This window comes from Dendrobium catenatum, unplaced genomic scaffold (genome assembly GCF_001605985.2).
Source record: "Dendrobium catenatum unplaced genomic scaffold, ASM160598v2 fragScaff_scaffold_1056, whole genome shotgun sequence".
NCBI classification, from domain to species: domain Eukaryota; kingdom Viridiplantae; phylum Streptophyta; class Magnoliopsida; order Asparagales; family Orchidaceae; genus Dendrobium; species Dendrobium catenatum.
Genome location: NW_021319518.1, coordinates 7,104,520 through 7,221,316, shown reverse-complemented (window position 1 = coordinate 7,221,316; position 116,797 = coordinate 7,104,520). Strand labels below are relative to the sequence as shown.

The window sequence follows — 116,797 nt, the reverse complement described above, 5'->3', positions numbered from 1 at the left end:
TTGAACTTGAACTCATGATGTGGACTGAGTTAGATGAGTCCTTGAACTCAAATGGTTTTGGAGCGAGAAGCTTTGACTTGAACATGAACATGGCAAGGAGTTAAAAGCAAGATAACTTGAACTTCATCATGGTGGACTAGCTTGAATTTGACATAAAATATCAAAGGACCCAAAGATGAACTAAGAAATATGGACTTGTTTCTAAATGAAGCATTTGAGTTGAACCAAGCTCAAAATGAATGAACGAAACTCATGCAAAATTGAACTCAAACTCAATAGGACTCAGACTCAAATGGGCGCATTGATAACGATTGATTTGAATCAAAAGCCTCTCATTTGAAAATGAGGTCATAAGTTATAAAAAGAAATGAGGTTTTTTCTTTATATGCTAGAGAGCACTGACAGTCACTACAATACTCTTGTGATATGAAACTTTCGGTTAGTAGCAACAACAAGTCAGCTTCGGCAGACGAGCACTGTCGAATGGCAGTAAGATGTTGATGACTATGGGTCACAAGTTATTCATACATAATGACTATCTTTCAAGTAGGAGGAGAATTTATATCAAGAGAAGCCATAAGAGATGTGTCATGATATCCAGGTGCCAAAAGATCCCTATGACAAATGAAATTTTGAGAAGACTTGTCTTCTAGGACGGCTCCTGATAACTGCATCACCTCTTTCGCTCCTTGATGGACCTGCATAGAAAACATAATCAGAAGATATGTTCAAGTTCTCTCTCCAGAAATGAGTAACTGATATTACATTCCAAGAGGGTGTTGGTGGTTAGACTATCAATCGGCTCGCGGACATTGTATGAAATATTGAACGATTGCCATAACTTGATAACTCCAAAAATAAGGAAGAGTTGAATGTTGACCATGCGAAGGACTTGAATAAAGTAAACCAGAAAGAACTTGATTCAAGCGCGACTTGAATAATTGACTTGGATGGACTACAAGGGACATTGTAGAGAAAATCATCACAAAATACAACCAATTTGAAGCAAGAATCAGCGATTAAATTGCAATTCAAATAGCAAGAGGATTTGTGATACACAAGCGCTAATTGACTAATCATAAATTACTCAATCAAGATCAGTAGAGGGTGTAATGTTCCATAGAGATAACACAAGTTTGAGAAATCAGACCTCAAAACTCGATAGTATCAATCACAAATGAACGAACATGATCATCCAAATTGAAAATCACATCGGTAAAAGGATGATGAAATTAAAGTGACTTCAAGCTCTTCAATGAAATTGATAGCCTACACAATGATATTCTACATATTGATAATACCAATGACTAACAACAAAGCTATATCGAGTTCTACAACTTAAAGGCAGGGAGACTTTACGTTAGTGCACTATGTTACCGCCTACGAAAAAAATCACAAAATAGTGCACGACAGCAATCTAGCCCTGTACAAGAGCAGCGAACAATTTATTTAGAAGCTGCACGCCACGCCACCGGAACTGCAACGCTCGTACAAGCAGACAGAAGCGTCGCATTCCAGGATACCCCTCGCACCGATGCACTTAAATTTGTATACACATAGGCACACTAAAAGGGGTAAATATAATCAAAAACCCGCATGGGCCCCGGCAGCGTGTTATTGGTACACACGTGACGTCTAGGGATGCTGCGCGGGGTTGACAAATGAATTCAGGTTCGAAACCGATCCTTATACAGGTCAATAAGAAGTCGACAGGGTTCGAAACCCATTAAGCAATATAAAGTTGTGGCGACCGTATATTTGCTTTAAAACATTTCATATAGGCTCAAGGCCGTACAACAATATGAATTCACTAATAAAAGGGCTCAAGCCACAAACCGATCCTCTGTCGACGCCGACAGAGTTGACAGGTTCATCCATAAAAGAAATGACCCCACAACACCCCGATGATGCCGTGTTGAATCAGATCTCAACGAGGGGTTTCCCATATTTTTCAATTCTCCATATATCCAATATTCATAAGCTACCACCCAATACCTATAAAAATCCAAAAATCCAAAGCTCCACAAAAATCTCAAAATCCCAAAAATCCAAAAAATATTTAAAATTGAAATCATCCATCCGTATTTAAAGCAAAAACCATCCACCCTCCGCAACAGTCTGCCAGGGTGGACAAATTCAAATATAACTCTAGCTCACAAAGAGCCAAATGCCTAGTCGAAAATATCACTAGGATCCATTCTCAAACAATCTTTTGCCAGTAAGGACGTGGTACGTGTCCTCTAACCGGCGGTTTTGCCGCCAAATGGCACCGCAGGATAAACGGTTACGACGACCCGGGGCCCTCTGAACCAAGTGGTTTTGCCGCCAAATGGCACCACGATATACCGGTTATGGCCAGCGCCGTTACGATCCTTATTGGCATCAAATCCTTGAGATATGAATCAATAGGATATGATCGATAGGGCACAAAGCCCTCTGTTAGCTAAGGTGGATGCAAATTTGTCCCCTTAGACAAACATTCAACCCTGGTCTACAAGGTCCCCTTGGACGAAGCAACCCATGGCTGCCGACAAGGATAATTCTGTCAGGTTGGGTCGACTACCTCCTCTGACTAAGTAGACCAGGGACCATGATGGCCCGGGACGACGGAACCATGGGATCTTGATCGGGCCCATCATCCATTCCCCCACCATCCGCTTTAAGTGAAAGATGGTGAAACTTCTGTTTTAAATATCAAATTTCCAAATCTTCCAATTCTCCAAATTCCCAAAACTTTCCAAACCTTTACAAATACCCAAATCCAAACCCAATTTCCAAATTCAATTTCTACCAATACCTAAACCCAATGCTGCTACTATATGTCAGATAACACGTATACTCTACGTTTCTGATCGACGACTAGCCTTAATCGAAAGTTCTCTCTCGTGATCGGGAGGGGTAATTAACTATAGGGGCTTGCGCCTATAGGAAACCAGAACTCAGATCATAAAGTCCTCACAAAATGAGGGAGAAATCTCTAGGTAGTGTCTTATCTACAAACCCATCTGCCTTCCAAAATTTACCCCGGAACTTAGTTCGTTAAAACTCCCTCGCCGAATAAAAAAAGAAAATTGCGCGGCGGGGAGGCTGGGGCCGAATTTTCGGAGCCCACAATCATATCATTTGCTAACATATACATCACTAATCAAAAGTTATATACAATAACTAGAAGTTCAATCTATAACATCTATCAATCACAACCTTTTGGTTACAAAAGAATAACACAAAATACAAGATAATAAACTAAAGCTGCAAATATGACTCTTAACAATCTCACTCAACTCGTTCCCTTCATGAATCTGAAATCAGTCAAATTCACATAATGAGCTTAAAAATCAAACCAAGTCAAGGACTTCAATGTTTGAGAAACAAATTGAGATCAGTGTCTGGGAAAAGAAAATTGTCTGTCGGTTTTAATTTTTAAATGTTCAGGAAAATAGGCAATATTCTGAGCAACATTCCAGTTATATTGATTGAATATGTAAAGCAACTGACTTTAATGTTTCATTTAAGTCAAAGAAGCTGTTGTACCGACTAGAAATTCTAGTTACAGAAGAATCAATAATTTATGGATAGTTTTCTTGGATACTTCGTTTAGCTGTTTTTAGTAATATGTTTTGTTTCTTTTATTCTTTCCTGTGGTCAAGGAAGGACAAATTGGTTTGCGCGGTATTGCCTAAAAGTAACTGTGAAGGTGACAGCCTCTTTAGATATTTCAAATTTACAAAACCACATCACTCTAGTTCTCTTTCTAATTGAATGATCAAAAAAATAATTGAGATAATATCTACGCTTCTATTGCATAAAAGTAATTGTGAAGTTGAGTGATGACAGCCTCTTGAGATATTTCAAATTTACAAAACCTCTTCACTCTATTTGTCTTTCTAATTGTATGATAAAAAAAAAATACTTCTGATAATATCTACGCTTCTATTTGTGCCTTTTTACAAGTTTTTTATCAGTTTGCCTAATTGTTAAGTGGCCGTTTAAATTGGCATATAACTTTACTGTGGATGTGCACCTTGAAGTTTGAACACTGACTGTCATTTTGTTTGGCAGGGTGAAGTTTTGTGTTCGTCATACGATGATGATCTTGCAACCACATTCGCGAAGGTTCATTGATCTCTACCATCCCTTACTTTCATTTGAAGGCATCTTGAAATTCCTAAGTTCTATGTATGGGAGGTTGCCTAAAGCAAAAACTGTGCTTTCTTTCTTTCTCTGCGGCATTAATACTTCTGAAAAAAAAATTAAAAAAAAAAATTATGCATTTTTATTTTTCTGGGGTCATTAAAGTCTCGGCCCTTAATTTGTTGCTGTGCATCCAGTGTGCGCTAATTATGTTTCTATAGAATAAACTGATACATCTCATATGTCGTGTAATTTGCAGGAAATCCAGTGAATTTAATTCTATGTGCTCTGATTGGCTTTTTCAAATGTTTGCATGCATAACTAGTTTTCCACTTGTTACAGTAGCTCCACATCCCCTAATTTCCTGAAAGTTAACACCTTTCTATTCTAGTTTATAAAATAAAATATCGCATTAAAGGTTTTTTCTTTATTACACTGAAGTTGTAAAATTTTACTGAGCATTTAATGATTTCAGTTAAAGGTTTTATGGGTTCCCCATATTTCCGTTAATTGCAGAGGTTATTTTTAAAGGATGTTTGAGCTGTCTTAAGGTGTATTGATTATAATTTTGAGGGTGATCTTTAGGTATTGCTTTTGTATGCTTATAATATGATAAATTGGTTTGTGCTTATCATGAGTTTCAGAGTGTACTTCTAGTTTTTCTCATCTTAAAGTTGCACAACTTCCATATCCTATGGTTCCTTTCCTACCTGATTTGTAGTTTAATTACTTAAATACCACGTGCTATTTATGATATTTATGGAGCTAAATTTATGAAATTAAATGCAATGACAAGGCTTCTAGTTAAATACAAATTATCTTTCAGAACATTCCTATAGTTGGGTGATATTAGGAGCTGCTATTTTCATACCCCTGTTCTTTTAAGTTCAAGGAAATAATGGTTACAGGCTTTGCATATTTGTTCTCCAATATGCACAATGGTCTTTGTTTTGTAAATACTGGTGTGTACCCTTCTTCATATGCTGAATTACTCCAGCATTTTCTTGAATATTGTGCATTAAAGCTCGTGCAGTTTCATTATCTGAATTGAGTAGGCCACTCATTTGTATTATGTATGATAACTACAATTTCAGAATCCTTGATTGTTTTTCTTTTGTGCTTTCAGTTGAACAGAACTGTTAGTGAACCAAAGAGTGCAGGCGTTATTGGTGATAGAAGAGGGTCCCATTCTAGAGAAAGTGAGTATTGCTTGCCAATACAATTCATTTTTACTTTAATTCTCTTATCTCAGACCCTTGGCATCAACTTTTTTTTTTACTGGTTTTTTGTTCTCGCTTTAATTTCTTGATTTAAAAATGGTTTTATTGTTTCTTCTCAAGGCGCTTCATGCGATTGGGAAACCATGGGCGGTAGAACTTGCCTTGTAGAAGTATATTACATAATTGTTTTATACGAATGAATTTGTAAGTTGAGACACAGGCAAGGGAGCAAGACTCAAACCCAAGATCTCTTGATTAATAGCCAACGCTCCCAACCAATAGACCAAATTGAGTTGCATAGATGTGTATTATGACTACTAGTTTCTTTGCCTTGAAAATTGGGAGATGATCATATGTAAGAAAATAAGGGTATAGTGATGGGGGCCTTAATTTGAATGTATGATGTTTCAATGCTGTTGTTATCCTTATATAACAATTTATTTTCAATGTTTTTTTTTTGGTTACTCATAATTACTTGCTTATTGTAGCTTCATGCATACTGTTCACCTTAAAAGTGTGATATAATTTCCATAAATGAAATTCTTCTGTTATCATTCCCGTTTCTTGTGGTGCTTGCGCTCCTTGTTTATGTTGGTAAAAATTGTAAAAGCCACTGTACAGTGTATCAATCTGCAAGATGAAGTTTAGTGTAATTGTCGTATATCAGATAAATTATTTTCATGATTTTAGTGATGCTTGAATGTTTATTTGATTAAGAAACTTCTAAGCAGCATTTTATGTATTGTTTTTCATTATCTACAAGGATTATAGAACATAGCCCCATGTCTGTGCCCCCCAGAACAAATTAATAGAGAGAGGGGAGGTAGAGTTTTGCCTATGTATGCTTGAGTTCTTAGAAACTGTTTGGATTATTTTGATTGGGCTTCTGTCGAAGTGACTTGTGATGCTTGATTTCTGTTTTTCTGTTGTATGCTGGGACTGACTTTATAACTGAAAATTATGTTTTAAGAAATGCAAAACTTTTTATTTATGCTTCATTCAGCTAAAGGTTTCTTGTAAATTCTTCAGGTTCTTCCACTGTAGACTGGACACAGGAATCAGACTTTTCAAACTGGTTAGATCAGCAGATATTAGATGCTGAAAATATTCAAGATGGTAAAAGATGGTGGTCGCAACCTTCATCCCGGCCATCCGACTCCAAGTTATTGTACAGAACATCTACTTACCCTCAACAACCGCGGCTACAACAACAATTGAGTGAACCAATTTTTGTACCCAAATCATCCTTCATATCACTCCCCTCTAGTGGTCAATCACAGCCTTCACCACATCAGCCATACATACTCTCACATACCACTGGCCGCCAACTGCCTTTCTCTGGACAAAATCTCTCACCCTCTTCTGCATCACTTCATTTAACTGGACTTCCTCGTGATTTTCCACATGCTCACTTTGCTCCTTCAGATCTTTCCATTAAACGTGGGCCTCCTAATCACTGGATGAATCAAGTTTCTCGTTCTTCAGGGGACAATTCCACCACAGTACCGGGGCTGTTTCAACAACAGCTTCATCATCAAAACGAGTTTATGCCTTCACAACTTTTAACACATCAGCAACAACTGATGGTTCATCTCCGCCCATCTCTGTCCCATCTTTCCCAATTACAGTCTCATTTGTTCAGATCTCATCCTTCCCCCTCTATGATGAACGAAAATAGATTTGATGCAATTCATGGCATGTCTGAACAGAGAGAACCACATAGGTCAAAACAATCAAAAGGAAAACAAAGCATGCGACATCAACACAGTTCTGACACTCTCAACCAGAAGATCCATGGCGTTTCATTGCAGTTTAGATCAAAATACATGTCTGCAGAAGAAATTGAAAGCATTTTGAGAATTCAACATGCTGCAACACACCACAATGATCCCTACATTGATGACTACTATCATATGGCCTGCTCAGCAAAGAAATCTATTGGTTCAATGCTGAAGCATCATTTTTATCCATCATTTATCAGAGACATTCCTTCTCGAACACGTTCAATTAATGAGCCCCATGCTTATCATCAAGTTAATGTGCTCCAGAGGATCCCATTTTCTTTCATCCGTAGGCCACGCCCCCTTCTTGAAGGTGAACCACCAGCCACTCATGGTGAAGAAATCCTCGAACAGAGAACTTCTGTTAAGCCCCTTGACCAAGAGCCAATGTTTGCTGCCAGAATCACCATTGAAGATTGTATGTGTCTTCTTCTTGATGTGGATGATATTGATCGCATTTTACAGTTTGGCCAATCACAAGATAGTGGCTCCCAACTCAAGCGGAGGCGGCAAGTCTATCTTGAAGGTATTGCAGCATCACTTCAGTTTGTTGATCCACTTGGAACCAGTAAAGCTGGTTACTCAGTTGGACTTACTACAAAGGATGATCTTGTGTTCCTTCGGTTAATCTCTCTTCCTAAAGGTCGCAAGCTGATCTCACGCTTCCTTCAGCTTCTTTATCCTGGAAGTGAGCTTACTCGCATAGTTTGCATGGCCATCTTTCGCCATCTGAGGTTTTTATTTGGTCGCTTGCCCTCTGATCCAAGCGCCATTGAAACAACAATAAATCTTGCTCGAACCGTCTCTTCATGCGTGCAAGGCATGGATCTTAATGCAATAAGTGCTTGCCTTGCTGCTATTGTTTGTTCGTCAGAGCAGCCACCTCTCCGTCCTCTCGGAAGTTCTGCCGGTGATGGAGCCTCTATTATAATTAAATTTGTTCTTGACAGAGCAACCTACCTCCTTACTGACCCTCATACTTCCAGCAAGCATAGCATGCCCAATAGGGCTCTATGGCAGGCATCTTTTGATGCCTTCTTTGTCCTTCTCACAAAATACAGCCTAAGCAAATATGACGGCATTTTGCAATCATTGCTCATGCAGTCACATGGTGCTACCTTACTTCAATCTGATTTAAACAGGGCTATAAGCAAAGAAATGCCAGTAGAGCTCTTGCGTGCAAGTCTTCCCCATACAGATGAGCTCCAGCGTAAGCAGTTAATTGATTTTGTTCAAAGGTGTATTCCTGTCATTGGATACAGCACCCATGGAGGTAATTCTTTGCCCATAACCTCTGAATCAGTTCCTGGTTAACACATTTATTGGGTTGCAATCAATGAAGACTCATTCTAGCTTATATATATGAAGCAAACTTCTAAAGGCAAGTGAAACATGTTTTTGGCTAGCGGAGCATAAAGAGTATGAAGCTAGAATTATATTAGTTTGGCTCAACCACTCGTGCCCAGTTCTACTGATATCGTTCGTAGAATTTGCTGTTCTTTCCAATACGCAAGTCTTTAACGCTATTGGAATGGTTGCTATAAGTGTTTTCATTTGAGGAGTTTGGTTTAGTTGCTCTGCTTGGAAACTTGAGAGAATTTTAGATCTAAAATTTGTACAGTTTCTAAAATTTGTACAGGTTGTAATACAGAAAAACTTTTTAATCTGCATAAATGATGCGACAAGTGCAATTATACCAATCTAGTAGGTTGGTAAGGTGATGCAGATGTCTTCCATTTGCTTCAGACTTACACACCTTGTTGTAAAGTTGTTTCTCCCTTGCATTCTGTGTGTGATTGTATTATACTTCATGTAGCATTTATAGCTCAAATGATCCAAAACTCCTCTATGTATTCAATACTTATTTGATAGATAAGTGGTATAGTTTTACTTGATTTGATTGCTTTAATGCTCCAGGTATCCTTGTCTTGGTATTTACTTACCCTGCTAATAAGGAGAAAGTATTCTGTGCAGACACCGGATCTTTCAAAGGTGAATCAGAGCGCGTCACGTCATTTGGTACACAACAGGTGCATAGCCGCGGTATACAGTAAAGGGGTGATATGACGTATTCTGATTTACCTCCATAAGACATATGGTGTCCGCACAAAATAATTTTCCCTTAATAAGGGAGAAGCATGATGTTACTGTGCTTTTGTAATGAATAGTTTCTGGCTTTTGTTTGTCCAAGCTTTGGGATGATTATTTTCTTGGAACTTAGGTGCCATGTACTTTCAAATCGATCCAGAACGTTTGATTATGATAACCTAAAATTTGCCTGTTGTGTGAGGTGCGTTGTTATTTTTCATTATATTGTTCTTTATCTGATCAGACTACGTTTGGCATTTTTCAATGCCTTGATTGCTTCGACGGTAATGACGTTGGATTTGGTGATGCCGAGGCTTTGAGTTCTCTGTATTTTTGCCAATTTAATTTGGGTGTTGCGGCACTAGGTCCAGCGTTGTGGGCTAGGCCTAATTTTAACATTAAAATAAATATTTTCATAAAATGAAACCCATTTTCTCATTCAAGCCAGCCGACTAGAGAGAAGATATTTCTAGAGAGAGAAAGCTAGGGTTTGGACGACTTTAGTCTATTTTTTGCTGCCGGCCAGTTATGAAAGTTGTATGGCTCAATGTAGGTTACATTTCTCAGTTTTCAAATATACAAGAATTTTAAAAATTTCTTAATTCAATTTATAATGTTGTTAAGGAGAAACTCTGATAAATTTTTACCAACAAAACATTCATGGCATAACTTTTTGTAGGTCATCGATACAACAGTTTTGAAAATTTAGATATTTTCAGAAAATTTTCACTTGATAAATTGGAAAATGTGAGGTTTTTGATAAATTTGAAAAAACTTTTGGTTCCAAAAAATACTATAATTAAAATTTCAAAATAGTATTCTAAATAATCTTTAATAATCTGATAATGTTATGAAATTATGCAAATTTCTGCTCAATAAATAGTTATATTACCTACTGTTAAAGCACTACACAAAATTCTGAAACTATTTGCTTTTGAATACGTGATTCTGATATCTTATATGTATGGCGGAAGTTATGTCCTGGTGCTAGATACATATGATGGTGCTAAATACATGCTTAGTTATGAAGATCAGATATGCGCTGAGCATTGGAAGTCATAAGGGCTTATTTTCTAATATGCCAATACATGAGTCTAAGGCTTGAGAGAAATCTGTTATTTTTTACTCTAATATATGAAATATTTGTTTATTTATTTTCAGTGCACAAATTACTTTAGTATGAATATATGCAATTAATATTACGATCAGTCAATTACATTTCTTATAAACTATTTTTTAAATTTAGTTAAAAGCATAATAAATGAATTGTTTAGAAATTTAGATCGGTGGATGTGACCTATTGAGTTGCATTGGCTACAAGAATCCTTCTCCATTATGTCCGGTTAAGAGTCAAATTATCATTTAAATCTAATAAAAAAGGTCATTTCTAACCAAGTCTTTTTAGGTCCATCTCTACCTTTCTTAACATAAGTCAAATCTAATATATCAACTCTCATAACTGAATCATCAGAAAGTTGACATTTTATGTGTTCAAACCAACTAAGGCAACTCTTTCTAATCTTTTCTGCCACAGGAGCTACTCCAACCTTTTCACATATATACTCGTTTTGCATTCTATCTCTAAGAGTGAAGCCACTCATCCACCTACATATTCTCATCTCTACAATACTTAATTTTATGCTTTTCTTTTAATGGCCAGCATTTTGCACCATAAAGCATTGCAAGTCTTACCATCATTTTATAGATTTTGCCTTAAGTTTGAGGGGGTACTTGTCAATCACACAATAGGCCCGATGCATTCCTTCATTTTAACCATCTAATTTGAATTCTACTAATAATATCCACATCTATTTCACCATCATTTTAGACTATATACCTGAGATATCTAAAATGAGTACTCTTGTTAACGACTTGATCGCCCAAAGTCATAATCCCCTACTAGATATATTAATATGAAACTTACACTCCATGTATTTGGCATTAGAAACTCAAAAGAAAACCTTTATACTCTAACATTAACCTCCATAATTCAAGTTTTCCTTCAACTCTCTCTCTAATCTTATCAAACAAAAAGAATATCATCAACAAAAAGCATACATAGAGGTATATACTCTTGCAAATGTCTAGTAAGAACATCCAAGACAAAAAGATATTGGCTTAAAGTTAATCATTGATGTAATCCAACTAAAATGGGGAAATACTTAGTCAAAGGTGAAACACAAGTAAAAGCTCATGCATACACATCCTTAATGACTTGAATATAAGTATTATTAACTCCTTTTTTTTTCTAGAACTCTCCAGAGCACTTCTCAAGAAACTTTATCATATGCTCCCTAAATCAATAAATATCATATGTAGATCCTCCTTATTCTCTATATACTTCTCCATCAAACCTCTCAATAAATGTATAACTTTCATAGTAGACCTACCCAGCATTATCTAAATTGATTTTATTAATACGATAATAAAAATAAAAATCTCTAGTTTCATTTAGGGTGTTAATATCACTAAAATCAATTGTATTCTCACAATCTTCATTAAAAAGCTTATCAAGATGTAACAAGTAGCAACATAAGAAAATAATAAAGAAAATAATGCAGAGATAAAACGATTACATTATTATTAAGTAAGCGAGAAATCTGATTTTGTAATGAATAAAACTTTATCTAATTATTACAAGGTAATGCCAATCATGATATAAATGTTCGGGAATAGATACACAAAGTGACAAACAGAACATACAAAAAGCTGATGGGTAGCTAACCTAATTCAGGCAGGGCATGGTTGACAGTTCAGACAAAGGGACTTGTCAATAGGAAGTCGAATAGTCATACGTAGTGTTGGGTGGCCAACCGAATACTCTGAGTGATGTAGAACCAAAATGCATGGCCCGCCTTAATTTAACTTCAAATGTTAAGCCTTACGTGGTGTAGGCATGTGAAGATCCTATTTGGACGCATCCCTTACATTGTTAGTGGAAAGGATTTAAGTAGTTTAAGTTATTACGGGAACCACAAAATTTAAGCCATGATGGTTGTCTTGTAGTTTTAAGCCTTACGAGGCATCAACAGTTTTAGATCATATTGAGACGATGCCTTACAATGTTGGCGATCAGTGCGGAACTGTTCATAGCCCAAGATGGGATTGTCCCCCTAAAAAAAATAAAAAACATTTAAAACAGAGGTTATTTGGCAATTTTCGCTTCCAAATTTTATTAATTTGTCCTAGCCTACCTCTTTTCACGCACAGCAAGCCGCAGCCACCCCGTTTTGTTCGTTTCTTTCACTCTTACTCCGCCTGAAATCAACGCCAATCGATGCTCCTACCTCCATTGCCTCGCCTCTCGCACCGTCCGAACTTCGAAATTAGGCGCCACCACGCGGGAGCCCCCGTCGTTTACTTCGACTCGGCATTTTGTTTCGTTCGCAGTTCTCTCCGTTCCTCTGCCGCCAGCCCGACGCCTTATTTTGGTTCGTTTATTTGGCTTTATTTTTGTTGTCTTGAAATTTTGAAATGGAGTCACATGAGGGGTAAGTTAATGATTTCCACTCATATAAGAGGTAGGGATGGTGATGTCTTTACCTTTATCTTGAATGTTTATGTCATCAGATCAAATGGAGGTAATAGATATTTATACACTCACCCTAGCAAAACTAATAAGTGTTCTCTTGGCAGTGAGGGGGCTCGACAATGAGAGGGATCCCTATCTTGCTTGTTATTTTGGAGATATGATTTTTAAACTAGCAACATAGTGGTAGGTTAGATAGATTAACCCATATGGGTATATCTTTGAAATCCTCCTCAATACGAATAAATCAGATGTCCAATTTTTCAAAATAAACAGCCTGCCATTTATGAATCATGGCCACGGTTTAAACCATCTTCATGTCCTCAATATAACAAAAATTGAAAAGAAATAATCCATCCAACAAAGACAGCAAGTTGAACACATCTTTGATCTTCCAAAGTGAATTTACAGCAGTAAGAAAGTTACCGTAGAAGGAGCGTTTTCCGATAGCTTGCCCCACAAGCACATGGCCCCAGTATTTAGCACCTCCATCGACTCTTCATCTGACAAAGTAATTTTCTACTCAATACGAGGGATATAATTGAGGGAAAACTACTCATTTTGAGGAACATAAGAAAAATGAAGACCCTTCTACTTCATCTGAGGTGGGGTGAGGACTGATACAGTGGCGAAGCTTCTCCATGGCCATTTAAAGGAAGGAACACGCTAATATCCATGGCCAAGTCTGTGAGGCCACAGGCCATTAGGCCCCTTGTAGATCTGAGTGGAAATCAAGAAGAAAAAATTGCAAAAAGAATGGAGGAGGAAGAAGCCGCCGCACATAAAAGAAGCCTCAACCGTAAAGGCCCACTTTCACCTCCAAGACTATAATGATCTGCCGATGTCAAAGCTGCTTGTTAGAGCACCAAAGAAGCAATCGGAAGGACCCTTGCCGGATACCATTCTTATGGAGGAGAGCATGCCAGCGGATCTGCTAATGGGCAGAGGGAATGACAAGCAGGCCTAAAGTGGGCAAATAGATTTTTTTTTTTCTTTTACTTCACTCAATTTGTGTTGCTTAAGGAAGATCAATCAAAATATTTTGGTGGGGGTTTGGTGCTTGTTGTCACCTAGCTGATTGGCGCATTGTAAGAAACTTGATGCCCTCCTAAGAAAGTAATCATTCTATCAATTTATTTGCTAGCAGTGCTTTGATAAATTTGTATAATATGTCAATATATCAGTAAAATAAACGCTAATCATTCTAAAACCAGGTATCAAAGACTTACATCTGGAGTTGGAAAGATGAATCATAATCGAGAAGTTACAATTTTTTTCTGCTGAGAATTTCTCTGGTGCAGAACCTCACAAGTATTCTAATCACTTCTCCTTTAAAACATGCTTGCTGTAACTTGAAAATAGGATGAAGTGGATAGAACACGTTTTGACGTGTTCAGAAACAGCCTGATTGCGCGCTTGCAGCTTGATCAAGATAAAGAACAAAGATCCTTCATTTGTTTCAGATTCCATGAAGACCAGGAAGGCCTGCTTTGCCCTAATATGTTGAGTGCTCATCTGTTCATGCTATTTTCTTGTTAAACTGGTGGAAAAGTGAAGTACCATGCTAACCTGCAAGCTACTCTTATTCAGATCTTCAAGGTGACCAAAATGCTCGCAGAACAAAAGATACCTGAGGGCCAATTAACTGCCTCAATGCTTAGATTTCAAAACTGTTCTTCTCACAGCTTATGTATGTTATGGAAAGGATACCATCATAAGCTCAGATTTAAAATCCATCGCAAAATGGTTTGCAATCAACTAGTGGAGAATATATTGCCTGGAGTCCCTGGGCTTTCCACTAACGCATTTGATTGCTGGTGTCTTTAAGAAACAAAATAAGCTGGAAAAATGAAATAAAAAAGTTTGTAAAGCTAACTTGAATTCTTTAGCCTTGAATCCAAAATTTGAAACCATTTATGAAATCCTTGTACGCTTTCGCTTTGTCATATGATAATCAAATCGAAAAGCTACTTTACAAGTAAATACATTTGAAGACATTTCTAGCATTCTCAGCTCAAATAAATGATTGCTTTAATTAAAGGAATCCACAACATAAAAGCTTTCTCCATAACCAGACTATCATAAAAAGAGTAGGAACTTGCTTCATTTCAATTCAAAAGCAAAGACTTACCACAATAGTTACACCAAAAGTCTGCAATTGCATGTCAGGCAGCAGCACGACATCCTTCAGTGCTATAAGGTTCCCCTGTTTCCAGATCTTTCAACCAACTATGTACATCAACCCAGCTTCTCCCTGGTTCCTTTGAGAGTCCTAGACTCCTCACCTTATCTCGGTGTAAAGCCTTGCTATCCCATATGCCCATGAAAGCATCCATAGTGGATAAAGAAATGTGCGGTGAAGCATCTTCTGGTTTCATTTCCAATATCCTTTTTGCAATATAATTGACTAGTTCTGCATCACCATGGACTTTGCATGATGCAAGCATGGTTTCCCAAACTAAGTTGTCTGGTTCAAATGGCATGGCATAAATGAAGTCCATAGCCTCATTAAGCTTGTTAGAACGGCCAAGGAGATCAACCATGCAACCATAATGTTCCATCCTATGCTCCAGTCCATAATGCTCAGTCATCATATTGAAGTACTCCCAACCCTCAGCAACTAGACCAACACGACTGCAAGAGACGAGAATACCAGTGAAAGTGAATTCATCGGGCTTAACGTCTGACTTCTGCATCTCACTGAATAAATGTAGAGCTTCTTTCACAAAACCATGCCGTGAAAATCCCATGATCATTGCATTCCAAGAGATAATATCTCTTTCATTCATGTAATCAAAGACAGTAAATGCAGAGTTTATGCTTCCGCACTTCGCATACATGGTTATAAGAGAGTTTGCAACAAATAGGCTAGAATCCAACCCCATTTTTTCAATCCTTGCATGCATCTGTTCTCCCGAATGAAGGCTTGATATTGTAGAACAAGCACAAATTACACTGGTGATACAAAATATAGGTGGGCTTTTCCCTTCACGTAGTATATGAAGGAACAATGAGAAAGTTTCTCTTCCAAGATCATTCTGACTGTAACAAGTCATCATTGCAGTCCAAGAGATAGCATCCTTAATCTTCATTAACTGAAACAGTTTCTCAGCCATTTTAGTTTCCTTGCATCTTCCATAGAGTGTTATCAGTGAATTGCCAACTGACACATCTGAAAAGAAATCATTTCTAATGACATAAGCATGAATTTCTTTACCCTTACCAATATCCTCCAAAGCTGAGAAAACCCCTATCATGCTTGTAACAACAAATGGATCGACTTCCATCTTTTCTTCTATTTTTTTCTTGAACAAAAATGCCGCATTTTTATAGTAACCATTCTGCATGTAAGCCACCAACAGTGAATTTAATGAGACTGCATCATTTTCAATCCTGTCAAAGACTCTAACTGCTTCTTTCATCCCTCCACATCTCCCATACATTGCAATAAGCGCCGACCCCAATGGACCATCCAATTCAATCTCGAGCTTAATCATGCATCCATGCACTTGGGTTGCTTGTCTGAGCTTCTCAGGTTCGTCAAAAACCTTAAGAACACTTACAAACGTCATTCCTACGGGCCAAACTGCCCTGCAAATCATCTCCCTGAACACCCCAAAGGCAGACACCGGGCATTCATGCCGGTCACAATTCGCCAAGCAGGTGATCACGGTAGTCCAAGACACCACATCTTTCTCTAAAGTCTCGTTGAAAATTCTCCATGACTCCCCTACCTTACCGCACCTCGAATACATATCAATCATTGTGCCAGCTACAAATGTATGCTGGGTAAAGCCAAATTTGAAGGCGCTACAATGTATTTGAATCCCAGTTTGTAAATCTCTGCCATTAGCGCAACCAGTGAAGATGCTACCAAACACAAAGTTGTTAGGCAAAATCCTTAAATTGAGCATTCTCCTGAACAGTAAAATGATATCGTTGATCCTGCACGTATGAGCGTAAGCCGAGTTCATTATGGACCAAGTAACGGAGTTTGGGTGGGGAATTTCGTCGAACAGTCGGTGGGCGTCCGTGACAGAACTTGAAGTATATGCATAAAGGAGATTGTTTGATAGGAAAATGGAGGAAAGTATGCAGCCGAGTTTGAAGGCGAGGCCGTGGACGGCCCTAGGATCGGCGAGCCGGCTTCCTTTGAGGAAAGAGGAGAGCTTGTCGGAAAGGATAGAGTGGTCATAGGATTGCATTGGAATGGGAAAAGGGAAAGCTTTGGTAATGTATTCATTGCTTGGTAAAGGTAGTCTAGGGTTTAGATTGATAGGACTGCGTTAGACTTGAGATGGAAGAAAGGATATCACAATTTTCAAACTCTTCCAAATTTATAGCGGCCATTACCTCAACCGAACTATTGGGTTGTGAGCGCGGTAGCTGATACTCAAGATACCTTACGCTGCACTGCTAAACATATCGTTATATATTTATTTGATGGCATCTGTGCAAAAAATTAGTTTAAATAAAATTATTTTTAACGATGAATGAAAGTTTTTTATATGGGGTTTTTACATACATACTACTATATAACACTCATATTATATATTTAACATCTAAAATTTAAATATTTCATATATACCACTCAAACACAAACTTAGGGTATATCTGCTAATACAATATCTGCTTGAACACTGATAGGGAACTATCGCATGTGCGTCAAAATCTGAAAATGTTCCTTACAAATCCCAAAAGTTCGATAGTCTACCACATTGAGTAGCTGTGCATGACGGTGATTGAATAACTCTTGCTCGGCAGCGTATCGCCTTGTCGTACTTCCACGATAATCTGCTAAATGATATCGATATCCGCGAAATGGGACAATCAGTCTATCAGTATTTGCATAACCAGAATCAACCAAAAAATATTTGTTGCGGGGTAGTACTTCAAACTGCCCTTGTTCTACTGCCCATCTAAGCACACGCATATCAGCAGCAGATCCCTCCCACCCAGATGCTACATATACGAACTGTTGATCAAATGACACTGCAGCCATTACATTCTGTGATGTAAATCCCTTACGATTACAATATCGATTTTGTAAATGAGTACTTACGACAGTTGGAATATGTGTACCATTTATCGCTCCAACCGTATTTTTGAAGAATGGGTGAAATTGTTCATTTGCACGTATAAATGGATGACAATCAACATCTACTGTATGTAAACTTATAAATTCATCCGACAAAGACATAATTGCCTTCAGAACTTGATTAAAGTACCTGCTAACTGTTTCTAATGAATGTTGAAAAAGCTCGCATAATTGTCGATAGCTGTGTACATGGGCAACACCACGTAAGAAAATGCCAAGTTGTTCTGGGTTTGGAGTTAACCCATCAATTGCCTCAGGCAAGTTGCTTGTTGGAGTTTCTTCAAATTCAAATGTTACACTATTAGCAGTGAGAAAGTCATCTTCGTACTGGGGCGTCTCATCTTGTTCTAAATTTACTGTTGCAGATTTTTTCTTATTGGATCTAGCACCGTTACCCACTGCGATATTATCTGCGCAAATTTTTTCAAAAATTTCGTATTGGTGGAATGGATGCCGACGATATCGTGAAAGCTTTGGTGTAACCTATAGTACCAGTAAAAGAAATGAGTCATCCTAATGTACGGTTAATCAAGAGTAGAATTGCATAATTAAATATTTACCTGAACAATTTCCTCCTAAAGATCTTTAGTAGCAATTGGTATGTGTAATCCCTCATTCCAGCCCCAACCACTTCGATTTGTTAGTTGATATAGTGTACGGAAATTAGCTTTCATATTTTTGAATCTAATCATGACCAAAGATTGTGTAATATGTACCCAAACGACTATTCAAGACGTTAACAAGATTCGGCCACTGCTCCTTCCTTAAGTTACCATTACATATATTTCCATGTACGAATTGCTCATATAGAAGCTTGGCTAGCACAACATTGTGCTCCTCATGCCACCTAGGATTTCTATACGTGCTTTTAGGATTGTTGGAGATAACTTCATCTACATTATGTTGGGAGCTAGAGCTACCATGAACTAACCCTTTCCCTTTAAGAAACCTCTTCATTTCTATAAAAAATTAAGGCAATATGTAGTAAAATGATAATTCATTTGACCCCACACTTTCAATTTAATTATATAGAGTATATTCATGAGTAATACCCTTTCGTCCTTGAAAAACTCTCCAATCAAGATGAGAACCATAATTTTTGAGATATATGGCATTAGATGACTCGTTGTTGCTCACGGAATCAAAAATATCATTGTCAAATTCGGTGTAAAAGGATCGCTTCATTCTGATTTTAATTAGCCTAACAAACGTACTACCAATCAATTATTTGTAGCGTTAAAAAAATGGACTTACAGATATATGAACTACGACAACTTCATTTAACTGAAAAGAAATTTGCTTAACAATTTAATATAAGATGGAAATAGTACAGTACCAAAAGTTATGCAGATTTTTATACAGATCCTACATCAGTAAGAAAATTTTAAAGAAAAAACACATGAAATATGTTAGTCTACCTACACATTGCGAAAATTTAAAAAAAAAATTAAGAAACTCTCAGGAAAAATAAAAAAAACACCACGTTAAGAAGCTCTCACCTGCCAAAAATCAGAGAAAGGAAAAAGTTGTTTAGCGCATGTCTGAGGAAGTGGAGCAACAATTCTGGGAAGAAGAAGAAAAATGGGAGAGGTTTTAGTCGGAGCAACAATCTTGGGAAGAAAAAGAAATATGGGAGAGGTTTTAGTCGGAGCAACAATCTGGGGAAGAATAAGAAATATGGGAGAGGATGAGTCGGAGCAACGCTCTGGGGAAGAAGAAGAAAAATTAAAGAGGTTGAGGCGACGGGGTAGAGCGCTGGCTTCGTTCCTTTCGGTAAATAAGGGCAACGGTAGAGCTTCACGACAGGGGCGGTGCTGGTAAGTTTTCCGCCTAACTTTAAATCCCGTTAAATCCACCGAACTGAGGGATTTAGTAAATCCGGGATTTAAGCAGTAAATCCGTAAATCCGGGATTTAATAAATCCTGGGATTTAAGGCGCGCTGTAAAACCGTTTGGTTGGATTTAGCTTAAATCCGACTTAAATCCCGCTGTAAATCCGTTACCAAACAACCCCTTAAACTCAAAGATGTCACTCCGTCTCTCTCCATTTCTTCTTCCCTAGGTTTCCTACGTGAAAGCTAAATCCCGTCCAGATGTTACAGCGAACCTGAAGTCGCATAGCTGCATTTATCTCTCTTCCTTCTTCTATTTCATCACACAGTTGCACTTATCTGTCTCCAAAATCCCTATTCCAAATTGATTTATTTGTTCAGCGGATTAGGTTTGATCTAAGTAATTGTTTTGGTTTTTTTTTAAGATGAAAATTACCCTATTATTTCAGGTTTATGTAAAAAAAAGTGGTGTTGAAATTGTCTTATTTTCTCAGTTCAAAGTTGAAGAAGAAATTTCTAGTGGGTGACAAACTTCGTGTAGAATGGATTTTTATGAAGAAGTAGGAAATGATTTATGTTGAGAGACTGAGAGAAGGAAGAGCATTTTTTGTTACATTTAAATATGGAGGATTTTGGGTTGACACCAATGACCACTTTAGAAAGAGATATAATTGTGGCAAACAAAGAACTGTCAAAATTGAGAAAAGATGTATGAATTTATTTATGCTCAAAATAGAGATTCTTATAATATGTCCATGGCTTAAATGACATAAATATAGTATGCATTATCACATTCACAGAACATTGCTGAAGGAATACAAAATGATAAATTCTGACGTTGATGTGGTAGAGATGGTTAAACTTTCAAGTGAAAATTTTTATGTCGAGTTAGTTATCTCAGTATAAGAAGTAGATAGAGAGCAATCAAACACAAACCTCAAGGTGCTTGTCAGTGCTGAATATATGACAGAATGTTCTGTTATCCATAATTGTTGTATTTCAGGTGTTCCAACTACAAGTGTTATAGATATAGGTATTGACACCTTCTTTAATGATGCAAAAAGTTTCAAGAATGCTCTCTAATCAGTTGCCATAAAGGAGAACTTTGGGGTGCAGATAAAATCCAGCGATAAGAAACGTGTGATTGCAACTTGTTCTTATAAAGGTTGTGAATGGAGAATTCGTGCCTTCTTATGTGAAGACACTCAATCTTTCCAAGTTAGGAGAGTAGATGGAGTACACACGTACCTTGGGATAAATCGTGCTGGGAATCGGCTGGCAACATCTGCTTGGGTTGCCAATGAGATTCAGGAGATGGTGAAGAGGTACCGAGATATTCCACCAAAATAAATAAATAGTAGTCTAGAAAAAGAGTTTAATTTATCCTTACCTTATATGAAGCTTTGGAGGGCAAGAGAGGAAGCTCGTGATGCCTTATTTGGTTCAGTTGATGACAACTACAAATGGATTCCAGCATTGGCTGCATAACTCCTTCATAGAAATCCAGGATCACATATAACATATGCATTTAATAGTGAATATCATTCATTCCAAAGGTTTTATGTTAGTTTTAAGGTATGTGCTGATGGATTTCTTGTTGGGTGCATACCACTTGTCAGTTTGGATGCATGCCATCATAAATCGAAGTACTTAGGTGTGCTGCTGTCGGCCAACTCCCTTGACAGAAATAATAGCTTATTCACTTTAGCATTCGCTGTTGTCGAGACTGAATCCAAACAAACATAGTAATGGTTTCTCCAAAATTTGGGAGAAAAAATTGGTACTTCCTTAAGTTCTTTGTATTTTATATTAGATATGAAGAAGGGTTTGGGAGAGGCAATAAAAGATGTATATCCTGAAGCTGAGCATAGAATTTGTATTCGCCATTTGTGGAAGAACATTAAAAAAAATTCCACTGTAAAGATGGCCAAAAAGTTCATGCACTTGTTTGGGAGGCAGCTAATGCTTACACAAGTATATAGTTCAATGAGAAGCTAGAGGAACTATGTTAGTTGAGCCAAGCAATGTACTCGTATCTTGTTTCTTTACCATGTAAGTGTTCATGGAGTCAATTCATGATTGGGATATGTCATGCTGCCAATACAAACAATTTTGCCGAGTCATTTAACTCATGTGTTAATGATGCTAGAACCAAACCTGTTGTGGACCTCATAGATATGATATGGGGAAAACTTATGGTGCAAAGAGCTCAGCGGAAGATGAGTAGCTTGACTTGGCAACATGAGTTAGTCCCAAATGTGGAGGAATATATTAGAAATATCACTACACGGAAAGACCATTTTGTTGTTTGGCAATCTAGCCTTTTCAAGGCTGAGGTAGAGGGACTCCATTCGAGACATATCGTTGATATTGAACGAAGAAGATGCAGTTGTAGAGTGTGGCAGTTAATTGGCCTACCTTGCATTCACGTTGTGGCTTTCATTGGTATGAAAGAACATCCTTTGTGGCATACGTATGTTGATGATTACTACCACGTTCACAGGTAATTTATATACATATGAATAATAATTTGCATACAACAATCGCTAATTTATCTACTTTTTGTGGCATATGCTCTAGGTACATACTTGCATATGATGAAGCAATTTCCACATTACATTGAAAGGACCAGTGCCGAGTTACAAAGAATACTGAGCATGTTGGTGTACCGAACACTTGTAGACCAAGACGAAGACCTAGGAAAAAAATTATTAATTTCTTGGAGCAAGATAAGAGGTCACATAGGTGTGGAAGATGTGGTCTATGGGGGCATCATAGGAGTGCTTGCAAAAACCCGTTGCAAAATAACAATTACAAGGAGAATATGCGAACAACAGTTGGACAGAGAAGACGTACAAAGTTGCCCAACATATGGAATACAAATGATCAACAACTTGAAGATTTCGAGTATTCATACGTGGCTGGTTTGTTAGGGATGATATCATTGACTAAACATCTCTGTGTTTTTTGATATAGCTATTTTAATTTTTGGCTAAACAGCTCCTTATTTTTTGATACATCTATTTTAATTTTTTGGCTAAACAGCTCCTTGCTTTTTTATACATGTATGTTAAAACAGTTTTTTGAATTTTCGTACAGCAGATGTGGTCAATAGCTAGTTAATTTCCTAACACCATATATGGTCTGATTCGGTACAGGAGATTTGGTTTATTTTGGTACAGCAGTTAGATTTGGTATGATTTGGTATAATAGATTTGGTCTATTTTTTTAGCTAGTTAAAATAGCTCTTTGTATACGAACTGGAGCATGAAGCATGAAGCATATCAACTGGAGCATGAAGCATGAAACATATCAACTCGAGCTAGTTAATTTCGTGTCTATTTCTGGTTTGACAAATTGTACCATCAAGCATATCAACTAGAACATGAAACTTTTACTAAGCTGTCGGTTTAACACAAGCAGATCGACACAATTTTTATTCAGCAAACAACAAATTTTGGTTATTTATACAAAATATAAGTTAAAAACTACTTGTGTTAAAGAAGATCATTCATTCAGCAACAAGCAAATTTCAGGTTTTGCAAGGTGATCATTCATTCAGCACCCAACAACCATACAAATTTCATATCATTCATTCACTAGTCAAAAACTTACAAAATGGTGCAATAGAGTTCATCAAAACATATTACAAGTACACATCAACCATACATATTTCAACGTACATAATGCGAGTTAGTCTTCACAGGACTTCTACATCATTTAGATAGTTCGACACGACACATTAAACTAAATAAATACGGATAGTTATGTCAACAAGAACAACACAAACAAAGACTTTCATCCCAAGATGATCAAGTCAAGCTTCTTATACATCCTAGCTTCAAAGCCTTCAACTTCAGTATGTGTACCATAAGATGTCTCTTCTACGTCGTATGTCCATTTAAAGTACTTGCAATCATCTTCCATTTGATTATTCAGGCATCTATAAAATTGCCTTTCAGAATTGGGTCCACGGTAGCAAGTATATAACGCACACTGAAGGTGATAATAGCAGTAAACTTGAGAACGTGGGTGCCTGTCTTTCGTAGCAGAAGAATTTGTTGAACTCATTTGAAACGAGCACAATCTGTGAACAAATTTGCAATAAACAAAATAAAGGATCCAAACATAAAGAAATTATTTTTGTTTGAAGGCAACATCAAGATAACCTATTCCGGCGTAAATTAAATAAAGAAATCTAAAAATGAGCAGATCTAACCTAGTCTGGCAAAAATGAGAAAACTACAACTTCTACAAATCTTACCTCTCATGACAAATGACGGATGAGAAGCTGAAGAAATAATCGGAGAAAATAAATGGAAGACAGGGCTGGGTTTAGGGTGCAAAGAGAGGAGCAGATATTACCTTAAGTTCACCGTAGTTTTCATTCAAGATATGCTGACCGATGGTACTAAAAGCAAGCTAGGAGAGGAGTTCAGTGGAAAGAGACAGAGGAGCACACAAGTTATGGATTTTAACTTCTCACGCCCTAAACATCGGGAAGAAGAAACGGAGTGAGACGAAATGGCTTTTTTGAGTTTAAGTTTGTGTTTGAGTGGTATATATGAAATATTTAAGTTTTAGGTGTTAAATATGTAATATGAGTGTTATATAGTGGTATGTATGTAAATAATCTCTTTTTTATATTCATCAAAAATTTATTAAAGTTGAGGTCTATAACTGCTTAGAATCAATTTTATATGAATCAATCAGTAAGGTTTTGAAAATCGGACCGGACAATGAACCGGAAGAAGGAGAGGTTCACGGTTCAACCGGTCGAACCGGGGTCGGACCGGATGATGTAATAAATAAAAATAAAAAAAATAAATAAATGTTAAATTTTCTAATAACATAAACATGACATCAATTAATATAAACATTTCATCAATTAAGTTTATGAAATAGAAACAAATAACATATAATATAAGTGTCGCATCAAATCAGTGAATAAAACATAAACAAATGCATAGCTTTTGCAGCAAAGAAAATGTTCATAATTTCATATCAAGTCAAACGTCAATGTTCAAACATAAATATGCAAATAAATCTAAAAGTCATCTCCTAGATTTGAAGTATAAAAAATTATATCCCTAAATCCTTGTTCATCAAAGCAATCCCCTCCAAAAGCATCAATATCGTCATTGCCAATTATTTCTTTGTCATTTCGAACATCATCATCTGCATATTATAAATATAAAATATTAAACATCTTTTTCAAATCATATAACATAAACTAATTATGAACTTACTTTGAGGTTCTTTAGTAGAACTAGTATTAAGTTCATCAGCAACATGAATGACATCTTTAGCATATATTTCACTCTCTAAATTCTCCAAAATAAGCTCTGAAACTGGTTCTTCATCAAGCGCCCAAAAATTCACCATCTCTATGCTTGTATAATCCAAAGGATCGTAGCTTCTTTTTTTTGTTTGAAATCTAATTATAATTAAACAATCATTAAGTCATACAATCATACAGAAATGATATCTAAATATAATTAAATGTCATATATTCATACATATGCCTCAAATTGAGGTTGTACCGAACAAATACAAGATCATTAAGTCTTTGATGCTCCAAATGATTTCTTCTCTTTGTATGAATTTGTTCAAATACACTCCAATTTCTTAATTTTACATCCAGAAGATGAAGATGTTTGACTAAGAATTCTAACAACCAATTTCTACAAATTTGATGCACTTGATCCGAACATCTTCCACCATTCATCTAAAAAAAGATAAAATATTAGTTAATTAATATATGATATGCATGAAAGACTAAATGTAAGACTAAATGTTTCACTTACCAGGCTGCATTTCTTTGGCCATTGTTAGAGCAATTGGCTTGCCAAAGCTTTCCAAATTATCACGAAAAAGCCTCACTTCATTTATTGTTGTCGATTGTTTAGGACATATATCTTTATTTTCAATCCTTTCAATTAAACCTTGCAGCACTTCATGTTTGTTGCAAAAATTATCTTTATCATATTGAAAATATAGATTAAGAAAATAAGCTGCACAATGTATACCTTATCTTAGCTGACTTTCCCATCTCCTCTTTATAATGCTTGTGTAAGGTTTGTATAATCTTTTGGAATTTCTAAACATTAACTTGATTGCTCTCCTTGCTCTGTACATTCCATCATAAAGAAATCCTAGAGATGGGTTTTCATTAGAATCCATAATTCTTAATAATCGAATTAATGGCCCAGTCAATTTGGAACTTACCAAACAGTCATTCCAAAATTTAGTATCTAAACTGATTGATGATACTTCTTGCCCTTTTACTATTTTGGAGAGCTTTAAATCATGGAAAGCTTTGCTTGTTATGAAAGCCTGTAAATCGAGCTTATGTTCATATATGCTTTTCAAAGTTATGAAAGTTGTAGCAAATCTAATAGCTCCATGCCTTATAATTTCTTTCCAACCTTCTCTTTTTCTTAGCCAAGCTAGAATAAAGGCATGGTTGTAGATAAAAATTGTAACTTTTGAAGCTCTTTTCGCAAGATCTTGAATGTGAGGCATGCTCCCAAAATCTCTAAGAATAAGATTTAAACAATGAGCAGAACATGGAGACCAATAAATGTTGACAAACCTTTCATGCAATAATTTCCCTACCTTTTTGTAATTTGCGGTATTATCTGTTACAAGTTGAACCACATTTTCTAGTCCCACCCATTCAACAACTTCACAAAATAATTCACATAATATTTTGGCATCCTTTGTAATATTAGAAGCATCCACAGATTTCAAGAAAGCTACACCCCTTAGATAATAAATAAGGAAATTAATCAAGGTTCTATTTCTGTTATCTGTCCAACCACCTGTCATGAGTGTGCAACCAATTTCTTTCCAAGATCTTCTATATGTATCTATCAACATCTTACAGTCCTCTTTATAATCTTGTAGAAGATTAACTCTCAATTTATGGTAGGATGACAATTTATAGCCAGGTCAATTGTAGCTATAGCATCAATAGCCGTCTGCGCAAAAGAGGAGTTTATGGCGTTAAATGGGATGCAACTGTTGTAAAACCATCTCCCAACTGCCAAATCAGCTATGTGTATGGCTTCTTTGGATGCCATGACACTTTGCAATGATGGTTGAGAACTAGGTGTAGTTCTTGGCCCAAAAAAGTTATCTATGTCATCTTTCTTTCTCTTCCCTTTATCAAGTCCTTCATGATGTGCACCAGAGGTTTACAACTTAGGAAGTGATGAAGAGGCCCTTTCCTCATCCATATGTTCTTCAACAAACATTGTTGTTTTTTGCTCTAACTCCTCCTGGGTTTGTTGTTTTTTTTACCTATTTCTCTTAGATTTTCTTGCATCTGATGATGAATGTCATGTGGAACTTTTTTGCACGAAGCTATGTTACCTCTAATTCCTGCTAGATGTTATTTTATCCTGTTAATTCATCCACCTTTGTAAATAATCCCACAATGTAGGCATCTATATTATTTTTTTCCATCTAAACCTTTACTTTCACTGCAATAACTCCACGCAATATCGATCTTTTCACGCACACTATGAGACGAAATTATTGGTTGATCCATTCTAGAGTAATAAAAAAAAAACCATCAACTAAAAAATTATGTTGTGATTTAGGAGCATGGGCACACTCAATACTTAAGCAATAAAATATTTGTGATTTGCATCTTATACTAGCATGAAGTGGGATGCCTGAACTCTTAAAAGACAAGCATACATGAAAAAAACTAACTTGGAGACTATATTACTGAAATAATGTATCTTGAAAGCATTAGAGGGATTAAGCTTAAGCAAAAAATTATCATCTTTGCTTTCAGTCTTATCCCTATTTACTGAAATCATAGAATCATTTAATGTTTTGACAGTTTTACAACTAGTAGGGAATCTAATGCCCCCACCTCACCTCTTTCAATTTGGCTTGGAACTAATTATCATAGCTTTGAGTTCAAGGGGACATGTAAAAGAGAATGTTTTCCATAGCTATTGCAATCTTGATTTTAGAATGGAATGAAAAAATCCATGTTTCACAGAATGTGGTATTAGATTATTTGTTGGGCACTCAATGCGCCAACAGTTGACATTAAGTGGCAGAGTTTGCAAGAAGCTCTTTGGTAGGATCTATGTCCTGATCAAGTTGAAATCACAAATCTCATTGAAATAATGATTCAACTAAAAAGCAAATCTCATATCCTTGTACAGTCAAATTTATACTCATGTTCTTATTAGCAAATCTCAAATCCTAAAACAATAATTAAAAAAAAAATTCCAAGGCATGGAGGTCTGCCGTTTGCGAGCTATCACGAAAAAAAGAAGACCAACGGGAATTTGGAATTCCAGTCACTGAGAAAAACAATGATTTTCTAAGACTTTACGGAAAAAATAGAGAACAAGTTTAAAACCATAAAAATAAAAAATCTAAAATCAAGATGTCTGCACAGGTTGAATCACGAGCAGCTTATGCCTTATTTGGCATTTCTCAACCATTACAACAAGCATAGATGGACAAAAATTGAAAAAAATGCAAGCATATCGATATGATTTGGAGAAGAAATGCAAGCTTAAATGTGTAAAAAAATTACTAAAAAAAAATAGAAATTCAAGAACTTGTGTCTGGATTGTCTGAGCTCGACGAATTGGGTAGGCGGCCAAATGTGACTTCTTCCCCAGCTTAACTGGCACGGTCGCCGAGCAGTAAACGGTGTTCGCCGGAGGCTGTGAGGTCCGGGACGACAACTTCTAGAAGAACTGAGGGAGAAGAACGAGTAGGCAGACGAGCCGCGAGTAGGAGTCGTTGCGTATGCTAGAGCAGGCGAGCTGCGAGCGACTAATACCTTATACATACCGATACCCAATGTATCTACGCCGTTCGATCGCAGATCAAGGGCTCAAATTAGAGCTTTTACGGACCAGCAGGTTATTCCTATACCTCCCGGTTCGGCGGTTAACCGGTTCAACCGGTTTTTACCGGTTAATAAATCACCCAGCTCCTTCCTCTTCCCGGACTGCTCGCCAAACTGTTTCGTGGTTGAACTGGTCGAACCGGCCAGTCCGGTCCAGTTTTCAAAACGTTGTGAATCACATTCAAATCTTGGTTAGAAATTTTATATGCTTGAGAAATGCATTGGGACAACACTTGTTGGGTCGACATGGCCAATTGCATATGCCGATATCTGGATCGAAGAAGCCATTAAGGAATAAAGATGTGTGAAAGAGAGCAAAAGTATATGATGGTACTTATTGGGGAAGGCATTTATCAGATATACTTGTGGGTCTTTGAAATGATGCTGCTGGCAGAGGAGCAGAATGCAAAGAGTATGATAATACCATTTCGTAAGACAAAACGATTAAAGACATTTATACTCTATGCAAACATATCAATGGAAGAGCAGATATAATTATGCATATAATTATTCATTAAAAGTAGCAATTTTCGCGTGCACATATAGATGAATAATAATATACATAATTCGATAGCTATGAGATTTCCTCCATTTGATACATCAGCTCAAGTGAGATTTATTTGATGTAGGTGCCGATTTCCCATGGGCGCAAGCTTATGTGGTAAATTATATTTAAAGCTTTGGCCTAAGAATACTCTCGATTAGAGATACTACTTTATTATCTTCTTAATTTGGTGCATAGAGGAGTTCCTAAATTCTTCTAATCAAAAGGGATTAACAAATCTCTTCTCTTTATATTTGGTGAAGATTATATTTTTTTAATATATAAAAATTTGTTTAAAACTTTAAGTTTAAAAGATTAATGATTAATTTATTGTCCTATAAAGAATTATAGATTTAGAATTTATTAGGAGTTAAAAAAGACACACTGAGGGATGCACGATCTAAGCTTATGCTTGTTTGAAGTGAGTTGCCAGTTAATATCCTAAACACAATCAATCGTCATATGAATGCAAGAAATGACGGCTCTATCCTAAGGAATCAAGATTTTTTTTTATTTGGAGAGTTTAATCGAGACTCTAAAATATGCAGATGTATCAAACTAACGTCATATATGGTGCATAAAACAAATGCATAAATAAAAAATTTTATTCATTTATTTGAAGCATAAATATTACACACAGTCTGCTGAAAAATAAGGTGATAATGCTGCTCCACCAATACATGTTTGAATTTGTACTCCTATGAGTTTAAGTTCAAATACATTCTCTTACTTTCTTCTAGCTCCAACTCTTCTATAGGGTTCCAAAAGAGAACAACCTTCAAAAGAGAGGGAGTTATCTTTTCGAGCTCCATTTATTTATATAAGCAAACATCTTTGAATGTTTTGCATCTTTTGAAACTGAAATGTACAAATATAACAAAATAAAGCAAATCATAATAAAGAGAATAAAAATAATTTTTTATGTGGCTCAGCCTAAACCCAAAACCGGCCTATTCCACGCCTGGCCCCCATATTATATATGATTCAGATAAGATCAAATCCTTTTGTTACAAACAAGCGTACATCTCTTACAACCTAGATTTAAATTCAGCACAAAGAAAGATTATTAATTTGCACCAAGAATTACAATCATGTTATATTTCTTTAGATTTGTGAATAAGATGTAGAGATGAGATTATAAATCACATAAACATAAGTCTAAATAAAGAATTAGAAAGTTCTTACAAGAACTTTGGATCATATAAAGAAAATTTTAACAAGAAGTAACCAAATTTTAATCCAAGATAAAACCTTCACCTAATTTTAATTCTTTCAAGAAAAGCTGAAAGATCCTCCAATAAAATAGGAATGAATTAATGAGGGCTAGAGGAAAAAGAAATAGGAAGAAAATCCAATGGAAAATTTTGGCCCAAAAGGATTAGGAAAGAGAGAATTCAAATATTCCAATGAGAGTTGATCTTGTCGATTGATGAGGTGCAATAGGGATTAAATTAACTTAATAAAAAAATAATTAAAGGTATTTAATAGATAGGGCCCACTAAGTGAGGAGTGATTTCCTACATCCTTAAGGAGGGATTTTGGCCAAGGAGACGGAGGAGGGGTAGGAAATGAATTACCCATAGGAGGATGTTAATTAATTAATCAAATACTAGAAGTTTAATTAACATAATTAATAACTAATTAACACACACAAACTTAACAAAATATTAATTCAAATGAAGGAAATGAAAGAGGCACAAAACATATAAATTGTACACGAGTTATTTTAGGAAATTTTTTGGAATTTTAAAATTATGAATATCAAAGTGAAAATTAAAAGAAAAAGTAAAATTATAAATTCTGAAAATTGAAATTACATGAAATTATGAGTCATGCCAAAAAAGGATTGGTAAGCACAAATTGAATGAGTTTGCAAACTTACCATACATAAACCTAATTTCACATCAAGATAAAAACGAGTTATCTAATGCATGATGATGTGAAATGAAATATGCATGAAATGTTTTAATTAGTGAGCACATGATGCATGATACTAATACATGAATTATACATATGAAACATGATATACACGCATCAACATAACATAACATGTATAACAATAAACATAATGATATACATTACTTAATATAAACAATACATCTATAATATTAATGATACATTGATGAGTGATAGATTGACTTTCATTGATCATTGACAGAACAAAAAAGGGTTGTATTAATTCGTGTCACAGCCCTTCCTATGGTATTTACATGATATGCAGGGGATAGGATCAGGATAAGAATTGTTGATCCATATTTTGATTATTATTCTTAGTAATCAATATTGCGCACTTTCATACATTATTAGCTCATATGAATTGATATTGTTCATACTTATTGTTACATGTTCACATTAATATGATATGATCGATTACATGTATATTACTTTTATTTTATGTGTTGAATGTACTTGTAGGTTCGGACAACTCATTGGACTTTTTGTTCATTATGTGGCTTACATGATTTTAAGGGTAAGATCAAGTGGAGCGAGATGAATCCAGTGCAGTTGTAGGAATTTTATTTTATTTTTTTATTTATCGATATATTGAAGCAAAAAGTGTATTCATGGCTATTGTGTATTATTATTTTAAGAATATGAAATGTAAATATGTATATATATTTTGATGAGAAATGAAATGATATTTTCATTGCATTATTTTATATATTAAAGTTATTAGTAACTCTGGTAGATAATCAGAAGATTAAAAAAGATTTATTTTCCAAATTAGATATTGGGCTATGACACCTACTATATATATATATATATATATATATAAGAGAGAGAGAGAGAGAAGGCGCACGATGTGGGCTGTACGTCAGCATATGAGCGAGAAATTGAGAAGTTGGTGATCGACGTCGGCCTCCTATGGCACACGACATGCCAACAAGAGAGGAGTGGTCGTGGTCGACTGCTTCACAATTGGTGACTTTGTCAATTTGATGATTTCAATGAAGATGAAGCCAATGGAGACAAAACAAAAAAGAAAGCATTGACAATTTCTTCTTAAACATCTTCTTCTTCATTAATTTGATTTAGATAAACCCTAACATCAAACTTGTCCTATTCATTTATGGTTGCCCGTACGTGTATATATGTTAGTTGTTTCTATAAATGTGTAAATTTTTATTAGCATTAGAGACAAAATTATGAATAAATTAAATTTATGTTATGCGGCTTTATTTAAACAATTAAATGGAGAGATTTGAAGCATTTGATTTTGTTGTATCTATCATAGGTAAAGCTTATTTAAAGCTCATTGGAATGAGGTTCAATCACATTCACTTCATTTTGAAACATGATTAAAACCTCCCTTTAAATAAAATTTAAATTTTCCTTCAATTTGATCTGATTTTTTTTGAAACAATACTGTTTAAGGCAAATGTCAAAAAATTATTTTTATTCGAAATAAATTTTTACATAATCTTGTAAAATTAAATAATAAATATATTTATTCAATTATAAAAATTATAATCCATACAACAACAAGGGCATGAAAATTATGAGATATAAATTTAAAATTTTGAAATTAAATATTCTATAAATTTTAATGAGCATCGTTTCTAAATTTTTTAAGCTCGCATAATTTTTTTTTTTCGCATTTCGGAGAATTCGAGGCTGGAATTCAGAATTCTTCACCTGCACATTTCGTTTACCGTTTTAGCTTCAACTTTTTTTCTTGGCGAATAAATCTCACGTCCTGAGAAAAATCTCCGGGACAAATTCACCATTCCCTCGACAAATCGTCCGTTTTCCTTATCTCTCTTTCCCGGCGGCCATCACAGTTGTGATCAGCCAAGGCAGTCGCTTCTATTCCGAACTCTAGGATATTCTGTCTGCTTTGCTTCCTTATTCTGACCTGCGAGAACCAGGGCTTTGGTTTTTTGGATTCGTCAACGTGCATCGAAGCTCTTGAATACTCCCACTCTCCGCAGGATCAATAATGTTTCCAAAATCGCTTGCCAATCATCTCATGTCGCCGATTCCTATCTGTTCAACCAAACCCAGATGTGATAGTTCCTCCAATCGGTCGTTGGTTGTTCGATTCCATTCCATTGATACCTCTAAGAATGTGGAAACGAGCTCCAACATGCCAGCGTCCACGCTTTTCGAATCCACCATGATTTCATCGGGTAAGGCCGGGTCGTATCCGGGAGGGATGGGGGTGCATACTGGGAGGGATCCTAGCGTGAAGAAGCCTGAATGGCTCCGTCAGAGGGCGCCACAGGGAGAGAAGTTTTCCAAGTTGCAGGAGTCGCTTTCTAAGTTAAAGCTGAATACAGTCTGCGTGGAGGCCCAATGCCCTAATATTGGGGAGGTAAGCATTGAATGACGAGATTAAAGGCAATGGTTCGATTGTAATGGGAATTAGGATGAGTTAGTGTCATTCTGGTTCTTAGATTTATCAGGCTTTTAAATAAGTTATTAGGTGTAACTCTAATCTATAAATACTCATGTGGAGTATTAGGCCATTCAAATAAACATTTAGAAACCATTGAGCTTTGGCTCATCACCTTTTCTACTACAAATACTTGTAGTTGTAGGCATCCTATTATTATGCTAGATCCTTGTATCTATTTTCTCAAAGTTTATGGTCAAAACTGTTAGTATATTTGTAATATATATATTGTTTTTATACGTTTTGAATGCATAAATGAACAAATTATGTCATTTCTCTTCTTCAGTGCTGGAATGGTGGGGGAGGAGCAGGAGGAGAAGGAGATGGTATTGCAACTGCGACCATCATGCTTCTAGGGGATACTTGCACTCGTGGTTGTAGATTTTGTGCTGTGAAAACAAGCAGAAATCCTGCACCACCAGATCCCATGGAGCCTCAGAATACTGCAAAGGCAATTGCAAGCTGGGGGTAGGTGCTTTTAACATATTATTTATTTTTGTAAACTAGTTAGGGAAGGTTAAAGTAATGTTATCAAAGAGCTCTAGGTCAACCAATATGTTTCTTGGTTTTCAGGATGAAGATCATTTGTTAGAATTTGACCTATACAATTAAATATTCTGAAGTTCCATGCGTTGAATCAATCTATAGTCATCCTTTTGCTCTTATTATTTGTAATCGGTCTTATATGTTACTAATGTTGTGCCCTACTTTAAAATAATAAAGTATTGTCGGATAGATTTCTATCCTTTATGCGTAAAAAAAACTTACAGTATAAGTTATCTAATATGCAATATGTTTCAGCAGAGATTTGGTAGGGCATGCAATTCTGGTATTGTTTATTCCTTTTAAACCAATTTAGTTCTTAAGATCAATCCGTCCAAGAACAACATAGCCTCAGGGCATCTCCAACCGAACTGCATACACTCATTTGCCGTTCGCCATTTGCTTCACCCGAACGTCAAATTGCACGCGTATGATTCGAGGGAAGGCGTTGCGGCAATGGGAACATGAAAAAGAATATTCACATAATATTCATTTTTTTGTGTAAGGAAATGGAGTTTGGTTGGAGTTGAGTTACTGCATTTTAGAGTATTACTGCATTTTGGAGTAGAAAATGAGTTTTTCAGTTAGAGATTGTATCAAAAATATCGTTTGTTGAGCTTCAATGCATCTCCTACTTACTGTCAAATATGCATTTTAAAATGTGCCTTGTTGGTAATTATTTCATTTCAGTAAATTGTTTTTCATAGGAAGATGTATCAAGGTTACTGGAATGAGTGGAAATGAGCCCAAATAGTTGGGACAACGCTTATGAATTGTTTTTTTTTAACAAAAGATGCATTAGAAAGACAATATTCCACAAGTAACAGTTATACTCTAATGGCCTATTTTGTTAGCCACAAATAGAAATCAAATATTCTATTATATATCCCATTATGTCCTATTCCTGACTAATAGTGTAAAAAAAGGATGATCATATCAAAACAAAACCTACTAAACATGGCAAGCTGTGATGAAGAAATCAATAGTGCTACTTAAGTTATTATCAACTTTACGAATCACAATGAATGAGAATATCTGTCTAGGAATTTTCATTTAAGTTTATGGAAATATATTGTTCTAATTTAATTCTTTAATTATTTGTAATGAATATTCAGCTCTATTATCCTTTATTTTTGGCAGCGTGGACTATATTGTGTTGACAAGTGTTGATCGTGATGACTTACCTGATGGTGGAAGTGGACACTTCGCAGAGACGGTCAAGGCTATGAAGGTTTATATGTTAATGTAAATAACATATGAGTTAATTTGGTAGTCTTTAGGGGAATTTACTGTTAGGATTTCCGCTCTGATAGCTGCAGCTTACTTGTTTAGTTGTGTAACCAGGTAAAATATACCTGTGTAACTAGTCTTGCAAAATTTATCGTGCAATTTTCTTTTGTTGTGCAGAATCTCAAACCTGAAATATTGGTTGAGTGTCTAACCTCCGACTTCCGTGGTGATCTAGAGGCTGTGTTCAAACTTGTCCATTCTGGACTTGACGTCTTTGCTCATAACATTGAAACAGTAAAACGCCTCCAAAGAATTGTCAGAGATCCCCGAGCTGGGTCAGCAAAACCTTAAAGCCACATATGTGTACTATATACTTTTCTTTTTTCTTCTAGAGCTATTTGCAATATTAATGCTCGATTTTATCATTTCTCTTTCAGCACATATACCTTGCACATTGTTTACATTCTTGAAGAGAATCTCATAACCCTCAAAATGATTTGAAACAATTAGTTGAAGGGCTATTTGGTTGGAAGTACGGGTGTGAATGAGTCATGCCAAGCTTGAGCTGCCCCGACTTGAGCTTGAGCTTGATTTATTAGTTGATTTTGTGCTCAAGCTACATTCTATGAGTTCAATTTGGCTCAAGAGGTAGTTCATTCATTATTAGAGAGAATAAATTTGATTCAAGTTGTTGCTATAATAAAATGACAAAAATAATGAGCAATTCAAGGAGAAATTACTTCATGTAAGAAGTGTGATGCAATTTTTTTAAAAAATTAATAAGTTAGTATTTAAAAATTTTTCATTTAATATATTTTTGACATATTTTATATTAATTTTTTTTAAACAAGCCAACTCATGAGCTGAGTTGACTCGGCCTTGTATGAGAGGGGTAGAACAACAAAGAGTATTGTTAGTGTTATCACCGATCCCATAGATTTTGTGTGGGCCTCGAGCAATGTTGAGTGTTGTCGGTGTAGTGCGGTGTTGTCGAGTAGAGTAGAGGCATTGTTGGGAGGTTTCGTGAGGTTTTGTCTTGTGATGTATTTGGAATTTGCTCAAATTGGATGGATTTTAAATACATAAAAAATGAACTATAATTAAGTTTTAAATCCATCAGTAAATTACTTTGAGTCTTCGACAAAATACTTGAATTTCATAACACCAACATTACTTTACGCTAATAATACTTCCAACCAAAAAACACCCTAGAAAAAAAGTTATTACGGTTCTTCAAAATAAATGAAATTGAGTTAGTTTTGTCATACGACAAAATTATGAAATTTAGCATTGCTAGCTAAAGGAACCAAGCACTTAAAAAAATCACCTAACTTTTGAATTCAAAAACCTATTTGGTGTTGTTCTTGCTAAAATTTCCTGAATGTTTAATTGAATGGGAGAGATCAAAAAATTTTGAGAGATTGATCAGGGAGATGCTGGAGGCAGGGATCATTCAACATAGTGTCTATCTGTCCAATTTCCAGTTCAATGTTATTAGTGAAAAAGAAAGATGGTTGTTGGAGATTTTGTGTGGACTGTCGGGCATCACAAGGAGACTGTGCCAGACAAGTTTCATATTCAAGTGATTGATGAGTTATTGGATGAGCTTGATGGAGTGGTGCTTTTCTTGAAGATTGATATGAAATCAAGGTACCATTAGATCCAGATGAGACCCGAGAATGTTCCCAGATACTATGAGTTTTTAGTGACGCCTTTTAACCTCAGTAATGCTCCAACTACTTTCCAATCTCTAACGAATAAGGTATTCCAACCATATCCACGGAGGTTTGTGTCAGTCTTCTTTGATGATATTTTGATTTATAGCAGGACTGAGGATGAGCACTTAGAATACTTGGGATTGGTGTTATCCACTCTATGGGATCAGTTGGTTGGGGGGGGGGGTGGGGGGGCGCAAGGGCGCCAAGTCCCCCCCCCCCCTAAAAAAAATTCAATTATATGTGTTCCACCGAAAGAGAACAAGGAAGAGCAAAGGTTCACATGTACATTTTTATATGTGAGAAATCGATTATTTTCTCTTATATACATGCTCGATATAAGAGAAAGAAGTAATTAGATTAATTTATTTGTCTTAATCAAGACTAAGCTATTGATATATCATCAAAAAATTATCTTGATCAGGCACGAATCTCGAGAAAAAATCAAGTTGGAAACTTCAAAAATTAAATCGGAGACCATCTGAACTCCGATTTCAACAAACTTATAGTCGAACTGAACGTCTTGAAAATACGAACCCAACAACACCAAATTCGAGCCCAAATGAGTCCAAATCAAAAACCCGAAGCACATTTGGAAGGTTCAAAACATAATTTGGATGATCAAACGGTTTCCAAAATTTATTTACTTATAGTCGAATCGAGCGGCTCGACGAGACGAATCTAACGAGCTAAAGATCGTTGATTTCTGCTATCATTAAGCTATATTTTTATTCAGATTTATGCTATGCAATCAATACATTTCCTTTTTTTCTATATTTTATTAAAAATCTCAATATATATATATGAAAATCTTCGACTTTTATTTGAAACTTTATTTTAAAGAATCTTGGGTAAATTTTAGCTAAAATTGAAAATCACTTAAATTAGCTAAAATAAAAATATTTTAAAGAATGTTGAGTAAAACTCATTTAAATATCTTTCGCTCCTCTCTTGCCTCCAAACGAAGACCTTCCAGTAATGAGACAACAAACAATAGGCCCCCACCCCCCCCCCCCCCCCCTAAATAAAATTTCTAGCTCCACCACTGTATGGGACCACCACTTGTTTGCCAATTTGAAGAAGTGCTCATTCCCCAAGCCTAGAGTGGAGTATTTGGGGCAAGTTATATCACAAGGAGTGGCAGTTGATCAGACCAAAATATTGAAATGTTGAGCTAGCCAATAGTCAAGAGTTTGAGGGAGTTAATACTATAGAAAGTTCATGATGGATACAGTTCAATAGCTTATCCTTTGACCAAACAACTAAAGAAGGATAATTTCAATTGGGGCGAAGCAACTACTAAGGCCTTTGAGGAGTTGAAGAAGGCAATGACTAGTGTGCCAGTGTTAGCCCTGCCCGACTTCAGCTAGCCTTTTGTGGTGGAGAGTGATGCTTCAAGGTATGGGCTAGGAGCTGTACTTATGCAAGACCAGAGACCAATGGCTTATTTTAGTTAGATGTTGACAGTCAGGGCGAGGCTCAAGAGGTGGTCCGCCTACATGGAATTCTAGAGTTTATAGTATCAGATAGAAACATGGTGTTTCTGAGCCACTTATGGAGAGAGCTATTCAGGATGTAGGGGATCATTTTGAAGAGAAGTACAACATATCATCCACAGACTGATGGGGACCTCGGTGAATAGGAGTATGGAGATTTACTTGATATAATTTGTATCAGAAACACCCAAGACCTGGGTGAAGTGATTATCTTGGGCTGAGTACCGGTCCAATACATCCTACCATAGTGTAACACAAACAACACTCTTCAAAATCCCTTATGATTGAGACATTCTCACTTTGTATACTACGGGACTAAGAGCACTTCAGTTTTATCAGTGGAACAACAACTGGAGGAAAGTGATAGGATATTGGGAGAGCTAAAGAGGCACATCCAGAGGATACAATAAATTATGAAGTAGCAAGCTGACGGGCATTGAAGGAATGTGCAATTTGAGGTGGGTGATAAGGTATATTGAAGAGTCGACAGACAGAAGACCTTAGCTCTAAGAAGAAATAAAAAGTTATCTCCACGGTATTATGGGCCTTATGAGGTTATGGAGAGTACTGGTGCTGTGGTGTATCGTTTGCTGATACCCCCTACTTTCACTCAGTATTCCATCTGACCCTGCAAAAGAAAGTTAGTAGCAACCACAGTCCATCAATGACGTCGTAGATGACCTTGATAGAAGAAATGAAGGTGATCCTGAAGCCAATGGAAGTGAGAGGAGTTCCCTTGTCAATCGGAGGAGCTAGAGAAGTGTTGATCGAGTGGAAGGTTCCGCTTGACTATGAAGTAACATGAGAATCATACCAGATGATTCAATAGCAGTTTACTTCGTTCCACCTTGAGGACAAGGTGACTCTTTGGGAGGGGATTATTGATGAACCGGCTAAGCCGGTCCAGTCAATTAATCCGGCCTCAACAAGGGAAGTCAGTCTAGCTGGAGGGAGGAAGTGCCCTGTGGGTCCCACTATTGTGGGCAACGGGTAAGGAGAGAGGGGGCCTCAAAGTGGAATAATTCTACCTTTAATTACTTACCATAGAAAATCAAAATTGGGAGGGAATTAGGAAAATTTATTTAGGGAAGATGACTTATTTGAAATCAGATTTGGGATGGAATTAGGATGGTTTATTAAGGATTAATTAGGTTATTTTTTTTATTATGTGATTTTGTGTTTTGCAGTAATTTTCTTTCGAGTTGTTCATAGTGGTGCTTCTTGTTTGTGGAGGGTCGATCTACCTCTCAAATGGCATATTAACTTGTATCTTGGTTTGTTATGCCGATATCAATAAAATTAGCCCATATTACCATTCTTTCTTGTTGATTTCTGCTGCATTTTTTCTTTGTTATTATTATTATTTTTACTGTGTGGAGATCAAATTCCTATCAAAATGCATTCTTGAGAATTTGCATGTCTTAAGTCATCATTTCCCAACATATGTTATGACACAGTTCAAAACAAGATCGTATGATGATGGCCCCAAATTCTTCGATGATGTTACATTGAATCATCAACTCATCAATTTGGGCCACATAATCAGTGATTTGCATTAAATCTCACCTAAATGTGTTCAATTCTTTCAAAAGTTGATCTTGAAATGCTTAAGAAATGTATTGTTGATTTCCTTGGTTCATCCCAAGTTAACCAACTGGAATTTTGACCGCTCCTTTGGAGTTGTTAGGTTTACTAAATAGGTATGGCATGGCCTACAAAGTTCATTATTGCAAACCTCACATAGTGGTTTTTTGACATAACATAATCATCCTATCTATGCTTAGATCCATGTTAGTGATCCAGTCTAAGAAGATTTTTGTGTCTAGTTGTCCATCAAAAGTAGGGGATTAATATTTACCTGTTTAGTGATATTATAGCAAGGTAAACTGATCATAATGGCTTGTTGGCTATATGGAAGAAATTTCTCCCTTTAAGGATAATCATACACATGAAAAGGAAGAGTTTTGCGATCAAGGTGGTGGTGTTGAAGGGTTTGGATTAAAGAGGGAGGCCTCCTTCGCCTTCCTCAAGGTGATCTGGTTCAATGTTAGGTTCTAAGTTGTGTTGATAGATTGCGTGGATATTTATTTTTTATTACTGGAATCCTACCATGCAAATCATGATATGTGAGGGTTATATCTTTAACTTTGTATTGAAGATGAATTAAAATTTCATCACAAAGATTCATCTAAATGCAAAACCCTTAAGGGTTTCCATTGTAAGTTGTCATTGTGATGGGTTTGTTGAAAGGTAAATATATATGCGAAGAAAAATGGAATGCAAATGCAAATGCAAATGCTTTAAATAGTATACAAAGCAATGATCAACTTACTTTGATGTCAAATTGGTACAGGATAGTTAAAAGGTCACACTAATGTGACGGGAGAGAAGGGGTGCAGTTGGTACTGCCAATTACCAAGATTGTGATCTGCACCTGAAAATTCAATTTAGACTTGATAAATTATGATAAATTTAGACTTGATAAACAGGCTGAAGCCAATTACGTAGGAGATTTAAGAGAATTAAAATGAAAACTCATTTTTATATTGCTTCGACTAAAATAACTCTTCATAAATAAAAAAATATTACAATGAAAATAAAGTAATATGCAAATTAAAAAATCTTTTTGTAATTAATTTTAACTAAAATCTAAGCCAATCACAACAACTGAAATGACAATATCATGTTAATTGGAAGATCGTTATTCCAATAGTCTTTCGTTGTAATAACAATCTTCCAAACCCTGAAATGATTCTTTAAGGGATTGTACGCATCTTCATTGAAGAAAAGTCATGTGCATGAGGACGAGCAAGTGGAACAAATTAACTCTTTCATTCATAAGCAAATGAATCTTATTACAATTTGCCATTATTTATTGGTAGAAAAGCAAAATAAATGAAATTGGTGGAGATTTCGGTGGGGTGATGACATTATGTTTGATTAATTAAGAAAAAATAGAAAAAAATTCCAGGGAAAGTAAAAAAATAATTGTGCAAAAATAAAGTGAAATAAATGATGGAGAAGGCAAAGAATTAGTAGAGGATTCAAGGTGTGGTGAGTGGGAGAGAGTGGTCGGCCTAACCTGAAAAGAGGGTAAATTGCGACTTATGACACAACAATCCACCCCAAATTTAATGGAAAATGATCAAAATGGTCTATTGACTCTTTATGAAAGACCAAAATAGTCCATAAATATATTAAAAATCATTTTGGTCCCTCAATTACTTAATGAGGAATCAAAATAGTCCCACCATGGGATTATTTTGATTCCTTTTTCAAGTCTTGAGGGAACAAAATGATCCTTTAATATAGTTTGGGGCCATTTTGGTCATTCATAAAAAGTAAAAGTACTATTTTGGTTCTTTTCTCAAAATTTAACACATAAGTCTAACATGACACATAATCCAAATGACTCAAAAACATCAAAATATCAACAAAAAAATAAAAATAAAAACATGATAACCTCACCTACATGATAGCTATCAATGCATGAAGGTTTCACAAATATAGATAGTGGGTCCTAGGTAGGATGCCCTGCAGCAGCATCTTAAACTTTTTCAAGCGAGCCTTTTCAAATTGTGATGTTTTGAAGAAATAGTATTTGTACCAGCGATGTTTAAATGCAAAGCTTTGTTTCTCTTACAGATGAGAAGTTCCCCTAAGCAATTCAGCTGAATCAGCTTTGCTGCATTTGTTTTTGTGTCAAGCTGAACTGGGTGTGCAATTTTTGGATCACTTTGAGTATATTTATTTTGAAACATAATCTTTGTTTGACTATCTGTTCAAAAATTATTTTTATATGATTGTTTATTCCGACATCTTTATTGTTTTTACATTAAAAGCCAACCCAAATAGTGGCATTAGGCTATTGGCGGTGGTGGTGATGATGATGTATATAATAGGTATGACCAGAGCTTGTCTGTTCTAAAGCATGGAAAACTGTTCAAAGAAGGGATGATCACAAAGTCTTCTATCATGCTTGGTCTTGGAGAATCTGATGATGAGGTAAAAGAAGCTATGGGTGACTTGAGGACCATTGGTGTAGACATTCTGACATTGGGCCAGTATCTACAGGTTTGCTAATCATCAAAATATTTGTTTTAATGATGCTATGAAGGTTTCAGTTTCTTGTATTGACTTGTAATATCATTCAGCCTACACCGTTACACCTCACAGTAAAAGAGTATGTGACGCCTGAGAAATTTGCCTTCTGGAAGGACTATGGAGAATCTATCGGTTTTCGCTATGTTGCTAGTGGACCACTGGTAAAACAGCTTTTTCTTTTACGACAGTAAAGTCCTTTTGCTTATTGCCTTCTATAATCAGCATCGCTTTGGAATTTAAAAAATGGAGAACTAAACTTTCTGCTTGCAAGAGAGGCTTAGTTTTGTATTTGCTTTTCCATTGCTTATTTGTTTGGTAAAGATATTTTCGCTATGAAGTCTTGAACCGTTCACGAGTAAAAATGATCCTACTTGCTGCATGCAAGAAAAGTCCTCATTTTTATACAAGATGACCAAGTATAATGGAAATATAATGAGGTTTCTGATAGGCTGATTATGCATATTTTTCTCCTGGCCACTTAAAAATTTATAAAATAACCTGTACCATAAATTTATCATAAATGCAATAATGATACAAATAGAATTTTATCTATGACAGAAGAAAAAGATACATGAGATGCAAAATCCCATGCGTGTAATGTGTTATTGTCATAGACATAATGTATCACCACGACAAATGGGAGAATAGGGATTCATAGCAACCCAGCTAATGTAATATAAAGTTGAGCCATTTCATCCGTTAGTGGAAGTATAATTCAATTCCCATTTCCTTGTTCATTATGAGTCATGGAGTGATTGATAGCTCCATATTCCATTTGAAATTATGTTTTACATTATTTGAATCAATTTGATTTTGCATTTAAGTCAATTCCCTTCTTGAATCTTGCTTTCGAACATACAAAGACATTTGATTTTATTTTTCTTGAATTAGGCCAGTATGAATGATGTTCTTTCCGAACACTAAAACCATGAAAATAAGCATAATCGTAATACATATCATATGCTTCATTCTCAGAGTTGTAAACACCTTGTGCATAAGACAAACATATTTCACATGCTTATACAAATGTAGCAGTAAAAAATTTACATGTACAAAGCAATTCCTAATATGTACCAAGTATCAATACTCAAACACTGTGTCGGGTAGCGGTATCGAGTCTCAATACCGAGAAACTCTGCTGCCGGGTAGCGGTACCAAGAATTAATACCGAAAAAATTCACCTAGTAACGGTCTTGGTACAAGGATCGGTACTCGTGACCATGCTCGATACTCGGTACTAAAATCGGTAATGATTCTCGATATTGAGATGGCATCCGCAAAATGTTACTGTCGGAAGGTGGTATTGCTCGGTACCGAGGTATAGCGGTAATCAGTTACCAAGTTACAATATAAGTAAATAGAGTAGCAAAGAAGAGGTGCACACATAGTTACAATATCAAATGTTATATTCTAAAACCTCTTTAGTTAAGAAATTACCGATAATAATTCAGACATATCCCCCGTACATCACTTCATGGAATCTTCATCAACATTTTGAGTCTCTTCAATCTCTTCGAACCCTTCGATGTCATCCAAAGAGAATTCCATTTTCGTCTCCTCTTACTCGCTAATTCTTTCTCAGCGCTTTCTGACCCTAAATCATGTATAAAGTCTCTATAATAGTCCGCTAAAAGTTATTAAACCTAAAAAGAAGACGGGTTTTTTTAAATTTTTGCGTCCAATCCGGGTCCGTTCATCAGGCAGTGCGGAAATCGTCAATACACGTGGTAAATTTTGAAAATTCAACGGGTCGGGACATCGGGTCGTCGAATGCTACGGGACGCCATTTTACTGGCGTTCGAACATAGAGCTTTATCCGGTCTCCGGAGCCAATAAAAATTCCTTTGAGACGCTTGATCATGTCTTTGCCTTTTATGATGACGTTATCAATGCATACTTCAAAGTTTTATCTTTTTTGTTTTTGATAGATGTTCTCCATGAGCCTTTAATAAGCAAAACAGATATTTCTTTGATCGAACAATATAACTTTGTAGCAATATGTCCCCTCCTTTATGAAAAGAAGTATTTTTTCTGTAGGATGAGTGTATGTTAATATGATAATAACCTACTGTTAAAACTAGAATTCGAGAGGAAAAGCTTGAATTTTATTAAGCCATCAACTCCCTATTTATAGATCTATACAAGGTGTATCAATAAGGAAACAAATAATAACATGAATACAATTATTCCTAAATTAGTGGGAGGAATTAATGCAATCCATGTAGTCTTCCCACGGATTACTGTTCACAGCCGTGGATATTTTTGGGATCGTAGGGTTGAGATTTAACACTCCCCCTCAAGCTGGGAAATATGGATCCGTCATTCCCAGCTTGTCAATCATTTGGAGGAAGATAGAACTATCCAATCCTTTAGTAAGGAAATCTGCAAGTTGATCCTTTGATGATACATGGTCAACACTTACTAGACCACTGTCTAGTTTTTCTTTAATAAAATGTCTGTCCACTTCTATGTGCTTGGTCCTGTCATGCTGGACTGGATTGTGGGCTATGCTGATTGCTGATTTGTTGTCACAGTGTAGTTTTATGGGCTCATCCCACTTAACTTTTAGATCTTCTAGGATTATTTTGATCCATAGTAGCTCACATATTCCCAAGGCCATAGCTCGATATTCTGCTTCTGCACTGGATCTTGCCACCACATTCTGTTTCTTGCTTCTCCATGTAATAAGGTTTCCTCCAAGAAATGTGCAATACCCAGAAGTAGATCTTCTATCAACAGGTGATCCTGCGTAGTCAGCATCCGTGTATACTTCTAGGGTCATTCCGCGATCTCTCTTAAAGAGAATTCCTTTTCCTGGTCTCCCTTTAAGGTAGTGCAATATCCTGTCTACTGCTTGCATGTGAATCTGCTTTGGATTCTGCATAAACTACTGACCATGCTTACAACAAATGCTATGTCTGGTCTAGTGTGGGAGAGGTAGATCAATTTCCCTAAAAGTCTCTGGTAGGCCCCTTTATCTACATCTGGATCTTCTTTAGCTTCTCCCAGTTTAAGATTAGGTTCTACTGGTGTTGGTGCTGGTTTACAGGCAAGTTTACCTGTTTCTTTTAGAAGATCTTTGATGTATTTCTGTTGTGAAATGAAGATTCCTTTACTAGAGTGAGCTACTTCAATTCCGAGGAAATATTTTAGTCTACCAAGTTCTTTGATGTCAAATTCCTTAGCCAGATTTTTCCTTAAACTGGCTTTCTCCTCTTCATTACTTCCAGTCAAAATAATATCATCAACATACACTAATAATATTGTGACTCCCCCTGAGTCTGAGTGTTTGAAGAATAGTGTATGATCTCCTTGACTCTGTTGATATCCATTCAAGAGCATGAATTTGGAGAATTTTCCGAACCATGCCCTTGGTGATTGTTTGAGCCCATATAGAGCCTTTTTCAGTTTGCACACCTTGTTACCTTCAGATTTCCCTTTAAAGCCTGGTGGTATTTCCATAAATATCTCTTCTTCTAAGTCTCCATGTAGGAATGCATTTTTCACATCCAGTTGTTCCAGGTGCCAATTGTACTTGGCTGCTAGTGAGAGTAGTATTCGGACAGTATTCATCTTGGCCACAGGTGCAAACGTTTCTTGGTAGTCAATGCCATACGTTTGAGTAAACCCTTTTGCCACTAGTCTTGCCTTATATCTCTCCAGTGTGCCATCAGCTTTGTATTTTACTGAGAACACCCATTTGCAGCCAACCGATTTTTTCCCTATCGGTAGATTGACGATCTCCCATGTTTCGTTCTTCTCCAGAGCCTGCATTTCATCTTTCATGGCATTTCTCCAATTTTTATCAGATAAGGCCTCAAAAACATCTTTAGGAATACGGATATCTTCTAATGAAACAAGAAAATTTTGGTGTGACGATGAAAAATTGTTGAAAGATATAGAGTTGTTTATAGGGTATAAGGGAGGTGGTGAGCTTACCTTATTTCCAGGAGATGGTTCAGATTCTTGGATCTGCTTTGGAGTACAGCTTGAGCTTGTACGTCTGGAGTAAACCTTTCCAAATCTAATAACGTTGTCATGGGTTTCAGGTGGATTATTTTGAGGTGGTGGAGGAATGTCAAGAGGTGCTAGTTCAATTTCCTCATCTTCCTCAAGTTCAGTCTCCCCCTGAAGATGAGTTTTTGAGAAATAGGAATTTTTCTCATCAAAGGTAACATCAATAGAAACAAAGGTTTTTCTTGTGGGAGGATGATAACACTTATAACCTTTTTGGGTTGCTGAATAACCAACAAAGATGCATTTGAGTGCTCTTGGATCTAATTTTCCTCGCTCATGGCTGTGGATATGAACATAGGCAGTGCATCCAAAGACTTTGGGTGCAATATTATGATGGGTTCGAAACTCTGGGTAAAAAGAGGACAAGGTCTCCATTGGAGATTTGAGGCCTAAAGCAGTTGAAGGTAATCGGTTTATGAGATAGGTTGCAGTTAAAAGAGCTTCCCCCCAATAGGATTTGGGTGTATTGTAGTGAAATAGGAAGGCTCGAGTGGTGGCTAGAAGGTGACCATTTTTCCTCTCTGCAACCCCATTTTGTTGTGGGGTGTGAACACATGAGGACTCATGGATGATCCCTTCATTCTGGAAGTATGAGAAAAGGGTTTGGTTGAAATAATCTTTGGCATTATCAGAGCGGAATCTCCGTATTTTTACCCCAAATTGATTTTGGATCATGGAATGAAAGACGGGAAGAATGGTGCTAACATCAGATTTATTTTTAAGGAGATAGATCCAAGAGACTCTAGTGCAATCATCAATAAAAGACACAAACCAGCGTGCCCCGGAGATATTGGGGATTTTTGAGGGTCCCCATATATCACTATGAATAAGGTAGAAAGGAGTGTTACATCTCTCACTTTTGTTTGGGAATGAGGTTCTTTTATGTTTAGCTAACTCACAAGTTTCACAATGAAAATTTTTAGTTTCTATTTTCTGAAACAGTTGTGGATACATATGTCTTAGGATATCAAAAGACGGATGTCCTAGTCTATAATGATGAAGCCAAATAGTGGAATTCCTATCTACTAGGGATAACATGGAGTAATTATTACTAAATTGGTTTGGTTCTTCCAGGTAGTACAATCCAGCTTTCTCCTTAGCAAGTCCAATCTTCTTCCCCGATCTCTGGTCCTGAAATAAGCAATAAGTAGGGTTAAATAAGGCTTGACAATTATGATCATTGGTAAGTTTTTGTATTGATATTAGATTTGTGGATAATTGTGGTACGTGGAGGACGTTTTTCAGGGTGAGTAAGGGAGATAATATGATGTCTCCTTGACCAGCTACCGTGGTAAGAGAACCATCAGCAGTGATGATTTTCTTATTGTTTGGGCAAGGAGTGTAGTTTATGAGGTGGGTAGATGAGTGGGTCATGTGATCTGTGGCTCCTGAATCAATTATCCATAATTCCTTTAGATGATTTCTAGAAGCACTTAAACTGAAAGAAATTGGAGTCTTACCTGAGAGTGCAAGTGAAGAAGAAGCATTTGGTTTTTCAAGAGATACCAGGAGTTGTTTTAATTTGTCAATATCTTCTTTGTTGAATTCTCCAAGATTGGACCGTGCTTCTGGCTTACTTGTAGTGTTGTTGGCATGTGATGTACCCCTTGTTTCACCCTTTTGATTCCACTCCTTGCTGGGGGGTTTACCATGTATTTTCCAGCACGTTTCCTTTGTGTGTCTTGACTTTTTGCAATAGCTGCACCAAAGTGAGTCATTGTCTTTGAACTTTGAAGGATCTTTTCCCTTCTCCTTCCATGACGATTCTTTGTTCATCACCATTGCTGAGCTTTCAACTGTCTTTGGTTCTAACATTACTCCTCGTCGACTTTCTTCTGCGCGAATGAGAGAAATGGTTTCGTTGAGTGATGGCGTCTCTTCCTTGCCGAGGATCTGAACTCTAACTTGGTCAAATTCTGCATTAAGACCTGCAAGAAAATCATAAACTCTATCTTTTTCAATGAAGTTCTTTAGGATCGCAGCATCCTCCGGACATCTGGTTTCAATGCACCTATAGTGATCAAGTTCTTGCCACAGATTTTGTAGAATGGTGGCATATTCCGTCACCGTCTTACTCCCCTGCTTCGTGCTTCCAACTTTGACTTTAACTTCAAAGATTTGGGCCGCATCACGAGCTTTCGAGTAGGTTTGTCTGGCAGCATCCCATATGTCCTTTGCTGTTTTAGTTGTCGGCAATAAAGGCCGATGATAAATTTTATTTTTTTTTTCAAAACCTTGTCAGTTTTACTAAAAAACCGACTGTCCAATTCTTTAAAAGAATCGGGCCGGGGAGCTTAGGGTACGCGCGAAGAGAGGGCGGACCAGGCGCCTTCGACGATCTTCCCTTCCAGTCGGGTCGGCTGCTCGACTCTTCTCCTTCGACGATCGGGCTCCTCCACCGAGCCGGATCAGAGATCGGAACGGGTTCCTCCACCGAACGTGGGAAGATGGTCGTGCGGTTCTGTCGATCGAGTGGGAGAGTAGTCGATCGGGACGGACTTCCGATCGGCTTCGGAAGTATCTTCCGCACGGAACACTTCAAATGGGTATGACTGCTCCTTCGTTTCCTTCGTGGTTGTTCGTCTCGGCTCCTTCGATCGAAGTCGAGGTGTCCGCCTGCAATAGTAACTGTCGGGATCGACGGAGGATTGCACTTCTGCGTCGCGCTCTTGCAGCTTCAGAAGGTTGGATCGTTCGGCAATGAAGGCCTCCCGATCGGCTCTGATACCATGTTAAAACTAGAATTCGAGAGGAAAAGCTTGAATTTTATTAAGCCATCAACTCCCTATTTATAGATCTATACAAGGTGTATCAATAAGGAAACAAATAATAACATGAATACAATTATTCCTAAATTAGTGGGAGGAATTAATGCAATCCATGTAGTCTTCCCACGGATTACTGTTCACAGCCGTGGATATTTTTGGGATCGTAGGGTTGAGATTTAACACCTACAAATTTATAAAAAGAAATTTCAAAATTGAGTACTCTACTACCAAGTTAACGAATGCATCAACGCTTGACAATTATACAAATTATTCGGATGGCAGTAGCTTCGCCGCCCAATAACTTGTAAGCATATTTCTTCACTTCTGCTTAAAACTCTATAATCAACATTGGGTACCTCATTGTGCCGACCTGTCTGTTTTTCTGTTAGATGGGCGCATCTTAATATTGTGAAAACTCAAATTTGTATAGAAAAAATTCAACATTGGGTGCCCTATTACCAAGTCAATGAATGCATTAATGCTCGAAATTGGGTATGGATCCTTTGGATACTCGTATCTTTGCCACATAACTTGTAACCATATTTCTTCTCGACTGCTTAAAACTCTATGATAATTTTTTTATTTCTTCTTCAGAATGGTGAAACCTCTCTCCCCTCTGCCCATAATGTAGATGTACATCACAAGATTAAGGTTTCGTTTGGGACAATTTTTTATTGCTTTATAAAACAGCTTTTTAGTACAAATTTTTTTTTGAATTAGAAAATTTTATACTAAAAAATCGTTTTAGGAAGTAATACGAAAGCTGTCCCAAACGAAGCCTAAGTTGCTTTAAACCGCACCTCTTTGCTCTATGATTCTCTGTCAACTTAGACTCTCCCATACTTGAAATATCTCCTAAGTTGGCCTGTAAGATTCGTGATTTCCAAATGGTTGAAGTTTGACTTTAATGGTCGCTATTGCTTGAAATTATTGCATGCTCTATTTGGCTGATAGTAATTCTGTGTTAACTATGACTTATGGGGCGTTTGTCTTTTGATTTGTGTTACCTTCTTAAGATCGCTGGAGCCTTGGCACAACTCATCACAATATTTCACATTACTTTCATCAAGTTATATGTAAATCATTTTTCACATTAATGCTGAATGTTGTTTGATTGAAGATATAAATGAAGAATTTGAGCAGAAATAGCTGCATAGATTAATATCAAGACATGTCCCTTCAAAAAAGCAACAATTATTAGGAGGGATTTACGCTTCGTTTGGGATGGCTTTTGTACTGCTTCTTAAAATAACTTTCTAGTACAAACATTAAATTATTGTATTAAAAAGCTACTTTAAGAAGCAGTAAAACAGCCGTCCCAAACGAAGCCTTAGAGGCACTAACTTGATAGCTTGTGCAATCAAAATACCCTACTCTTAAGCTTGAATGCTTCTTGTGCTGGATTCACAGGGGTTTACGAGGTATGGATCAAAATAATGTCTAATTTTGGTTAACTTTATAAAAATGGATAAAAAAATGCATTAATATATTCTGATAAAAAATGATAGGAAGATTTTTGTTTAAAAAAAAAAGAGATATTTAGTATAAATTATAGAACATTTTAGTAAAAATACATTATGACATCAGGGACTACATTTTCATAGGACAATGTTAACGTCTTGTAGTTTATGTGAAATGTCTTTTTATTTCAAGCAAACATCTTTCTATCCTGTATGAAAAATATTCCCTCTTTAGGAGCTCCATAAGATCATCCCATTGCTTATTAAAACAGCAAATATGGCCGCAGGGCAACAGTTGCCCTTGAGTTAGATTTCTACTTTTCCCTACTTAGACTTCGTTTGGGATGATTTTTTTGCTGCTTCTTAAAGTAGCTTTTTAGTATAAAATTTTTAATTTCATACTAAGAAGTTGATTTACGAAGCAATAAGAAAGTTGTCCCAAATAAAGCTTTAGGCTTCATTTGAAATAGCTTTCTTACTGATTTTTTTAAAAAAAACTTTTTAGTATAAAATTTTTAATTTTTATACTAAGAAGCAGCAAGAAAGCCGTCCCAAATAAAACCTTAGTCATGATTCTTTTTAGTTGCTGCCATGTTTATGATATGACTAAGGCTTCGTTTGGAACAGTTTTCTTACTGCTTATTAAAATAGTTTTTTAGTACAAAAATAAAAGCTGCTTTAAGAAGCAGTAATAAATTCGTCCCAAACGAAGCTTAATTTTAGACTGCTTTGCTATATGAACTTGCTTATTGTCATTTTCATTTGCTCGAATGTAGGTTCGCTCTTCCTACAGAGCCGGTGAATTATTTGTTCAGAATCTGGTTAGAGGTGAGCACAAGAATTCCTCCAGTGGCTTATAGCAGACACTGTTGACTGCAACCTTTGGTGCTCCTATGTTCTTCAACAGCAGCAATGTGTGGTTCCATTGTTGCTTGGAAAATTTTTTATGCTTCATAATCTGTTATGTATCCTGGAATAATTTTCACTCTTGTGATAAGTTCTTTGAATTTGATGTGATTGCATAATAGTCAGTCAGAATCTTCTGAAAGCAGATACTTAGGTTTTATTTGAGGCATCTATCTCACTGTTTTAGGAGAAATTATTGCGTGCGGAGTCTGGAGGTAGCCGCACCGGATGTAGAGTTACGTCCGGATTCCAATAAAAATGTGACATGATCTTGTACAGAGTGTTTATATTATGTATATAAGTTTGTAATTTGTATATGGTGTGTACAATTATACACTGCGTACAAGGACACATGTCACGTTTTTATTGGAGTCCGGATATAACCGGACTCTGCACGCAATAATTTCTCCTGTTTTAGGCTCAGATGATTTTCTTACTATTTCTTAAAGTGGGTTTTTAGGACATAAAAATTTAAGCTTTACTTGAGAGGGTTTTTTTTACTATTTTCTAAAGCAACTTTTTAGGTAAAAAAATTCTTTGAACTAAAAAATATGTAGTAGAAAGTTGCTCATAAAATAGTAAGGAAGTTGTCCCAAACGAAGTTTAAGATTTTATTTGGGATAATTTTTTATTGTTTTTTATAACAACTTAGTATTTTTTTCTCAAAATAATAAAAAAATAATAATAATAAATTATCCCTAATGAAACTTGCGTGTACCAAGTTCTTACGAGGCATCAGCTACATTGCTTATTACTTATTCTTGTTATATAAATTATGTTGAAATTTTTGTTACCTCAAACTTAAATGTATATTAAATTTTAACATTAAATAAATTTTAAGATTTAGTATCTACCATATAAATAGTTTTTTATATTAGTTTATTTATCATATAATTAAATCATAATTATATAAATTAATTCAAATATCTAATTTTCATTTTTAATTCTCCATGATAATAATTTAAAAGATTATAAAGTAAAGAAAAGCTTCAAATAGAAATAATTTACCATAACTTATCTATCATAAATATCATTGGAAATAAAATTTTTTAGAGAATTGTCTTATTTATTGACACATCTTTTCATTGATAAGTATTTATTATATTGAAATAAAATAGATATAATTTAAAATAGAAATAGAAACTAATATTTTAATATATTTATGAATATTTATATTTATAAGAAAAAAAACATAAAATAACTAAAAAAATAAGAAATTCAAAGAATTTTAAGTTTTTTTTATGGATTACAGAGTTGTTGAACTGATGAGATTATTGAAGTATAAATATTAATTCAAAGGTAATCGGCATCATTTAGCAAAGAAGAGATTAAAGATTAAATGAAACTAAACTCATATATTTTAGATGTTTTTTTAATTGCATCATCAGTTAATTTGGAAAGTTCAAGACAAAGTTCTTTTATGCATTTTTTATTCAAATTTCAAAAGTTGCTTTATTGTAAGAGGCAATTAGTTGGTGTGAAGGGAGGTGGGAATCTAATGTGAAACACCTTAGTAGAATAAAGCTGATCACTTAAGTATCGAGGCACCTTTAAGTATAACAATTAGAGTTTTGTGTAGAAAATATAAAGTTAGCCTTTGGTTATACGAGATGTAACAGTTTAAACTCTTAACTATCAAGATATTTCCGCTTAAGACTTAAGGGCCTCACGATTTTATTATGTTGGTGTAGCTTCGGAGAAGCTCACCCTTCCCAGGTTTCTCCGAGATGAGCATGCTTAATTGTGGAGTTTCTTAATAAAATTTTAACAATTATATCAAAAGGCGCCTCAATGTTTAAGAGTTTAACTTCTTTTTATTTAAGGGGTTTCACAATCTCCACAACTTAAGCAACTAACATTCTCATTAGTATATTTATCCCAGAATCATCCACCATGCAGATAAGATTCTAGAGGTGGCTCCTACAAGTTCAAGTGGTGACTCCCGCTACGTAACACTTTGTCCTATACTGGGTTCAACAGATAGCTCCCATGGCATAGCAATTTATTTTGTATAACACTTAGTTCTCATCTTTCAGATGGCTTATTGCTCTAATATCTTTTGTAACAGCCCAAAACTTTAACTATCGAGATATTGTCCGCTTTGATTTAAGTGACTCGTGATTTTGTTCTGTTGGTGTAACTTCTCAGGAGGTCACTCATCCTAAGATTTCTACAGGATGAGCACAACTAACTGCAAATTTTTTTAATAAAATTCTAATAATTTTATCAAAAGACGTCTCGATGTTTAAATGTTCAGCTTTATTTACTTAAGGGATTTCACATGAGAGAACTCATGTGATTGCTTATCACATATGAAATTATATAAATGAAATAAAAATGTGAGATTATTAGATCAAAGCGTACGATATCTTGACATTAGGAGTTTTGACTATTACAAATAATATTAGAGCAGTAAATCAACAATAATATAAAAACTAAATGTCATACATGACAAAGTGCAGATTCATATGAGTCGTCTCTTCAGTTTTAGATGGGGAAAAGTACAATATGGCGAGAGCCATCTCTTGAATTTTAGGGGCTACCTATAAAGTCATGTATACAAGGTGTATGATTCTAGGTTAATGAAATTGTCAGGAATGTTAGATACCTTTAAGTACGGGAAATTGTGAAACTCCTCATATAGAATAAAACTGAACCCTTAAACATCATTGCATCTTTTGATTTAACAGTTGGAGATTCATCATAAACTTCAAAGTTAAACATATTTATATGGGAGCACTCATCCAAAAGATTAAATACACTCATATACACTCTCTCTCATCATTTATAAATTTTTTTATGGATTAACTATAATATCTACTGTCCATTTTATATTTTATACTTCATGCTGTGGTAGGTGTTATTCTTTTTCCAAGTATGTATTATATGGGCTTAGAGTGGTTGGTGGGCGAGCACGATTGGGAACCTCTCATCCCGAGTTCGAATTCCCTCTACTACGACCTCGCCTCTTCAGTAGGGCAAAGCAAGTGTGAGCCTGATGCCGGTGGATAACCTCGCTAGGTTCCACTGAGGGATTAATTATGCCGCCAAACGCTCCCTTTAGAGTGACAACGATACCCCCATATTATGGCCCGTAATAACATGATTATGTGACTCAATTTTCTCACCTACCCATTTCATCTTCGTGCTTGTTAGCCTCTTTTCCCCCCTTCCCCTTTCCAGTTTTCTGAAGGCAAAACTTCATAGTCCCTTTGCCATAGCAGAAGTAAAAGCTCCCCTCTTGGAAAATTATTAGGTCTGGTCACCGGACATAACTCTGCATTCAGAAGCCAATAAAATGTTGACATGTGGAACTTCCACGTGGAATTTTTTTTCTATATTATTCTTGATTTGTCTTATTAGGCCGACCGACCCGCCCCGCCTGATAACCTAATTTATTTGAAATTATGAATACCAAAAGACGCAAAAAAGTTTCGACCATACTTTCCACACTCTCCCACATCGATTCTCAACCTTCTTCAAATCACACGGTATTTTCATTCTCCAGGACCTCGTCGGCAGTAGACGAAGTTGGGAAAAGTCTACAGCAAAGGTACAAGAGAAGTTGCGCCTTCGTTGCGCATTTACTTGCACTTTACTTGTGCATTTTTGAAAAGGTTACGCATTTGTATTTTGTTATATGTTTTTGTTTGGTATTTCAAACGGTCATTAATGAACTATTTTGTATTTGCGCTTTATGTTGCTCTTTTATTGAACTTCATCTAGGGTTTAGGGTTTCCTGCACATGAGCTTTATATATACTTTAGGTGCGCTTTGTGTGTTCTTTATGTGCATTTTGTGACCACTTTATGTGTGCTTTATATGCACTTTTATTTCCTCATCCAATCTCTCCTTCCATCATTAGATTACCGTCGGCAAACAACTATCTAGCACACCTTCCATTAGCTTTGACGAATGGTCTCTTTGAACTTGTGCAAATACATATTTTGAATGAAGTATTTACATACATTCCATAAAATTTTTATATTTTTATGTAATATTATAGTGCTTACATCAAAATATATAAGCAAAATTGAATATCACTTTACATAAGTTAATAGTTTTATAATCCAAATCACCCCAACCAAGCTCGAGTCTAATTCGGAGAGAATAGTCTCACCGGTCAATCGATTCAAACCAACTTGGTGACTAAGCAACATAAAACATGAGATCACCCATACTAAGAAGCATTATGTAGCAAGCATTATTTGATTTATGAAAGAAGTAGTAAAATGTACTTGAATCACCTCACCAACCTACTTGTCTCTGTGAGCTCATCCAGAATCACTTAACCTATCACTGGTACTTAATGACTCCACACATGTTTGCCTCTCACATAAAAAGTCTTACTACATATCTATAGCATCTCCATTTTATAGATATCTGGACTTTTCAAACGAAACTTAAATGTCCATGAAATTATAAGCCAGCAGTAAACAAATTCTTTGTTTTTTTTGTTTTTTGATGTAGAAGCGATAATTAAAAAAAGTTAGCATGCTCTCATAAATCTAAAGTGCAACCTCAAGTTATTTAGAAAAGTATAAAGCATAAATTGTGCAGAATGGAACAGTAATATTCACCTCATTTGCGATTTGGATTGTTCACAGATAAAGATTTTTCTTGGCAGCTGAATAAATCAAAACCATGGCTGCTGACCGTTATAGATTTTAGGGTTTAGGGACTTGAGAAAGTATACTTTCATCTGATTGGAAACCAATATTCAGAATAATCGAATCAAGTAATCTGTATAATTAGTCTTCTTTTTGTGGCCATTTTCAGCTTAGCAAGGCGCGCGAAGTTGCACCTTTCATCAAAGAAAAACAATGTGCAGGTCTGGAGCTCCTGGCAAAGTCAAACAACAAACAAAAATCAAAACTCAATAAGCATACCACACCAGTAAAGAAGGATAATTAAATGAGAACTTAAGTCGCTTTTGGGACGGCTTTCTTATTGCTTCTTAAAGCAGCTTTTTTATATAAAAACTTAATTTTTTTAACTAGAAAGATGCTTTAAGAAGCAATAAGAAAGCAGTTCCAAAGGAAGCCTTAATGGAAAGATGGCGAGCAAACAGTAATGGCCCGCATCAGCCAACTCCAGTGACTGAGCATGGCACGACAATCACCTTGTATTTCTCATCGCTGAAATGCTTCATGATCCATAATCAGTCCAGTTTGTCTTTCCAGGTGATATTGCCAGCTGAGTTGAGCATATTATATCATAGAGAAGTTCAAGAGATTTGCAAGCTTCAAGCTGGCCTCGAGAAGGTTAAGCTTTCATGAAAATTTATTTCACCTAGAAAAAAGTCATCCTTGCCTAGTCTCCAAGGCCAAATGGTCGGATTGTAGCAAAGATTCATCCAAAAGCAACCAAAAATGGCATATCCAATCCATTCTTTGATTTCTGAATGCTGCAATTCTAAGGAGACTATTCAGCAACAGGAGCGATTTCATCCATAGTATCTTAGAGTCTATTCATCTCAACCAGCGAAGAAGCACCATTACTTGGTATTCCGTTTGTTGCAGTAACGGTGCATTCTGCATTTTTCACTACTGTCTGTTCTACCACTGGCGAATTCACATTATCCACCAAAAGTTGATTGTCTGTCCAGAAGTCATATACTAAATGTTTTTTTATATTACCATTGCCCATAATACCATAGGCCAAGTTGGATTCAATTGCATATTTTTATTCACTAATCCTGTTCTTGGAACACATAGCTTTGGCATCCTTGCTGTAACACAAAGCAAAAAAAAGAGAAATTATAATTACAGACTATGTGGTAAAGAATAAATAAGCAGCCAATGAGGGAAAATATGCTAAGGTAATCGCAGGATAAAAAAAGTTTATCAATCATTTCTCAGACCACCCGACAGGCTAGCCTAACCTGGCTAAAATTAAAGAAGAGCTTGGGAAAGATCACAGAATAGTTAAGATGGCCTTAGCCAGAAAGCACAGGCACAAACAACCAAACAAGCTTGCACTTGGACTGGGTTGCAACTACTCAGTCAGGATAGGCCAACATCGGCATTGCTATGATTTCCCATACCATAAGTTTTGGTTTCATCAGTCCTAGTGTTTTACTCGATATTGCAATTTAGTTACGGATTTTTTAGGAACCTACCAATCTGAACCGATTGTTTGAAGTTCAGTATTATATAGTTTGCTAGGAAATGATGCCAATTCCCATTCATTAGTCCTAAGAGTAAAGGATGAAAATAACCCAATCTCAAACTCACTTCTTGTGGAACTGTCGCAAAGATTTTACATTTTTAATCTTTACAATAACAACATTATCGAGCCGTTATCCCATTACGTAGGGTCGGCTATATGAAATTTTTTTTTTCCTACATTGTGTCTTTTTAATAGTCAAGTTCTCATTTAAATCTAATAAGAATATCATCTCTAATACTTTCTAACATACTATTTTTAGATCTACCTCTACATTTCTTAATATAGGTCAAATCTAATACATCTAACATCTAAGAAGACCCTCTCTAATCTCATCTGCCATTGGAGCTACTCCAACCTTTTCACGTATATACTAATTCCACATTCTGTCAATAAGAGTGAAGCCACTCATCCACATAAAATCGAAATTTTAGTTGAACCAAAGTACCTGAAGTCGTACGGCATCGAGAAAGGGGTGATGCTATTGGATCCTAACAAAGAAATTGAGCAAGAGATTGATGTCCTAATAATTTTGATAAATATTTATTCTTACCGATGTGATATATTTATTTGAAACTCAACGAAGAAATCAACCCAAATATACATAAAATGATAGATCAAAACCTAATAATAACATCAAGATTTCAAAAAGCCTAAGAAAACTTTGATTTGTATGTCGAGATTATAGATCACACTATAGGGAATTTACACAAATTACCCTTTGAAGCCAAAAAAGGACTTTGGAGGTGATATATGTAAAAGTTCTAGGCAAAAGCCCTTGCCCAAATCACTAAACTCCCAATTAAAAAGGTATATGTGCAATGCAAATTTTGTATTATTACATTGTTTCCACCATAATCTAAAATTCCATTAAGAAGTTTAAAATCTACACTGCAAATCAACATAATCAATATTAATTAAGCAGCGGTTTAGGCGAACCGCAAGCAAAGCTGCCAGCATGCGGGAACTTTCCTGGATGGCTCAAATTGCATCGTCAAGTGGATTTCTGAGTTCGAGCATGAAATATAGCGAGACCTTATGAGAAATAACCTCCTTTCATGCACTCTAGTGGCAGAAATCTCAATTTAGAAATTTTGTACAAGAGGATTTAGTGGAGAGGAAGAAGAAGGAGAAGGAAGGTATGTTATTTTTCAATCTTGTTCATTTTGCATGCACTTTCTTCGTGATTTAAACTTAAGAAAGTATATATATCTCTTTTAAAGGTAAAGAAAGAAATTTGGGAGAGAAAGAATAAGGATTTTGTGTTGGAAATTTTCTTTTGTAAGTGATTTCAAACTTCCTATTTTATTTTTTGTCCAAATTTAGAGAAAATAAATATATAGAAATTTATTTTGATAGAAAGTCACAGTATCTGATTTTCAATAGGAAGAAAATCCTTGCAAGAAGAACTCTTGTGAATGAAAACTTCATTTCATAGAGAAAGGAGGGAAGATTTAATTTATTGATGTCATCATATTGCAAATAATTCATGCTTGATAGTTATATAGATAATTATAAACTAGTTAGCAATGATTAATGCAATTTAAAACGGTTTGGAATAGTGATGGATTTGATTAACCTAGTGCATGAAGGTGAAGTGCTAAAGCCAATAAAAAATCTCAAAAGGGATTTGAGATAAGATTATATTTAGGAAATATTTATGTGAATTAATGAAGTATAATAGTTTATATAATTGGGTGTGTAACTTTAGGTTGTATTAAGAAAGGCTATTGCAAGGATCAACTACTAGAAAGGAATTGAAGTACAAAAATTTCAAAGTGGGTAATTTCAATTGTGTTATATCAATTCCCAATTCCTTTTATGTTATTTAGTTTCATTTTATTTATAGTAACTATTGTATATTATAGTACTATATTGACGAAATGATTATTGTATGATGAAAACTACATAAATAGAAATGGAAAGTGAATTATTTGCTTTATAAATAAAATGACTAGACAGAGTACTATAAAATGTAAAGGAAATGAAATATTGAATAATGATTTAACTGAAATGGAAGAATTAAAAAATAAAAAAGGTGCATGTATGCAAATTACAAGAGTTCATCCTCATATTATATTGGTTGGGGAAGCAACGTACATGTGCACGTTAAATGGAAATTATTGTACCTTTATAAGTACATTTAGATGGTGCTCATGTACTAATGGAAATAGAAATGAAAATGGACAAATAAAAAATAACGATAACTAATTTATGTATAAGAAAAACAAAGAAACATGAATGATTTATTTTGTATACCTAACAGTTGTATATAAAATATAATAGAAATTTTATATATATATATATATATATGCATGTAAATGCAAAAGAAAAAGAAAGCTAAAGGAAAATGTTTATTTATGTATATAAAATTTCTATGTCACAGGCATGATTACCCACTGAGTTATAAACTCAAACTATTAAACTAAACTTTCAGGTAAGTGGTAAGTCTCCTGACAAATAGAAATGGCTGAAAGAGAAGAGGAATATATCTATAGAAGACGACGCACAAATGAATGCAGGTAATATATGGTTTATATAAATGTTAAGTATGTGAAAGATTTTATTAGCAGTTTAATGGAAACTGTGTTAGTGGCTCTTCAGTTTTTCTTTGGAATGTATTTGATAAAATGTTTTTTGAATTTGAAGAAATGTTATAAACGTCCGACTGTCTGTTCCTGTCTTATTAATTCGAGTATTCGGGCCGGGTCGTGGCACACTCAACTTAATTTTATGCTCCTCTTTTAATGAACACTATTATGCGTCATAAACCTTGCAAGTCTCACCACCATCTTATAGAATTTTCACTTAAGTTTGAGGGGTACCTTTCTATCACACAACCGTCCTAATGCATTCTGTCTATAAACATCCTTGTTTGCACTTCTTACTTGTAGTGATAGTTGAAGACATTGTTGGATCATGAAATTTGTTCCATATAAACCCCTCATGACATTTGCAAAAGCCAAAGAAGGCCATAATAATTGCGCATTGGAAGAGAATGATTTTAATTAGGCTATCCTGCCACTGGTTCAGCCAAAAGCAGGTCAATATGATTCATATTAAACATGAACTATTCTATGCTCAAAAGTGTGTGGCAATCATTAGATCCTAACTCTGTGGATCTCAAATATTTCAAGGGGATGCATCTGTGCAACTTAAATGAAGGGCACGTTGATAATTAACAATATCAGCATGCACCCTAACAGCAACAAGAAATCAGTTGTGGTTGGCAATCCAAGATGGACATAAACGGGAAACCTCAAAATACTCGGTGCTACATTAATCAAATGCTCCAGCATAGCTATAGCTAATTTAGCATAAGCTGCATAACCATTAGTTTGCAAAAAATAAAAATAAAAAATAAAAATAAAAATAAAAATAAATAATAAATAAATAAAAATGAAAAAAAAAAAATTAGTTTGGCATTTCCAACCATCTTTACAATTTCCTAAGGTATTTGTTCACTTGAGCTATAAAAGAATACCAGATATTAGTTTTTATTGAATCTGAGAGTTTGAACTACAAAGAAATCATTCATCATTTTCTTCTTTTCAGGTTAAGAACAACAGATGTGAATTCCCAGCGAATTTCCTCCAGGTTGAGTGTTGGAGACTTCTTAATTGAACAAATGCCCTCAAGAAAGACGGATTTATTGATAGATTAATGGTAAGAAAAAACCAACCTAAAAATTCAGGGCAAATCCTCCTCAACTCTCCCGGCAGGTGAATTTACATATTTGTGTTCATTATGTACTAAATCATCCATCTTATGTGAAATGCATATTGAATACGCTCTTTATTTCTTATAAATTTTCTGCAAAAGTAGATTCCTTCGTTGCATTTGACGCTTGAAAATTCCGGATAAGCAATACTTCAAGCAAATCAGTCTATCGTGCGACACAACACACTTTTTCTCATGATAAATGAACTGCTGCAAGCTGATACTAGATATCTTTCTTGAATATGATTCAAATAAAATTTTAAAAGTAAACAAGAGGAACAGTTCACTCAACTTTTATATTCATGTTAAACTCAAGATGAACCTAATGAACTCATCACCTTTTATATTTTTCCTTGAACAAAATAAGTGTCTACCCCTGCATAAAGCTCCAACCAAATTGAAGTCTGGGGACAGAAGTTGTATTTTATCAAGGTGCTAACATTTTAAGAACAAAATATGACTGATGCAGCGCAATTAACAAATAGGATTACCTAATGAAACTAATATGCTGCATAATATGCTTTTACGCAAAGAAAATTTTGAAGATTCACATATCACAAGTTAAACTAGAATTTAAATTTATGTTATCAGTGTTTCTAGAATATTTTAAATATGATAGAACGTATAGTCATCCAATTTCAAAAGAGATGACTAAACCTTAAAATTTTATTCATAAACATCTCATAAATTACACCATTTTTTAAATACATAATTTAAAAATGCAAACTGACACATCAGTTCAGTATAATACCTATATCAAGTTGTTATCCTTCTGTTGTAAACAGACTTTCTTCTTTCATCCATTTAAGCTAAGGGAGATTTTCCTGAAATAATTATCCGAATAATTTAAACAATTCAATGGCTAATTATATTTCTAATCATTGAAATTCAAAAATTAGAAGACTGTATACATGCAGATCATTGTATGTAAATCATAAAATAATAATTTATCATGGGCAATAAATAATGATGTAATTATAAATATATCAATAATAGTATAAAAAATTTATCACATATCAGTTCTCTTTATCATAAAATTTTAATTTTTAACTTGTTTTATAGTTTAATATATCCATCACAAGAGCACCATCTAATTTAGTACTATTAAAGACACATTCATCTCAATAACTTTTCTAAGACTAACCCCTGAGGTTATGCAATCATTTTTCAGGTTGGTACAATGCATTCCCAACAACTAACAAAAGGGGGTGAACTCAATTTTTCAACATACACATACAATTACTTCTAACTATCATATTCATTGAAATGATCATATCATATTACTTATAATAAATTTCACACAACTTTTTTTTAATAAATAATATGACTCTATTTATCAATGTGCAGAGGTTTATAAAAGAGAGTATTCATTTAGTCATTTCTAACAACAATTAACATTAATCATTAACATCAAATGCATATAAGAAGGCCATGGTTTAAAATTGCGCAATATGAGGCTCGCCTTGAGGCCCGCCTTTGCGCAATTCCAGTAAAAAATGCCTCGATGCTAACGCCTCGAGTTATTTTTATGAGGCTTGCGCCTCAACTTGGTTGAGGCCCGCATTGAGGCCCGCCTCGCCTCACTGGCATGAGGCTTATGCCTCACACGATATATATTAAAACTTACATAAATCTTGAAGTAAATGCCCGACATTAGACTTTATAGGAGAGGAGGAAGGGGAGAGAGCAGTTCACCATAATAATGATTCAAATGAAGAACCCCTTAGTGATGACAGTGCTGATGGCTTATGAGTTCTTATGTGATATATCATTGCTATTTATTTTTTGAAATCAGAGTTATATGTTAATAAAAAGAATACTGTGATTTCTGAAAGATAGAATTTTGAGTTGAACTATATTTTATATTGTCTTATTATTGAAATATTTTGATTTCACTTCATATTTTATGCTTTTTTATGTTTTATATTATTTACTCATTAGTATATAATAAATTTATCATTTTATGTTTACGCAATCTATTGATTTTGAGTCTTACGCCTCAAAACGCCTTAAGGCTTACGCCTCGCCTCACGAATGAAAAACGCCTCAATACTCGAATACGCAATTTTAAACATTGAAGAAGGCATAATAGTTGATGCATCAAATTTAAAAGAAAAACAATTTTTAAATTTTGAAATTGCGACAGATCAAAAGTTACGGAGTCATCTCTCGAGTACGAGAAATTATTACGTGCAGAGTCCTTATGTAACTCTATGTCCGGACTCCAATAAAATCGTGACACGTGGATTTTTAATATATATTTTTTAAAACTCGTTACTTAACGACCCGGTCTGGTCCAGAGGTGAAAATTTTGAAATTGCGACAGATCAAAAGTTACAGAGTCGGTTCACTTTTCATCTTTGATCAAGGATTGCTCTCCTCTCCTTCTTTAGTCCTCATTTCAGTTCAGGCGCTTTATCATCTCTTTATTTCATCATCTTTGAACAAAGTTAGGTTTGTCATTCTCCTTCAGTTCATATTCAAAGAAGGATCTCTCTCTCATAGGCGAAGCTACATACTTTGTTTGGCGTTTCTCTCAAAACAGTTTTTAGGCTTTAAAGTTTAGGCCATACGCTCGGCGCCTGTTTGCCAATGTCGCAAGCCTCTAACGAATGCCAAAAAGAAGCACATTTTGTGTTTTTCTCCGATGTGAGCAGTGGGACGACAATATTGGCATCCCAGTATTAAAAAAGCGAAAATGGCAGTCGGTTTGACGTACAATTGGATGCTCTCGGCTACTGCAAACCAATGAATGTCGTTTGTCCGGAGATTATTAGGATGTATTATTCAATTATTTATATTCAAATGCCGGAAAGATGAATGCTTTTGTACATCAACTATGTAAAACTTTATGTAAATTATAAATTTTTGAAGTTTAGTAATTTTTGAGATTATAAACAGTGTATATGTAGAAGAGATTTTTTTTTTACTTGTGTTTTTTTTCTCGAAACACATTATGTATTGACTTTGTATTGCATTTTATAAGTTAGGATACACAGATTTCAATGATCTATGTATTGTTTTTGTTGATTTTGTGATGATTTTTTAACTTGTATGCAGGGTTTATAGAAAAGAATTTTTTTGAATTATGACCATAACAACACAGGTTATCCATTATACTCTAGATGATCTGCCAATTGAAATTCTCTTGCCTATGTGTGATGACGAAGACATCGTGTGTAATACTCTCAAAAATATTTAAATTAATGTAAGCTTCAACTTCCTCTAAATGTTAGCTTATTTTTATATACATTCCACTTTAATTCCAAGCATTTTTGACATATAGAAGTATATGTAAATTATCAAACTAATTGTTTAATTGATTGTATTTAATTGCAGTATATGGTTTAAATGACAGCTAGATTAAAGGCTAAGTATTAGTAAATTATTTAATAGTATGTACTTATATTACTGTAACAATTCCACTCAATTATTGTAGCAATTCCACTTAAACCGGCATGCATAAAGCTAATGGAAGTCTTAGGGCTGGGAATGGCTGAGAAGGTTTAGTGAAATTAGAAGGGTTATTATCATTTTAATAGTGTGATTTATTCTGTGGAGACATTAGCTTCTTTTCCCCACCCGTCCCTCCTTGGACATCGAAAGCCAACTTCAAGCTGAGTAGCGGGAGCCACTTGGTGAGGCTGCTGCTGTGAGATGCTTTGAAGGAGGATTTCAGAGAATAAATTTCTGAAATCTAGTTGCTGGAATTCATTAAAATGCTGAAGCTGGTTGTGCGGAAGAGTGGTGGAAACTGATGCAGGCTAAGTTGATGTAACTTGTTACTCTTTTGGTTGAAGAAAAAAGGTAAGAAGGGAAAGTGAAGAAAGGAGACTTAGGAGAAGAGATGTCACATTGGGGTGAATGAAGAGAAACTTCTTTCAGGTAAACTTATAAGATTTTTCATATAACTTATTATATGTTATTTGAATGCAGATTTGAATGATCAACAATTATGATTTAGATTGTATATAAGAGGAAAGGATGCAAGGGTATTTTAGGGGAACAAATTGACCCGACTTCCCTAGAGAACGAGGTGAGATACCCAAACAAGATTATAAGAATTAGTAAATGTTTTATTATTGCACTTCTTCTTGATTATGTTTATGATTACATGTATTCTAGTTTATTTTGGTTATTTTGTATGAGTATGGCTGTATATGTATGAAATTGTTTATGTAAAGGATAATCTTTAGCAATGTTAATGATTTCATAAGCATAAAAGGGTAAATATTCATAAACTAGTGAATGAGCAAAAAGCGCAACTAAAGTGCAACTAAAGCGCAGCTAAATGGCAGCTAAAGCGCAACTATGTCATCAAAAGCATATGTCATTAGGGCTAAAAATGATGACTATATGAAAGGTGAAATAAATTATATATGGGGGATAGGCCCACACAAGGAAAGACGAAAGACCTGATGAGATAAGCCTACACTCTTAATTCTAGAAGTTGAAAATTTTGACTCAACCCTGAATGAGAGAACAGCTTCCATTCTAAAAAGTTGGGAAGTTAGACCCAACCTTGAATTGGAAAGTTGAAATGGTGCAAAAGCTAAAAACCATTATATAACTTATTTAAAGATGTGGAATAATTTTGGCAAGATAAATAATACTGCTAGGCACTTTCAGGCTCAATATGACATTTCAATATGTGTTTAACTATGTTAGCATTGTTAAACATTTCTTATTTGTTTATTATTATTTCTTATATATTGCTGGTGTATTTCATTGAGCAATAGCTCATTAGCAGTGGTTGTATTGCAGGTAAGGGAAAGGAGCCCGTAGGACACTAGGCGAGAAAGAGGTGACCGTCTGTTTTTTATAAAAATATGTTTTGGAGTACAAAGAGATCTTAGAGGAAATCTGAATAATAGCTGTATAAACCTTTTGATAAGTAAGTAAAGTTCAAAAATTTTAGTAGAGCTCTGTAATTGTTTTAATTATGTTGATGTTCAGTAGGTAATATTACATACTTCATGTTATTAAGTGTGGAGTTTAATATGTTGAAATCTTTCTCTGTTATACTCCAATTTGTGGTAGAGGGTGAGCCAAACTGGGGTGTGACATCGTGGATGTACATCTTTTGTTTGATTACTTCTCCTTCTCTTGAATTTTACTGATCTATTCCCTTTAAATGTGAGAGGGATAAGAAGAGAAAAATTTTGGAAGAAAATAGAATAGAAACATCAATAAGGTGAGTGAACCGAGAGAAAGGTGCCCAGGTGCCTTGGATCTAATCTCATGCCAATAGAGATCAACATGAGAAACTTTTGGTAGAGATGGAGAATCTTAATTTTCCATGAAGAAGGCCAAATGGTGTGTATGTGTGTGTGAGAGTGAGAAAAGAGAAAATCTAGGATAATTCACAACTTTAATGCAAGATGAAAATAACATCGTACCATATTTATAGAAATATGGTTTAGAATTCAACTCGATACAAATCTTATCTTCTAATCTTAAATTGAAATCTAATATTATCATCTACTTGAAATTTTAAACTAATATTATTTAAAATGAGAATTTCTACTTAATTTAAATTAAGATAATGGTAATTTAAATAATTATAATTTAAACTCATGAGCCAGTCCAGTTCAATCTAGACTTTGGTTTAGGCATGATTGTTTATTTAGGTGCTGTTTCATCTGAATAATTTCCATTATTTTCCAATGAACAAATCAAAGCACTTAACCTACATTTTACATCTCATTGCATACCTTTTAGGTTGGGAAACTGGAAGGACAGTAAAAGAACTTCTAAAAATGTCAGGATAGCAGTAACGAGGAACAAAGCAAAGAGCCATACCTTAGTGTGTTCTTAATCTTTCTAACATGGGTTGAAGGTCCCGTTTGTGGCGTGCATAAGTCAGCAGGAAAACCTACCTAGAAGTTATTAGCATACCTTCCTCGCTTAAGTTTTCTTGGAAGTTTCATGCATAGCTCTAGACTTCCTGGAGGGATAATTAGTGAACAATGAGAATATAAAACACAGCTAATGAATCAGTCGACCTGAATGGTTGCACGTAAGGAACAGTAAAAGGTTAGTGCTCCAGACTAAATACCTTGAGATAAGTTTAATCACATGAACTAGAGGCAACTCCATCAGAGCATCTTCACTCAATTCACTCGAGGCAAAAATATCATCAATTCGTTTTCTTTTGTGGGATTTAAGCCTCTTAGGTTGACTTATTCTGCCGCATTAACCACATAAAATAAGATGGCTAAGATAAATAAGGTGCAAATAAGCTGTAATCATTTGAATTCATTTAATAAAGCTAACCATCCAAAAAAAAGAGGTACCAAAGGATTTTCTGCACAGTTCAAATAACAATAAGAATAAAAAGACAAATAGCTCAACATTTTTCTTTCTTTTTCCTTATGCTTCTGCATCAAGTTGTAACAGATATAAAAAGGATTAATTAAATTCTGTTATAGGTCCACGGTATCTCAATGAATTAGTGAATGAAATGACCATTCATCTCATGCTTATTTTTATGAAGATGTTATCAATATAGTTGGTATCTTCTTAGGCCATAAAATCAGTGAATATGTGGCAAGAAAAAAAATGAAGAACGACAAGAAGAACATATGCATGAACTCTCAAGAGCACTTACCTATTAGTTACAATTGCCAAACACTGCATTTATTCCCAACCATTATCTTATCAACTTCAAGTTTAAGACTATAAGTGCTGACGCATGGATATATTTTGGGTGAGAACTTCATATAAGAATGAAAATGTGAGATTCCTTTGATTTAGATGAGTGATTCTCCCGAAGACTCGAATAGAATGGGTGAGTACTCTCTAAAATTTAGGTGCATGAATCTATTGTTGTCTCATTTATATTTTTTTTCCTGGTAATAGATTCTTTCCATATCTCTTTTCAATTCTATTTCTATTTTTTGATGTTTCAGGTTGCATCTCTTGCACTTTATTCAACAAACATCTATTTTTAGAAAAGATATGTCCATTTAGCTTCTTAAGACTCATGAATTGTTGGTCATTTAGATAATTGGAAACAAAGATACACTATAAAGGAAGGTTAGGCTAAATGAGGTTCTCCGACCGTATCATAATTTTTTCATGAAGTGTACCTATAAAAGAACAGTGAAATGCACTTAATTGGATACTAACAAGCATGATCCCCACTTCACACACTAGGACAGTCAAATCACTGATGGGACTATTGCAAACCCTTCATAGCAAAAAAAAAAAAAAAGAAACCCAAGTGTATAGTAGACAAAATACCTTGATGTTCTCTTCCTTTTTCTCTTAATGTTTTCATTTTCATCAGCAGTAGAAGGTAGAGCAGGCACAGGAGGCAAATAAAAGTGGGCAGATTTAGCACTGTTCACCAAACCATCTGCTTTTGAATTTTCTTCATCATCTCTTTCGGATTTATCTCGAGACTTTTGTGATTGTTTGTTTCTGTGGCATTACCAAAATAAACAATAAAAACATTCAAACAAAAGATATATTTTAATAGGTCAAGATGGTTTTAGTATCAACATTTGGTATTAAACCAAGTAACCATCAATAAAAAAATTCAGCGTCATATATTTAGGCTTCATTTGGTACAGCTTTTATATTGCTTTCTAAAGTAGTTTTCTGCACAGTTCAAATAACAATAAGAATAAAAAGAGAAATAGCTCAACATTTTTCTTTCTTTTTCCTTATGCTTCTGCATCAAGTTGTAATAGATATAAAAAGGATTAATTAAATTATGTTATAGGTCCACGGTATCTCAGTGAATTAGTGAATGAAATGACCACCCATCTCATGCTTAATTTTTATGAAGATGTTATCAATATATAGTTGGTATCTTCTTAGGCCATAAAATCACTGAATATGTGACAAGAAAACAAATGAAGAACGACAAGAAGAACATATGCATGAACTCGCAAGAGCACTTACCTATTAGTTACAATTGCCAAACACTGCATTTATTCCCAACCATTATCTTATCAACTTCAAGTTTAAGACTATAAGTGCTTACGCATCGATATATTTTGGGTGAGAACTTCAGATAAGAATGAAAATGAGAGATTCCTTTGATTTAGATGAGTGTTTCTCCCGAAGACTCGAATAATATGGGTGAGTACTCTCTAAAATTTAGGTGCATGAATCTATAGTTGCCTCATTTATATTTTTTTTCCTGGTAATAGATTCTTTCCATATCTCTTTTCAATTCTAGTTCTATTTTTTGTTGTTTTAGGTTGCATCTCTTGCACTTTATTCAACAAACATCTATTTTTAGAAAAGATATATCCATTTAGCTTCTTAAGACTCATGAATTGATGGTCATTTTAGATAATTGGAGACAAAGATACACTATAAAGGAGGGTTAGGCTAAACGAGGTTCTCCGACCGTATCATAATTTTTTCATGAAGTGTACCTATAAAAGAATAGCGAAATGCACTTAATTGGATACTAACAGGCATGATCCCCACTTCACACACTAGGACAATCAAATCACTGACGGGACTGCTGCAAACCCTTCGTAGCATAAAAAAGAAACCCAAGTGTATAGTAGACAAAATACCTCGATGTTCTCTTCCTTTTTCTCTTAATGTTTTCATTTTCATCAGCAGTAGAAGGTAGAGCAGGCACAGGAGGCAAATAAAAGTGGGCAGATTTAGCACTGTTCACCAAACCATCTGCTTTTGAATTTTCTTCACCATCTCTTTCGGATTTATCTCGAGACTTTCGTGATTGTTTGTTTCTGTTGCATTACCAAAATAAACAATAAAAACATACAAACAAAAGATGTATTTTAATAGGTCAAGATGGCTTTAGTATCAACATTTGGTATTAAACCAAGTAACCATCAATAAAAAAAAATCAGCGTCATATATTTAGGCTTCATTTGGTACAGTTTATTGCTTTATAAAGTAGTTTTTTAGTATAAAAAAATTTTATTCAAAAAATTTTTATACTAAAAATTTATTTTAGAAAGCAGTAAAAAAATTGTCCCAAATGAAGCCTTAGTTTCATAATGAATTTTACCTTAAAGTTCAATGAAGTAAGCAGCATTTTGATATAAACATTTAAAATTTAATAGTTCAAAACTCTGGAAATTACAAAGGAATTCAAATAAAGAGGCATACAATAAAGCGATTGGAGAAAGTTATGATCGGACAAGGTTATGAAATAAAGCATGAGAAAAATCATATGCACATCAGAGAATTTAGAGGTTTTTATGCCTAGAGGACCTTTGATCTTTATATAGTTTTTACTACTCTTGAAAACGCACATGGTAAAGCAGCAAGAATGAATTCAATGGGTATCAAGGAGAAAAAGGAGATCAAATGTGTATTGAAGCTATTAAACATATTTACTAAACGGCAAACAATTATTAGAAATAATTACGGACTGATTAAAGATTTTTCTAATTATAATAAAGTTACCTGAAAGATAGCCTTAAGGTCATATATTTGGGTATTGGTTATCTACGGTGCTTAGAAAAAGGGGATCAAATATTATGTTGATGGAATATGGTTCAAAAGTTTTGGGTAAGAAGTTGGAGATGGAGGCAAGGACAGGAAAACAGGAGGAATAATGCTGCGCTTGGCAAGCTTGGCAATGTTGCTATGTTGTGCAAAGCTATTTTATATTTTGTTATGTATTGTTATGTGTTGTGCTATTGATTAAATTACATAATTCTTTTGTGAAATCACAACTTGAATTACTAACAAGGGTGTTATAAGAGTAGAAACTATTTGGCATAACTGTTGGCATTGATATTACATGATTAAATAATAAAAATGATTAAAATTTTCATGTAAATTAAAAAAGAGGTAAAATATTTTAGCTTCAAACATATCAATGTTAATAAAAAATCTAGTTGAATACCATAATTATTAATTATACTAATAAACTACATAATAATGTGACTAATTCGAATAACAAATTTTCCAATGCAATCAACAATTATCTGGTTGTCTATAACTAACACATTTAATCTAGAAAATTTAACACCAAATCATTAAATCAAACTGATTGTATAGTAACCAAATCAGTAACTAATGCATAATAAATTAGAATATTCTGTTTTCTTAATTAGACACCTGCTGGTTTTGGGGAAACATGCTAGTTTATAAATAATAATTGAAAGTTATTTAAAGTTAGAACATGCGTTTAATCAAAATAGGCACTTGCGTTACCAACCCAATTTACACCTCCAATCATGACATCAACAACAGATTTTTAAATCAAATATAATTACAAAGATCATGAAGTTATGTAAATAAACGTTCGCATATGAAATGTATTGGTGCAATTGTGATTTAGACATTAAGATCACTGTTGATGGGTGAAATTTGATTACTATATTCTTATAATTTATTTATTTATATATCTCTAAAAAAAGAAAGATATAAAATATGCATGAACTGACTTTAATGATTCTAATATAGCCTTTATATTCTCTAATTCTTACAGACATTTAATGGATATTTTTCGTTTGCCAAGACACCAGCTGCTTCCAACTCTTGTGCATGGTGTCAAGAGGAATACTAATTTCAATGTAAACTTATAAAACAACAACAACAACAACAACAAGCCTTTATCATACTGTGGGGTCGACTAAATGAATCATTTTTTTACATTGACTCATGTTAAGAGTTAAAATATTATTTAAATCTAATAAGAAATGTCATTTCTAATATTTTTCCAACCAAATTTTTTTAGGTCTACATCTAAAGAGTAAAGCCACTCATCCACCTGAGAATCCTCATCTGTATAAAACTTAACTTAATATTATGCTTCTCTTTTAATGGCCAACATTCTACGCCATAAAGCATTCCAGGTCTAACCACCATCTTATAGAAGTTTCCCTTAAATTTGAGGGGGGCTTTTCTATCACACAACAAGCCGGATGAATTCCTCCACTTCAACCATCCAGCTTGAATTCTACTAATAATATCCCCAACTATTTCACCATCACTCTGAACAATAGACCCAAGATATCAAAAACGTGTACTCTTATTAATGACTTAATCACCAAAAGTCACAATCCCCCACTAGATCAATTATTACTAAAATTACACTTCATATATTCAATTTTAGATCTACTCAAACGAAAGCCTTTAGAGTGTAATATTTACCTCCACAATTCAAGTATACCTTCAACTCCCTTTCTAGTCTTATCAACAAGAAGAATATCATCAGCAAAAAGCATACACCATAGTACAACCTCTTGCAAATATCTAGAGAGAACATCCTTGACTAAAGCAAAATGATATGGGCTTAAGGCTAGTCCGTGATGTAATCTAACTTAAATAGGAAAATACTTGGCCAAACCACCTCGTGTTTAAACTAGGGGTGCAGCAGGCTTGGGATCAACTCATTGAGCTCGAAGGCTTAACGAGTCGGAATTCGAACACTTCGTTACTCGACTCGAGAGCTCGTCGATTAGTTCGCGTAAGAGAAGACGACGCGGGAGGGAGCGAGATTTGGGAATTAGATTTCGTAGGCGGGAAAGGGATTCGCAGGCAAGAGCAGGCTTCGACGGAGCTCAACGGGACGACGGGCGACGGAGCTCTTCGCGACTTGAGAGGATGAGCTTATGGCTTCAACGACGAGACGATGGTCGACGAGCTCGTGACGACGAGGGAGACTCGCAGACAACGCAGGTCGGGAAGGAGCTTGACGAGCCGCTCGACTCTACTCGTTTCATGAGACGAGTATAGCTCATCTTTGGAGCTCGAGCTCGGTATTTGGCAGTCGATCTAGACTCAAACACCCCCTGAGTCAAGCTCGACTCGATTCAGTTGCACACCTAATTTGAACACAATTAACAACTCCTATATACACATTCTTAATGACTTGAATATAAGCATTATTAACCCCTTTCTTTTCTAGAACTCTTCATAGCACTTCTTTGGAACTTTATCATATGTTTTCTCTAAATCAATAAATATCATATATAGATCCTCCTTATTCTCTCTATACTTCTCCATCAAACCTCTCAATAAATGTATAGCTTCCATGGCATGAATTCAAATTGATTTTGAGAAACATTAGTATCACTCCACAACCTATGCTCCATAACTCTCACCCGTAGTTTTAAAGTATGAAAAATTAACTTAATTCCCCTATAGTTCACACAATCTTGTGCATCACCTTTATTCTTAAAAATAGGAATCAACACACTCATTCTCCACTCATCTGACATCTTTTTAGTCTTTAAAATAATATTTAAAAAGTTAGTAACCCAATAAAATTCATTCATCTCCTATGCATTTCCACACTTCTATTGGAAATCAAATCCAACAGCTTTTCCACACTTCATTTACTATAAAACCTCTCTAGCTTCAGTTTTACTAATACGCCGATAAAAACAAATCTTTATTTTCATTTAGGATACTAAATTAACTATAGTCAATTGCATTCACATAATCCTCATTGAAAAGTTTAGAAAAATATCTCATCACCTTTATTGAATATCCTCTTCTAATAAAAGTACTTTTTTATATCATCTTTAATACACTTAAGTTGAACTAAAGCCTTACTACTCTTATTTCTTTGTTTGGCTAACTTATATATATATATATATATCTTCCACCCTGCTTAGTATCTAATCTATTATATAAATTATTAAAAGTTAAAATCTTTGCATCTCATATATTTTTCTTAGACTCTTTACAGAACTCTTTATATATTTTTCAATTATTAGAATTTTTACATCTAAATCATTTTTTATAAAAAATCTTCTTATTTTTTATCTTTTATTACACATTTTGATTTCACCACCAACTATTTTTACTATTAAGAGTTTTTTACTTTGATATTCCACGCACATCTTTAACAGCACTATCTACTTTTTCCCACATAACTTTAGCTTCCTTATACACAGACAAAATCTTAAGATCTAGCATCTTACATTCAAAAATATTTTTGTTAATATTCTTTAAAAGCCTCCATCTAATCCTAGAAAAAGGTTTTACTTTATTTTTTATTTTTCGTCCCTTCATATTAAAGTCCAAAATTAATAATCGATGTTGGATATATAAACTTTCACTCGAAATAACTTTATGATCTTTGCAATTAAACGATCTATTTTTCTTCAGTTGATTTTCTACATGGTGGCACAATAAGTTCTTTCTATAAGAAGTTAAAATTTCCACGTAAAGAATGTCCATCTAAGAAATCAAAACAAAAGAATGATTAAAAAAACATGTAGAATACCTGAACGATCTCTCTCGTTTCCTTTTAGGGAAACCAGTAGCAGTAAAATCAGAAGTTTCAACAGATACAACAGACAAGTTGGCAAAAGCATCTTCCATAGAAATAATGATACTGTTGTCTGCCGATTTTTCTTCAGTTGAGCTTCTGAATTTATTTCTTGCCTTTCTAAGATTATTGTTCCTGCTACATAAGAAAAAAAGAACAAATAGGAGCATAATGTTCAATAGGTCCCAACTTCATACTAAATAGATAATAACTGAGTGACTTACATTACTATTCAACAAGATGAAACAATTTAAAAAACAGAGGACATATAAGTTGGAAACAAGTTAATGTCCTCACCTTGATGCATTCTTGTTACTTCCTGGGTTAGAACGCTCTCTGCACAATTTTGAGACCTTCAGCATTAATAAAACTCATTATATTTCACTAATTACATTCAAGTCGTTGGAGATTAGAAACTTTGATCCACCTAAAAAGCATACCGTGACCTTTTCTTGACAACTCCAACATTATTTTCAGTATCAGGAGCTGGAAGACACACAACTGGTGTGAAGTCATTGGGACCAATTGCAGGACGCTCACCCTCCCGACCAACAAAATTTGAAATAAGAACGGTTCTTTTTAACTGCTGAGCCGCCTTGAGCATAGGCACTTCATGGGGCAGTAAAACTTTCCACCTCCTGAATTCCCACAGAAAATATCATTAGCATGCAAGTTAAAAACATTTTAGATATCATCCAGATATTGCAATAGAAAAATATTCATTAAACATGCACAAGTTAGAAGGCCTGTTCGTTTACCTTCTGCATTGATTATCAGTACGTCCAGGTATGCATGCTGCAACCTTGGACCATCTATGACCATGCTCTGCTATTGCAGCCAGAAACTTAGCATCCTCTTCTTCAGTCCATCTTTCCAGATTTAAAGATGGATCCAAACAATTGAGCCATCTGAGACCATAGAAAATTGATGAATCTAAGAAAAACTGTATTCTATTGTTTAGTTTTTAGATCCAAGCATGTTACCTTTCTCTGCATTGACTTTGAGTCCTACCAGGGATGAACTGAGCTATTTTTTTCCAGTTTTTGGCCCCAAAAAGAATGACTGAAACTTTCAAGCGTTTATCTTCATCCACGGACCACCTTCCCACCCTTTTCCTTTCAGGGAGAAGGGTGTTTCTCCATCTGCAATAATAGAACTTTTTAGTTTAAGATAGCAAATCAGAATAACGAAATCAGGTTAAACAAAGTAACCTGCAAAAATAAACACTTGAGAACCCACAACACATGAAAATGATTATTCATTAAAGTTGCAGTTGTTGATCAGTTCAATCAAGCATGTATAGTATTAAATAAATTTAAGATAGGCTATTATTTGATCAAAAATTACTTATGGGCAGCATTAGAATTTAACTAAAAAGACCACAAGTTGCATTAGAATTTTACTAACAATACTCACAAGGCGTGCAAATCAAAAAAGTTGGGAGAAGAGGATGGAGCCATTAAGAAACTTTTAGGCCTTGACTATAATTTAATGATACTACTTTGCAGTGACTCCATAGAGGGCCCTTGCTTTAACCATAATTTAATGATGCCAATTTACCATAAATTACACAATCAAAGGTCATGTGTTACATCCTTACTGGCATAAAACTTTTGATAGTGATCATGAAAGTACATTTAATATGACTTTGTCTCTTTGTGAGATAAAATTATCCAAAATTTAACATCTTTATAAAACTAGTCTGGAGTATGGATGGCTAACTGCTATGAGCTCGGAGTGGTCATATATTGCTTAAATATTTTTATAATTTATATTTCTTGAGAATTTTGTCTTTTTTATAATAGGAATTGAGCCCAAAGTGATATGTTATGGAATTTGATAGCATTTTAAAAATAAAAATTCCTCCTGCTTGAGAATTTTTTGTCAACGTAGCAATCATCGAGAGTGATGTTTAAAGGATCTGCATTTTCATATTTTTATTTTGAGAATAGACCCCTATAATTATGATATGCAATGAAAGTGCCAATCAAAGGGGTGCTTTAGTAAAAAAATTTACTTCAAATCTTGTCGACTATGCAACTCGCTTGCATATGATTGGGTTTGTGATTTAAATGAATTCATTTAAACATTCCTTACATTACAAATTTTATTGATTCTACCACTATATATAAAGGATTATGTTTGAAAGTTGAAACAATCATTGAACTTTGCAAGTGTGGTGATACTTAGAGATGTTGTTTTGAAATGAATTTCCTTAGAAAAAGGCATCAAAATCCTTATACAAATAAAACAAAAAATAGCTTTGCAAGATTCTTGGTCGAGTATATGAATCTCAATGCATGATGATGTAAGCTTAATAAATTAAACAGCAGGAAGGAAATTTAAGATCATTCCTTGAATACAAATATTTTAAACTTATTGCATTGGTCTTTTTTACGGGGTTCAAGTTTTGTCTACTCAGATCGAAGTTAAAAAGTAAAATTTATGACCCTACTTTATATGTAAGGCACCTGCTTGAGAGAGTGTGTATGTCTAGTTTGACTTTAAATTTTCAAAATAATTGCAAGTCTTTCAAAATATTGCACACCTTTCAAAGCAAGAAAAATTTATATACATGTTCTTTCTAGTTCTCAAAACAATTTCTAATTATAAATTTAAGCATTTAGCACATTTATCAATACACAATTTAGAGGACACGAGCTTTTCAGTGCGCTTGAATGATTTTTAAGGCATTGCAATTATTTTTTACATATGATGCGTGAACACAATTTAAGAATTGTCTAAACTCAAATATGTGTACTTTTAATGGCAGATGCAAAATCATTGAAGGCACTCATACTTTCCAATTTCAGTATTGTGTCCACATTATATCCACTTGGAGATTTTTAATTACGGATCCGCTTGTGAGAGTTTCTAATTAGAATTTTAATTGTGTCCTTGAACCATTGCCAATTTCCTTCCATTTTGTCCATATTTTGTTCAACTTTGGGTGTGCAATGCGAAAATCTTATTCGTGCTCTTAAGCGGAATGTCGAGTTCTATTTACACCCATAGGCAAGCTACCAAGTTCCCAATAAGTCTAGTTTGTATTCAATTTTGGTTCATTTTCAATTAACATGACAAGGCATGTACAGCATTTGAAGTGTATATCTTATTCTTATTTTTTTTTTCTTTTTGTAGTCTTTCATTTTAATTTTGCATGTTATCAAGTCTAGATATACATTTTATTTTCATTTTCTGGAGCTATTTCACTAAACAATAACTGAGCCTCCTGACACCTCTCCATATAGAGGCAATAGGGGGAATGTTAGGTCTGTCCACAATGTCAAAAAAAAGCGTTTACAGAGGTGTGAAACACCATTATTGAGTCTTCCACCCCACCACCCAACAAAAGCCTGTATGGGTCTTAATTCCTGCACAAGAATTTGCAACATAGGGTTTCTCCCCCACATCAAAAAATGATGCATATGATTAGGTATATGGCAGTCGAGTCTTCTCTCCATTACACAAAGAAAAGCACAAAGGGTTTTCTCCCCGCCACATGAAACATATTATAGATCACTTGCACGAGAAATATGCAAGCATAAAACAAACTTCACACATTGACATCATATTAAAGCAGCTTTGCATTATACCTTTGTGTACATTTTTGCAATATATCAAAGCAGCTTTGCATTTAAACCTTATTCCAATAAGGTTTAGGTCCATGTTCAAACCATGTTCCAACAAGGTTCCAACATATTTCAAGCATGGTTCAGAAATGATAAATGAACACAACAAGGTGTAGTTTAAGAGATATAATAAAAAATTATAACACAACTGAGTGTAATTCAAGAGATATAGAATCCATAACATGACATGGTATAACTCAACTGACATAACAAAAAGTCATAAAATAACATAGTGCAATCCAAGAGATAACATAACATAAGTAAATTGAGAATCTTAAAAAAAAAAGGTCCCTACGGAATTATATGATATCATGTGCAACTTCCAGAAGATATTGTAGTTGTTCTCCTTTGATATCTAACATTGCATTAAAAAAGCCAAATTCAATGTCACCTTGAACTAAATTCCTTAGAAGATAATACTTGCTATAAATTAGCACAGCTTACACAGAAAAAATGAATGAACAAGCTCTTGAAGATCTCAAGATTCAAATCATTCTCATCAAACAAGACATAATAGTGAGCTGGTATGCTTAGGAAGACAAACTTATTATCAAAAGCCCCACATTTACATCGAGCTTCAGCAACATATTTATAAAATATAGATTAGTGTAAAGTTCAACAATGTCAAATGTTGCACCATTGCCTCCAATGTTGACACAATAAGGTCATTAGCCTCAACACCAAATAATTTTTTCCACGCACCCCAACTCTTCATGGGACCTACGCAATGTAATGTCCCTCTATAGGTATGATTAGACAAACATGTACACACTAGTATAATAACAAACAAGGCAATTCCAAAAAAAGACACAGAAGACAAAATAATAAAATTCAAACTACCTAAACATTCCTCAAACCTTACTCAAATCTTGTTCGAACAAGGTTCAAACCTTGATCAAATCTTGCTCAAACATTTTTCAAAAAAGTTTCCAACCTTGATTGAAACTTGTTCAAACCTTGTTCAAAAATATGAAGCATGTTCAAATAAGATTTGATCAAGATCAGTACCTTATTCAAATAAAATTCGAGCCAGGTTCCATCCACGTTAGAAGAAGAAAATACGATGATTATATCATTTTGGGTTTTAGGTTTGGAGTGCGAACAACTTTTCAAACATAAATAATATCACTAACAATGAATATCTAGCCCAAGACGAAGATGAAAACTTTGTCTTGAAACTTCCTGCAGATTAATGACACAAGAACGACAATCACTGAAGGCTAGGAAGGTACTAAGAAGACAAAAGGTTAAGCAGCTTCTTGATCTAAAGTTTGAGTGAATGCTTGCTTGAGGGTCCATTAGAATTCTATTAATATAAAGTAGAGGTAGTTTAGTCTGACACATATATCAGGTATATTTCCCAAAAAAATAATTGCAGACATATTTCACCAATTATCACTATTATGTAGTATACAAAGTCAAATTTCAACTTTTCCCTTCTTTTTAAACTTTTTTTCATTTTTTACGAGTTGTGTGTGTATACAAACATGCAAATATATAATCCCTCAAAAATAGAGTAAACTTCAAAATCATCCCCCGACTAAGTATTATGTGGCCATTTTAGTGCCAAAGTATTATGTTGCTCTAATTTAGTCCTTTGACCCTACAAAATGGATTCAAAATTGTCTCTTTGCGAGTAACTTGGGATAAATTTTGTATAGTCGAAAAATTAAATTGGGATCAATTTTATATCACAATTACAATATTAGGGATCATTTTGAATCAATTTTGTATAATCTAAAAAATAAATTAGAGCAACATATTACTCTGAGACTAAAATGGCCACACACGAATAGTCAAGAGACTCTCTCTCTCTAGAACGAGAGAACGAGAGAAAGAGAGAGAAAAGGAGTAGAGAGACAATGAGTTCGAGAGGTAGAGACGATGAGAGAGTGTGTGTGAGAGATAATGATAGAGGCTCATTTTACAAATTTTCCTTGTGCAGCAACAAGGGTAATAAGGATCTTTTTCGGCTAACTTTGATGTTCTAAATGCAACAGTAGGGTCAGTTTTGTGAAATGGGCCACTATTACGTTATTTTGATTTTGATAGAAGAATTTTGAGCTAATTTCATGAGATGATACATTCATTGTTCGTCATTTCCATGATCTTTGATTGAGTTGAATTGTGGATCAAGTTTCAAGGTCAATATAGATGTAAAATTATATGACGCATGTAGCCAAAATACAAAAAAATACACATGATAATTGATTGAGGTAATCACTAGATGAAGTTGCTGATTGGCTAGATGAAGTCATTAAAATGTGGTGCCTAGTTTATATTACCACGAGAAGAAGATGGCTTCAAATTGTTGAATCAAACATATGCCAAAATAAAGTTAAAATGTGAGCATAATTTGAGAATGGACCCAAGACATGTAGGAAGATATAGGCACACCAAGAGCATGGAGCTTCAGCTACTGCAAGGTCTAAGGGGTGTATGCTATAATGGATTAAAATGAATGAGACAACTTCCACCCACCCACCTAAACGGGTTCCAACTTAATAAAATAGTAAATTCGAAAATGATGGCACACTAATAAATTACAAAACTTAGTTGGAATTATGCTTATAAGAATGCTGTATTAATAGATTGGAGTAAGGACATTAAGAGGAGTTATACATAAGAAAGTCATGAAAGGGTAAATGCTGTGACTATTATTTATGTTAGGAACTGCCAGGCTGCCAGCCTTCTCAGGTCCTTCAAGGGAAGCAGACTTTAATATTCCATACAACAGAAACTTTCTAAATGTTGAGATCAACCATAATATTGATCAAAAGTTTGCGCTTTTCAAAGATGACAAAATGAAATGGAAAAGAGATCGACTGACCTAACAGAACATTGATTGCTAGTACGGCCATCCAAATGCGATGCCACGATCTGCCAGCTGTTATCACCAAAAGTTTCAACAGCGGTGCACAATTTTGAATCTTCTTCTCTAGTCCATTCTCTATTTAAAATATGAGGATTAAGACTCCTCTGATATCGTGCCAAGCACTGAAAGGGAGTCCTATTTGTTCCCAATGTCGAGGCCATGTCAATCCAATTGTAAAGCCCTCTATCTTGCACGGTAAACAAGAGTTTCTTGTCTTCCAGTGAAGTCCAAGGATTGCAATTGATCATTGGATCTTCATGATTCAACCACCTAACATGAAAGAGTAATATATTAGAAAATTTAGCTTCTTAAAATGAAGTAATCATAGATTCATAATAAGATGATCTAACAACAAATTCAAATGCATGGAGAAAGAAAATGGACTCATAATGTCTAAGCACTGAACAACAAAAAAATCAGCAGAAAATGATTTAAAAAGAAATTTGCCTAATTTCATTAGAGTGGACACTCCAAGACAAAATAAACAACAATAATTAGCCAGAGTAATCAAAAATCAAATTGTTATTAAATTACTTAAAGAGTGAAAGTGTGTATTTCGAGAGGTTTAAGCAAAGTCCATGTTGGAAAACTTCTTAAAATGAATTAATCATGGCTTCATAACAAGGTTATCTAACAAAAATTTCAAATGCATGAAGAAGGAAAATGGACTGGTAACGTCTAAGCACCAAGCAACATAAAAAATCAGCAGAAAACAATTTAAGAAGAATTCCGCCTAAGTTCATTAGAGCGGAAGCTCCAAGGCAAAATAAACAACAATATTTAAGAAGAGAAATCAAGAGTTAAATTGATGTTTAAGTTACTTAAAGAATGAAAGTGTATATTTTGAGAGGTTTAAGTAAAGCCCATGTCGGGAAACTTCTCTTCTATGTATGAAGCAACCAATTCAAGCCAATTCAATTGGATTACCCAAATAGGGCATGAAGAAAAACTAAAATCAGTGCAAACAAAGCAAAAACTGTCAGAAACCATATCTACATTCAAACTTCACACAATGTTCAAGGAAAAAAGCTCGGCACTAACATCTCAGGCCATATGTAGTATTTCTGCAAGCATAACTGGATAGTTAACCTATTTTGCGACGCCATCAATAAATTCTACAAGATGAGTGTGTGTGCTCACTTGCTGTTAGTTAACCTGTTTTTCGTTGCTCACAACCTCCAACAATATGTCAACTAATCTTGGTTGCTTCTTCTTTTAGCGCTTCTAGTGCTTATTGACTAACAAAGTAGCATTTGCATGTTCCAATTATGCTTCTCACTGTGCAAAGCAGTAAATCTTAGTACTGTGATCATTGCAATTGACTTAGTTCATTGTTCAGATTGTTTAGAATTGTATTTTATTGAATTTGAATTAGGTCAGGATTCAAGGATGATGAATACATTAATCAAAAATAGATTAGCAATAATTATATTTTAATTCTAAAAAGAAACTTCTTATATAATTTTTAAGTAATCACGAATTAATTTAAAAGCAATATATGTATGTCTACATATTAAATGGAACTCAACTAACCACCTTTTACTTTGAAAAGAAAATCAAGAGCCACGAGAAGCTCCATTGATCACGCAACAGGGGGACCACGGATAGCTTATTTAGCCTGGTAATGGCTAGTTGCGTACTTTAGTGGCTATTGTGACTTGGCCAATATCTATGACAGTTAGGAGAGGACTTTGAGCTGATTTTGGGGACTTCATTTAGGCTATAAAAAACAACAACAACAACAATAACAACATCAACATCAAGCCTTTATCCCACTACATGGGATCGGCTACATGAATCCTTTTTCTCCATTGTGTCTTGTTAAGAGTCAAATTCTCATCTAATAAAGAAATGCCATTTTTAATATTTTATAACCAAGTCTTTTTAGGTCTACTTATACCTTTCTTAATATAAGTCAAATCTAATACATCTATTTTCCTAACTGGAACATCGAAGATCAAATGATTAATGAAAATACAATAAAAAGAGCACAATGGTCAGATCATTTTGGTGTAGAAATTTAAAGAATGAATCAAAGAGTTCGTCGACGAAAATCTACTTAAAGCACTTTGGTTTATCCTTCTTCCTCAATACCTTGTAGCATAGTTGCCTGCATGTTTTCATTTATATATTTGCAGCACATTTTGTATATATTATGTATTTTAAGTTGTGGGTGTGTGACTTATAAACTGCAAAAAATCTTGGAAGGCTTTAAAATTGTATTTCTTGTGACCAAGTTAGGAAAAATCTAGAGGAAGACTTGAAGAAGATAAGAGGTAAGTTAAACTTGAAAAATCTTGTTCTTTTCTTGAGATTTTCATGAACCAAATTTTAGGGTTTGGATTTTTTTTGGAGTTTTCTTTAGAATAATGTTAGGGCTTGGTTATGCCTATGTTTCTAAGTCTTAAACTTGAAGTTTGCTTAAGGAAAACCTAGGTTCCAAAATTAGGGTTTTTGTTTTTACATGAGATTTTATTTAAGAAGGTTATGGGAGATGTTTAGAAGCAAGTTTATATGAGAAATTTGATTTTCGTTTATTGATTTTTAGTTTTTCCAAATTAGGGTTTTTCCTAATTTTACATTTCTATGCTTGCATGTAAACTAAACTTATTCCTAAGGGTTATGGGAGCTCTCTAATTAAGAGAATTTAGACTTTTTGAGAAAAATATTTTTTTCTAGTTTTTTTATGAATAAATCCGAAAATTTAATGTCCTAAGATTAGAATTAGAAAAAGGGATGTTTTCGTATGCAAATGTAATGATATAAATGAAGTATTAGGTTTCCAAGATGTGATTTTCAAGTAAAACCGAAATTTTGTTTAAATTTTATTTATTTAAGGGATGCGACAAATTATGGGTTATATTAAAGTAATTACCTATTAGGATCGATTTATGATTTATTTAAGATGTAGGTTATTTGTGATGAATATGCTTATGTGGTTATGGGTAGGTGATTGTGTATTAGTGAACTTAAAGGAAATGATTAGATATGGCATGTGTAGGGTTAGTGTGTTATAGTGGTTTAAATTTACATAAGAGGCTTATATTATAATGTTTCCCTTAGGTTTTGAAAAGAAGAAGTAAGGAAAGATTGGTGAAGTGAAGGTTTTCAAAATGAGGTAGGAACCTCTTACCCTACATGATCATATTCCTTTATGTTTTACATCTTTAGTTAATTGATACATGACAATTGCATATCTTTAGTTAATTGATATTTGACAAATGATATCTTTAGTTGATTTGATACATAACAAATGCATGGTTTATGTTTAACACTCTAACCATAAATAGATGTTCATTTCATACATTAACTTCATGTCCAAGACAAATGGTTGTTATAAAAAGGCTACATTACATACATATGTCTATATGGAAAGATTATATAAATGATTGTGCATGTTGAAGGCGGAGTACCAAATATGATGCGAAAGCACAAATATGGCTCTTATAAACAATACGGAATAATATGACCCTTTGTGGCAAAAGAGGAAAAGAAATGAATGATCAAAAAGATGTTTTTGTACCTGATCAGTACACTCATGGTACTCCGGTACGGTTGTATAAAATAAAATATGAGAAAACATATAACTATGACAAATATAAGCTACGACATCCATAAAAAACATGGCATGCATATGGCATATGACATTCATAAGGCATCCAACATTCATAAGACATATGAAAACTACCATGTGTAGCAAAACAATCAAGGCATTTCCCCTACTAGCATACATGTGAATTTTTCATTTTAAAAGGCATGTGAAAATGTTAGGGTTAGAATTTTCCTATTGAGCGTTAGCTCACTCCCTCGTGTTGAGATACTTTTCAGGAAAACGACCTCCAAAGTAGGCCTGTCAATTTCTGAAACGACCCGAAAACCCGACCCGAACCCGACCCGAAAAATCCGGGTTCGGGTCAACCCGTGAAGTAAACGGGTCGGGTTCGAGTTTAATTTATGGACCCGTTTAAATTTCGGGTCGGGTTCGGGTCAACCCGCCAACCCGCTGTTGACCCGACTAACCCGCGACTACTTAGATTTTTAGGGTTAATTATTTACTTATTTCGAGCGAGAGGCAGCGCACTTCAGCCATTCGTTGATTCGCCTGTTTTAGGGTTTTTCATTCCTCGTCTCCTCTCCTCGCTCTCTCTGTCTCTCATCTCTCTATCTTCTATTCTTCTGCTATCAAAGTATCGAGTATCGAGCAGTTCGAGCTCTCGAATCCTCCTCATTTTTGGCTTTCTCATTCGTGACAATCGGTAATATCTTCAATAACTCACGACCTTTTGTTGTTTTAGACTGTTGGTGGGACGTTCAGGGCCTCAGGCGATGTTTTCTGATTTTTATTTAGTTTTTGGATCGAAGATTTGTTATTTGTTTTTGTAGCAAATTTCGAGTTTTGCGGTTTTCCCTATCGTGGTGTTTGAGGTATTGAGCGTTACCGATTTGCCTATTTGGTGAGTCCGTGAATCGTGATTTCTGAAATGAGTGAAATCTATAGATGGAGGAAGGAGGATTAGCCGATTTGAGACTGAGAGCTTTAGGTGTGCTGAAATGTTCATTAGGGTTTCTTTGTGAACTTGAGTCTTGAGATCAGGAACATGAAATCTTTTATGTTTTTGTCACTACATCACTGAGCTGCTTGATGCTATCTTTTATATTGGTTATTTTGAGTATGGAACTATCAACTATGGAAGACTGAAAATAGTCAGGATTGTTCATTGTTTTGTCGGCCTGCTAACTGCTGAGTAACTGAGTTATGGACATGTTATTTGATTTATTTCACTGGCTGTTGTTTACACTTGTTGTTGTCTTGCTGTTGGCTTTGGCCCTTTGGCTACTTGGTTGTTTCCTATTGAGTGTTGGCTAATGGCTACTTGGATGTTGTTGATTTTTTATTAAATGTTCACAGCTTCACTTCAGCTTTATGATTATTATTTATTTAGTTCATACAACTTAAATTTAAATTCAAAAGCCATGACACCATGTTGAATTGCTATGATGATTTATGACTTTAATCAATTAATTGCTATTTTTTCCTATGCTTATACAATCCTATAATATGGAGTTGTGATGTGGAGTTATATAATTTTTTTTTAGATGGAGGATTCAAATACAGTTGTTGCGAGCAATCCTTATGATCATAATGAGCACGTTCCTACTGCTAATGAACAGGAATATGATAGTGATTAACTTAATAATGCTAGTGGAACAACTCAAAAAAATAAAAGGAGATTGACTTCTAATGTGTGGGGACATTTCGAAATGTTGCCCCTTGCAAAGGATGGAAAACAACGTTGCAAATGTAAGAAATGTGGGGCTACATATTTATGTGACAGTAAAAAAGATACAGGAAATCTGAGACGTCACTTGCAGAATTGTAAGAAAAGGAACTCTCAAGATATAGGTCAACTTATTCTTCAAAGTAACTCAAGTGCATCTGTGTCTGTGGTTGAAAATAAGTTTGATAATCAAGAATTTCGCAATTTATTTACTGCATGTATAGTTATGCATGATTTGCCATTCCAATGTGTGGAATGGGCTGGGCTTAGATCATTACTTACTTATTTGCGTCCTAATTTGCACATTGTTTCTAGAAATACAGCACGACATGATTGGTTATACAGTGAGCAAGATAATAAATTAAAATTACTATATAACTTATACTCTTATAGGTTAGTTATACAATTAACTTCTTAATCATTTAATATTTGTGCATTTGTAATAGATGCAAAATACCCTGAGCTTGATGCGGTGACTGATGACATAATGGGTTTGGATGTTGACGGAAATCAAATTGGAGTTGACAATGAGTCAGCGAACATCGCATCTTAAAGTTTAGAGACAATTTTCTAATATTATTATTTATGTAGTTGAGTTAAATGGAGGATTGATTACTCTCTTGGTTGGAGGTTTTTTTGCTGGGGGGCTGGACTTATGGGTTGGTTTACTTAGTTTAGTGCTTACTTATGGCTGGAGGTTTATTTTTATATCTCTTGGATCACTAATTTTAATTTTTTGTTTTCTGATGCTGCATTTTGTTATCTCATATTTAGCTAATATCTTGGATATGTGGGACTTAAATCATGATTTTTTGGGTTATATTGCTGATGGCTTGTCTCATTGGTGCTCTCCTACATGGGGTGTTGGAGGTATCTGGGATTCTGGGTGGTGATGGCTGGGCTATATCTTGTTTGATTTGTGTTGTTGCTGGTTTGTTGTTAAATCTTAATTGATTCATATGGTGGACTGGTGTTGGTTTACTTAGTTTACTGCTTACTTATGGCTACTTTAATGCTGGTGAAGTTCTGTAAATCCCATTTTTTCTTATTATTTGTGATGAGGACATCGAAGATCAACGGCTACGATCGTGTTTACTTATCTTGATGTATTTTATTTGTTATTTGTACTTTTCCCTTTTTACCCTCACTTGAGTGATTTGTCTTATGTGGCCCTAGGGGCAATTGTGTCTTTTTTTCTTTCCTTCATGTATTTGGCTATTTAAGCCTTCCCCTTCCTCTTGGAAAAGGATGATGATTATTATGAAATTCTTCTCTTTGTGAGTTCATAGTTTCTTGATCTCTTGGTGAGTTCAATTCTTTTAGATCTCTGTGTGAGTTCTAAGAAAAGCCCAAGGTGAGGGCAAAAGCAATACCCGCCAGTCGTCAGAAGCATCCTCGACTAGTGGTTTATTTTTATCTTATTGTTTTCTTCTCCAAATCACATTTTCCTCCTCCCCACGCCAAGCCCTACCCGAGATCCCATCATCCACCACGTTACTCATTAGCTTCCTCCACCATAACCCAAGCTCCATCAAGAAATCCCCAAACCCGATGGCAAGCCCCTCTTACTCCTTTGGCCGCCGGCCACCACCTTGCTCCAAGCCATGATGAAGATGTCAATCATCATAATGGCTCCTTGATTGTGGCCTAGCAATAAATAAAGGAGTTACCGATTTTTGAATTTCAAATTTGAAATTCAAACTTTCCATATTTGCAAAATTCCTAAAAAGGAAAGTTTTCGAATTGATCCAATCCAAATTTCATGACATATGGAATTATTAATTTTCATCCTAGGTGGCATCGACTCAATTGGAAAGCGCCTAATCCCTCCCTAATCTCCCTCTCCCCTCTCGCCATGCCGCCGACCCCCATGAGGGATTTCCCCCATTGATTGCTCCTTTAATGCCCCATCCTATTTGAAATTGAAATTAATTTCAAATAATTTTTCTCTCCTAAAATTTAAAATTCTGAAATTTATTTCAGGATTGTGAATTAATTCCCTCCTCTCCCCTCTCTAACCCTCCGGCCTTGCTTGGGATTAATTCCATTAAATGCCACTTTATGGCATTGATCACATGAGTTTGGGATTCAAATTTCAAAACCTAAATCCTAAAACCTGCAGTAAATTGCTGTCCAGCAATTTTCCAAGTAGAAATTGCTGTCCGGGAAGGGATTAATTCCATTAAATGCCACTTTATGGCATTGATCACATGAGTTGGGGATTCAAAATTCAAAACCTTACTCCTAAAACCTGCAGTAAACTGCTGTCCAGCAATTTTCCAAGTAGAAACTGCTGTCCGGGAAGAGCTCCAACCAGCCATAGTGCTGCCAGGTTTTGCTCTTGTCTGCTGACCAGCATTTCACGCATCGTCCCAGAGAGTTTTGCAACCCTGTTTTTCGGTCCAGCTGATTGGTGAAGTCCTGAGTGCCGTCTACTACCCAAGGGTTGTCAAAGTGCTGTCCCAAACGGCCAGAAAAAAATTCGTGGTGCCATCCATCCCTCCCCAAACACTCAAACGACCACGTCGGAGCTCCGCATTTGTCTTCCCTTGGTAAACTTTTCTTCCTACGCTTATATCTTTCTAATTCACCCTTCAAGTGTGGTTATATTTGGATTCACAAAGCTCATGTCAAGCTCTTCACCGCTAAAGCTTCGAGAACTAGAGAGTTGAGTGAGGGATTCTTGCATCGTGCCTAATCTTATTGTTAGAATTGGAATTTCTCGTTGAAACCACTCATGTAGGCAAAGTAAGACGTAGTTGACTATTTAATGATCTCATCCTCTCGCATGTGTTTAGACCTAAGCTATTTTATCACCTTAATGTTATCTTATCGTTTACATCAATAGAGGATTTTGCTTAACATTGCTCTCTAAAATTTACAAGTGCAAACTTCCTTAAGCAAGTCATTTTCGCATGGATTGTATCACATCAATTTGGCTTGTACAGCTTGATGCAAGCTGTAATTCTGCATTTATGCTGGTGTCATTGGTGTGGCCGTGTGGGACTGGTTGTTTTGGTGTTGGTGTTGGTGTTGGTGTTGGTGTTGGTGTTGCATTGTTGGACATTTGGCTTGTTGCATCATACAATTCTGCTGTTGTCGAGTTGTTATCATTCTGCTATTTGGCCTTTGAGTTTAGATTGAATCATTGAAGTGCTTATGTAGTTATGCGCCATTTTACTGAAGTATTATAATTCTTCTACTGAGAGTTCTTGGACAGTTGGGCTAAATGATTAATTAGGTTGTTGTCATTCTGCTAATGAGCAAGTGTTGTAAACTTGTAAAATTGCTGCTTCTGTTGGACTTTTCTGTTGTAGACTTGTTGTTCTGCTGCATTGCTATTGTTGGTTTGGTTGATTTTAAATATTTAATGACTGTGATGAAGAACTTGGTAAAGTGATTTAGATGCAACACACATTTAGATGCAACCAATTTATAAATTGGTATAAATGATTTTGATGGCTTCAGCAGTTGAGCAGATACTATTAAATTAAATTGATAAAAGCCTTAAAGTCATATTACCAAGTTGTAACTTTGGAGGGCACAATTTTTGGACTTGTTTCCGATGATGTTTCTTTACTAGGTTCACCCTGAGCCAATGAGCCTAAGGCTTTGGCCTTTGGTAGTTTGGTTGCTAGCAACTGCTAACTAGCAAGTAGCAATCAATGAACTATTGCTTTTATTTGTTTTTTCTTTCATTTGCAACATTGCAGGTTCTTTAATATTTATAGGTGAAATGGTGATTGGTGAATGATGACTTGATGAGATATCAGCCGAAAGGCGACAGCCATGGGACTGAAAGACAGAAACTCAGAAAGAGTGCAAGAGATTAGAGATGTAGGGAACAATTAAGCTTTATAGTTTAATGTTTATACTTATTTTAGACTTTTATTTGTTTATATGTTTAGTTAAGTTGTATACTTGTAAAATATTAATAGTAATATATTTTTTAACTTGAAATTTGTAAGTTGTATTGTAATAAATTGTGAATACATTTAAAATTTTATTGTTTCTCTTATATCCAAAAATTCAATAATTTGCTCAAGTAAAAAAGAAAAAAAAAATTGGAAAAAATTTTCTGGCGGGTCGGGTTTGTTCTGATTTTGAACCCGTTTAGCTAAACGGGTCAGGTTCGGGTCGACCCGTTTAAACCCGGGTCAAGTCGGGTTCGACCCGAACCCAACCCGTGAAACCGAATTGACACCCCTACTCCAAAGAATGGCTGACCACCCATGGTTCACCTACAGTCGTCGAGTACCGGCTGACAGTTCTTTTGATGTTTTTCTTAATTATAGTTTATTCCTTTTTGGGTGGTTTTGTCATGCATGTTAAGTTTTGTAACCACCTTTGTGTAAGTGAATTCTCTTTTGAAATGACATGAAGTGTTTAATGTATACTTATGAAAATTTTAGAGGCGCTTTTAATTTCTTGTGAAGTTTTTTAGATAAATTCAATGCATATTGTAAGAAGAAAGGTTTATGTTCTAAACGTCTGATTCCGTTTCCGCCTCGTCTACGCGAGCTCACCAGGCCGGGTCTTGACATAAAGAGTCGTTTGAATAATCTTATGGAGGCAATTTGATGAAGTTATGTCTAATTTCATCCATTGAAAAAGAAATTCATTTAATAATGTTGATAATAAAATGATTGTACAACATTTTCGAAACACAAAGAGTTGTATGAAGAAATTATAACGACATGCATTTGTCCTATATTTTATGTGATACTCAAACTATTATTTTGTTTTTGAATGATAAGAGAATCATTTGATTTTCTTGAATTGTTTTATTATCTTATAATTTTAAACGAGAATTTGACTTTTAATAGGACACAATGGAGAAAAAGGATTCATGTAGCCGACCCCACGTAGTGGGATAAAGGCTTGATGTTGTTGTTGTTGTTGTTGTTGTTGTTGTTTTATTATCTTATAATGTTCTCACTTCAATAAGAAACTAGATTCATCAATGAAGACATGCATGGGGGAGAAACTAAATTCATCCATCTTTGTCACACAACCAATTAACACCCCCCCCCCCCATATAAATATGGAAGGCAAGAAAATATAAAATAAATAAATTCCTTCCTAGATAAAAATAATATCACCTAAATCAAAACAAAATGCTCAATTAATACTTGCTTAATGTTGGTTCAATAGTACAATCATAAAAGTTGCGACATATCACTAAAGGCGTGTATGATATTCAAAATTCAGGTCTAGCATTGGCATATTTGTAAATGTTTATAAATTCTACTAATGCTATTTATTGGTTTAATGTTTATAAAAGTTGTGACATGTATCACCAATTCCTTTGTACATTAAAGATTTTGCTGAACTAGTTGAGAGCGTCAAACTTCTAGAGCAAAATATTAAAAGTCATTCTGACATCAAAAGTGGTCTGTTTAAAAAAAATTAACGTTCACACTTGTTGAAAATTATCTGTTCATGGACAAAATCAGCATACAGGAAATTTTTTTAAAGTACGGTCAATTCTTATAAATTGAACCTTCATATAAATAAAAAAAGGAAATTGGAAGCTTCATTCCTTTATTTATTTATTTTTATTTTTTCAAACTTAAGCTTTACTGGATTTCTTTGATCGCTCCTTGTTCCGATTATGTGATTGTGCTAGTTTTAAAGATGGTTTTCGGTTGGAGTGTGCAGGAGAGTAGCACAGAAAGAATGTACAAATGACCCAGTTGAAAAACAATTGAGAGCCAAACATTTAATAAGTAACAAAACAAATAACTCAGATTTTTTTTTTTTTTTTGGAGCATGCGTTTAGTTGTTGGGATTGGGGTGCTGAAGCCTTCAGGCACAAGCTCAACCCATGCTGTTAACTAAAACTCTCATGTCTAAAAAAGAATCATCACTATTAGATACAAAATACATCAAGGTTCTCAAACAAAGTCATACCTTGATTCACATGAAGAACCTGAACGCCTAGGAAGATACATAGAAGCTAACCGATCCCAGTTAACCAAACGAATGAAAGATCTTAAAATCTCTGGTGTCAACAGATGACGGGCACAATCAAAAGTAGATGTTATAATGGAATCATTCAAACCATCAAAATCACTGCAAATATTCATTAAAAAAAAAGTTAGGATGAAAAATATTTCAATTGCAATCAATGACCGTTAGTATTTACATAAAAATACCAGATAAATCTTAATTTTGCAAGAATTATTGACTTTCACCATTTTGAAACACAAAGTAGATTTACATTTATAATTCCAACATTTTCTAACTTAAGAATGTCATATCACCTTCCAATGTTCATTGAGTTCAAAAACAGCATTTCTTGGCATTGTTGCTTTACTCCATCAAATAATTTGTCCTTCTCCGCGTTTGACCATTGTCTCTTTCTAAGTGAAACTGGGAATCTCCCCATTACCATCTTATAATTGGACATTTGAGCGTTTTCGGCTGGAGCAAAATACAAGGCGGAACTCTTTTTAGAATTTTCCTGCATTACGCCAAAACATCTTGTCACATGATGCAATCCCAGATTGAACATCAAATCATATAAAACTGGTTCACAACAGCATGCATAGGAAGATTACATGGAAACAGCAGCAGTGATATAATTCAATGACTGATCAGATTAAAACATCAATATTAACTTAACTATCAATCAACTTTTGCTTATAAAAAAACTAATAGTAAGGGGAGTACCAGTAAGTTCATATGTCCTGATAGTTCGCCCAGCAAAATGAAGTTATAAAGCCACAGAAAAAAATATATTGGAGTCTGTCATTCATCAATAGATATGGATTTCAAACCACTTGCAAGATCAAATAAAATAATGAAAAATAGTAAGCATATCAGAGCTAAAACCATATATTGGAAGGAGCTTCATGTGGTAATTATGCCCTTTTATATCAAAAATATAAACATTAAACATCCTCCAATTTGGTCCCTCAACTCTTTAAAATGAGACATTTTTTGTCCTAACATCTAAGGTTGGAGTTAATGATATTAAATGTAACGGTATATTGGTCATTTTTTAATTAAATATTTATTAAATGAAATTTTTAGAACAAAAAATGCCTCATTTTAAAAATTTGAGAGATCAAATTGGTCCATCCAAAGAGTTGGAGACTATTTTGATCCCTTCCAAAGAGTTGAGGGACCATTTTGATTCTTTTCTCTTTATGTTTTTAATTTTATTTTCTTTTTTATATTCAACCAAACATAAGAAAATGGTCTCCTAAATTTCTAATACATTGTATTTACTTTAAATTGAATTTAAATACTTGCAACCAAATAGCACCTCTGAGTTAAATACTCAACTCAATCAAAATAAATATTTAGCTCCAAATAGGTATATTCAACACATTGAATTAATTTATTCCAATGTGATGATCAAATTAGATAAGTCTAAAAATAATCTTACCCTTGTTAGGGTTAAGTTCTTGTAAATTGAAAGGCCGGACAGTTCTTACAACTAAGGATGCATTTGAACACATAGGAACAAATTCCTCAAATTCACAACCACTCGATGGATTGAAAATCTAAAAACATTAAATGAGAAAGAAATCATCTTTAGATGTTACATGGTAATTGTCTTCATAGATATATTAAAACATGCATATAAATTTCAAAGTTTAATTCCAAGAAGCAAGAGTGTACATAAAGTCATAAAGTAGGGAAAAGTATATGTGCAATGCGTCTGCTAAGTTTATTTAGGTGTCAACATTGTTGCACAAGATTACTGCAAGCATTAGTCATGCAGTCATGTTTAAATCAACTTTAAAAAATTACCATATGGACAGTAGCAACTTAAACGTTATGCACGCCTAGCATGGCAATTTCCTATCTAGAATCAAAATCATAAGGCTATAATTGCATAACATGGAGATAAGGATTTCAACCTTAACTGTACTTGATGATTTCTGTTGTCGAAAAGAAATCAACCTGATACGAGGATCCCTTTTCTGACATAAACTACGCCCCACTTTTCGTTTACATGCTGTATGAAAGTCCATAAGGCATTTGATGCGTTCTTTCAGCTTTCTATTTACTTCAATCTTGGCTTCAATTTCCATCATCTTCTCCCTGATAAATCGTTGGCATGACCTATTCTTCTTGAGTGCATGAACAAAATTCTGAACAGACTTTGGAAACCTAGAAGACATGAACTGTCGCACAGACAAACTGTACAACCCATCCTCTTGATTAAAGTTACTTCGAATCTCTTCTGGATGCTCTTCATTCATTACTCTTTTCCTCAAGCTTGTATAAGGAGGCTCTGGCACGTTATCAAGAAGTGTTTTGGGTGTATCAGTAAAACTCTTCACAAACTTGGGAAACACAGATATGGCATCAGCTCCAGGTTGTATCAATCCAGTATTACTTTGTTCTTGATGCTCTTCATTCATCGCTGCGGTTAATGATATATTGTGAGGATCTTGTTCAGATGTATCAGCTGAAAATGTGCCGCTTGTTTCTGGTGAGAAGTCCGCATTTGTTGCTTCAGTCACTTGCACAGAACAAAGGACAAGTAAATTCTCAGATGCTCTAACTTGGGATATGCAGACATATAGTACCCTCAAAATTTTAAAATAAAAAGTATTCTTAGGTTAAGAAAAATTCAGAGTAGTTGTTATTTATTCCTTCTACATAACAAATAATGATGTTAAAGTCCAGAACCAATTAAGAGCACCCCGGCAGGGAAAATTTGGGTATTGGAAGTAAAATCAAGAGCGATAATTATTGTTTCAAATTTCCATATTGGGTGAATCATTTGAATCCCATAATAGAATGCTCTCTCTGCAATTAATGAACTAAAAGATGCTAAAGGCATACGCATCATTTCTCTATTAAGCACGTTACTTTTTTTAAGTGCGAGGTAGTAGTTAAGTTCAATGTAACCACACAAAAAAAAAAAAGCATGATTATCTTTTTTTTTTCAAAGATTTGTCTGCATAACGAGCTATATTGGTGCAGGGATTCCAAATTTAATCCAACTTTTTTACCCAAACAAATTGGGGTAATCTGAAAAATCAATCAGCCAAAAATGCCATTTGACTTTGAAAACAATAAATTTTGCCCTTGCTGGCTTACTCATCACTTAAATTGTACATCTATAACAAAACATGACAATGAAAGGAAAATAGGGAAACAGCCGCTACTGAAGTGTGTCACGCCCCATTTTGACTTCTCTCCAGTCAACCATTAGGCACAACAAAAGCGGACCATCTAGGTAGACGTGTTTTCCACCAACACCCATCCTGACTCTACTAATCAGAATCAAGTTAATGAAAAATAATATGACTAGATCATTGGAAAAATGTATCTCATCATTTAATAGATTCATCATACTAAATGATATGAAAATGTGCATAATTTATCAACAAAATGATGGACCGGCCGATTTGATTGAGAGCGAATTAGAAAGTTTCCTAATCAAGAGTGCGCTATTTAGGAAGGTTCATAATCAAAGAGGAATTATTCATGAATGTTTAAATTACAATTGCGAGGGAATTATTTAGGGCAAGAGATCTAATTTGAATTCAAAATTTAAGAGGGAATTATTTGGGGTACAGGAGGAGGAATTAAGGGGGGATTGTTTAGGAATGTTTTAATTAAAATTGGGATGGAATTAATTAGAGAAATAAATCTAATTTGAATTCAAATATGAAAGGGAATTTTTTAAGGAAAGGAGGCTGATTTGGGAAAGAATTATGGGAGCCTATTTAAGGCCAAAAATAGAGTGATTTCAAGATTATATTTTGGAGTTTGCTGAATTTATTTTATTCTTAAGTTATTTGGCTCTAGCCGGTGGCTAGGGATTTGGAAGAGCCGGATCTTCCTCTCCAATTGAAGATCCAATTGTATCTTGCATTTCTCTTTATCTTTCAATAAAAATTTATTTTTGGGCGTTCTTCCCAATTTTTCGTGTTTCAACCGCTGATTTTTATGAAAAAACATCCACTTCTTATCAAAAAATAAGTTATAGAGCTTCCAATACTTTCATAAAAAAACTTATACAAACCAAAAGCCTTTAATTTACATAATGTACATTCTTTTCTATATTACATCACAAAACTATACATCCATCTATAATATTAGGGTAAAGAATAAGTTGGGTCATCTACCTATGATCCCACCCACTCTTTCCCCTTCTTTGAAAACTAATCATCATAATATCTGATGAGCTAAATGTTCAACGAGTTAAAACAATTCTAATATGAGATTCAAACATACAAGAGTGAAGTAATAATATGTATGTTGATCTTTTGAACTAGCATGAGCTTTTTTTATTGCAGATATAGCTAATTTATGTCAGTAATAAAGTTGAAAGAAAACTTGCTTTGATATTTAAATAAGTAAAAGACATAATTTTAAGCAAGCAACATGAGCGCCTGTAAGAACATGAAGTACATTTATCAAATGTTCAATCATGAGATGTCCACTACTTTTCAATTATGAAGTTCCTTGATACTTTTATTTTTCATTTTCATTATTACTCATTAATTTTCTTGAAATGAAATATATTGCTTATATAGGTTTTGATACCTTTATATCATCAAGTTATCACCTAGCTCATTAGTCACAATAATCATTGATAAAATCCAACATTGAATTCATCACGGCCCCTTGATATAGGTCACAGACCAATCCAATTTTCCAATATCAATTGTCGGGATAAAGGTTGGGCCATTCCAACTTTTCATTATTAAGAGTTGAAAATTCTTTATTATTTCTTTAATGAGACTTATCTCGTCAAAACTTTTGCCCCTCTGCATAGGTCATCATAGTCTACCTACTAATATCACATAATATGATATTTGTATTTGCTTCTTAAATTTAATATTATCATCATTGATATTTAAAATTGATTAACAATGATATTCATCTGTTATAAACTTTTTTTTTTAATATGTTATAAACTAATTTGTTTAACATGAATGATGAATCAAAAGTAACATTGTATACAACTATCAACTTCTATGTACTTAAATAAAAATCATTTTCTATTAAATAATTGGTTGAATTGAGTAAATTAAAATATCTTTGACTCATTTAAAAAAGGTAATTCCATAAAAAACATTAGACTAGTTAATATAATGATGCCCTACTCAATATGGAAAAAAATCTACTTACATGCACATAGCAGCTCAATGGAATTATGAAAATTACCAAAGATTAGACCTAAAAGTAATATGCTACTTATACTAGAGATTATCTCACATTAATTATAGAATCTTCGTCAAGACAAATTTACAAATTTCTATCACCTCCACATCTTAATTTTCATAGACAACCTAAAAATCATAATTTCTCAATTTAAGATAAATTTTTTATTTCTCACATCAAAGCTAAATCAATTGACATAAAATAATAATTTTACCTTATTCACCCTCATTCAAGCCTTCAATCCTATAAACTCAAATCCAAACTTAATTTACATATGAAAATACTAAAATAGGATTCTTGCCGAAAATCACGATTTATCATCTTTCTCCTTTTCTTCCTCTCACTTTTCTTCTTCTTCTTTTTCTTTTCATTCTCATTTCTTATACTTTCTTTCTTCCCTTCTTCTTTCTTTCTTTTTCCTTCATTTCAGACTTTCCTTCTTTTATCTATTTTCATTATCCAGTTTAATGTGCCAAGCAACCGCTCCTTCTCTATTTTTCTACACCGATAGCCCCTCTTCTTATTTTCCTTCTTATTCATATTTTACTTCTCTATACCAAGTAACCCTTATAATGCCCGGATCTAGCTCCCAAGCCTCCAACTACTGCTACGAGATGGGATAAGGATGAGACGGATACTATAGGATCAGGTTATTCGTAATCTAATTGATCAATTATACAATTAAACTATCCTATAAGTTATTCTCATAATCATCGATTTCCCCTCGCACAGCACAAAATTTTGAAAGTTCTCATTTTGCTATAGTGCATTAATAAGGTGAATTGTATTATTTTATACTTTAGGCAAATAAATTTAAATGATAAATTAATTTAAAATTGCTAATAAATTAATTTTATACACACACACAGAAATATAAAATATTATAAAAATAATGTTGATGATTTTTTGGTGTATAAAAAATGAGGTATAATTTTTAGAAAAAAATCTCATCCCATCTTTTTGACATATTTGAGTATTACAAAGTGTGAAAGTGTCTGCACTTAGTTTGATGTAGATCATAGCTCTCAACCTCCTGCTTTATGAGATATACTAATCCCCTCATGCAGAAGTTAGGAAGAATTTTCAAGATTGCAGTTCACTTTAGTGAATGCAGTGCTTTGCGCTCTGAAGCAGCGAGCACACCTTATAACTTTCTATGTGAATTAGCATATGCCAAAAGATTATTCCAATTTTGAAGTAGGTATCAAATTCACACAATATCAACCAAAAAAAGTTAAGAATCATGATGAAAATTGATTGGGACTGTAGTATGACAAGGCACACATAACTGAAGCTTTGAGGAGGTATAATAATCCACCAATTAACCTCTAGTAACCACTTATTCACCATGAACATCAAACGTATTATTTCGTTTTGGATTTTTTAAGTCCTTGGAAATTCTCTCTTCTAAAACTAATGGAAATGTAGCTGAGTATTTAGCTTCAATATTGGAGTACATCTCTCAAATTGGATCAATTATAGGCTTTGACCAAACTCAGAGCAAAACTAATTTGAACTAATTCAAGAGAAAATATGGTTCAAGCTTTTCAATCCTATTTCAAGAAAACTATGGCTCAAATCAATCTAGATGACCTAAATTATGTATATTAATTATATACATCAAAGTGAGAGATTTTTCGAGAAGATTAGCAAATGACTACCAATATTATCAATGTTGTTCACCATGACATAAGGTTAAAAATGCATTTCTCTAGTCCAGATAATGTAAAGGATCTCTATCATAAGCCTTTGAAATATATATATATATATATATATATAAGCTTTCATCACACACTTTTTCATCTCAACATCATAGATCATGAATCACTTCAATTCAATTTGGAAACTCTAGGCCCCATATTATACCAACTATTACTCTAAAAATATCAAATGGCAAGGTTATGTTTCTAAATCTTAGGCTACACAGCAGGAGAATGTGCACAATAAACTGATTAGTCCTTCGATAATCATTTGCTTCAAGTTTCTCCATAAGGGTATATCATTTGCTTCAATTTTTACCTCAAATTAATTTTTTATGGATTAAGGTAATTAATTCCAAAGGGAAAAAAGTTCTTTGGGGATGTTATTGATGATGAGCCTCCAATTAATGGGGATTTTTAGAATTTTATGATAGCTAAGCACAATTGCAAGCTATAAAATGCATTTGTACATCTCCAACCACTCAGGAGGATTGAAAACATTATAGCAATCTTCTAAAGAATGCAACTTGCAATGAAAAGAGATGCAAATTAGTCATTGATGGTAGGAGTTCAACAAATAGTTTCTTAAAAGCATATCAAGAGTTAATCACATCTAGCTCCTACCCATGTAGATTGGTTGGAACCAAACATCCCTATATAATACTAAGTGTTGCTTAGTTCTTTCTCCAAAATGAATAGTTACAAAGACAAAATATAGTGTTGTCCTCCTGATGAATGTTGCACGTTTCCGCTTAGGTAAACCATGACTTTTTGAAATGAATCTTATCAATTATCAGCAAGAAAATACTAAAAATAATTTAATAGTTTTTTTTTTTTTTTTCATTTGTTCCCTGTTAAGATTACTAAGCCTTCACCTAAGCAATCAGAAAAACCTATATCTAAGAAAGGCTAGACTAAATTTTTCGCTAAATGTTACATCGACTAGTTCTACTTCTAATTATGCAAAACCATTTAAGCTTTTAACCAAAGCCTACACTACTTCAACCACACCACAATCCATATTTAGTTAGTTATTTTGTGATTGAAAAGCCTTTAAGAAGACTACCATTGAGTCAACCATACTATGTTATAGGGCATAAGTGTAAATTTCACTTCTTATTTTCAAGAACCATATACATGCTATGGTTGCAAACCTTCTATCAAAATTTCAGGGCATTACTCCAGATGAACTACTACAAGAGCTTCCTCCCACAAAGTACATTCAACATGCCCTTGATTTTATATTAGATTCATAGTAAACAAATCTACCACATTAGAGAATGAATCCATTGAGCACGTTGAGCTCAATCCTATGATGCACCGACACTTCTCCTCAAAGAGGTATGCTCTCCTCAAAGAGGCATGCAGTGTCCGACACGTATCGAACACGACACGCGTCTGACACGCCTCCAACAAGTGTCGAACACACCAACAACGTGTCTTAAAAATTAAAAATAAATTGGACACGTGTGTCCAACACGCATCTTAAATATTTATGATTTTTTTTTTAAATATAATTCTTGTGCCTCATTTTTATTTATTAAAAAAAAATAAATTAAATTTCTTATTTTTCTCTCCAAAGCCAGCAAATCAATCGCTCGTGCTCAATATCTCATTATTTAAACATTCCTATTTTCATTTTTCTCTCACAGATTACGACTAAGATTTTAGAACATTGCACAATGTCATATGTTCAACGTCATTGCAATATCAATGTTTTACAACCATCGCAAAATTGAAGTTTGATATTGTCTTGACATTAATTGACACACGACACCAATAATTTCTACACCCACAATCATGCCCCATGCACCGTCCCGACATCTCATATTTATCCAACACCACATCAACATTGCCGAACAGCATCGTCTCAACTTCGAGGATCGATGTTATCTTGACAATGATGGTTGATGCCCATTGCACAAAATCGATGCCAAACTCTCGACAATATAGTCATCTCCCCTCTCGATGTCTAACATAACATCTACATCCAACTATCAACATCATAACATTAATCATTTTAAGCACATATCCTAGTTAAAAAACTTATTATTTCTCAATTATTCTTAATATTATGCTTATTCAATTTCCATACACTCTTTTTAAAATATAAAAATTTTAATACCATGTTCAACCCATGTTCGAATCCTATATTTTCAATAATTGACGTCTCATGTTCGTATCGTGTCGTGTCTGTGTCTGTGCATCATAGGCTCAAACATGGCACAGATGAATTAATACAAAAATGATTTACATAAGAAAGTTTAAATTCATGTGCTGTCCCTATGGCGTCGACACCAAAGAAAAATGATTCTTAGAGTATGTGCAAGGAAATTATGTATTAAATAAAATTAATATAAAATACACATTCATATACCAAGGTTGGATGTCATACTTAACATTATAACTAGGACATTGTACTTTTCAAAATCTAATCTATATAATAGATATCATCATATCCAAGCCATCCTGGAATGAACAAAATATAACATTTAAAATACCTTAGGAGTTACATGAATATTTGAGACAAGAAGGCCACAACCTTTACATGTAAAAAAGGGTATTTTTTGGAAAGTTGCTCAAGAGTTATTGAATGAACTTTAATCTTTGTCGTCCGACTTTGTCAGGACGATAAGCAACCCCGTCTCACATGAGTGCCTATGCCTTAATGGTTAAATGAAAAAATATAATATTATGCTCCCCTTGTCTAAATTACATTTCTTTGTGCAAAGATGGAGCAAATTTTGAAGTGACATGAGGATAGGTTCTTGTCTAAGATAAAGCTGCCCAAATGTCATGTGCATAGCAACAGTCGTCAGCTTTGTCTATATGTCACAGAGATGACCTATACCACAAACATTTTGGACTCATTCTTCAAAATGTGCAATAACAATCTTGCTTGTGAATTTGACAAAAGGCTCCCAAGGCAATGTATTTTAACATGCACCTTGCGGAATGACTTAAGGTTACAAAATAGAGCAACCTTCAAACTGCGAGAGGTTCTTGACATGTAAGGTGTGCTCAGAGCTGCTACAAGTGAATTAACTTGGTTTTTAGCAGGAGATGCAAGAGAATAAGCATCTACTTAACGTTTCAAGAAGTTATGCACATAATTAAAACATCATTGCAGTTCGTGGAGAACAAAGTTATTGAGGTAATAAAGCTAAGACTGAAGCCCCCAAAAGTCCTTGAAAAAGTTAACCCATATAGATGAAGTTTGTGATTGCCAAATAATTTATAAGGATCAGGTCATATATGCAAAGTAGTAGAGCTACCATGAAGACCAAATAGCCCTCCTAAGAGGCAAGATGAAGGAGGTTGAAGAGCAGTGTTGATCCTTCAAGGAGAAGGACAAGCTACTAAAGACACGACTTGCAAAATAGAGTAAGCTTCCTCTCATGGATCCCAACAAAATTCTGTTCAAATTCAGAATTACCAATATGTAAGCCATATACACTCTCAACTACATAGAGGATAGATACGATGCCATAAAAGACATGATCAATGAGCAGCTTGTACAGGAGGAAGTTTTTTAAAAGGATGGTTTTGAATTTTGTATGAAGATAGAGCACATAAAAGTGCCAAGAGGAAACAAACTACAATGTAAAGCTTTCACTTCTAGTATCTTCCATTCTGAAAGATAGTGAGTTCTTGGAAACATGAAATGAAAAGTTTTTACACATTGATTGAATTTGCTCTAATGTTTATCTTATGTGTTGTATTTATTAAATTGTACTATTTCATATTGGTCATTTATGCCCACTAGTCTGCAAGCAGTGGCGGAGCCAGAAATTTTGTTCGGCGGAGCCAGAAATTTGTCTCATTACCGGAGCTAAGAGGAGCTATAAGATCAAAATTAAGAATGCAAATAACATGACCCTTAGAGCTTATAAGGCATAAACATCTACCACGGACGGTCTTTGTTTGGAGGTGAGAAAGAGCGAAAGGGAAAACTAAAACAGTGTTTGAGGTAGTGACTCGTGAGTCGTGAGAGAGAAGTAAAGGGGAAAACAAACTATTGATGCTTTTCATGTGTCCATAAAAAAATATTGGTGACTTTTCTGGAGTAATAAATAACTTTAAAAGGAAGAGTTACACAAATTAGAGCAACTTTTCTCGTTGACGAACTTGTTGCTCTATTAAGCCACTAAAACAATTAGATTTAAGCCCCTTTCGTCTTTCAGTTTTAGCTTTAGCTAAATCCTTTAGAGGAGAACTCTCGTACTAAGTCATAAATGCGCGTCCGCAACATTTCCGTTGCGCAAACAGAGAGAGGAAAAGCAAAATGTACCATTCACCTTAATTAATTAGATTATTAATAGTGCAAAAATAAATATATATATATATATATATGGGTGATATTTAATATTTAATAATTATTATTAGATAATGAATAGTTAGTTAACAAATAAAAGTTTTAATAAAATCATATTTAATTATAATTTAAATAATTAAACATTTTAAATAATAAATCATTAAATAGCTCTGCAACGCTGTGTCAAAATCTCTTTTCATCATTGGGCCCCAAATGGAAAGTCATTTTTGCCTCTCTCTCTCTCTCTTTCAACACTTTACCTATTAGTCTTTCCATCTCTACAACTTAAGCATTGCATGGTCTGGATAGAAGTTGGATTGAAGGCTTGAAATAAAAAAAAAAAAAAACCTTTAATAAATAAAATTAAAGCTGACAAAGGGTCATACAATTTTTTTTTTTTTCATGTGCCCCACCATGCCCCCCCCTTGCCTATGTCTGCAAGATAAAGCCTTGACTTTAACTAGAGTAGGATAAAAGAGCTCCTGTCCCGCTTATCAGTAGAGACAAGCAGACATTGGCTATTTGCGCTAGCAACTGACTTGTTTATATTGTATATTGATTAAATTTAATCTGATTTTAATTTCCTTTGTGTTGTATTTGTTGATTTGTATGAATGTATGTTTCTCTTGTATAGCAAATAGTTTGTAAGATCGAGCAGTGACTTGAATTAAAGTAAGTCAATAGAGCTCTTATCATCGTTGCCAGTAGAGACGAATTAGGCCTTATTTGTCATGCTAGTGACTGACTTGGTTATCAGCAACCCTTTCCTACTTTAGTTGTCAATAAAGGTAGATTAGGCTTTAGTTGTTGGCTCCAGTAACTGACTTGGAAATCATCAGTCCTTCCTTGCCTTGGTTGTTGGTAGAAATAGACTATGCCTGGGTTGTAGATGATCGTAGCAAACTTGATTGTTGTTAGCCCTTTCTATCTTGGTTGTTAATAGAAGAAGGCTATATGCCATGGTTGTTATCAACCATCCTTTTCTTACTTGTTGACATAAGCAAACAAAGTTTTGGTTATTGGCGCTAGTGAACTGACTTGGTTGCCGTCAGCCCTTCCTTAAATTGGTAGTCGGAAAGGAAGGTTGGGCCTTGGTTGTTGCTGCTAGCAAGCAGCTCTCGCTTAATTTTAATTCATATAAAAGACTTTTAACTTTACAAGGTTTAAGGAACACATAGAATAATGGGTGCATGATGAAAATGAAACAACTCTAATAATTGAAGAGTTTGAAAGAGAGCATTTTTCATTTATGAAGCTTTGAGTATAATATAATGCGCGTTCATAACACTAAAGTATAAACAGATATTTGTAGACAAAATAATGTCATTCTCCTCTTAGTCTATGATCCCCCCACTAGTTGATCAAGCTTTTGCATGAGTATGTCCTTTAGGCTTCTTTCTCAAGAGGACCCTAAGATATTATATACGCATGTAACTGAGAGCAGGTTAATTTTTAGGGAACTAAAAGGTTAAAATCATCAAAGTTTCAAGTTTTCAAAAGTAAATCACCCTCGCTTATCTAACGCTTGTAGTGGAGTTCCTCCAATTCTTTAGTTGACAATGTAGAGGACTTCCCAATTGATCAATAACTTTCGTGCATTAGAGTGACTTCTAGTTATCTCAAGATTTCATAGAACTAGATCTACAAGCGAGCCCTCTGATTTTATTGCTCAATGATATAATTTTGAATGATTTGCGTATTCTACTATGGGACTTCAGCAAATGATACATTTATGATTTCTTTAAACAAATCTAGGTAATCTTTCTGTGATTCTTGGTGATTGTAAACCCAAGCTAAGACATGTTTCACCGACATTTAGATGATTGGCTTGTTCCTTGTTGTCAGGAAGAAAAGTATGACTACTTCATATCCAAAATAAAGCGAAAAGTGAGCTTCACCGTTGATCATAGAAAGGGCTGTTCGATATGCCAAGATAATGGATAATAGCTCGCTAGGCCAACATTCAAAGAGATCCAATATCTTCTTCTTCAGTAGATTGAATGCAAATTTATTTGTAGGCTCAGCTTGGTCACTAGTTTAGGGATAATGCACATGATAGAACTTCAAATTGACTCGTTTATTGGGAGATTGAATGCAAATTTATTGGTAGGCTCAGCTTGGTCACTAGTTTAGGGATAATGCACATGATAGAACTTCAAATTGACTCATTTATTGGCAGAAAAAGGATATTGATACCTTGCTAGAGTATTATCCGTAATGCTACCAAGAGCAAGGTCAAACCTAGTAAATTTTTCAAACCAAAGAAAGTTAAATACAGGTTCAATTTTTGGCTTGATTGGAGCAAATTCTTGCACTAACTTGGTAAAATAATCCCCTACAAAAATAATAAAATAGAATTGTCGAGACACCTTTGGGAATAAAGCAATTAATTTCATTTCCCACAATGACAAACCACATGAAAAAAAAAAAACAAGGTGAAATGATTAATTAAATAGTTTGGTTGGGTAGATAAATTACTCTTCTATGCAATTGACAGCTCTACACCTTCGCACAAAAAACATTTAGGATCTTCTCCCATGGTAGGCCATTAGTAACCTTCTCAGAGAATTTTCTAGCTAGACATTCAGCTACAGAGTGAGTTCCCCACTCAAACTAGAAAATCACTTCCATGAATTTGATGGATTCTTATGGCCCGAAACAACTTGTGCTAATTCTTGAATAAGATTTTATAAAGAGGTATCCCTCATAAACGAAATAAGGAGGATATAATGTTTCTCAAAATCAATTTGGATTCATGCCGGGTAAGTCTACTATGAAAGCTATACATTTATAGAGAGGTTTGATGGAGAAGTATAGAGAAAATAAGAAGGATCTACATATGATATTTATTGATTTAGATAAAGCATATAATAAAGGTCCAAGAGAAGTGCTATGGAGAGTTCTAAAAAAGAAAGGGGTTAATAATGCTTATGTTTAGGTCATTAAAGAAATGTATGCAGGAGTTGTTACTTGTGTTCAAACACAAGGCGGTTTGACCAAATATTTTCATATTTCAGTTGGATTACATCAAGGATCAGCCTTAAGCCCATATCTTTTTGGTTTAATTATGGGTGTTCTAACTAGACATTTAAATGCATTATGGTGCAGAATGTTGGCCATTAAGAAAAACATAATATTAAGTTAAATGTTGCATAGATGAGGATGCTCAATGGATAATGTCTTTACTCTTAGAGATAGCATACGAAATGAGCATATACGTGAAAAAGGTTGGAGTAGCTTCAATGGAAGATAAGACAGAGAGTCGACTTAGATGATTTGGTCACATTAAACAGCGGCCTTCCGATGACCGGTTAAGATAGTAGATGTATTAGATTTGTCTTATATTAAGAAAGGTGGAGGTAGACCTAAAAAGACATAGTAAGAAAATATTAGAAATGAACTTTCTTAATTAGATTTAAATGAGAATTTGACTATTAATAGGACACAATGGAGAAAATTTTTCATGTAGCCGACCGCACGAAGTGGGATAAAAGCTTGATGTTGTTGTTGTTGTATGATAGAATGAGGCGTATAAAGTCAATTTTCCCTTTCTATACTCAGGAAACATTTGGTTGCACATTGATATGTAGCCTGAACTAAATATTGATTTTCTTATCACATCCAATCATTTCAATCAAATGATGAAGTTAACTAAGTCACTGTTTTTAAATATGTGATTCTAAAGCAACCAAATGAACCCGCACTTCCTCGGCATGGTTTTCTACCCTAGCACCCATTCCTACAACACTCTAAAGCACCCCTAGATATCATCAATCAACCTACACACCAACAAAGCCCTAGTAAACAGAATAAATCAACAGCATTGTGACAGCATACCACCCCCATAGTGCGCGAACCTCCGCTGGATGGCGCGGAGAGTCTCGAAATCCTCGTCATCGTCCGTATCGAGCGGCGGGAAGGCGCGAAGAGGCTTCAAGATCGGAGGGGTCCCGGGGGAGCCCAAAGCGACCGCAGGCGGTAAGAACTGCTCCTGAAGCCGCCGGAGATAGGCGATGTCATCGCCTGCACTGCCCTCACCATCGGAACAAGAATCTGACTCGTCCCCATTGCCTGCGTAGCAGAAGTCATCCTGTTTGGAGCCAAACGTTTGCATGAATCGTCGGAGGTTATCCTCGTCCTCGCCCTCATCGAAGGAGGAGTCTGCTGCGTCATCATGCTGGCCACAGATTGGGGAGAAGCAGCCGGGAGAGGGAGGCGGCGGGGGCCACGAGGACGACGACATGGAGAGATTAGGGTTCCGGCGAGATCTTCAGATTGGCAGAGATTCCGTTACCAGTTGTGCTATGCCGCGGAAGGGGAAGAGGAAACGCTCCCTCCTTCCAGCAATGCACAGAGGTTTAATAAATCTCAAGAAGAAAAAGCACTGCGGAGCATCATGGCCGGCTATTTGGTTTAACTTCGAGTTTATATATATATATATATATATATATATATATATCATACATGTAAAGTTTCTAATCGGAGCATCATGGCCGGCTATTTGGTTTAACTTCGAGTTTATATATATATATATATATATATATATATATATATATATATCATACATGTAAAGTTTCTAATGTTAGATATGAGTAACTGAGAAAATATTAGGTGAGGAGTCTAGACGTAGAGATATGTTCCACCATTCATTTAAATTTTGACATGTAGAGTACATTTTGGTTGTACTTTATATGCACTTTATTTTTGCTTTATCTTCGTTTTATCTATACTTTAGTTGTATTTTAGTTGTGTTTTGGTTGTTCTTTTATTGCGTTTTACCTACGTTTTGACTACGCTTTTAGTACGCTTGGTTTAAAGTTCTACGGACACATAAAATGTATAAAGTAAAAAAATAAATCCAATTGAATATCTACGTCCGGACTCCGCACCTAATAATTTCTCGTGAGTAACCAGTGTAAGCATAGAATAAAGTAAAAAATTAGCATGTAAGTACACTAAAAATTATGTAGTGTTCAATCCTAGAAAGCAAGCAATTGAACGGCAAATATTCTATCAAAAGAGTCTGATTAAGTAAGGCTAGACTTATCCAAAAATTGGTACTCATATGGACACATACAAAGGGTGGTTTTAGAATTTATAAAAAAAGGAATGATTATTGGGTTAACTTAACCAAATTTGAAATGGACAAGTCTGATAATAGTTTAACCAAAAGCAAATTGCTAAACTATGAAAGTTCTAATCAAAATAGTATAACTAGAAAATGGTATATTATGATTAAATCAAGTTATTATAATCAAAATATCATGATTATACTGAGGAATTTAACCAAAAATGCATAGTTGATTTTAGATATTTTTTGAGTCAAAAGATTATAATGAGGGTGAATAACACAATCATTAAAACATAACAATACTAAGAGTTGATTGTGCCAAAAATGATATGACAAGTCTAAAAAGTTTCTCGACTATAGTGAATAACATTTGATATCACACCGCTAAGATATTCCTAAAAGAATATAGGCAGTATATATGATGATGACATCATAATAAATTTGATCCTCGTAGTCACATATTTTGATGAAAACTAAGCGTGGACTTATGATGAGGAGAGAATTATGATTGTCCTGGCTAACATAAAAGGTTTTAGTGCAACATTCAGTTTTCATATCGAAACTAGTAAGAATATGTGTTAAAAATAAATTCATAGCATTACCAAATTTATAATGAATTTACACCTATTATAGCACATAATATTTTTTGCTGAAAATGTTATTTCTTAACCATTGAACCATTTCATTCCTAGCTATAATGAAGCATCTCATTACACTAATTTAAGAATCATCTAAAGATTATAGTTCATCACCATACAATGGGGTATCATCAAAAACTTCTAACAATACATTATCTTTTGAATATAAGATTTTTTTCTAACAATAGAATGCGAGCTTTGCATTGATTTTGTACATAATATTTCTTATGGATTTTAAAGTATATCCTAGTTTTCATAGAACTCCCTTTAATAGAAGTTTTGGACACATGGATTTGGCCAATGGGTGGAGTGGATCTAGCATAGACTTATGGGAGGAAGTGAAAGACTTGACTCTTATATCTAGAGAGAGAAGCTTTTTTCTGCAAAAATAATATAACGGAAGGCTTTGTCTATGATTTTGGGATAAAATAGTCCAACCTTATTTCTTATGTTCATCATAAGACCAATGATAAATTTGTTTGCCACGTAGCAATCATTACAATCATAATCAGTTATAGAAATCAAGTCATCAAATGCATTCAATTATCTAGTAGCTAGGAAACTATCTTAAGGTCAGTAATGTAACACCTCCTAAATTATGGCACAATCAATTTGTTTTGACTCGACTTAAAAAGGTAACTCACTAATTTTCTATATTTAACACCCATTGTATGCATGCAAGTTTTTCTTTCTAAGACAATAAAAATGGTGTTTTTGAGTTATTGTCTTAGAAAGAAAAACTTGCAAAGAAAATTGATACTTTATAAAATTAAAGTATTTTTTACTAATGAATATAAACAATATAGTTTTTCTAATGAGACTCTTAATTATATATATGGATCAAAGAATATACATCTCTAGATATATAACGAGATTGTAGGGGTGAAAAAAAAAAAGATTTATGAACTTCCTATAGTTGTTTATATATAGAGAACTTTGAATATTCAAATATCATATGTCTAGGCATGTCAATATTCCATTTCAATACTTCTAATTATTGTAGTATTCCTCCATCGAGACTACATCACACTAGATTTTAATTATACACATGATCATTGTATGCATTAAATGAAGAACGAGATATATTAAAAATATTAATACATTCATTAAAGCACAAGATATGATACCTTCAGGTTTAGAATTCAGTTCTACCCATATTGACCCGATTGAAAAAATGTAAATTTTGAACATTTAAGCTTTGAATCCATTTGTATATCTTTTAGAGTATTTTGGTTTATGAAAATGTATGTGTGTGGTCTAAAATGAGTCATAAATATTTGGTATGAATTTCGATAAAAATTGAAAAATATTACTAATGGAGTGCATCGATGCTGCTTGTCTGACGCCTTAGTGTTGCTATAGTAACAAGTGCCAAGTAGTGACATTTCATCACACATAGTCACCAAAAAATGAGATTTTGAATTAGCATTGCAGCGACCAGAGGTAGCGCTGCAATGCAAGGCCATTTTGAGCACTTTAAATATATTTTAAATCCATTATTCGATTCATTTTATTTTAAAAGCCAGCATTGAGGAGAGAGAAAGAGAGAGGTTTGGAGAGGGAAGTTCCTTTTAAAGTCGCTTTTGGTTATTTTTAACTATTGGGATAATTATTTGGATTGAGTTAGGTCATAATTATGACTAAGTTTAAAAAAAATATGAGATTTTTTTTTAATTTTACAATTAAATCTATATTTTTATTATTAAAAAAAATACAAAATAACTTTACATTGTAAAAACTTTTCCTTGTCTAACTTTTTATACGCTTTAAAGATTAAGATTATGAACGTTTTGAATATTTTTTTTTAAATTTTATACCGGATATCTTAAATTTTGTATAAATTTAATTGAACATAAAATAATTCATACACTAAAAATTAATGTTGTAGAACAATTAAATATTTGAAATAGTGCTTTACACAATCCCTGATAATTTGGTTATGTTCTGAAACTACTGTGAAAATTCGCTCAGTAGGAATTATTGCCTATTATTATGGAAAAACGTACAATTCTGCCACATGCTCAATCATGCTTTAATTGTTCTAAAATGATGAAATTTTTGCTTATGATTGAATTATGATTGTTGGGAGATATATGAGGCAAGATTTCTTTGATATTCTATATGTGTTAGGAAATATTTTTTGTGCTTATAAGACAAGTTCTAGTGGACATAAGTCATTTTCTATTGCTTACAGGCATATTTTAGTATTATAAGCACAAAAAGGAGCCATAAAGGGCCACAATCCTTTGAGATTAAGGTTTCGTTTGGGACGGCTTTCTTACTGCTTCTAAAAGCAGCTGTATAATACAAAAAAGAAAATTTTTAAACTAAAAAGTTGCTTCAAGAAGCAATAAAAAAGCCGTCCCAAACAAAGCCTAAGTATAAGACCATGATATATAATATAAATTGCTTTATGATATAAGCTACTAAATTTTAATTTATTTTTATTTGATATTGTTATTTAAATATTTTGATAACTACTACTTTTATCTTTTTCAGTGCACTGATTTATTTGAGTGTATTTAACTCTTTTAATTATTCTAAAATCAATATTTAGTAAAATATTTAATAAAATAATTTAAAACTTTAGATCTATTTGTGTGGCCTACTGAGCTAGTTAAGCTCATTATAATTTTATTTCTGATTTTCAAGATCCGGGAAAGGGAGGAACTTGTTGATTAATAATTTATGATCAAATATAAGTTTTGGTATTTTACTATTATATAACTTCTATTTGATAGTCATATATTGTAGTGTATATATATTTTGATGAAATGAAAGAAATAATGTGGATGAGTTTATTTATAATACTCTGATTTTAATAGCTTTGTAATATGTAGTTTATTTAAAATAAAATTTGAAAAAGAATATAAAATATTGTAAAACAATATCATGTTATTTTTCTCTCATAGATCAATATGATAGGACATGTCATGATCGGGTTGGGTTGTGACATAAGAATCTATATTAATTTTTTATGCATCTTCTACATCATTAGCCCAAAACTTGAGAATTAGCCAAACCTAGAAGAAATAACAAGCAAACTCATCTTCATTTCATTCATTTAAAGAAAAAATATAATAAAAGTAATAAGAAAATTATTACTTAGGTGGATCAAATGATCTTTTCCACACTCCTTCAACCAAACACAGAGTTTCTTACATAAAAAAGCTAAGATCTCCATAAGGAGAAATATCTTGTATTTTTCTAGCCTCACTTAGACTTTACTCTAAAGGGGCACTAAAGAAACACACTTAAAATTATAAAATTTCACTCAAGTGACAAAACTCTCAAACAACAAAATTGAAAAATTATTTGTAGTAAGTACAAAGACGGGCTCAAGCACCGCGGCCTCGATAAGGTGGCTCTATAACGATGAAAAATGAATTAGCACCTCTACGCTCCAAAATTTGAGCGTTACAATGCTTGAATTAGGAATCCAGTACTCAGGCGTTGATAGGTGTGGCACTTAGACTTGAATTTTCTTAAGGCTCCAATGTTGCAATGCTGAATTTCAAGCGCAATGACGCTATGAGGTGATATGGATCGAGTTGACCTTTGTGTTGTTTCAATGCTACATAATAAATAAAGTCAACACTACAACGTCTAAAATAGACGCCTTGGCATTGATGATCTAGCATTGTGGCGTGATATAAGTTGACGTAGAGGCACTAATTAACACTTATATATTTTATTTTATTTTTTTCATTTTTTGAACATTTCTTGCAAAAATACAACTTAATATTACTTTTTCACTGAATTAAATGAAATAGATAACACATAATTTAAACTTAACACTATAATAGTTGGAATTTTAGTTAAAAAAAACTTTGCAGTTAAGCGTGCTCATCCTATAGAAATCTTGGGATGGGTGAGCCTCTTAGGCCAAAAGTGTGCAATATATCAATAATTAAGAGTTTTGACTATTACACTTATTATCTTTCATGTCTTGCAGGCTCATCGTGCAATATATATTGTTCTCCTCTCTACAAAACTTATGATAGTTCAATAGTGATACCAAATCTAAATTTCATCAAATGAAAGTAAAAAGAAAATTCAAAAGTTTATAATGATTCTAATAAAGCATATGCCTCACCTCTTCATTTTAAGCTTACACTATCTTCCAAAATAATTTCTAGAACATCAATTATTAAAGAGAACATTGTGGTCCGCCTTATAATTAATTCATAATGTGAACCCCATCATGTATCGCCTGCACGCCTAAGGGTTATTTCCTGATTCAACCCTCACCCTATTTTTAGTTCTCCACTCTGCAATTCATTTAATATATTATCTTTTTGTATATCTCGAAGTTGATTATGACATTTTTATGAAACTTCAATAATATTCATCACATTTGAAATTATAGTAAACAAAAAAGCAATTTGAACAAGATTTCTCACAACTGATACCAATGCTAAGTGAAGTTTGTGTGAGAAATAATGAATGTAGTGTGCTAACATTATTATGAACAATATTATGACTTCCCACATGAAAGTCAAATATATTTGATTTTTTTCTTCAATTTAAAAACTATTTTTTTGTTAAATGCATCTTCATCTTAATACGTTTCCACTACGTGATGCTCTGAAAATTAAATAATATAGACAATATGCTTTATCTTTATGTATATTATACTCTAATCAATTATAGTATTTGTCAAACTAAGTAAGCTTAAATCGTCTATCTTTGGTCTCAAATTTACTTTTTGGAAAATCATGATTGCAGGGCTGAAATAGTCCTTTTGTAAATAAGCTCTACGAACTTCATCACGAATGTTAAGATTAAATTCACTAATAGGAGTCTGTAATCCTGGATCATATCAGAGATTTTCTAGATTTAATTCCATATTTTTTGGTAAACCTAGCTCTACTTGAATGTAGTTTCCAAATTGCACTTCATCATTTTTGTTACCTCATCTGTAGGTTTTGGAACATTTGAATTCGATGACCTCTTAAAATATATCTCCATAACTGTTTAAACCTATAATTTCAGTAAAGATCACAAAATTTCATGTATTTAGCACCAACAAACTTTAAAAATGTGATGATTGTTTGAGTATAACAAGAATGAATAGAAATGTTAATGAGATTAAAGCTTACTACTTCGAACAAGATACGAAAAATTTCAACCACTTAGAATAAAACACAATCAGCTTCAAGAGACTGTACTTTACTTTGTTTACTTGGAACTCAAAAAGCTCATAATTAAATAATTATTATTTTTCATACTAATTTACTTAACATTAAACATTGGAGGTCATCTCTACCTCATCGATACTTCTATATATGATTCCTATTCTCCATGCTAACAAAATATACTTATCCAATTCTTTTGGCTTATACACTTGTTGTACACTCATGACTACATTTGGTAATAAAGTGAACACATTTATGCAGTATGTGGCTTTGGATTGTTCTCTTACTTGTGCTAGTTTTGCCTTAATTTTTCAAAAGCTTTAATAGCTTGAATCATGCATCAAATATAGAAAATTATAATCCACCTTGAATGAAGTCACAAAACAACTAATCAATGCAACCTCAAAAATTTCCATTTCATTGCATTTACCTTTCATTTGGCCGTAAGAAAATAACAAAATCAGAATTATATAACTAATTGCATTATCAACGCAATTTATCTCATTGGAGCGAATCAACGGAGCTTAGTGATCACAACCTTTCCCAAAAATGACAAGGTTAACTACAACATGCATCTAGGATCGAGATTGCTACCCGTCGGCATAATCAGTCAATCAATTACATACAAATATCTATGATTACATTATAAACCTTTGTTTTAAGGAAAAGCCAGTTGCCCACCCTTTTTTACAAGGTACTATTATTTTAATAGGAAAACCGTATTAATTATAGTATTCATAATTAACCTTTCCTACTTACATACAAATGACACATTTATCATATATAAGTCATATAAATTTTTCTATGCAATTCAATATCATGTATGAAATATAATAATCTATAAAATGCAGAAAAATTTATACACTATCCATTAACATAAAAAAACCATAACTATCAATTTATTATCTTTTTGTGGGAAATTGAGCTTATCGTCCATCATTGTGGGCCAACATTTAGATCCTTAAATCAAAGAATACGAATGTCTATCCTTAATCAAGAGTATTTCTTAAGCGTTTAACTTAAGATGTAATCATTCATGAAAGCTTTTGTTTGTGGGAAAATAGACTTACCATAATCAAGATAAATCCTATATAGTGTCATTGATATGGTAAGGAAAATCAACGATTATTATTATGCATATTATTATCTTTCAAGTTGTTAGTGAAAGCCGCTTTTGTCTTTCATGGTAATAAAATATTCTCTATATGTTTCACTACAAATATAAATGTATCCATAACTTAGTATGTCTTGAATTGATTTTCATGTCGAAGCATAAATGCCCGTGGTTGTTTGTCTTAAGGGATGACATGATTCAATTCTTTATTATCTCACTTGTTGCATGAATCCTTTTTTAAGTCTACACTTTATTTTATTTTAATTAAATTAGACACTTATGTGATTTGGTCCTCATAATCAATCTTAACATCATATTATATCTTTTCATATTATACAATTTTATTTTAAATTTAGTTTATAGATAATTCAATTCACTCCCTCTTAGTTTGTGACATTTAACAAAAGGAGCATGTTCCAATATCACTAAGTTAATGAGGCGTCAACATCACATGTGTATCTAGGGACAATGACACCACAAACAAAGTTAATGAGGTGTCCATCCAAGCTCAAAAGACACGTGCATTGCTGTTTTGATTAAAAAAAAAAAAGATATTTAAGTATATAGTTTTGAAAATATATTAATTTTCTATGGGAGAAATTAATTTTGAAATTTTGTTTTTGAAATCGAACGCAATATTAGGAACAACATATATCGTCTCAAAAAGACGAGACTATCGTTCATTAATAGGTTCAGATTACAAAGCTTTAAAGGATCATTAATTTTATAATCAAAATCAGGATAATAAAATGATATATCTCTCCAAGGAAAGAGGATATCATTTATTATCAATCCTTTGAATATAATGATAATGATCGTTTAATTGAGATTTCCCAAAGCTAATTAATTAGAGGTTTTGAAAATTTCAATTTTGAAAATTAGATCTGAGTTACTAAATCTCCTACGAGCGCAAGCCCTCGTAGTTAATTATATCGTAGGAAAATTTGAATTTTCCTACGAAAACTCTCGATTAAAATAGCGGTAGAAATTTTATTTAAGATTTTCAAAGATCGATATCAAAGGAGA

At 34.3% G+C, this 116,797-nt stretch overlaps 5 protein-coding genes across 18 annotated transcripts in view; 2 read left to right on the top strand and 3 right to left on the bottom strand.

Moving 5' to 3' along the window:
• LOC110103391 (protein PAT1 homolog 2) overlaps positions 1-9,315 on the top strand; it is a 26,003-nt gene extending 16,688 nt beyond the window's left edge. The window contains exons 3-6 of one of the 2 annotated variants that reach the window (XM_028698186.1): positions 4,060-4,113; positions 5,258-5,330; positions 6,381-8,405; positions 9,050-9,315. In XM_028698186.1, coding sequence (XP_028554019.1) covers positions 4,060-4,113; positions 5,258-5,330; positions 6,381-8,405; positions 9,050-9,186 — 2,289 coding nt within the window. In that variant the 3' untranslated portion in view covers positions 9,187-9,315. The remainder of the gene's footprint in view (positions 1-4,059; positions 4,114-5,257; positions 5,331-6,380; positions 8,406-9,049) is intronic. The other variant, XM_020832083.2, reaches the window with a different exon arrangement.
• Positions 9,316-13,105: 3,790 nt separating this feature from the next.
• On the bottom strand, positions 13,106-17,171 carry LOC110103419 (pentatricopeptide repeat-containing protein At3g53360, mitochondrial). 2 transcript variants are annotated; one of them, XR_002303954.2, is made up of 3 exons: positions 14,881-17,171; positions 13,979-14,589; positions 13,106-13,857 (listed from the first exon to the last, which is right to left on the bottom strand). XR_002303954.2 is itself a non-coding variant. In XM_020832133.2 (2 exons), the coding sequence occupies exon 1, from the start codon at positions 16,952-16,954 to the stop codon at positions 14,915-14,917; it is 2,040 nt and encodes a 679-aa protein (XP_020687792.1). In that variant the 5' UTR covers positions 16,955-17,171; the 3' UTR covers positions 13,106-14,589; positions 14,881-14,914. The 2 variants fall into 2 exon arrangements, 1 of the variants encoding a protein (XP_020687792.1); XM_020832133.2 differs by having other exon boundaries at positions 13,106-14,589.
• Positions 17,172-17,400: 229 nt separating this feature from the next.
• On the bottom strand, positions 17,401-19,032 carry LOC110103384. Its single transcript, XM_020832075.1, has 3 exons — positions 18,900-19,032; positions 18,564-18,806; positions 17,401-18,257 (listed from the first exon to the last, which is right to left on the bottom strand). Exons 1-3 carry the CDS (start codon positions 19,030-19,032, stop codon positions 17,401-17,403), a joined length of 1,233 nt encoding a protein of 410 aa, XP_020687734.1.
• A 13,662-nt stretch (positions 19,033-32,694) lies between these two features.
• LOC110103394 (lipoyl synthase, chloroplastic) lies at positions 32,695-51,859 on the top strand. The gene is made up of 7 exons (XM_020832095.2): positions 32,695-33,428; positions 33,796-33,977; positions 35,193-35,283; positions 35,460-35,617; positions 42,396-42,567; positions 42,648-42,758; positions 51,619-51,859. The coding sequence occupies exons 1-7, from the start codon at positions 33,054-33,056 to the stop codon at positions 51,700-51,702; spliced, it is 1,173 nt and encodes a 390-aa protein (XP_020687754.1). The 5' UTR covers positions 32,695-33,053; the 3' UTR covers positions 51,703-51,859.
• Positions 51,860-56,137: 4,278 nt separating this feature from the next.
• LOC110103393 lies at positions 56,138-108,211 on the bottom strand. 12 transcript variants are annotated; one of them, XM_020832084.2, is made up of 17 exons: positions 107,648-108,211; positions 94,528-95,135; positions 92,920-93,119; positions 92,567-92,728; positions 81,330-81,644; positions 75,851-76,009; positions 75,626-75,775; positions 75,308-75,505; positions 75,165-75,203; positions 74,823-75,005; positions 70,177-70,356; positions 68,882-69,061; positions 67,695-67,823; positions 67,439-67,583; positions 62,388-62,460; positions 56,871-57,479; positions 56,138-56,590 (listed from the first exon to the last, which is right to left on the bottom strand). In XM_020832084.2, exons 1-14 carry the CDS (start codon positions 108,051-108,053, stop codon positions 67,544-67,546), a joined length of 2,949 nt encoding a protein of 982 aa, XP_020687743.1. In that variant the 5' UTR covers positions 108,054-108,211; the 3' UTR covers positions 56,138-56,590; positions 56,871-57,479; positions 62,388-62,460; positions 67,439-67,543. The 12 variants fall into 12 exon arrangements, with proteins under 12 accessions (XP_020687743.1, XP_020687745.1, XP_028554014.1 ...); XM_020832086.2 differs by having other exon boundaries at positions 74,823-75,002; XM_028698181.1 differs by having other exon boundaries at positions 75,314-75,505.
• Between the last annotated feature and the right edge of the window lie 8,586 nt (positions 108,212-116,797).

What these genes read in the sequence shown, in the direction of transcription:
- LOC110103419 (XM_020832133.2), bottom strand. Translation starts at nt 16,954, where the DNA reads ATGCAATCCTATGACCACTCTATCCTTTCCGACAAGCTCTCCTCTTTC.
- LOC110103384 (XM_020832075.1), bottom strand. Translation starts at nt 19,032, where the DNA reads ATGAAGCGATCCTTTTACACCGAATTTGACAATGATATTTTTGATTCC. An exon ending in AGTTTTTCAAGGACGAAAGG is followed by an intron (nt 18,807 to 18,899) that starts GTATTACTCATG and finishes AATTTTTTATAG; the next exon opens with AAATGAAGAGGTTTCTTAAA. An exon ending in CGTCTTGAATAGTCGTTTGG is followed by an intron (nt 18,258 to 18,563) that starts GTACATATTACA and finishes AAATTTGCGCAG; the next exon opens with ATAATATCGCAGTGGGTAAC.
- LOC110103394 (XM_020832095.2), top strand. Translation starts at nt 33,054, where the DNA reads ATGTTTCCAAAATCGCTTGCCAATCATCTCATGTCGCCGATTCCTATC. An exon ending in CATTGGGCCAGTATCTACAG is followed by an intron (nt 42,568 to 42,647) that starts GTTTGCTAATCA and finishes AATATCATTCAG; the next exon opens with CCTACACCGTTACACCTCAC. An exon ending in ATGTTGCTAGTGGACCACTG is followed by an intron (nt 42,759 to 51,618) that starts GTAAAACAGCTT and finishes GCTCGAATGTAG; the next exon opens with GTTCGCTCTTCCTACAGAGC.
- LOC110103393 (XM_020832084.2), bottom strand. Translation starts at nt 108,053, where the DNA reads ATGTCGTCGTCCTCGTGGCCCCCGCCGCCTCCCTCTCCCGGCTGCTTC. An exon ending in AAACGAGAGAGATCGTTCAG is followed by an intron (nt 70,357 to 74,822) that starts GTATTCTACATG and finishes GTAATGCAACAG; the next exon opens with AAACAAACAATCACGAAAGT. An exon ending in GTGATTAAACTTATCTCAAG is followed by an intron (nt 67,584 to 67,694) that starts GTATTTAGTCTG and finishes TTATCCCTCCAG; the next exon opens with GAAGTCTAGAGCTATGCATG.